Here is a 121,896-nt window from a genome sequence, read left to right as displayed (position 1 = left end):
GCTGCAATGTCGATATGTAGCCTTTTTAGCTCGTTGTTTATAACTGCCGTCTTCCTTGCATCGTCGATCTGCCTTAGATCATCAGTGAGACCAGGACACATTGTCCTGACATTCCAAGTGGCCAGTCGCATGACAGGGATTTTCTTTTTCAGTTTAATTTTTCTTCTTTTGTTGCTTGGTGCAAGTTTCCAGCCTACTTGTCGTTTTAAACTAAGCTCTAAGCACCCATTAGAGCAGGCAGGCTGTGGCGGATCAGCACCTAACTGACTGGGGGCTGCCCAGGTTGAGGCGGGCGGTAGCTGATCAGTGAGGCGCGAAGACCTCTCCCACCGTCAGAGACAACCCGTGGCGTCCATACATTACGCCAATCAAGTTGGACTTATAACCCGTAACTGTTGTCTCCCGTGTTGTTTTAGCCGCTTTGCAGCAGCACCAGAGTTTCCTCTCCGGGGCGCATTCCTGGGCCTTGGATAAAGGGGTCATGGGTGGCCCATGCGTCATGATCCCTCTCTCGACCTTGCTGATGTGATCCAAAGGAACGCATCGCATTACATTTGGCACCAACTCAGTTGCAGAAGCTGCCGGAGGGAATTTCGCAGCTGATACTCCCAACGCCTAAGGGGCTTCACTCCTGATTTCTCCTCGAGGTTGTCTCCTGAAGCCTCAGTACCGCAAGGCAGCGTGGGTTTGAAGTCAGAGTACCCCTCTCCTAGATGAACTGCCTTACTAGGCTGACGAGCTCCATCTGCCCGAAGCTCCCGGTTTTGTGGCGCCAGGTATCCGCCTTCACCCCTTCACCCGGCGGCGAAACTGGACCCAAATAATGTGAATGCTTAGCAGCAAAGTCTTATTTTTAATAAATATACATATATATAATATATAATGTGTGAGTAAATTGCTCCGGCGGGGGGCATGTGGTCCGCGTTTCGTAATTTGCCCACCCCTGATCTATATAGATCTAGATTTAGTAGATCTATTTCGGCACACACTTCCGGTTACAACTTGTGTCAAACAAATTAACGTAACGTAAAATGACTTATTTGTAACTTGATGTAGTCTAGACCCTTTACTAATCTAGAGTAGTCTAGATCTAAAAGTAGAAATGTAAGTGATTGTAGAATCAATTTATTTTTTTAAAATTCAGTATATTATAATATTACCATCTAGATCTATTCTAGATCTAGGACTATGACTAGGTGACGTCGAAGTCTACTTTGAAACTTTCCTGAGAAAACACTAACTTAACTAAAACAGTGTCAGTGAGTTACACTTAAAGTTAAAGTTAAACTTCAAGGGAAACTCCGATGGTTTTGACTATGTTTAAAAATTATAATTTGTGTTTTGATTTACAGATAATGAATATATTATTCTTTTTTTTAATTTGCAATAATAACTTTAATTAAAAAATAAATAGTAATTGATGTTTTTCTGATGTAATTTTGATTATTTTCCAAAACGGTGAAAGTGATGTCACACAGACCTATTAATTTAATCTATTCCCTTACTGTATAACGAAAAACCATACAGTACATTCTCGTAAAATAAACATATATCTTCGTCTATGCAGTTAGATCCAGATCTTGTAAGCAAAGAAAAAAAATGCGTGATAAAACTAGACTTATATGCTTGACTAACCAAGCCGGCCAAGGCAGTGTGTATTTTATCGCCTGACCACTCAACACACAATTAACACTATATTCTTCTTGTCATGACTGACTACACACGTAGTCTAGACTAACCTTACACTGACCAGTTTGTTCAAATCAGTCAGACACGCGATTTATTTACTTCTTGGGACAAAGAGAGGCTTAGATGAAATTATTACTTTTTTCTCGAGTTGGTTATCCTAATGCTTTTAGATCTATCTCTATATAACTGTACCATAGCATAGCTCTGGGCCTGGGCTAGGCCGTCACTAAGCCTAACAGCTACTGTAAGAATGAAGCGATACGATTGGTTAAATTTAGTTTCCTTTTCAGTATTGTTGAGGGAAGTGACGTATTACATGCCTAACCTAAAAACAAAATCGCAAAGAACCCCGTTTTTTTTTTTAAATGTCAAGAATTTACTGTCTAATTTATTAAATATAAATGTTTCTAAGCATTTAAATTTAATAAAAAAATGGTAAAATGTTTACTTTTACAACTTTTTACGCAGAATTTAAATATGTCAATAACTCAGATTTGAAAAACCATCAGAGTTTCCCTTTAAGTCTAAGACAACTACTCAATTTGATCTCTAGACTACCTACTACCGGCTCTGGTCTGGGTGTCTACTGTCTACCTGCTGTCATCTTCCACTAATGCTTAATAAATTAAATTATTAATTTATTGATGTTATTTCATCATCTAAATTCTAAAACTAAATATAAATCTATATAATCTACTGTTTTTATTACGAAAATTTTTTTTTTAAAGATGACATTTGAATTGCATGTGTTTTTGCCAGTCGGCCTTTGTAGCACTTGTATTGGCCTCCCTGGGAGCGCTTTCTTGCACACAACTCCCCGTACAGAGGTTGTTTGGGAAGGTGTTTTTCTGGCATGCGGACTACATGTCCCGCCCATCGAAGTTGGGACCTTTTTACTGTTCCATTGATACTGTTCATGTTGGACAGCTTTAAGATTTCTGTGTCTGGTATGTGGTTGGACTAATGCACCTTATGGATACTCCTCAGACAGCGTAGGTGGGAGGAGTTAAGCTTTTGGTGTGACAGGAATATCGGGTCCAGGACTTGCATATAGGAGTGACTGGAGGACTACAGCACTGTAGACTTTCAGTTTTGTGGATATGCAGAGTCCTCTCCATTGCCGCACTTGTTCTTGAAGTCTGCCAAAAGCAGCACTGGCACGAGCAACACTGAAGTCAACCTCATCATCTAGGTTGGCGTTTGTTGATATGATGCTTCCCAGATAGACAAATATAATACATCAGATCATAGATGCCACAAGAATACATTTCTATTGGGAACCTAATTTTTGTTTTTGGGGGGCATCATAAGTTAAAGTTTTGTGAAACACTATTCTAGATCTAGAATAGATATTTTATAATGTTAATGTTTATTTTACATGGTCAGCCATTCATCCTCTTATTCTTTCTTACCCCCCTCTCTCTCTCTTTCTGAGTGGTATTTGGCTACAAGAGGGGACTTGAGTTTGAATCCTGATATGTCGACTACTGATTTTTGCTTAAAGATTTGACTAATGCTGAGTTGTGTTGCTGAACGCCTCAAGTCAGCGTGAAAACATTCTCCCAGAAACTCCATTTCCTTACATGTCCACAAAATAAAAGACATTTGATCAAATCACACTGCGTTTAAGAACATGGAAGATTCTCAGTATAAAAGCAACAGACAAAAATGATGCACACAACTGTAATATAATGTATAATATGATATGTATGTCTTTTGACTGTTGAGTTGTTTGATGATCAGAAGATGCATGGATTTAGCTGTGCAGGCGTATTACAATGTTAGCTGAGTTTGATGTACTTAAACAAACAAGAAGGACATGTACAAAGTTGAATGAACATGAAATAACAGATGATCAGTAACCAAAGCTTTAATGCAGAATGCGAACATTCTAGTCTCTATTGCTATGTAAGATGCTCATTCTTTGAAAGCCACGTGATTTCTCTTATCTCTAATAAGCTATCTAGTCTTGATTTCATTTGTGACATCTTCTTTGCCACGTTCGCCTAAGACCTAAGGTGTGTCAGTACAAAATGGTCTACCATTTATAATGTAGTCATTATATCTAGATGAGTGTCCCTAAATCGAATTTCACATCGTAAAAAAAAATAATTTTTTGGGGGGGAAATGAACATGTAATGCTACATATTTTCAGAGTATTCATTTCATGTTATTTTTCTTTTTGTTCCAGTCCACCATGGTGAAATTTGTTGCCACAACAAGTCTGTTTAAATATACCTGGGAACAAGTTGCAATAAGTTTTTGGCAGCGTTATCCCAATCCTAATAGGTTTGTTGTTAGTTTAACTTGTAAATGAAGTTTCAGAATAATTTTTCCCTCTCATTATCAAGTATCATTTTAGTTTATGAAAAAAAAATGCAGCTAAACCTTATATATGAATAATGTTTAATCTGAAATGATAAGATATTGTCTATTTGGCATAGTTAATTGATAATTCAAATTGTGATGTTTTATGAGAATTTTTAAATGCTGGGGGGAAATTGCTATTGAATTGTATGATTAATGAAGTAAAATATATAAAAAAAAAACACATCTGTGACATATAACTATTCAAGTTTGTATGTCTATTTGTTACATATGTTAAATTTAGCAACTAGCATTTCTTGTGATAACACTTATGAGGTTAGTACATGAAAGACAGATGTTTACCTGAATCCACTTTACCAACAATGGCAGCAATGGCAGAGTGTTTAAATGCTTGATATCTGAATGAAGATCTTTATGATAAAATCCCATTGAAGGTGGAGATTTTTAATTCAGGATTTTAGGAGGTCCTGTATTCATTCAAAGTACTTGACATCATTCAAATTAAGTAAGGCAAGGAGTCTTCGTACTCATCATCCTAACCATGCTGCAGTAACAGGTGTGCTACGCACCATCTGACACTAGGGTCAGAATCTGTTTTTCTCCCAATAGCAGATATAATTTTAAAATTCAATGTATTGCTACCTTAGCTTAGATCCTGTGCCAGATAATTTTGAAAACATTGAAAGCTTAAATTACACTAGTATATGTACACCAACTTATACAGTTATTGAGCTGAAAAATATGAATCTATCCCTGACAATAAATTATAACACTTTTTTTTTTCAGTAAGCATGTACTGACTGAAGATGTTATCTCGCGTCAGATTGATGGGGACAAAATCATCTCAAGGCGTATGCTCACCAAGACCAATAAAATCCCCAAGTGGGGAGAGAAGTTGGTGGGTCAGAACAAGAATGTATTAATTGTGGAAGAGTCTGTTGTCGACATGTCCCAAAAAACTGTTACTACTTACACACGAAATTTAGGTCTTCAAAAAATCATGGTCAGTAGAACTAGGATATTAAAGTATTGAAGAAATAGATTTTTTGCTGATTTTTCTTACACGAACAAATTAGTTGTTAAAATACATTGAAAAAAAAATTGATCTTTGAGATGTCCAGATTTCTGTTTGCCAATTAGCTAGCTAAAAATGACTTGTCATTTCATGACTTTAAATTTACTGACTGTTGTGAAGGAAAACAAGATCAGGAATTATAAAGATTACTTGAAAAAAATGATATTTTAAAATTGAAAGATTTGAAGACTTTGGTGCAGTTGTCTTTTAATGTGGACTGCTAAGTAGCGAAACCATACCTGCTGTTTGTAAAAAAAACAAATCCTGTAATCCTCTTAAAAGTAGTCCTATATAGTTATATTAACTAATTTCTAAACTTGCCATTATTGACCATTATGTACTGCTGAATAAACTTAAAATATATTATGGCTTTGGTTAGTGAGTTGGAAACTGCATGTTAAAATTATTTAAATAAATGTTTTTAAATACCGGTATAAAGATTGTTGTTCAATTGACATGTTTAATGACAGGCTTAACTTAAGTTTCTTATATTCATTTTTATTTCAGAGTATTGAAGAAAAATGTGTTTATAAGATCAACCCAGAGAATCCAGCATGGACGATATGTGAAAGAACAGCATTTGTCTCCTCTTGTGTGTTTGGTGTAGCCAGTGCCTTAGAAGTGTTTGGTGCAAAGAGATTCCAAAGCAATGCCAAAAAAGCCACTCAGGGTTTAGACTTTGTCCTTACATCATTATTCCGATCGGATCATCTCAAAGACCACCCACTACTTGTGAGCACAAAAATAAAAGACACGGCACGCAAAGCAGCTGAGATGGCCAAATCCAAAGCACCGCCCATTTTATCAAGAGCATCTTCAACTTAATAGCTTTGACATTGACTTTTAGACATTTGTAACTCGTAAATGGCATCACACAGCAAAATGTCTCAGAGTAGCAAAGCTGACGATATGTTATTGATGTAATGGCAATATTTCCTAACAGTTTTTAAATACAAATAGAAATTAATCTCAGGCATAAGTTAATGTATTGATTAACCCTTTAACCATATTGATTAACCTTATTGCATTTTAACTTCATAGTTTGTCCTTCTACCTATTCCATTGAATTGGACTACATCTGAAAGTACCATTTTAGTGAGTCACCTGCTGTGTGGAGTATTTGTGCCATGGGATAAACAAAAACAGTTTATTAAATGAATTATTTCTGAATGAGAATATCATTGACGTTGGTAGATAAAGTATGAATTTTAACAAAGTGTTCTGAAAGATAGACATACTGTTCCAGAGTGTAGACTAAGGCAGCTTGTTTTAAATGCTTGAATAATATTATGTGAGAAAAGGTTTGTTTAAATCCACTATAGTCTTTATAATTACTACTTACAATGTGAAATCTAATAAATTAAGATAGCTTTTAATCCCTAAAAGCCAGTCTCTAACTTTTATATTATTTTTTTTAAAGAAAATTTCATTTGGACAAAAATTATTATTAAAGAGTATTAATTTAAATCTTGTAACTTGAATACATTTTCAATGTTTGTAATAATTGTTTTAATTATTTTTTGTTTCTCCAATAATGTTTTTAACTTTTAGCTAGTTAAATAAATTTAACTGTGCTAAATGTAGTATACTCGTTGGTATGTCTATTATATAAAGTATCCTCTAGTGGAAGATATGTTACTTTGTTAGCATTGACCATGAGTAAGGTAAGTGTTTCACAATTTTTCTGAGTTAATGAATTTTTGCCAAAATGTATTTTGTGATTGAAGATGTATACAAGGCAAGCAGATATCAGCATTTTTTAGGTACATACCATAATAACATGTATTAAAACAAGTAATATTAATTGATACACCTGTATCTACTTACAAATTTAGTTTTTTTTATATGACTCTATGTAGTTGATAGCATTCGACAAAGATAAACCTTCTTAGTCACTGCCACTTTTCATATATATATATTTTTGTTAGCATTCCATTTCACTTAGCAATGTTAACATTGAAAGAAAGGGTGGAGAATTCAGATGATAAAATGACTTCAATATCATAATTATTATTCTTAGTCAGACGGGCTGATGTAGTACCATACAATAATACATTTTGTTATTGAATACCAAATAACCAATGCCAGGGTTTGCTTTGATGGGCATGTTTTTTTTTCCCCTCCCAACAATTCATTCAATATTTGAGATCTGAGTGTTTTAGAAGCATGAGTGCCAATAATATAGGAATTTATGCTTGAATAGTGATTGTTTGCTAGACACATTACACCTTCATATTATGGTGTCTTGATAAGAAGAAAAATTTTACAGATGTCCTTTAGTATTGCAGACTTGAAAAGCTGACACATTTCCTGTCAACACATTCTTGAGGCAACTTCTGGTTGATTACTTTGGTCTAGCTTGACATTTTTGTAATGTTTGTATATTTGAATTACAATTTCTTTTTTATTTCTATTCTCCATTATTCAAGTGCTTTAATTTTCACCTGTGAAATAATTTGTGATTGATAAATTTGATCCTTTTGAAACAGCAATGACTTTTTGTGTGTGTCTATCTTCCCATAAGTGATATGTAGCATGTGGTATGGTATGTGGTCTGTACTGTTGTTTTGGTGATCCCTGATTCAAACCCTGCCCATTGCCAACAAGCAGGAAGGGTTGAGCTAGGATGTAGGAATGTCTGAAACTAACAAGCCCAAGTACTAATAGTTTTGAATAACGACTGTTACGATACATATCTTTGATGTACATGATGTAACGATATATCGGGGATTTCTTATACATGGTGGAAAACTAGATTGAAATAGCAAACTTGTTGGTGAAGCTAGTGTACAAACTGAAGGAGGTGCTGATAAGCTTGTTTCAGATGCCCATGTATTAGGTCATTTTTACAAAACTTATATAGATCTAATATCAACTCACTCTTGTCTGGCATAAAGTTTGTACACATTATTCCTCCCACACCTGATCTCGGATCAAGCTGAAATTTTGCACAATTATCTCTTTTACCTAACAAAAAAAGAATCAATAAAAAAAATTAAGTCAATTAGATAATTAACTATTGTAGTGGTAATTAATTGTTGTTTGGTATATAATAAGGGAAAGAAATTGTACTTCACTGATGTGATGGTATAAGTTGAATTAGTCCCCTTTATATTTAAAGTTTGAAACTAATAATACATAACTATAAAAATTAGTATTTTCATAAGCTATTCTCTAGTACAGTGGTAAGTGTATTGGAGTGAGAAGGCTAGCGCCCTCAAGTTCGAATCTAGGTCATTCAACTTCAACATTTTTTTTTAAATAAATGCATTTAAAAAGTGATAATGGTGGGATACACCTTTCTTTCTCCCCACACCCCTTTCACAAGTGGTCTAAACAAGTGAAGAGAAAATTGGAAAACCTCAGCCTAATAGCATGAAATTGCACTAAAACAAAAACAATTGATAAAAAAATTTCTAATTTATTTATTTATTATTGTCAGTCTTAGACATTAAAGAATATGACTGACCCAAACTAATTGATACAACTATGCCTAATATAAGGTTGTTGTTTTTTTAGCTTAGTTATTCTCCTGTCTCAAACGACAAAGGATGCGCCCATATGAATCACTGGTGTAAAATGCTTCTTAAGCTGTTTAAGCAGAATCTGTGGCTAAACACGCCAATTTTGGAGCCCAATTTGGCCTTAGTTTGAACTTAAGAATGAACCCAATTACATGGGTAGATTAAAAAAACAACTTGCCACAAGGAACTTAAAACTTGATGTGAAAAATAATGTGTTCTTGTAAGTTGGACTTATTACATTCTATTGCATGGTTCAGTGCATAGGGCGGCAAGCTATCACCACTAAGATCAGTCATAGGCGACTTCCACAGCATCTTGCCAGTTGGTGCCCATGGATTTTAGGTCTTCTGAGAGGTGATGCCATGCTAGGCGCCGATGGCCTTGTTTTTGCTTTGCTCTTTGTCGGCTTCCATATTTTGTCTGACTTTGGTAAACATTTTGTCTTGTCCAGAGGTATAAGATGTTTGGTCACTACTTCACTAAGGCAGCGAGTGCCCATGCCGGAAAGGATTTCTCAATTAGTGACATGATCTTGACATGTTATTCCTAGGATCATTCTCAGCCATCGCTGATGAGCCCCATTTAGCCTTTTTTTCTCAACCGTAGGATGACTTCATCTCCCAAGTGGTTGTATTGAGGTGGATCCTGGTCTTCAGGCTAATTGATTTGTTTGCCAACATTGTTGGAACAAGTTGAAAAATGATTCACTGCATGTGGAAGTCAAACAAGTTGTTCACAGACAAATATACAGAAATAGAAGAGATACATTGTAATAACATTTGAACAATAAAAAAAAAAATATTACATTTTTAAGGACTGAACAAAGCAAAATTTATTTGTAAGAAAGTTACTGCTTTTCAACACAAATAATGCAACAACGCCTGATATAAATTTCATCAACTTGTTATACACAACAGTGGCAGACAAGTGGCAGAGATTGATACAGATTTTAAATTCACATTACACAAGTGTGTGTGTGAGATCTGTGCTGGAGGCTGGATCAGGTAAGTTTTGGGACCTAGAGATTCATGAAGCTGAAAGTTCTCCATGTGGGGACAGTAAGATGAAGGCTGGCACAGCCAGTGCACCCATGTCATGGACATAGTAGTGGTGGTGGATGAAAGGATACCATACCCTAAAATCTCAACCAGACAAAAATTCTAGAATATTATCTAGCATAACTGAAAGCATGCTTGGTACAACCAAATCTGTTCAACTGGTCTGATTTGTTAAACAATTGTAAATACTAGTTTAACACTTGAGTTGTAAATAAAATGAGAAAGTAGGTTATTATAAGTACAAAGGATAACTCTTTTTATCTAGATATTTTAAAGGCTCCTATTGTACTTTCATTTTAAGTTCATTGCAATAGTTAATGGCACCACAGAAATTACTGATCCAATTTTTCCTGGGACTGTCCAAAGAATGTGTCCAGATGTTGGAGCCAACTAATTAAACTTGTATCTGACGGAGGCTGAAGAAAACAAAAAACAACATGTATTTACAAATGTAATAATTGCAATAACATTTATTTCAGGGTAAAAAAACAAATGATACACTAAAATAAGGCAAAATACTTTTCCCTAGTATGAGGAGCAAAAGAAATATAAAGGACTGAGAGAAAGCACAATGTCAATGGATGTTGTTAACTACTTGGAGCAAAGAAAAGAGAAAGGCAATATACAACTTTTCTTACAGGGACATCTTCAGCTGTCAGTCCTGACGTGTGTCCCATTACATTTTCTAGTACAATCTGTCCTGAGTGAGGGTATGTGGAAGGAACTTTCAGTGTGCAGACACAGTTTTTTCTCTCTTTTACTATCAGCAACAAGATATTCTTTTCTGGTATCCAGTCGATTGCATGTCTGATGACAAAGTAAAGAAAACAGAACAGGGAAATTATTCACAAAACTGCTTAAGATAACTTGTTGAATTTGAGTTTGTAAAACCAGTTCTTCACTTAAAAAAAATTGTCTTGAAAGCATTCTCCAAAACAACCTCAATTATCTTATGAGTTGTAGACTCTAACATGAGTTAAGTAAAACCACAAATGAAGATGTTTGGAGTAGTTGTTCTTAAAAATTGCCTTTATAAGTAAAAATATCTTACCGTTTTCTAAGCAATGCTATTTCAGAAACAAGTGTTGTTTGGGTCCTCCACAATTTGCTGAGATCCAAAACAAGTCGGACTAAATTGTTTCTTGCTACACTTTTACTAATAATGTCTTTAGCGTCTATAGACTGGTTCAGCTATATACAACAATGAGAATCAAAATGGAAATTAAACATACAAACTTAAACAGAAAATTTCAAGTATCTATTACCTTTGAATAGAGTCAAATGAAATTAGGAAAAAGAAATAAACCAAGATACATAGGATGATGCATTCAGTTTTTTAAATGTGACAATGAACAATGTTCTTGTACATTGACTCAATGGCATGTATGTGATACAATTTATACATGACTTACAAAGGGTGAGATTTACTCTTGCAAAAATTAACATCTGATATGCCACAAAAAGGTTTATAAATGTAATATACCAAATAAAAACCTGTATCTTAAACATCTTCTGTACTGGGACTAAGATAATGTTATAACTCTACCCCTACGTAGGTACTTTCGGTGCGCTGATTTAGTACAACACAAGAACTGTAACTGTATATAAGAAACGAGGAATTACCATGTCGCAGAAAATACTAGACAATTTAGCCTGTAATATTGTAAGTAGTAACCCCAAAGGCATTGCTAAATTCAATTGTAGTTATTTGTTACGTAATTAAATTAAAACTACATATCTACAAAGATTTTTAATTTGACTATCCATTATCCTATATTTTTTTTGGTTGGAATAGGGCGGAACATAAGAACAACAAGCTTTTATGGTGATTTTGTTGGATGGTTCCATATAATGCGGAACAGTAAGCATGTCTGCAACAAGATGAAAATTCACAAGTCTGGCATTGTGGAACAAGAGAAACAGGCGTCCTTCATCCTGCCTGGTAGCTTCGTATGCTGTTACCTAGGACTGGAACAACACTGGGATAAGTATTGTTGGTGCTGTAAGGGGTGCCTGAAGAGTGGATAGGCAGAAAAGATATAAGAACCTGACAAGGTTCTATGCGCAATGTTGTGGTAGAACTATACTCTGTATGTGACAGAAGAAAATCCAAAGCTGACACTGTTCTGTGTTTGTTGAGATTATCTACACTTCATTATAAAAAAAAAACAACATCCATCTAAACTAGTTCAATTGATGAGTTGCCTTCCTTGAATTTACACAATAAAAATGAAATAAAGTAAGCTATCTTATATAATACAGACGTTACTTCAAAAAAGAAGATTATTACGTCTTACGCATCATGCATTCAGTCATGCATATTAACCAATGACTTAAATTCTGCCAAGTCACTGGTTTCCTGGCTAGCTCAGGCAACCCATTCCATGCTCTAATAGCACTTGGGAAAAAGGAGCATTTGTACAAATTTGTCCTAAGCATATGGAACGAGGAATGTGCCTTTATCTTTGTGTCTTTCAGAGTATTTTATTAAATTTTGTTTTTGTATTTGAAGATTATGGTTCAGTGTTTTATGTATAATTGCTAATTTACTTTTGAGTCTTCTGTCCTGAAGGCTTTCTAAATTTAGTGATTTTACTAAAGGTGTTACTCTAGTTAAATGTGAATATTCGTTTGTTATGAATTGCACTGCTCTATTTTGTGTCTGTTCCAGTTTCTTAATGTTTTCTTGAGTTGAGGGGTCCCAAATAGAGGATGCATATTCTATTATTGGCCTAACCAATCCACAAACATGTTGAATACTCTACTGAAGCTATCTCAACAAATCCACAAACATGTTGAATTGAATACTCTACAGAAGCTTTCTCCCACAAACATGTTGAATTGAATACTCTACTGAAGCTATCTCAACAAATTCACAAACAATATGAATTGAATATTCTACTGAGCTACTAAATTAGCTCAAAAAAGTCTTACCTGAACATCAACAAGTTTGCCTTGCTTTGAAAAATTCAGCGTTGCAATCAGCTTGAGTTCTTCCGATGTTATATCCAAATCAGACATTTTTTCATTTAACTGTAAAAATGAGTCAGTTTTAAACTCTAGTTCCAAAGATGTATCTGATTTCACCTGAAGACGTAGTCCAGAATACTCACTCTTTGCCTCCAGCTGTTCTTCCAATCTAAAAAAAATAAATGAATTTTTCAATAAAAAAAAAAAAAAAAAAAAAAAAACTAACTACAATATAAAAATACAAAGAGTTTGAATAGAGAATTGCATTAACCCATTAGCTCCTTCTGCAGTTGGAAACGTTTTCCCGTTTTTGTCCTAAACCGTTGTAGAACGTTTCTAAAACCCCCTATTCAATATACTTGATTTAAACTTTTTAAAAACAAGATTTCTTCTAGTCTCGTTGCAAGAGTGATTACAAATAATTTTGGAGATTACCGATTCTATTTTTAATAAAATCGGGAAGGTTTTTATTTTTTAAATAATTTTTCAAACGAACAGGCCCATAGCCCCAGTGTATAAGCCACGTGGGAAAATGAGTATTTTTGAAGTTTTTTTTATAATCTAGTGGTATTAAACGTATATATTTTTTAAAACTAGACATATAGTTCTATTTTTTAAAGTTATCTGTTTGTTTATTTGTATTAGATCTTCAATTTGATTATTTTTTGCAAAATACATATTTTTTAGGATTTTTTAAACAGAGTTATCCCTCCTTTCTTAGGACTTTGAAGGGTTTTTTTTTGAACCGGAAATAGGAGCTATTGGGTTAATTCACTTTATCTCCCAGAGGACTTTTAAATACAATGAGAAATAATTTTTTTCTAATACAAAACAGTTCATCTCTGTGAGCTGTTCAAATAAATAAGCAATGTGAACAGAGGGAATAAATGTTTTCATCACGGAATTGTCACTTTGAGGGTTAAAGACAAATATTTCACATCCAAAGTTCAAGTTTGACTTCAGCCTTGATGAAAGTCAGATGGCAACTACAGAGATCTACATAAGACCAGGTTCTTTTGTACAGTATTTCAACATTTGAACTGATTTAAGTAAAAAATAAGTTAATTGGTCCAAACAAACAAAATGGAAATTCAGTTTCACTACAGTTGTCCACCTCAGCATTACTACTATAGCACTGACTTAAAAAAATATTGATAACACAAATGTTAAGAATAATGTCACAATGTAATCAGGTCAATTAAATCCTTATTTCATTTGAAAAAACAACGAAAACAACACTTTTTTTTACACATTCCTCTTTTTGGATTAACTAAATGAAGATGCAATGAGTATCATCTGTTTTTGTGAGTCAAAATATCTTGAAAAAGTTTTCAATGCACGGCTATTTAAAAAAACAAGTGTGGCAAAATTTTTAAAAAGTCAGATAAGTCTTTAAACTATTTCTAATACTTGCTTAGTTAACAAATTCTTGGCGGTCACTTCCTTTTCTTCATTCTCGGCAGTTATTGCTTGTAAGTTTTGAACTCTGTCTTGAAGCCTTGCCAGTCTTGACTTCAGAAGATCCCTTTCCTTCAGGGAAGCAGACAGAAGAATGTTCATCTTTTCTGATTCTTTGTTCACTTGACATTTTAAAATCTAAACAAAACAATTATATAATATATTATAAAAGCAGGTTGTACAAAAAAATTTATTGAATTGAAAAAACAACTTTAATTTTAAATATATTAAAACTAATTAAGCTTCACCATCAAGCCATTGACTCTACTCCTCCAAATCAAAATCTGCCAGCACTGGCTATCACAAGCTAGTCCACTATTCCATGGTGTCCAATCAGATTTCTGATAGTCATGAGAGTCAAAAATACATCTCTTGAGACTCTACCTCAATAATATATCTCCCCTCTATTGGGAAGGACGAAAGCAATCTTTCTATCTGAGGGATATCATCTTTCATTGGGGTATGTTAATGAGAAAACAGACCCTTTCAGGAACAGTGTAATGGATTGCGTTAGACTTAGAATAATTTCCCGTTCAGACCATGTGGTCCATAGGGCAGATGATATAAAGAACACAAACAGAACATAAAAAACTAGAACAAGCAAAATATTTTTTAAATCTTAAAAAAAAAATAATAAAAAATCTCAATACAGCAGGACTAAAACCCCTTTTCTATATAAAACAAAATTAATTAACTACCACTAATTGATTAACTAAATGGTTAATTGTTTTATTGATTTATGCATTGTCATAAGGGAAATGACTCAACATATAAAGCCACATTTCTCAATAAAAAGCAGACACCAAAAAAATATAATTAATTGATTATCAATAATTAATTAACTAATTTTTTTTTTTACTGAATTATGTGTTTTGTTAGGTACAACAAGTAATTGTGTAAAGTCTAAACTTTATCCAAGAATGGGTGTGGGAGAAATAAGGTGTACAAAAAGCTTTGTAATAAAAATTCTCACTCACAGACCATTAAAAATTCTTATAATGATATATTGTCTTTATTACTAAACCTGAAATTTACATGCAGCATTCACATCTATTCACATGAAAGATAATGCAATTACATTTGTAAATACATTTTGAAAAATACCTTCTCTTCCAATAACAAGATCTTAGACTCCAGAATAGACAGCTTTTCTTGCATTGTTTTAAGAGCTGTGAAATTTGTATATAAAATGATTCCTAATTAAAACAATGTATTTTTTTTAAAAAAAAAAGGCAAATTATTGATAACTTACAAAAAGTCGGGACAAAATGATTATAAATAGGTAGCTATAAAAAAAGATCTACATCTTGTAAGGCATGTAAAGTAATTCTAGCAGAGTTTACCAGAGTAGTGTCATTATAAAGCAAGAATATTTAATTTATCCAGTTTAATTAATACAACATATCCAGGCTTTTTTACAGTTATCAAGTAAATATTGCTATGATCTATAACTGTCACTAAAATGTTAATTTAAAAAAAAAAAGATATTTTATTTTTAACAAAAACTAATAAAACAAAATATTTTTAACAAAAACTAATAAAACAAAATATTTTACAAAATCTAAACTATAAAACAGAAAGATGCAACTCTTCTTAATCATTAATAAATAACAATGTTGAAGAAATGAGTTGATAGTATCAGTTCCTGTGCACTTACCATCAGCTGCAAGGTCAATAGTTTCTTGAATCTTCTGATCTTGATCACTCATTGCATTAATCTCCTTCACTAGCTCTATAGATTCTGACATACTTTTTTCTGAAATGTTTAAATACACTTTTTCACGGAATAAATAAACAGAGATATAAAACAGAAATGATGTAATACAGTTTTCATCAACCTATACTGACGTAAAAGCTTTTGTTCAGATGTTTTTCCAATTTTCTACACAGCACTGTTCCTCAAGAACCCAAGCTTAAATTAACCCAAAAACTGAAATGTTAGAGACATTCTAGGCACATGAACTGTTGGTTTGTAATGGCTTAGATCTTCATATATGATTCTCATGTTTAACGATACATATAGCCCGACTTACATAGTTTACTAAAAAAGACAAAAGACATCAACAGAACAATGTTATTACACTTGGAGGAATTTGACCATTCTGACATGATAAAGATGGGTAGATATTGTAACAATCAAATGTAAGGTTGGCTGCCTGGTCGTGCGGTTTGAGCGCTGGACTGTCGTTCGGATTTATCGACGGTCTAGGGTTCAAACCCTGCCCGCTCCCATCCCCCGTCATCCTGCGGGAGGTTTGGACTAGGAAGTAAACTATCTTCAACTCTGAAGGAACATCCGAAACATGTCAAACAAACAAGGTTCAACTTAGAAGTAGACAGAATGTCTCGTAATTTTAATTTAATTCTTTAAATTTAATCTAGGGACTTGAAGCAAAGACATTGCCTTACAAGATTTTTTTTCTTCTAAGGAAATGCAAGATGCTACAAACATTTTATAAATAAATCAATCAATCTATGCATACATTTTTCTTTTAAAAAGTATCTTTCATATCTTAACTTGGGCCTTAGTTTCAATTATTATGTTAAATTATATGCAATTCTACATTACATTAAGTCTTAGCTGTGGTTTTTGAGAGCACATGGCCTAGTTCCAAAATCATAACACATAGTTAAGTATTATTTCTCATAAACCACCAAATAAAACAAATACTATTTCTGAACTAAATCTCAACATTTGTTTCTACATAAATCTGTTTGAAAAAATGAGCCCACCTGCTTGTTTTAGTGCCAGCCATTCACCGGGAGGCTTTGCTAATTCTTGAAGTATAATCAGATCTTCAACTTCTGCTAAATATTTCTCTTTCAGAACATTTTTTTGCTAAAGGAACATATAAAAACAAGAAAAAGGATATATACAAAACAAGGGGGAAAAAAGGATGTTACTTTAAGAATTGTACGACTTATGATGATAATTCTAATAAAAACTTAAGAGGACAGTGGCAGATACGATTGGTCAAATTTGTTTTTGACTTTTTTTTAAAAACTTAAACTGAATATAATCTTCACATTGCTGAGGTTTAAAAAATATGGTTTGATTTAAAAATTATTTCTTACAAAGTAAATTATCAAGCAGATACTCAAGTAATACTTTTTTTTTTATTGACAGTCACCTTAGAAAGATAATAACGTTTTTACCACCACTAAAACAGGTTTATTTTCCTCTGCTAGCCCCAAGAAAGTTAATGATCACTTTTTTTTTTGTTAACATTTGTCAGTAGAAAATTATTTTTTCCATTTTATCTTGATGTTGATAATTAACATATAGTTAATAAGGTCTAATTTGACTAAAAATGAATGATGGAGACAGCACATCATATTAGGATGCTCAAGTATTAATAGTACTGGTAAAAATATAGTAATTTGCGTTACTTTATTTCTCAAGAGACAACTGGTAAAAATATAGTAATTTGCGTTACTTTATTTCTCAAGAGACAACTGTTTCTCCTTATGATGACATGTGGCTAGAGAGGCCATATAAAAAATTTAATGTATATAATGCTACCTTAACTCAAAGGTCACTATCAGAAATTCATTGGACAATACTATTTTTCTATGTAGCTAAAGATTAAATTTTACCTGTAGTAAATCATTTAAAGTTTTTTCTAAACCTTCAGGTATTTCATGCAGTTTATATCGCTTGGAGCAAGCTGAGTATAAATCACCTACATACCTGTAAAGAGAAAATGAAACTGTTTGTTTGACAGTCAGATGCAATGCAAATATCAGATTTTAAAAAAATTAGTTGATCTGATGGCATTTAGAAATATTGACTTAAATTAAAACGCTTCAGATTCCCTATAAACTAACTGAAAGTAAGCATGGTGCGCGATGCAAACACAATACCCACGAGACTTGGGGGGGAATCCGGAACTACCCCATTAGATCTAGTAAGTAGTATAAAAACAGATCTAGAGTAGTTTATAAATTTAATTCGGACATTCGCTGTTTTTGTGGTCATTTTAAAAATAATTATTTTAATATTTATTATAAAACTAGTGCGCTGTATAATGTGCTTGTCCATTTTCCAATGATTCTGACCCAATTTCCTTCCATTTAGATGTCTTTTTATGTAAGAAAAACAAATTTCAAATTTGTAAGTCAGGTTGTTGTTTTTTCCTATGTTACCAGGATGACTTTACCTCTTCCTAGGGTTAAGACTATATTTTTTGATTGGCAAAGTCTACACTAATGAGCCCGGCAATATTTATTCTGTTTTGGAGCTGATTTATTTGGTTCTAAAGCCAAGTTGTTTGATTCCATACAAAACAAAATTTTATAGGGTGTCCGAATTAAATTACAATTTTCTTACCAAAATTTATTTCAGACAGCCAGTTTTGGACATCAGTGTTAATGATCTTTCTATATTATATTTGTTTGTTTGTTGTTGTTTTTTTTATAGAGAATAAATGGGCAAATGTTTGGAGTGAGCTTGGTACATTGAATGAAATTAAATGCTTAGATCTAGACCTACTAGACAGATCTAGATTTATATAGAGAGGGAATATAGAGGATTCAGCTATTTAGGCAAGAATGGCTATCCTAACCTGTAGTGTACTATACTACAAAAGATCATCTGTATTAGAAATTTATTAAATTAATTAAAAAAAACCCACAAACATTCAACACACATCTAATAATGCAAACATAAAATAAGTCTAAAAGTCGGTATAGAAGTCAGTATCCCAGTGACATAATTTAGGTAGAATAAGTGTGTTCATATTTTTATTTTTTGTGTATTCATATTTAATATTTATCCATAATTTGAAAACATCTGATTATCTGATTTCATGTGAGGGGCTATGCCTGGGGATCTTAAAATTTAGTTAATGTTAACATAGAATTAAAATCTGAGTTTATTGATGCCTAAATATAGAGACTGTGTCACTGTCCGAAAAAAATTAAATGCCTTTAAATGGTCTCCAGAATCAAATAATGTCGGGTCAAATTCTAATTAAATGAAAACACAAACTGCCTCTTTGACCTTAAATATAATAACAAATATAGGTTAGGGGTACAAATATAACTTATAAGTAGTGTAAAGTAGTCATCCTTATGTCTAGAATTATTATTACTATTATGTTATCTAAGTCTAGATCTAATTATCATTTGGCAATGGTCTTATTAATATTTTATTACTCTTATTTTATCTAAATCTAGTAAAAGTCTAGTAAATCTAAAATCTAGATTCTAGATCTAGATCAACTAGATGTAGATCTAGAATCTAGATCTAATACTAATTATCTAATATTAAAATAAAGTAGATCTAGAGAGATAATCTATAGATCTAGATGTAATCTAGTTTACTTGACTCGATACGTAAACTAATACCAATTCTAGATCTAGATTCTAAATCTAGATCAATAAATCTCTATTTTTGTGAAAAATTACTTTTTCTTTTCGATGATGTAGGAAAAGTCGTCCATTTTTAAATTGAAGCGCTGGTGGATGAAAATTGATTTTCTAGCACAGAAGATTCAAAATTAGATATCTACACAGCGCACTTTACTTTTACACAGCTCTGACCTAGTCTAGAACCAAAACTCAGACTTAGTAAGATAACAGTCTGTGAATACGTAAGTCCATAGACAGCCTAGATTACACTATTACTATTATCACTATATTCTATACTGAGACTATACTCATCTAGTAGATCTAGTCTAGATATTAGGCCAGATAGTTGAGAGATAAGTCTAGCGACTAGTCTAGTCTAGAGTTACACTCTAGTCACTCTAGAGATGATTGATAATGATTTAAAATTTAATGTAATGATAATAATATTATTATTAGATCTAGATCTATATAATATATTAATTATTATATTTAAAATATTGATAATCAGTTAAAACTATGATTCTATTCAATCTAGACTAATCTAGGGTTTTGGCTTTAAAAAAAAAGTAAAAATATTGAATATTTTGCCTACAATGCTATATTTATATTATTAATATTATACTATACTAGTCGACCCACAGTGTAGCATACACCATTATTTTGCAGGGCCGGCCTTAGGCCAATGCAACCTATGCGACCGCAGTGGGACCTGCACTTTCAAAGGACCCGCACTAATTCTAGGTGTAAATTATTAAATTAAACCATTTTATAACTTATAACAGAATTACCGAAGCCTCCTGATTTATCAGGAGCTCCTTGAAATCTCCTGAAATTGAGCTATTGAGCGTGATCTACATAGGAAACACAATTTTTATGATATAATATACTGTATGACTTCACTACACGCAAGGCTCGTAAAGTAGTTCTGTACGTAGTAAAGAATGAATAAAATGCAAAGATGAATTTATTTTCTAATACAAACTCTTAAATTTCATTTTAATCCGTATCCCTACCCAAACTTGGCCATGCGAAATCCGTTTCGCATAGGGCCCCACAGTGGTTGAGTCCGGCCCTGCTATTTGGTGACGGGTGAATACAGAGTAGATTACTTGTTCCCCCGCCCCCCCTCTCCTTTTTTTTCGCCGCTAAAACTACATGGGGTGGATATAAAAAAGAGTGATCTTTCCATGACTTCTTGGTCACAACGGTTAAGTGCGGCCCTGTTATTTTGTGACGGGTGAATACTTGTTCTCCCTCCCCCCTCTTTTTTTTTGCGTAGGGTAACGTTAGTTTGATTTGCAGAAATAAAAGAGTGATCTTTCCTTTACTTCTTGTCCAAACTCTTGAGCCATGAAGAGAATTAGATATGTAGATTATATAATAGTAAATAGTATATATATATAGTTCGTTCATCATGATTCAATGATGACCACTTTGTCATCCAGGGGGCTGATGGCTTTGTACTGGGGTTTTATGCCTCCTCATGTGGCTGGTGAGACCTAATATGTAAGAGGGTGTCCCTGAAGCGCTTTCTTTGACCACCTTGTGAGCGCTTTCCTTCGCTTAGTTGGCCATACAAGAGTCGTTTAGGGATGCAGTGGTCTTCAATTCTGCAGACGTGTCCTGCCCATCGCAGCTGGGACTGCATCAGGATTGTATGGATGCTTTGCAGACCCACTATTTGAAGGACTTCAGTATCTGGTATTTTGTCTTGCCATTTGACATTCAGTATTTTTCCTAGACATGTCATGTGGAAGTGATTCGGTTTCTTTGCATGTTTTCTGTACACTGTCCACATTTCTGAGGCATAGAGCAATGTAGGAAGGATGACGGCTCGATAGATCTCTAGCTTTGTATTTGTGTTGATACGTCTGTTCCAGACATTTTTAGACAGTCTGCCATAGGATGCACTGGCCTTGGCGATACGCAGGTCGATTTCATTATCAATCTTTATAGTATATAAATATAAACTCAAAACTAGTAATAAAATTTGTTTCAATAACATACAATTTAGATCTACATTTTGATTAAAATAATATTTCAAAGTATAAGAAAATGAACTTAAATATATTTAAGAATGACAGGAATTTTAATTGGCAATAAAAATTTTGTACAATAATGACATTTTTATTTTGACATTTCAGTTACTGGTAACTAAAAAAAATAATAATGGACGATTTAACAGCATCTTTAGCTGGAACTTTGGATATAAGCCAGGACCCCAATAAAACCTCTGCACCTCATCCAAGGTTTTGTCAATACAAACAAAAGTCATCTGGCTATGATCAGGATTCAAGGCGTAAAAAGATTTTGGAAAGTCAGAAAAAGTAAGATAGCTTAAGAATATATATATTATATATATATAGCTCCTCCTTCATAGTTCAAGATGAGTATATATCTCATGTTCTATGAACTCAAAGTTGTTGGCTATGGAGTCCAATTTTCACTATAAAAAGCTGGCCACATAAATGGCAGAGATGGTAATGAAGCTATAGTTAGGGAGATTTGCCCTGCTTAATTCCTACTCCAATGGCAGAACAAGGTCCAGATAACTGGAGCTGGTTTGAAGTGCAGCAGATGACATGCCCCCCACCCCATTGCTCTGAATGCTCCAGGATGCTTGCTAGGTGACTCCTGATGGCCATAGTAGTCCAGTTTGAAGACCACTTGTTTGGTGGTGGATAGATACTGTCTTGGCTAAATCCCACCTGGTTTAGCCCTTCAGTCAAGGCAGTTTGCTGGGGTGTTGCCTTTGATGCATGCTGACAACTGCTTGGAGCCACAGGTGAGATCTGTACTCTGAGTGGAGACCAAGGTCAATTCAGCTGAAATAGCCTGATTGCCCTGTTGATGGAGGTACTACTCCTCCTTCAGAACCCCATACACCACACACACAACTATAAAATGCCAGTTATATTAATCCCTATAAATTTGGTACAGAAATCAGTGTGTTTGACTTTAACCCATTTATCTGCAAATGAGGCATCCGACTTTCTATTTCCAAAAAAAAAAAAAATTTCAAGATATCTGAAAGTTAATTGTTGGATCAATGTCAACTACATATTATATGCATAATATTTAATAAATAAAATTTCTATCACATTTTAAAGACAGAGATATCATTTGAAAGATTATTGAAAGATTACTGTTATTTGTGATCATTTTTTTAGTTCATTCACTGTATTCACTAAATTTAAAAGGTAGAAGTAACTTGAAAATGTAACTACAGAGAGAATCATCATTTATATTAGACTATCAAATTGTGTAGATTTACAATAATAAAATAACCTTTATTTTCCTATTTAACAATTTTTAATTTCTCACTTTGTTTTAGATATATGTTTTAGATATATGTTTTCTGTAATATATAGCTCCAATATCCAATAAAATGCTTGTAAGACAAAATATGTACATTTAAATTGCTTAATTATAAAGATTTTCCCTTTTTTCTTTAACAGTAGAAGGTTTGATTTCTTAAATCTAGTTAGAAATCTAACTGATGATTGTTGGGATGAGGATTCCAAAGAAGAAAAGGAGGATGAAAATTTAATGGAGATAGATGTAGCTCTAAAAAAGCCTGGCCGGTTTTATAAAGATCAGGTAAACATTTTTTATCAAGATCAGATACAATTTTTTTTAAAATTCACATGAAAAATAATAAAGCACCAGTATTTTAGTAAAATAGAATTTGAAAGTCTTAAAAGATTTAATTTCCTTATTGATTAAAAGACAATCAAAATAAAAAGTTTTCAAACTAAAATGCAACAATATTTAAAAAACATTATTAATTATGTTATTAACAAGTTCTACAAATACATAAAATTTACATTTGGAAGCAGCTTTAATTTAAAGAAATGTCAATTTTTCTATATTTCGAGTAACTAAATTGGCACATATTTGATTCTCAGTTGATGTTATCTGAATGGCTAGTCGAAGTTCCAAATGATTTTGCCTCCGAATGGATTACTGTATTGTGTCCAGTAGCTCGCCGCTGTTTAATTGTTGCATCAAGGGTAAGTAGATTGTACAATGTTTAAAATATTATTTAGGAATAAGATATATTATTTTCATAAACATTCAAATTTTGATGTATCATATGATGTTACTTAGAAAGTCCAGTTATTAAAACATATAAAATTTATTTGAAGAGCACTTTAAAAATGATTGGATTTTCTGTTTACATTCAGTACATGTTTGTTTACATTCAGTACATGTTTGTTTACATTCAGTACATGTTTGTTTACATTCAGTACATGTTTGTTTATATTCAGTACGTTTAATTGTCTGCTTGGTATTCAAGGGAACAACAAAGGCCTACACTAAAAGCGGATACTGTATGAATAGTTTTCCTTCACATTTACCAGGAGGCTTCCACAAAAATACTTGTAAAGGTATATAATATTAAAGATTTTTTTTTCTCTCATTATTGGCTTGTTATTGTAAAACTAATTTCTTTGAAAACTAGAACAAGTTTAATATTTCAATATCTCCTTTGTTTTTCTGAATGTTTTTTAAACTCTTTTTTTAGGGTATTATGTTGGGTTTATTCTTTTTTTTTTAAATCTCATTTGCTGTCTTATGCATTAATTTAAATGTAAAGAAAACCTTTTTAAATTTAAAATAAAAATAAAGGAAGAAATGAGCAACAATACTTTAAATTTAACAGCTTATACTGTAACTTAATAATTCAAATGTTATAGTATTAATATTAAACAAAGGACAACCTGTAAATCACGATTTATTTAACTTGGATGTGTAAATGTAAACTTGCTGTAAATCATGATTTATATAAATTGAATGTGTAAATGTAAACTTCCTACTCTCTTATGTCAGTGTTTGCTGATTCTGTTCATCTCAAGGTAGCACCATATTAGACTGTTTGTACCATGAGGCTAGTCAAACATACTACATTCTGGATTTAATGTGTTGGAATGGACACACAGTCTATGATACAGAGGTAAGTACAATTTTGTAGAGTTTCAATTGTCTATTTTTTCCTATGTTTTGTTTTCTTGTCACACATGTCTCTTAATCAACCTTACCTTAAAAACGTCTTTTAAGGTTGTCAGATTAATTTCGATTAAATTTTTTTTTTTATATGCATGTAGTTTTTTTTTAACGGGTTTGATTGCTGTAAGATTATCCTCGTCTTCAGCAAGACATTTTGTAGGTGGGTTGTTTTGTTCACACAAAATATTTTAACAATGCTAGAAGTCGGAGTTTAGAATATAGTCAAGAATTTTAAAAAGCAATTAGTAAAGGTTTCATATTTGAGTAAAAAAAAATTTTAAAGCTCCCCTTTCAGACCTTGCGATATATAGAGCAGATGATATTAAGGTCATCTGTTTCTTTGGTCAACATTTAACGAGCAAGGTGTCATGTGGCCAGTCATTGAACAACCACCTTCACTTTCCCCAACTAAACTCAGGTACCCATTAGAGATGGGTGGTCTAAGGGGTGTCCTGTAAGTCCCAAAATTCAAAATCCCAGTTTTCAAGACTTCAACCCAGGACCCCAGGTTCGGAAGCCAAGTGCTTAACCACTCAGCCACTGCGCCCTTGAGGTCGAAGATGATCACAATCTTATTTCTTTTGAGCTTAAAGATGGCCATAAAGCCCCTTCACTTTGAAGGGTTAGGTTGGGTCTGTTGCAGTATTGCCTGCTTTTGTTCTTAGTTTTATTATGGCTCCTACTTCTTTGCTGATGACAATCCTCTTTGCCTCATAGTTTGAAACACCAAGCTGTGAGGAACTATCATGCTCTAGCATTTCCCAGTCAGAAATGCGGATTTTTGAGTGAGCTCTTGAGAGTATCTTTATATATCCTGCAATTAGAACCTACATGTCAATACCATTAAGTTTAAGACTTTCATCTGTCATTGTGGTGAAGGAAAAGAAATCATTATGATAATCAATGATAAGCTGAGTATGATACACATATTTTTTTCCTTATCAGACAGAATTTCGCTTTTATTGGTTGCATGAGAAGTTAAGAGAGACTCCAGCACTGATTGAAGTATCCAGAACCAATCCTGTAAGTCAATAGTTTTAGTCCATGAATATTTCACTGTAAAAATAAAACTTCATCATGAATGTTAAAACAATATATTATGATTTTATAATAGTTTATAATTTTATTCCTTTCACCACACAAAGAGACTACGAGGATTAAAACAACTGCTTCAAATATCAAGCTTTTTAAAAAAATAATAATAATACAAGTATAAAAAAAATATAACCATTTAATAATTGTCTTGTTAATAAAAATATTTTATAAAATAGAATAAGACTAACAAAGACTGTAAACAATCTAACTGTAGTCTACATAAGATTAAGGGAAGCTTGTAAATATTCTGTTTTGTCTTACTGATTTCTTTTACTTAGAAATTTCAACCCCCACCCCCCCCACCCCCCTTTCCTTTTTTTTTTAAGTTTCTCATTTTGCTCATATCATTTTTTAGGAAATCAAACAAAAAGATAATTTAATAAAAGACACTCATTATTTCAGACTACAATAAAAATTTTGTCTTAATTTCACGATCAAAATGGAATGTCATTATTTTTTTTTTAAACATGCATGTTCAAATTTAGAAATTAAAGAGAACTTTTTGTTTATTTAATATTTCAGTACAAGTTTATTGGTTTGCCAGACTTCTGCAGTACTTCTGAGGACATTTGTTCAGCAGTCACGTCTGCTCAATTCCCAGTAAGCTGCATTTTTTTCTTATGGTGTTCAGAAATACAAAGACATGTATTATTAGTTTAGTTTATTTAGTCAAAATCTACAAATGCATTTAGGTTTTTCAAAATTTCCATATCACTGTGTAATGCTTATATGAACTAGCTATCTTTGATAATACACTCTAATAGTATTATGCTTAGCAGATGTGTAGCAAGCAAAATAAAAGCTAACCATGAAAGGCCAGGTGAATAATTGTCTATGGGCTGTCGCCTCTGGTGTGTAATGATGCCTAAATTTGCCTAATGGCTATAATCCTAATTATTAAATACAACTTACAGCACTATCATTCTTATAATCCCCAAATCAATCTTCCTGGCTAGTATTATTACTATGCAAAATAACATGTCATTTCTCATTGGTAGGGATAATTGACAAATAAATGAAACTATTCTGTTTAGTACTTCTTGTATAAAATACTTTAAAAATTACTTCTTGATTTATTTTCCATTTATGCAATTAGCCATACAGAGTTTTTTTATGCTTCAAATATGAACTCAAAAGCCTACAAAAATGTATTTGTGAAATTAACTTGATGAATTAATAATGTCTGTTTCTAAGTGTATGATAAATTTAATTTTATGCACACTGTTTCTAAGTGTATGATAAATTTAATTTTATGCACACGAAAGGGTTTACCTTCTTTTTGAACTTTGCTCTATAGATTGACGGCCTATTGTTTTACCATAAAAGAACTCATTACACTTTTGGAAGTACCCCATTAGTGGTGTGGCTGAAACCTTACATGTTACAAGAAATTTTGGGCATTACTGTTCCAGATCATCAGATGACTCACATGCCTAAAGACTACAGTAACTATGCTGACCACATGAAAAAGGTAGGCATGTTCTCTATAAATATAGGTCATGTCCTACCTTTTGCTTTAGTGTACTATTTCTGAGTTTGGGACTAACTATAAAAAGATGTGCCAAGCTGGTATCAGGGCACTAATCAGTTTATTAAGTCTATATGGTTCAAGCTTCATGTGAATTTATTACCAAATTTGAATTTTATTGTTTGTTAGTACTTGAAGCACAGTGTGTGATCTCTTATTTTATGATTTCAATTTGGAAAATTAAATTATTTTATTTCGAAGAAAAAGTTATGTTGCTTCTTCATCCAAACTAGAATCCCAAGCACAGACCTGCCTACCGTTATGCAAAATGCGTATTCGTTACGCAAAATCTCCAAAAAATGACCGTCAGTACGCAAATACGCATTGAACCCGTCGCGTTACGCATTTCTTTTCCTTTTTTTTTTCCTCTCTTGACTAGCTTAGGAGCGGTCACAGAAGTCACGCTAAGCCGCCCTGTTGGGGGGGGGGGCAGAAAAGGTGGGGGAACACATTGTGTCCAGATCTATACGTTGATTGGTTCTTAAAAGCAATTAGATTTAGTCTAGAAATGAAGAACGCGAGAGTGAGGGAGTGGCGGGTTGGTACGTGACCTCCGTATGTCGAAGGTGCCGGTTGGTACCGTCAGCTGATACAACAACGTGACTTTTTTTTTTTTTGTGTTCATTAGTAGAAATTAATTATGTTGAATCCCTGATTCCCGTATTCATTTGTATAGAATCGATTCAAAACACATTGAGTGACATTGTAGATATCTAGTCTAGATCTAGTTAACTTGTTATACAGGAGTAGATCTAGAGTCTAGCTAGTCATTACATTATGTGATGATTCTCTACATTACTCTACAATCTAGATCCAATTTACAATTTAGTTGTAGTATGATTTAGATCTAGATCGATAACATCTACAACCATCTAGTCTAGATCTAGACTAGATTCTTAGTCTTAGTATAGAATAGATCTAGGATGAAGGTAGGCCTACGAAAGTTTGGAGTAGACCTATGTTTGTAGCGGATCCACGGCATCGGTAACACTCTTGAGCCCAGATCTAGAGTAGATTATATTCATTATATAGACATAGATCCAGATCTAGTCTAGATATCATCTCTATTGTCATATTGATTTAGATTGTAGATATAGATCTAATCATGACATTTAGATCTAATATTATATATACACACACACATATATAGGCTATATTATATATGACAAAATAGTGGATCGCGTAAGTCACAGTAAGTGTTACGCATTCAGGTGCCAAAATACGCATTTTGACCATCAGCGTTACGCATTTGGACTTTTATTGGTAGGCAGGTCTGCAAGCATACAAATTAGCCAGAAGTATTCACCACCTTACTCTAGCATAACAGACGATTTGTGAAATTAATCATATATATATATATATATATATATATATTGTTACACTTCTCACTGTCCAGGTTCTCTGCAAACTGCACCACACGACACAACCAATCTAAAGAACTTGATAACTCAGGGCTCCAAAGTAACAGTAACAGTTTAATTTCAAATACATGACAGCTGAACTGTACAATTGGCAACAACACTAACACTGACTGTACCAAAACATTGCCTCCGATCCAGACTGACTTCGCCTCATACTGGTCACATTGCGAAGTAATGTGAAGTGTCTTGACTCTAACGCACTTGCTCTTATATGGGGTCCCTACAGGCCTTCTAGAATCGGATGGAACGTCACTTGACCACTGGTTGACCACATTCGCTGTGACTTGCGTGCGTAATATTTACAACACTGGTCTTTGCCGAACTGGCGTGTACTGTCGCTCATCACTGTTGACCACTCATCTAGCGCTGGCCTGGGGCAATTTGCGTAGTCTAAAACACACGCAGCACTACCCCCATTTGTGTCACCACCAGGTTTATAACAATATTATTATTATTGTGGGAAGAGAATTTTGTAGTGTCTTGTCTGGTCAAAAGCTAACTATAGAATTGTTATTTATATTTATTTTATGTGTTGACATGCTTCCATAGGTCGAAGAAGACAAAAACAAGATTCAACAAGAAAAGCAGAGCAAAAGAACTAAAACTCGTCGAGGCCAAAAGAATAAGATGTCCCTTGAAATGGAGTTGGAACAATCAGATGTGACAAATGGCACATGTCCTGAGAGTTTAGAGGACAATGCTTTAGTTTCTGAAACAATTTGTGACACTTGATTAAAATAATATTGACTTCAATATGTAAATGTAATTTAATTTAATGTTTGTATAAGACACATTATTATTTAGTTAAGTTATTCTTTAAAATTAAGTAGTCATCAAAATTTAAAGTTCAGTTTTGATACATGGCTTTCCATAATTCCTGAAAAATATGTAGTGTTAATTTATTACAATTTTGTTATCTAGATTTCTGAAATGCACTTTTATATAATATTTTTTCAAATTACTGTTGTTTTACACTCATATGAATAGAATTTTGTAAAACTGTAGTGTTACAAATAAATCTATTTACAGTTAGTTAATAAGATCCTCTAACAATTATTTTAAAGAATTATGCTATTGTGTTATTGCAGTACCTAATGGTATAAGTTTGATATTTCTATTACAATGTTGCTGTTTTTTAACTTGTATATAATTTGTACATAATATTCTGATAAATATTAATAAAATTTATTTATCAATTTTTTTTTCTTCTAATTTTCATTTAAATCACAGCTCATTTGATTTTTAATGAAAACAACAAAACATACAGGCCAAAGTACATTTATTCTTAATTAACATCATCAATGAAAGAGCTCTTTCATAAGGAGAAACTTACATGAGTTGAATAGTGAAATCTCAAGACTTAAAATAGTGTTATAATAATAACATTTACAGCAAACAATATAAGCATCACATTTAGAGAAGTTTTGACAAAACATTGTATAAAAACAAATACTTTTATATCACAGTCTGTAGCAATGTGTAAACAGAAAAGAAATAAAATATTGATATAAACATTTTCAAATAGAAACTGAACATATCCGGAATAAAAACACACAAGTAATGCTGTAAACACATTGCAAATGAAGATTATATATACAAAAAATATCCTTTAAAAATAAACAGTAATATATTTATCTTTGTCAGTGCATATAAAAAAAAATCAGCAGTTTGAAATATCAGCAGAATTGGACATGGAATAGACAAAAGTGGAGGTTTGTAATTAACATAAGTAAATATATATATTTTATTTTTACAAAGCTTATATAAACTCACTCTGTAATCTTTAGACTGTACAATTATTCATTGCTATAACAAAGCATGAATCAATTGAAAAATTAACCAATTATGTTATCAATTAGTCATAATAAATTAATTTAGTTTTTTTTATAGGGACAGTACTAGCTAAGGGTAGATGAGCCTTGTGTTGAGAATTAGGTCATCACCTAATTAATAATCAATAGATAACTAGAAAACCTCTTTTTAACAAGCACTTGGCAGGCTCAGTGGCTAGTGTGTAGGCTTGAGCCCTCAATTTCCAATTAAAGTTAACTTAAAAAAAAAATTGCTTTTAAAAAGCCATCATGGAAACCTGATTCCAGATACACCCAACTGGCCCACACAAGTGATGGGGCCAAAGCCCATTGCGCATGCTGAAAGCATGAAATCGTGTTTAAACAATTGGTAAAAATATTTCCAGTCGCACTGATTTATTATTAGCACAAATTGATTACATGATTGATTCAAAATTCAGTTTACACTTAACATAAGCTTTGTTTAAAAAAAAAGTATTTTGTATATTTGACTTGTTATATCATAGAACCAGTAAAACATGTTACTGTATACTGATCAGATAAATACAACTACACATCTAAAGCTACAGGATTTTGTGTATTTTATAACACATGCTGTACTAAAGCCAGAGATACTCTTCTCTGGGCACACAGAAGTGGTGAGGTTTTTGTTGGTAGTGGGATACAGAACAGCAGTAGGGAATCCTTTATGTGTTCTGGGTCACTTGAGCTATAAATAGGACACATGTAGAAGTCCTTGTTTGTTGCAGTCTCTCTACTGACTGTAGAAATAGGTTTCAGCCAGACCACAGGGAATTGCTGGACACCGCCTTCACAACTTGTTGCCTCGGACAAGACACATGTGCGCTTGTCCCAGAACGCATTCTTCAATACAAGACCATTTACATATAATCCTACGCTTGGCTTTGCTTCAGTTTTAAAATCATAAGGCATCACCTTTATAGAATTAAAAAAAAATAATTAGATAAATACAAAACAACATTATGAGGATGTGGGTGGCCCCTGTGGGTCTCATCTTGTAAATTACAGACGTTCCTGTTGATGTGTTAACCTAGATATTCATAGGAATTAGAAACTTAAAAAACTTAAAATTGTTTGTTTTCTTGACCAATTAAGGGCAACCCATTCCATGCTCTAATAGAATCTGGAAGTAAAAAGTAAGGTACCCCTTTCAGGTCTTGCCTGTCCTTAACTGCAGTCAATGTTACCCTCTTTGAATTGCCCAAATTTGTTCACCTCAGACAGACCCACAATTAACCCAGCATAACAACCACACAATGTATGGTCTGTGGAGCAGCTGAGAGGAACAAGACTGCAAAAGAGCTTTCAGCCTAGCGGCAAAATATCATATCTTATATAATACAGATGTTACTTCAAAAAAGAAGATGATTACGTCCTACGTGTCATGCATTTAGTCATGCAAATTAACCAATGACTTAAATTCTGCCAAGTCACTGGTCTTCCTGGCTAGCTCAGGCAACCCATTCCATGCTCTAATAGCACTAGGGAAGAAGGAGTATTTGTTCAAATTTGTCCTAGCATATGGGATGAGGAATGTGCCTTTATCTTTGTGTCTTTAGAGTATTTTATTAAATTTTGTTTGTGTATTTGAAGATTATGGTTCAGTGTTTTTATGTATAATTGCTACTTTACTTTTGAGTCTTCTGTCCTTAAGGCTTTCTAAATTTAGTGATTTTACTAAGGATATATTAATAAGATTGGTGATTTAGGCACACCATATCTTTGTTCCAATAGCTCTTGGAAAGAAATGTTCTAACTCTAGGTCTATTTGTACATTTTATATATTAGGTTGGGTTTGAGAGTAAGGGTTTAGTTTACATGCCTCAGTGCAAATGTACATTTTCAAACAAAATAGTCGTACCTGTAACTCTAAGCTGACATCTGTTAAGTCTTTGAAATGTTTACTGGCATAACTTTGGGTCACAACATGAAAAACTCTGTCAGGCCTCATCAACATGTTCAGAGATAACACATCAGGGCATCGGTTGTAGCACTGCAGGACATACATGGACTTGGCAGGTAACATTGCCAGCCAGGCATCTAGGCTCTTACAAGTGACAAATGTATTTTTCAACCAAGCTGCTGGAACCTGGTCAGTAGAGATGGCATCCAGGATGTTCACCATATCTGGAGTGGGCGTGATCTTGCCAATAACAGCTTTAGCAAGTGTTTGCATATCATTCTGAAATTTTCACCATAATGTGTGTATAAATAAATAAATGTATGTTAAAAATTAAATATAGCATGCAACTTTTACTACCAGAGTGGGAGAGGTAAGTTGCTTAATCATTGAAATGAGATTCCAATTCTAGGTTGATATGATTTTACTCAGAATTTTAATATTCCATTCAAAAACAGCACTAAGGCATTTCTGATACCTGTACATGTCTGACATTTGCGTCTGGCATTGTATCTGACATTTGTACATGTCTGACACATGCAACCGACAATTGTGAATACCTGATATTTGTAGGAAGGGTAAAGATGTTTTCTAAATTGTTTTTGACCTTTAACCTCCTCCCCTCCCTCGCTCAATTGCTCGAGACAGAAAAATTTGTTCTAAAGATTTTAAAACACTTAAAATAAAACTTGGTTTCAAGTGTAATTAAATAGGCTATACTAATGTTGAGATTCCAAATGTAATTAAATAGTGGCAATACTAATGTTGAGATTCCACTTTGGGTCATATTAAAAGAAAATTCTCTTGGAACAAACCTTAATTGTATTGATCAAATTTTTATACATCTTTATTTCCTGGGCAAAGAATTCATCCATAGGCATAATCTGGTCAACAGAGATATCTGGCAGCATAGGGCAAGCCTCCAGGTGAGCTTGCAATGAGTCTAATACATCTTTGGACACACCATTTAATAAGTTTGCACTGGTTGCATAAGACAAAAGAAGTTCAGGTGCTCCTGTGACTTGAACCATTTCTTTAAAAACTATCCTGCAAATTGTACAAGTGGTCAAAGAAATCAACATGATAATAATTGGCCATTGTTTGAAGTTAACTTTAGAAACAAAAACAAAATCTAATATATAAAGTAGAATGTAAGGTGTAAATATGTTTGTCCCGCATAGAAATCAAAAGCATTTGAGCAATTTTGATAAAACATGGCATAAATGTTCCTTTAATCATGATGGAGACTGTAGTGTACGTTTAATGTCCCTCCCACAACTGGGGGTCCCTAAAAATAAAAAAAAATAAACTAAATGTATCACTATTCAAGAATGACACTTTTTAACCAATTGGGTAAAACTGTTTTCACAGCATTTTTGTATTTGATATGAATAAGTTGGCAAACCCATTTTAACACTTAACTTTTACTTTTGGGTCAAAATTAAAATGTAAAGGAAACTTATGCCATGTTTGACATAGTTCTAAATCCAGTCTACTAGATCAGTAAACTTAAGTTGCAGGCTGCAGGTCATATAAGGCTAATAAAATATAACAAATATATATATAGTTGTGTTCTTGTTCATGCTGTCTGGAGTAAAGTAATGAAAAAGAAGGATAGGAAATAAATTGCAGACTCCTTGGCCCACTAGGGAGGGCAAACACCACGTATGGAACAGGCCACAAGTATTCATCATGCTCTGGCTGTAATTCAAAAAACGGCAATGGAAAAGTGGTTTGAGTGCTGGGACAAGTTCTAGAAAGCCTATGGAGTCTGGGAGCGCATGAGGCGCCCTGACCGAATTCCCCGTGGTGGAGGCTGTCCAGGCCTGAGCAAGTTATATAGCACAGTACAGGACAGGCCACTGTCCTGTTGGCTCATATTTCTCACGGCTACGGCCAAATTTTGATTCACAGTGTCCTGGTGCGAGGAAGAAGAGAATACCATGTCTCATATTATCTTTGACTGCCCCAGACTTGATGATCTACGTCTCGACAGGTCTGGGAAACCAAAAAGTCTCGACCTGTATGGTGACATGTATGCACTATGCAAGACAGCAGGGTTTCTGTCCCTGGCTTTTGCAAGAGAGGATTTGAGCCTTGCAAGCCCTCACTAAAATGAAGTTTGATGATGATGATAGGAAAATAAATGTAAGATTGAATTTATCTCAAAAGTGATAGAAAAACACTAGTAGAGCTACTAAACTGGGCAAATGATATCTACTTTATTCAACTCTTACTTGCTCTTCAAAGCAATGTGCATCTCTTCATTCTCCTCTGGAAGGCAGTAGGTCTGAGCTGAATTGTTATCAATGGAGTCAAGAGTCTTTTGGAGATCATTAGTCTCTTTGATATTATTGGATAATTTATTCAGCAACATGGCTGCTCCTTGGTTGCCATCGGCTGAATGCTACAAAGTAAAATGTTGTAAAATGAAGTTTAGAGACAAAATAATGTACACAATCATAATAGACATTCTTTTAGTAGGAATAGTAGTATGCCCTATGAAATGTCTCACTGGTTCAGGGTTTGAACTATATCTTATAGCATCATTCTTAATAAAAGACACTGCCATTATTGTTGTAATTGAAAGTTTAACTGAATAATTTCTTTTACATTTCAGCTTGTTTTCAGCATTTTAGTTACCTTAACACCTAAGAGATTTTTAACCACACTCTCAACAATCTGTGTATCCCTTAAATCCTGTAAACAGTATAAAAGAAAATCTCTATTAATTTAACATAGTGATGCAAAATTTCTATTTTTATGTAACGTAATGTTGGTATTTTGTGACATTTTGTAAAATAACAAAAAAAAATGAAGGTTTAATGGACAAAACAAATGTATTACCAGACAATGATCTGAATAAATATTGGTGATCAACTTAGGTACAGCTTCAATATCATTGGTCCAAACAGACAAACTCTGAAAAATTTCCACAGCTGAAGCCACATCTGCTATTGTCCAAAGGTGATTGTTGACAAACCCATGGCGCCCATAATAGCTTTGCTGCACAAGTATGGCATGAATGAGGGCAAGTGGAATAACTCTGTTGAACCTCTGAATAAGCTGCCAAAGTATGACATATTGTTATTTCTAATTAGAAATAAAAGTTCTAAAACAAAGTGCTGAAATTGTAACAAAACTATACAAAACAGAAAATCCTCTTGCCTGTTCTCCGCTAGCAGCCTTGGCACTCATTAAGAAAGCTGATGACTTGTAAGCTTTGCCAAGCAGACTTGGGAAGTTAACAGTTAGCTCACATGTAACTCTTAGCCCATGTTGTACCAATAAACCTTGGAGAATAAATTTGTTAAAATCATAAAAAAAAACATAATCTTATTCATTTTAACAACACTTATGAAAATTAACATTGGGATTTCAAGTAAAATATTAAAACCCTCCACCCCCTATTCCATTATGACTATACAAGAGTGATTCCCAAACAAAGGCCCAAAGGGCCATATCCATCACAAAGCTTCTGCCCATATTTTTTGTTATCATATGCTCTTATGTTTGGTTATGTGTAATGTTGGATTGTAATGTCAATGATAATAAAGATTATTATTATAAAGCCTCAGAGAAAGAACATAAAGTAATTTGATACACTATGAAATTGTGTTGGCTACTCAAAACTGTTTATAAAAAGATGAAAACTACAATTCAGATAGATTTAAAGACTTGAAATAAATCCTTGAAAATTGACAAAATTTTAAAACAACGGATTCATACCTTTTACATTACTATAAAAAATTAGATAAACCAACCTGGCATGATTCTGTTCCCATCTGCTTTTGTAGTTATCCACAATCTGAAAGAGTTGCTCAGTTTAGCAGCAGGCCTAGAATGACTAGAGTAGCATGACCTGGTGACAAGACTTCGTCCAGTATCCTCTGTTTGCTCTTGGTTGTTGCCATCATCAGACCACCGAGAATAAATAATGTGCTGGAATGGATTTAGATCAGACTTGTAGCTTGATAGGGCATATTCAAAGATAGATATAAGATTATAAGAGAAGTTTTGAAAAAAAAAAAGGAGACATTTTGTTTCAGAAGTTTTTATATTTTTGTAAATTAATTTGAACATCATAACCTTTTCTTTTCAAATACCCACATTTTTTAAGGCAGTGTCTTAAAATTCATAGATTAAGGAAGAATGCAATATTTCTCATGACATTGCATATCCAATTGTGACTTGATATTTTGTCCATCTGGCTCAGACAAAGCTACAGTTTACGGCGGGGTCTGTTTAAGTTCTCTTTTCATCATCTGCCAGTGTCTTTGGAAAGGTTGCTTCTTTGGGTCTCAAATGTGTGTCTTTGTCATTTGTAGAAATTCTCCAGATGTCAGAAAGTTACAGGACTAAAGTTCTTAAGGTAATGTAAATCAATAAAAGGCTTAAGATTAAATTTTTGCTACTTTAAAGTGCACAAGATCTAACCTTAAGCAAATCAAAAAAACTTGTGTTGGGCTCCTCTGCCAAATGATAGTTTTGCAGAAGTAACCAATGGCCAGCCTGCATGCAGTCTTCTATTGCCTGGTTGACATCTGCCATCTGTGAGCCGACACCAAAACTTAAAACGCACACTTTTCCTTCCATGTCCATCTCCCTAGCCAACCTTTTGATTTCTGGGACTGGATTTGCAAAAACTAATCCTAGAGGTTGAAAACAAATATTAAAAAAAAAAATATTATAAATTTCTCTTTTAATAGTATACTGAAAATCAAATACATTATCAAAGATCCAGACAAACCCTATTAAATCAATTCTGCCAAACAAAACAACCAAATATTTCAAATGTGAGGTATGGGTACTAATTCATAGCATAAGTGAGGACGTGGGACCTTGGTCTAAGCTATAAAAAGACTTGATTTAGAGATGGTCCTCTGTTCTGTGTAATCTATTTATTGTTTACCTTGAGTGCCATTCATCAACTTGTTCTGCTCAGAGGCTGGCAAGATAAACACTGTGGGTGTGTGCTTGTCTGTGTACCTGTAGACCTCTCGTATGTCGTAATTATCTGGAGAATCTATCGTGTTTCCCAGCTCATACAGAATGATGGCATTAACCAGCTCTGAAAACTGAAGTATACAACAAAGTTTATTGAATATTTTTACTTAGAAATGCACTAAAAAGAACATTGATTGTTCTTAAATAAACCATTACATTAAACAATAATATCAACCTAGAAATGCACTAAAAAGAACATTGATTGTTCTTAAATAAACCATTATATATCATTCTATTCATTTTGTTTTGGCCAGGTCATAAATTGTTTGGTTTCCTGAGGGATCTTGAGTTTAAATCCGGAGAAGACTAGGATTTTGTACTTCAGGATTTTTAGAGCTCCTCTGAGTGCGCCCATCTACAATGGGTACCTAATGTAGATTGGGTAATTAAAGGCAGTTGGTCATTGTGCTGGCAACAAAATACTCTCATCAACTGTCAGCCATACAAAGATAAGCTTTACATCATCTTGCCCCAGAGATCACAAGGTCTAAAAGAGGTGCAATACAGCTAGTCATTTCTGGACTGCATTTTTTTTTTTTAAAACTAGATGAAAAGTTCTTCTAGAAGGTTTTGAAAATACCTTTTTGTGGCAAATGAATTTCCACAGCAAACATTTCTGGAAGAGTGAAAGCTCTTGAAGAGTATTGCCTGGCACAGAATTGACAAGACTAATCTGATGCTGAAATACAAAAGGTACAGAAGTGTATGTTGATGTAAATAGTAAAATACAAAAGATACTGAAGTGTATGTAAATAGTTAAACATTTAGTCCATTGATGTTTCCAACTTACTTGAAAATATTCCTTCCACTGCTGGGCGTTGTTGACCAATGATTGACAGAGACCATGAAATGGCTGATGCAATGATTCAAGAATACTACAATCTATCCAAGACTAAGAAAAATGACAAAAAATATTTTAAAATTTTTTTACTATTTATTAATTCAATTGTGCTACACAAATAATACAAATCTACTAAGTTATTGTTGTCATGGTTGATTGAGGCAGCCCATTTCATGTTCAAATGGATGGATAAGGAAGAAGGAGCACTTGTACCTATTAGTCCTAACATGTGGAGTAAGAAATGTTTCTTTATCTTTGTGTCTGAGTATTTGATTCAGTTGTGTTTTTTTATATGCAAATTATTTTTTAGTTTTATAATTATGCATAATTACTACTTTACTGTCTTTACCACTGTCCTGGAGTGTTTCTAGGTTTAATGATTTTTTAATAGTGTTACAATAGTCAAATGAGAATATTTATTTATAAATCAAAGAGTTAATCATGCATAACTGTGTTTCTAAGCCATCACAGACTGCATCCAGCAATTTTGTACTGCATTCATTCTCTAAGGATTGAATTCTTTGAATAATGTTAAGCGCTCCTGCTGTGTCGAATGCAAACAAACCAAATGGAGGTAACACTCAACGAAATGTAGAATCCACTAACACTGGCAAAAGGCCGAACAATCAATAGAAGTTAGTTGACCCTGATAATAAATATCGAACGAGTTTAATAACAATGAAGGGAACCATCGAATATCAGCTACATTCATAAAATGTGACTTATTTCTACAATGTCCTGGAGTAATCTGTTTACGTCGACATCTATTTCATTCTGACTCTAAAACCCCATCCTTGTTTTAGTAGTCACGTCATTGTCAGGAAGTAAAAACTTCCACTATTTTCGAAACAAATAATTACTTCCTAATCATGCCATAACAATAAACATCTTGGCTTTCAGTTTAAGCTGTCTAAACATGTTTAGATATTCTACAAACTTAAAAATTATGTTATCTCATTTTGTAATATTCTGTATACTTTCATTACTAGAGTTTTCATATATATTTCAATAATGTAGTATTATTTTAATAATTAGTATTATTATCTAGCTAAATATGAGATTTGTTAAAGATTTATTTGAAACAGATTGTTAAGATTATTACATTTGTTTCCATCCAGTTTGGTTTCTGCTCAGCCAAACTGGCATCATTTAGACCCAACTTCTGGCAACCATTAACAAACAAACTAAGCTCTTTATTATTAGTCTTGTGTTGCCTGAGCATTCGTTCCAAGCACACAATCAAAGCCAGCAAGATGTAATGTTGTTGAAACATCATCAGTCTTGCATAGTTAAATACTCCATGCGTCACTGCATCTGACAATTCTTGGGCTCTCATTTGTGGTGCCCCTGAAAATGGAGTCAGTAATATTTGTTTCACAGAATCAATTTTTTCAATTTTAAAGTAAATAACACATATGCATTAAAGGTCAATGATTTAGAGAGCTGTAGATACTGACAGCAGCTTAGTAGTAAAAAAAAAAATAAAACTTGGTAGATTAGGTTTTGAGTATTATACTTATGGTTTAGATTTTACAAACTAATTGAAACCCATAAAACGAAAAAAAGGTCTACACCAGCTTAACTCTTTCTCTCCTAACTGACGCTACAATCATTGATTCCACCAGAATGTGGTAAATAATTATGGAGAGAAAGAGTTAATGTTCCAATCTTGTAGAGGTTTAGTAGCCTGAAATTGAGCAGATAAATAAGCTGGATTTTTGGATGTTCCTTCAGAAATGATGACTATAACCTCCTTTAGGATAATGTATGTGTATACCACATGGCCAGGCAAGTAACAAAAAAAAATGTGGAAAGCAGATTAGTGTTTGTTAAATGTTTGAATAAAAAATGTTGGACAGATGACACCCAGCCATTTTGTACTGCATTAATTCTCAAAGGCTTGAATTTTTTTAATTAACATCTTGGCTTTCAGTTTAATGCTGTCTAAACATGTATCAAACACATGCTCTATGGATCAAATGTTTAAAATAGAGGCTTGTTATGTATGCAGCATAGTGTGAATGTGGAATTGTGCGAATGCGTGTTGAAAGGAGAAGATAGAGGAGGATTAGAAATGGAGTAATGTAAACAAGGTTATTATTAACATAGTATTATTTGTTGAATCAAGATTAAAGTCCTCATAATATACTATATATACGAGTCTATTTGGTGTATGATTAAGAGTCTCATCTGCTCGTAACAACGCTGGTAGCAGACTTTCACTTTGAAAGCAGGTAAAACATGAAAAGCAAAAGTATTGAAGATGGCATAATTTAAAAAATTCCCTATAAAACTTACATCTAAGATTATCTATGGTTGACAAAATTAATGACAGCAAAAATTCTTACCCACACTGCCTTTGCCTCTGTCTCTACTTCTGATCACATCAGCAAAAATTTCCACAAATTTGTAAAATGGCAAATAGTAGCAGGGGTACAGGACAGACATCTTGCCCATGACATTGTACAACATAGCCGAGTGTTTGACAAAAGGAGTGTAGTGGGCAAACTTCTCCTCAAGATGATCTCCCATGAAACGTGTTTCCTGCAGGATCTGGCGGTTGTGCTCTACATTCGTCTGGCATGCCAACAGCGAGTCTAACATTGTCTTATCATCCAACAAAGGGCCTGTTAAGTTCAAGGTCTTCTCTCTGATGATTTCCTGTTCAGAATTAAATTCCAATAAAAGTGAGTAATCGGAAAACAGAATTCTTTAAATATGATACACACAATTCAAATTATAATTTGCAAACAAGTTAGTTCAATTAGTTGTAAACAATGTTTAAGGACAATATCTGGACAAATATTTTATTTAACTATAACAAAAAATATAAAGTATAATTATAGTTGAATAGCCTTTTATTCTGACAAAATCCTAAAGTACTAAAACAAATCCTATTATACAGTTGAATCCTATTAGTTAGGCAGTTATTAGGATCAAAATGATTAAGTGAGAAGTTTGGGCGAAAGGCTAAGTACACCTGAACTTGGCTATCTATAAAGGGGGCTCGAGGTTCGACACTAGACTTGAGCATGGAAAACCTTCTCCCAGATATCCCCAAACACGAGATTGGACCATAGCGCTCTGAGCTTGCTATAAGCATGAAAGTAGCGCTATTTAAAGGCTATAACAGACCTGCCTACCATTACGCAAAATGCGTATTCGTTACGCAAAATCTCCCAAAAATGACCGTCAGTACGCAAATACGCATTTAACCCGTCACGTTACGCATTTCATATCCTTCCCCCCCCTCTCTTGCCTAGCTTACCATCGGTCACAGAGGTCACGCTAAGCCGTCCTGTTGAGGGGGGGGAACAGAAAAGGTGGGGGAACACATTGTGTCCAGATCTATACGTTGATTGGTTCTTAAAAGCAATTAGATTTAGTCTAGAAATGAAGAACGCGAGAGTGAGGGAGTGGCGGGTTGGTACCGTCAGTTAGCTGATACACCAACGTGACTTTTTTTTTTGTAAGTTCATTAGTAGAAATTAATTATGTTGAATCCCTGATTCCCATATTCATTTGTATAAAAAAAAATATCGAAGTGCTATCGATTCAAAACACATTGAGTGACATTGTAGATATCTAGTCTAGATCTAGATCTGGATTCTAGATCTAGAACCTAGATAACTTGTTATACAGGAATAGATCTAGCTAGACATTACGACTGATGATTACGTTATGTCATGAGTCTCTACATTACTCTACAATCTAGATCCAATTTAGTTGCAGTATGATTTAGATTGACTAGATCTAGATCGATAACATCTACTACCATCTAGTCTAGATATCATCTCTATTGTCGTATTGATTTAGATTGTAGATCTAATCATATATATATGACAAAATAGTGGTTCGCGTAAGTGTTACGCATTCTGGTGCCAAAATACGCATTTTGACCATCAGCGTTACGCATTTGGACTTTTTTTGGTAGGCAGGTCTGCTATAACAAGTACAATGTGGTTTGATTAACCAGATTCAACCGCATTTGTAAAACAAAAATGTGAAAATGCAGAAGCAGAATTACATGTTCTCTGGCTAAACGTTGTCGATGGAGAATAATGTCATTTTCATTTGACCTTCTTTGCCCTTCAAACTCTTTCTTTTCCACTTGCATTGTTTCAAACATCAGCCGATTGATAATAGCTTCATCACTGACAGCCATGTTGATGACACAGACTCTGTTTAATGGGAAACTGTAAAGTCCATCACCTGAAATGTAAAGTGAAGTACATTTAATAATAACTTTTAGTCTGAGATCTAGTCCTATGATGTTTATTTTAACTCTCTAACCAAATTATATATTGTATTTTAAACTCTCTAACCCAATGATATGTTTTATTTTAAATTCTCTAACCCAATGTTTATTTTAACTCTCTAACCAAATTATATATTGTATTTTAAATTCTCTAACCCAATGTTTTATTTTAACTCTCTAACCAAATTATATATTGTATTTTAAACTCTCTAACCCAATGATATGTTTTATTTTAAATTCTCTAACCCAATGTTTTATTTTAAACTCTCTAACCAAATTATATATTGTATTTTAAACTCTCTAACCCAATGATATGTTTTATTTTAAATTCTCTAACCCAATGTTTTATTTTAAACTCTCTAACCAAATTATATATTGTATTTTAAACTCTCTAACCCAATGATATGTTTTATTTTAAATTCTCTAACCCAATGTTTTATTTTAACTCTCTAACCAAATTATATATTGTATTTTAAACTCTCTAACCCAATGATATGTTTTATTTTAAATTCTCTAACCCAATGTTTATTTTAACTCTCTAACCAAATTATATATTGTATTTTAAACTCTCTAACCCAATGATATGTTTTATTTTAAATTCTCTAACCCAATGTTTTATTTTAAACTCTCTAACCAAATTATATATTGTATTTTAAACTCTCTAACCCAATGATATGTTTTATTTTAAATTCTCTAACCCAATGTTTATTTTAAACTCTCTAACCAAATTATATATTGTATTTTAAACTCTCTAACCCAATGATATGTTTTATTTTAAATTCTCTAACCCAATGTTTATTTTAACTCTCTAACCAAATTATATATTGTATTTTAAACTCTCTAACCCAATGATATGTTTTATTTTAAATTCTCTAACCCAATGTTTTATTTTAACTCTCTAACCAAATTATATATTGTATTTTAAACTCTCTAACCCAATGATATGTTTTATTTTAAATTCTCTAACCCAATGTTTTATTTTAAACTCTCTAACCAAATTATATATTGTATTTTAAACTCTCTAACCCAATGATATGTTTTATTTTAAATTCTCTAACCCAATGTTTTATTTTAAACTCTCTAACCAAATTATATATTGTATTTTAAACTCTCTAACCCAATGATATGTTTTATTTTAAATTCTCTAACCCAATGTTTTATTTTAACTCTCTAACCAAATTATATATTGTATTTTAAACTCTCTAACCCAATGATATGTTTTATTTTAAATTCTCTAACCCAATGTTTATTTTAACTCTCTAACCAAATTATATATTGTATTTTAAACTCTCTAACCCAATGATATGTTTTATTTTAAATTCTCTAACCCAATGTTTTATTTTAAACTCTCTAACCAAATTATATATTGTATTTTAAACTCTCTAACCCAATGATATGTTTTATTTTAAATTCTCTAACCCAATGTTTATTTTAAACTCTCTAACCAAATTATATATTGTATTTTAAACTCTCTAACCCAATGATATGTTTTATTTTAAATTCTCTAACCCAATGTTTATTTTAACTCTCTAACCAAATTATATATTGTATTTTAAACTCTCTAACCCAATGATATGTTTTATTTTAAATTCTCTAACCCAATGTTTTATTTTAAACTCTCTAACCCAATTATATATTTTATTTTAAACTCTCTAACCTAATTATATGTTTTGATTGAACTCCCTAACCCAATGATATGTTTTATTTTAAATTCTCTAACCCAATGTTTTATTTTAAACTCTCTAACCCAATTATATATTTTATTTTAAACTCTCTAACCTAATTATATGTTTTGATTGAACTCCCTAACCCAATGATATGTTGTATTTGAATTAGTTGTTATTATTTGCTATTCATGTATGAAAATAACAGGCTAGTTAAAATAACATTTATTTGAAGAATTAATTTACCTTTGACAAATAAAGGGACACTAGTGCTCAGGTAAAGGCAAAAGTTTTGATGGTAATTAAAGACCATATCTCCAACTCTAACCACTTTGTTGCCATCTTTATCAACATAGAACTGTTTGAGTAAGAGTCCTCGGAATAAAGGATCCAAAGGCCTTCGCTCCAGGTGTGTTATCAGTACTGTCACACCTGAAATGTATTAATGAGCAGAACTCAATTTATAATTGAAACAAACAAATAAATAAAACTTCACGACAATTTAGCAGTCCCTGTTAAATTGAAATTTTAGATTTATAAATCCAGATATATTGTTGTGGGGGCATGGTGGCTGAGTGGTTAAGCACTTGGCTTCCAAACCTGGGGTCCTGGGTTTGAATCTATGGGATTTTGAAAGTCAGGATATGGGTCCACCCAGCTCTAAAGGGTACCTGGCTTTAGTTTGGAAAAGTAAAGGCGGTCGGTCGTTGTGTTGGCCACAAGACATCCTGCTTGTTAACTCTTGGTCAAAGAAACAGATGACCCATAGATCACAAGGTCTGAAAGGGGTGCTTTACTAATGCCATTTGCCCATATTTATAAGAAAACAAAAACAGATCATACTTAGTCAAATAATATATGTTAGAAATGTAGTTTACATGGGTCTGAATATTTTTAATGCTTCATAATATGAAAACCAAAGAGACGAACCATGAACTATGGCATTGATCAATCTGGAGTTGATGTTGGGATCATCTGCTTCCAGCACCCAAAGGTTTGAGGACGGCAGGTCTATCTCAGTGTCTGGATGTAAGCTGTAGTTATCCCAGCTATTGGTGACAGAGGTCACTGGTAGAAGCTCTTCGGTGTCAGCAGTGTGCTGAGACTGTCTGCCCCTAAAAGATTGGCAATTTGAAACAAATATAGAATCAGTTTTACTCTAATGAAGATGATATTTTAAGTCGACCTATTTTAAACATCAAACTATTATCACATCACAATTTCTACAAAAAATTATTTTCCTAGTCTGCATAACATGTACACGTAATATTATCACAATGAAGCAAATTATACTAAAATAAAATGAACACAGAACTAGTTTTGACAAAAATTATAATTTCACCAATGTGTTTAGACTATAGGGCTTATTGTACCCACTACTATTTACACAATTATTTTTTCACTTCAATGTTAGTAAAAGACTAATCCTAACAAATTATGTGTCAGACATCAATATCAATGAACACTATATATAAACTCATGTATATATATATTTCATTTTCTTATATTCATCTCACTTTAATATTTGAAATCTAAATGGATCTAAATATATAAAGTTAACTTTATGATCAAGTTTTAATATAATGCTCAAAATGTAACTTTCTCATTAGATTAAAACCATACTTTGAAGGTAGTTCATGTACAACTTTATATTCAATACAACAACATAAAGCTTTAAAAAGATGAAATAGTTTAAAGTTTAATGAGGAGGGAGGTTTGAACAAAGAGCATTAGAGCAAGTGTTAAAAGCATTGTTCTTTACTGATTATATTAATTTTTTCTTTTTTTTTTCAGTATTTTGATTAGTAAAATCTCATTATTTAAACCTGTCCCTGAAATGATTTATATCATAATTTAACACATGCCTTTGAGTCACACTTTTAATATTTTGTAATGATTTAAAAACAGAGTAACATAATCAACCTTAAGTGGCTAAGTGCCATAAACAGTTGGGCTTCCTATCAAGAGTGCTAACATTTATTTGAATCACGGCTTGAGCTGAGACTAAATGATGTCAGAATACCTTCCAGAGATTGGACCCATTCTTATAACAGGCTAAATGTGCTATGCCAAAGAAAATTTACACAAAAAAAAATGTAACAGACCTTGTATTAGGTCTTGAGTAAGAATATTGTGAGGATTCCGTGAGGTTATAGGTCAACATTGTTTCTCTGCTAGGTGGAGGTCGAGATGTGTCTTCTGCCTCCTCACTTTTGAAAAAGGATTCATCATATGGTATGTCTGTTGAGAATAAACTATATTAATGTAAAGACTATAATTGTTGAATACATCTTAAAAACTTTCTATACAAAATATGAATATAACTATATAATATATGCTTATTCACTGTTTTCTTATCTAAGCTAGACATCTCAATCTATGCTCAAACAGCACTAAGGCACTTTTATGTGTTTGTCCAAGTGTATGAAATAGAAAATCTAATTTCTTCCTGTGTCTGAGAGTTTTATAAAGTTATGTTTTCAAGTTTGAAAGTTTTGATTTCATTCTTATTGCATCTAACTTTTTAATTATCTTTCCAAAAGTCTGACTAAGCTTAAGTAATGATAAGAATTTTTTTGTTATCTGCAAATATTCACCAGAAATATAGTTTAGTGCTTTTAAAAAAATTTTTTTTACTGTTTCTTCTAGTCTTTTTATTATATTATATTGTATAGCTAACAGTGTAATGATAATTTCATTTACACTAAATCTCTCTACTTACCATCATCTACGACAAAATCTGTGACATCTTTCTGAGTGAAGATGTTGTGACTTTTATGAAGAGCCTTCACCCACATTTCTGCCTGGTTGTCGGGATCAATGAGAAGTGGCCAGCAATGTTTGCGATTATGGCAGCAGACGCGCATCATGAGAGCATTCTGGACCTGTTATCATTGAGGAATGCTAACTTATAATATAGTCTTAATCTTATAAAAATTCTTAAATTAACAACATGAACCTTTGCTATGCTACTATATATGTATATATATATATATTTGCTGGCTTGGAGGCTAAATGATAAAGCGCTTGGCTTCCAAACCAAGAGGTTTCAGGTTGGCCCTAAGAGTCCACCCAAGTCTTATAAGTACCTGACAATAGTAGTGAAAAGTAAAGGCGGTTGGTTGTTGTGCTGACCACATAACACCCTTGCTAACCGCATGAGTATTTACAGCATCTCATCTATAGACTGCAAGGTCTGAAAGGGTTCCTTTAGGTTTTTATTTATATTTATTCTGCCGTTGAACTAACGGTACCACATTTTTTTCTTCAAGAATATGTCTCAGTATCACAATTGAAATAGTATATGACTGGCCAAGTTGTAAAGGGCTTCGCTGATGAGTCTTAAGATAAAAGGTTGAGGATGTTGTTCTAGTCACTGCTCAATTTACATAATAATTCAACAAAGAAACATGATTATATATACTTCAAAAACCATAGAAACTTCAAGGGCTTTGTAAAATATTATTTTTTTAATGTAATGTAAAAGATTAGACTTTGCTTTATTTTGACTAAATCTTTTACAAAGTCACTGCACTAGAAACAAAATAAATAAAAGCTTAGACTTTAAAAGAAAGTTACTCTTTTTTTTTTGACCACCCTCCCCCCAAATATTTATCAGACTTGTAATTACTATGGTGTAAATTCTAAAATTATCTTTAACAATTGTCAGAACATTTGGGTTCAACGCAATACTATGAAAAAAGTGAAGTTTCCCTTTCAGACCTTGTGATCTATGGGGCAGATGATGTAAAGGTCACCTGTTTCTGTGACCCATATTATTCACTAAGTATACAAATATAAGCATCAACTTACAGAATGCAAATCTGTCGGCAGGTTTAACATGCGCCATTCACTGAGCTCATCAAAGTCTGATAAAATGTCTTGTAGAGTTAAATTCGGGCGGGTGGGCAGGATAACGTTCTCATCATCGTCATCATCATCCTCAATAAATTCTTGCTCTGGCCCCACACTTTCCATAGTGCCTTGTCTCTTCAGCTCAGATCTGTAATACTTACTGCTGTCATACACAGCTGATATATATTTAAATGTCTTCACCTTAACAAGAAAAAAAAAGAGAATAAATAATAGTACATTAGCTGAACTTAATGAGCAGCTATAAAGGCAACATGTTTCAATAGTTTGTATAGGTACATTAAGGCAAAATACAGTGGCGTAGCTAGGAATTTGCCATCAATTTTGAACACTCATTTGGGAGCACCCCTCAAGTGGAGGCCAGGGGGGATTTTCAAATTCTCCCCCCTCCCCTGCTACGCCACGGGGCAAATACAGTTAATTATGATACTGGGCATTACCTAACTAACATTGAATTGACAGAATGAATGTATTTTGAAAGCTAGAATTGGAATGTGGCATGGTCTTTGAGTTAAAAGATTAAGGATCAGTGAAGTATTTTATGTGACAACACAGACCCAGTTGTGATCAGCATATTTTAAATACATCTAGATTGAAAGACAAGTCCTGAATTTTGTGAAGACTTGCCTCAAAGCAAAAAGTCAGGTGTTCTTAAATTTTCATATTTATTAGTATTAACATGTATTTTTAAAATTTCGAATCAAATAATTTTTCAATGACATTTGTAAAAAAAATGGTATACCTGAGGGCATGTTTGCTTGATCAAGCTGAAATTGTTGTCATTTGCATCACCTCCTGCTTCACTCTGATCATCACTATCCACATGGCCTTCATGTTGTGAGATTGAATCCTTCAAAAACTCCAGTTTAGCAGTGATAGAGTAAGGCTCACATTCTTCGTACGTTTGAGCATCCAGTGTGTTCTGTTTGATCAGTTCCAGCCAGTTCTGCATAAGATCCAGGCGAGACTTATCATCTAGTGGCCCATGGTAGGCCACACAAGCAGCGGTCAGGAGGGCATCTCCAGGGGCACAAGTAATCTGCTTTCGTGTCTTCTTGAGCTCTGAGCGCCACAAAAAGTGCTGCATGGACATGTTGTCCATCAAGTTGCTAGCACGGGCAATTTTCTTTTCAACAGCCTGCAATATCAAAGTAAGTTTTGAGATGATGTTTTAATTTAGCTTTAAAAGGTTTTAAATATTTATCCTTTACGTTAACAGACTCATATGAGAAAAGATTTGTATGACATATCTCTGTAATATAAAAGTCAATATTTTGTAGACCTGTTTCCCCATGACTAACCATTTTTTCCACATGTGAAGTAGCGTGATTTTTTTTATGCTGTCATGTTTAAATGACCTAAGCTAGTATGCGAATGTGTTAAGTTTTGATTTTGTATTTCTTGACTGAGGATTGTTTTCTTTAATTTGTGTTAGTGAATCGGAAAGTAAATTTAAATTGGAGTACTGTGGAATTATTTCTTTTTACTGGGATTATAGTTGGATTGTGTGAGAATCTATGAGTTATTTTCTTTAGTTCACTCCCATGTCATAACAATAACTAAAATAGAAAATGCTTTGCAGGTTCTCTAAGATTGTATGATAAGTGTAGCTATAGATTATTTACATATTTTCTCAAAAGAGCCTAATATTCAGATACAGCTTACTTTCACAATCGCAGCATGAAACCTGAAGCTTATAACTTTGAAATTAAATATTTCTGTTCATATCTAACACTGCTTCATTAATGCTTAATACAGTGATTAAGATAACTTTCTTTTGTTTCCACGACCACTTGTTTGTTATTTTTCATTTGGGACAGCAATATCTTCTTGCTGTTTAGAAATTTGGGGTGTTAGACTCTTCAATCTTACACATATTTGTCTTTAAACCTTAAAGGACTTGAAGACAAGCATTATTATTATTATTATTCCTAATCTAAGAAGATAACATGTTTCTCTTGTGGCTATTGGTTAGGTAGGCATATTGGCTTGTTTTATTATGCCCTATTCCTACTCTATTTTCTTCTTGAAGTTGCGTTATGTGACCATTGTTTCACCATTCAAATGATAGTTTGTAGTTTAGATTAGGAAATGGCTTACATTCCATACTATATGGTATTCAAAGACAAAAAGATTATACAAGTTTTTGAGTAAATACCTGTATTTGTTTTTCAATAGCCTTGGCAACTTTGATGGCTTCCTTGTGCTGGTCAATGTACTGCTCAAGGTTGGTCTTTATCTGCTGAGCCTCGACTCGAAACTGTCCTAGCTGAGCTTGAGCCTGAATAATGATACAAAAAACTAAAAAGTCTTTTGTAGAAGACTAAGTTTTACTGAATTTACAAAAGACTTTTGCCTCGCAAGTAAAAGAAGCACCGTATACTGGATAGAAACACAACTAGAATGTGGCTGGGAACACTATGATCCCAAGTAAGAGAAGAACTGTATACTGGATAGAAACACAACTAGAACACTATGAATTCTAAATTAGCAGCAAGAATAAATATTTTCTCAATAAAGAAATTTAAATCAACCCTTGGAAAACACAGGAGACATGTGGCTGAGCAGTAAAGTGTTTGGCTTATGAACCAGGCCCCTGGTTCAAAACTTGGTGAAGACAGGGATTTTTTGAGCTTCAAGATTTTTAGGAGTCCACCCAGCTCTAATGGGTACCTGACATTAGTTGTGGAAAAGTAAAGGCGGTTGGTCATTGTGCTGGCCACATTACACCCTGCTCATTAACCGTTGGCCACAGAAACAGATGACCTTTAAAATCATCTGCCTTATAGATTGCAAGGTCTGAAAGGGAAACTTTTCTTTACTTAGAAAACACAACCATTTGACCTTTTTTTTTCACGCTAGTTAATCTTTATAATAATTGACATCTGTTGTCTGAAAACAACTTTAAAAGAAAAGACTAAAAAAACACTAACTTTAAACCAAGAGATTTTAATTATCATCATAATCACCATATCTAAATATTAAAAATTATAGACTATTTATTTACCTGCGTGAACTTATTTTCTGCTTCCATCAAATCCTTCATGCGAGGCTTCATCTTTCTCTGAATGGTACTGTAAGCATAGACAGCATGTATCCAGGCACAAATAGATGAGGCTGCAGAACTGGCCTGAGCGATAGACTCAGGCACAAAAGATGGGTCATTGACAAACTTTTTCATCTCTTGAAATATGGGTTCAGGGATGTCATCCTTCTTGTAGAAAATAAGCTCTTGAAAGAAATCTGGATTCACCATTAATGCCTTAGCACCTTCCCAGCTTGAACAGAAAATAATAATAATAATAAAAATCTTTTTTATCCAAGAGGAAATTTGTTTTACAATTGTGCACTAAAAAAACAATAAATGATTAGAAAAAACATTTGTACAATAGCAATATATGAAATTATAAAATATATTGCAAGAAATACCTTTTACAAAGAAAAAATATGAGTTATAAAATAATTTATCTATAAATACATGATTTTTATTAACTTAAACAGCATAATTTACATTACTGACTTCCATTAAAAATGTTTTTTTCTGACAACTAATATGTTAACAAGGTTCCCTTTGAGACCTAGAATCCATGTAGAAGATGATAAAACAATCAACTTCTTTCTGAGGCTATTGACTTATAAAAGGTGTTATATTGCCAGCACATTTTCTAGCACATATTAAGTATCCATTAGAGCTAGGCCTATTCAAGGATTTTCTAAGACCTAGGCCTGTTAAAGGATTTTCTAAGATCCTGAATTGAAAATATGAGTCCTTTATTGGCCCTTTAAGAGATTTTTATTTTCAGAAACAGAATATTTTATGGCAATGGCCCTTTACCTTCTTTTTTTTTTTGTAATGTACACCTGCCTCTAACACCTCCTTCTCCCCTCACCCCTCAATCAAGTATTTAGGCTTTTCATTTTCTCATCTTAAATTTTAGAGCTTAAAAGTTTCTGTATAAATCATTAATTACTTTAAAACTATAATCCGTAAAGAAAAACAGCATGCAGTTTATATTACTAAAGACTATTGTCATGCTGAATGAAAAGCTTTTGCATAAACGATTGCAGATCTATATAGTGACTTTTATGTGATACATGTCCAATTAAGCACAGGAACAATCAGCGAATTTTAACTTGAATTCTTCCATTAACTAAACAGGAAAAACAGTAACAGAATATTATAAAATATATTTGATATGTCCACAAGTAATTCTTTTAGGTAAAATTACTTTATCAACTAAGTCCCTCAATCTTCTCTACCATTTTACAATTAGAACTATTTTTATCTTGCATAAGTTTCTCATATGAAAGAGATGGGAAAGTAAAACTTGTTTCTCAAATCTCTTTATTTTATGCTTGGGAAAATCTTGAGCTATTTTTAGCTATTCTAGAAGCAGCACATAAGTTCCCAGAGCATGTAAGTTCCTAACAATGCCGCCTGTAGATAACTTCCATTGTTAAAGGCAACACCTCCTGTGCTTGTTGAATTGACTTGTAGCAACTTTATCTTTTTTTTTTTCACTTTAGAAAGAAAATAAACACACACGCTTCTGTTGAAACATAAAATTTGCTTCACATTTTTAAGGCTACAAAATGTATTTCAGTGTGATGCATTGCAACCAATCCAAGTGAGACATTGAATGTAAACATACCAAATATAGTCATTACAATTTTATAAGGTTTGTAATGAAACAAAATTAACAGAGAGATAGTTTAATCTTTTTTTAGTGAAGACATTATATTCAAGCAAAAACATTTTTTTTTGTATACTTACTACATTTATATTTCTTTAAAGGCATGAATATAAAGCAATGTTAATAACAAAATTTGGGACTTTTTTTAACGCAATAAAAAAAATATTAAATAGTTGTAGGAAAAAAAAACAACACCTATGAGATTCACTTATAAAAACAGATTTCTTTTCAACCTTCTTACAATTAAGACACAAGTAATCTTTCCTGCTAATTCTCATTAAAGCAAAGAAAAGAAGGATTGTAATAGCTTTGATATCAGATAATCTTATTTACATTTCAACCAGCAAAAAGAGTAAGAATTTCCATAGAAATAAAAAAAAATTATATGCACAGGTATAATTTTGAATTATTATTTTCTATTAACAGAGTGGCTGCCACTCATAACATAAATTATTTTACTTTTAATTAAATAGTTCGAACTAATTATTCTAAACAATTCCATTTTTTCTTTTCTCACTATTATTGATCAGTGTTTTAGGTCAGGTTAAGAACTAAGAGCTAAAAAGAACTGTGACCTATATAACTTACGTTTGAGGTTTGTTGAACAGAAGGCAAACAGCTTTCATGACAAACTTAACCCCATCTGGTGGAGAGGGATAACTTCGTAATTCTTCCACAGAATTTAAGTCTAAGTTGTCTAGAACTTTCACTGCTGCTTGATAGATAGGGTTGACCTGAAGAAAATGATTTGTAAAGCATTTACTGTATAAGTCCCTTTCTGTGTCTGTTTGTCTTTGCTATCGGTGTCTTGTACCTCTTATGTGATTTAAATTAAATAGGTAAACATAAAAGTACATAAAATATAAACATTAATGAAATTTTTAAAAAATCCTTTAAGGGAGGTAGTTTGTTAGCTGGACATAGCTATGACATTGGTCTTACACAGACAGTAGAGGGTTGAGTTTGGGTTTAACCTCTTCATAACCTTTTGGTATAAGTGCACAACATTTAAAGTTCACACTTGAATACTTCACTTACCTTATCAAACTCTGTTTGTGCAGTCTGACGAAGAGACTCCAATGGATTCTGAAGCTGGTAGATGGTTTCTTCCTGTATCTTACACTGCTCCAATGCCTGAGACAATTGTAAATATAGTCATTGCCACATACCATAGTGGACCATTATAGTTTGGCACACAATATGAGTTTCTGAATGGTATTAAAGGACTTAAATCAAATTAATTTAACAAAAATATGAGTGACATGATTAATTCGTTTTTAATTTATGGGGCATATTTCATGGAGTCCCAAAAAGACAACTGGATGCATTGTGGTATAATTAGTGAAGGGGATATCTGTGATTAGATAGTCATCTTTGATCTTGTAGTTAGTAAAAAGTTTCAAAATCTAACAAGATCTTGAGAATGATATTTTATTGTGTAAAAGTAGATTAAGGCTATTTTACTAAATATATGTACAACTGTTCATACTTCTGGATTATGTTCTTGTCAAGGAGAGGTATTTTATTCAGTAAATAATTTAAAATGAAATTTATTCTTCATTGTTGTGGACCAAGTCACTTTCTGTTTAGAATTTCAAACTTGTTAACTGAAGGCAAGTGGAATTTAGAATATAAGATTGATTATAGATTCAATTTGAAGTGTAGCAGCCAAGCATCCAGGCTGTTACAGCAGTGTAGAAGAAACATTTGTTGAAATTTCATAAATACTGAATGGTGAATTTTAAAATCCATAAGAAACATATGAAATGCAGTGACATAAAATATATAAGAGAAAAAAAAAAAAAAGCAACCCCAGAAAGGTGCACAGTGATACTAACTTTGATGTAGTTTTGCTTTGAACTTTCCACCTGAGCCACCAAATCTGTCACTTGTCTTGCTGCTGACACCTGCTGTGGCACTAAATCAGACACTTCATTCCTATAATCTGCTATGCTCCCAAATGCCTCGTTAATTTTATTTAAAGCTTGTTCATATTTTTTTCCTTTTGCCTAAAACAAATGTGAAAATAGAACAAGAGTTGTTTTTTTAAATTGTTTGTCTCATATAAAGATCTGATACCACATCAAATCTTTTAGTAGCATTTAAAAAATGGATAAAACACTAAATGAGATTTAACAAAAAAAGAATTTACTCTTTCTGTTTTGACAAGAAAAGCTGCAATTGTTTTAAACAAGTGGACAAACTCCAAGAATGTCAGAGGAGTAAAAATCCTGAGAGGCTCCCTCTGGTGACAAAATTGTCTTTCGATGGCTGTCTTCGAAGACAAGTGAATGAAGGCCATAGCATTGGCAGTGGCCTCCAGCTGTTCGTTGGAGTGCTGTGGGTTCCATGGAACAGCTACCTGTTTTACAGATAAAATATGGCAATGATCAATTTATGTAATGAAACTTTTACCAAACTTGTACATTATCCTATAACCTTATAAGTTGTTTGGATTCATAAAGAAAATTTATTTTTTCAAAAGAAGTAAAAAAAAACTCAACTAGAAGACATTTTAATCAAATAATTAAAAGTGATTGCAGAATTCATTTATTTGTAGAAGCTATGTTTAATGGAAAGGATAAAACTTATTTATAAACACTTTAGTACAAGTTAAATGTAGTGACAAATATCATCTTTATGAGATGCACTGAGAATAAGCAATTAGAAATCCAATCTGTGTTTCTCAACTCACCCCAGATTTGTTGTCCTGAAGCCACGTTTTAGCCACTTGTGCCAGAGACTTGAAACTCCAAGGCAGGAAGATGTCTATGCAGACACAGTGTTTTAACAGCCCAGGATGTTTCTGAAGCTTGTTGTGAAGTGCATTCACCTGAGTAGAGAAGTTGTTACCTGTGGCCAAAACAAGAGTCTTAAAGATCAATAGTACATTAAAAACAACTTATCTAAAAGATGCCAAAGTATTAATTGTATTAATTAAACTAAAGGTAAAACAAACTGTTATTGAATATAAAGACTTATTCACTATATCCAGACTATTCCCCAAAAATGTATAGCAAAGTAGTACTCAGTCTGAATTGAGGATGACACTTTACAATAATATGTAGAGGTCACATATAAACTACCAAAAACAAGGTGACTTTAAAATCTAATGTAAAACAAGAGCTTACATTAAATCTACAATTTAAACATAAAGACCTATTATATTAACAATCAAAGAGCCACAAACAAAATTTTCTACTAATGACTTTTATGTACCAAACAACAAATAGTATCAGTTCAAACACAGCGTCAGCAAATAACGTATAGACTGTTGTAAAGATATTCACAAGAGGAGTTACAGAAAAATACAAATTAAAGACAATAACTAATTTCAATATGCACCATTTGTTATCCTGACTTATGACTTTGGCATAATATAAAGACTTTCAACATTTCAATGAGATACCAGCACACCAATAATCATATAAAACAAAAATACCTTTATTGTTGAGGCAGACAATGACATGCAAATTTTGCTTGATTCGTTTGATGTATTTATTAAAAACTTGTTCAATCTTCTCTACTTTCTTGGTTTGCACTCCACCAGGCAACAGCTGACCCACTATGTCTTGTATTTCTGTTTCGCTGTATAAGCCTGGAGCAGTACCTGCACACATAAACACATACAGTGCAGTTCTGGTAATGTATATTAAACTCCACATTAAATATATCCTACTTAAGCAGAGCCGATTATGATTCCATTTTTATTTGCACATATGTATTTTAAAAAATTTATTTTTACATATTTCAGATGTTCCTTCAGAATTGAAGATTATTAAATTCTAGCCCAAACCTTCCACAGGACAGTGGATGGGAGCTGGCAGGATTCAAACATTGGACTAAAATTTGGACCATCGAGAGAACAGCCCAGAGTACATATCACATGACTAGGCAGCCATTCAATATTAAGTTTGGGTAAAACAGTTTAAATTTAATAAATCTTTTTTTAGTCTCTTTAACTTTAACTAAAATCAGCTTCAGAGAGTGAATTAAAAGAAAAAAAATACACAAAAGAGGTGTCAAAATATAACATTTGATATGGCCAGCAAAGAAAAAAAAAAAACAAATAAAAAATCACTATCCATTTTTTATAACAAAAAGCTTCATCGCTAATAAAAACTATTCAAAATTGTTACAGTTTCTTTTGGCTTTACCTTCAGCCATAATAGAGGCAATGTCATAGAGTCCTTCCTCTCCCAAGTCTTCATGTACCAGTAGCACAGTTTGCTTGCCAGATACACCAGCATGGAAGCAGCTTAACTTGATGTATCTTCTGAGGACTTGCAAATTGTGGCCAGAATGGGACTGGGTTTTGGCTTCAAACAGTTTGCAGTGGGCCACGTAGGCTGCTAACCGGGTCAGAGTGGCTCTGCCAGTGCAATAACTCATTCCAAGAAGCAGTGCATGTCCTTTAGGTTGAGCCTGCAAATAATAATAAGCTAAGTAGTAATAAGAGCTGTCTGAGCTGCAATACATAATGCAGTTCATAACATAATAGTACTAGTTACTTTAACCCCTTCAATGTTTCAGTTCTGATGGAAGAAAAAGAGCTTAGATAATATACTAAATACTAGACCTAGATTTGAGATAATTTTGATAACATAATACATCTAATTTTGCTATATACTAGATTTGAGAAAGATTTGAAAAATTAATGTATAGTTTATTTACATATTTTCAATAAATACTATATTTAATTTAATTTTGCTAAATTTATTTAAGATAATTAATTATAGCTTTTTATATAGCGCTACTTTCATGCTTATAGCATGCTCAGAGTGCTATGGTCTAATGTCTTTTGTAGACCAGTGGGGGGAGGGGGTGCCTGGGAGAAGGTTTGCCGTGCTGCCTTTAGGTGCTCAGTAAACACAAATCTGCTCAAGTCAGGTGTCTAACCTCGAGCCCCCTTCATTGGTAGCAAAGCCAAGCCACGTTGAAGCTTACTTAGCCTCTCGGCCACGTTTGGATAATGACAAAATTTGAGATATTTAGCTACATACTAGATGTGACATAATTTTGTAAAATGCTTCAATTCAAAAACTGTGCACAGTATTTTTAGGTGCTGATTAACTTTAAATTGTCTCAAATTCCAAACTTTCCATTATTTATGTGAGAAAAATTACTCTGAAGCAATGGCTATTTTAAGTTTTCTATGCAACTCAGGTTGTCAAAAGCAAACATTTTTAAGCAAAATATGACTTACAAGTACTCTGCTTAGTCTGGCTGCATGATGGACTGCTTCTGAGAAAAATACCAGGTCAAGCCTTTGTGATGTCCCTTTGTTGTATTTTTCAAGACAGCTGTACAGCGCCTCAGTTATCTTTTCTTCACTTTGTTGTGTGTAACCTAGAAAACACACAACTCATTAAAAAAATACAAAAATAATATAATGTTTCATATGAATATAAACAAACAAAATAATAAAGAATCATTTTTCTGAATAGTTATTTCCAAATTTAACAAAATAAATGTCTGAATCACCTTTTTCAGCCTGAATGCCAACAAGCTCTGCATGACAGCTTAAATAAAACTTGCTGAATATAAAATTTGTCACATCACTCTGAGTTCCTTTAATCTTCAATGAGAGAGAAAAAAAAAAGGCACAATTGTAACCTATTTAAGCTAATACATTTATGTTGTTATAAATTAATTTTAAAATTGTTTTTTTTAGCTGTAGTTTCTTGAAGACTTATGAATGTGAAAGAGAAAAGACAAAGAGATTACCTCATTTATGGAGAGCAAAGGTCCGCTATGTAAAACATGTTTTTTATCTGCAAGAAGTCCAGCTTTGAAAGAGACAACTTTCTTGTTAGAGTCTTGTCTTTTATACAACCCTTTCTCCTCCTCTATAATTTATCAAACAGAAATACATAATGAGTTTTATTCAACAGATATACAAATCTTATTAATTGCAATATATTATACAAACTGTAGAATGTTTACCAGGAATTTCTTGATTCTTTGTAGACATTTTGTGAGATCTATTGTGTTGTTCTTCAGTTTGCTGACGTCGACCATCTAAAGTTCTTGATATTTCTGTAACATAATTATTGTAAAAAGTTAATTTTTTTTTTAAGTTTTTTAAAATAACATTTATATAAGAATGACTGTAAACAACAAGTGCACAGCTAAAATTATTTTTATCAAGGTTTTCAGTTTTATAGAATATATAGAGATAAGGCAAATGATACACTGACCTATGTCATCTGAAGCAGATGTCTCGCAACTGGAGTCTGAGTCTGATTCATCAGTCTGGTTGAGGTTTTCATCTTCTGTTTGTAATGTTAAATCTAAATCTATTGGGCGGAATAGAAATTAAAGCTAATTGATACTCTTTCCCTATCATTTTATCTAATATCTATATAAGAGATTTTGAGGGAAATGTCGCAGCAAAACTAAATATTGTGTTTTTTGTTTGGTGTCATGCACAAATTGTAAGACAAATTTCCATACGGATAATAAAGATTATTATTATACCTTTCTCTTTATAATTGACTTGTGTGGATGGACAGGCAGTAGGCTGAGGGTCAGAAGCGTAACTAAGTTGTCTTCTTGGTTTATTTTTGGTACTAGATTGGCTAGAAAATGACAATAAAATTAAATCAGCTTTTCAACTGCATAAATTGTTTTGTTTTTATTCCAAATCTTTGTGATAACCTGATAATTTTTATTAGCAAGTGCCACTGCAATGCTTTTTGGTCAACTTTAATTCAATTTAAAAGTGAAAAAACATGAAAACCTTTTGAAAGCTGCGTCTAAAGCTTCTTTCACTTTTTGGCTGGAAGAAGCTGTCCCCTGGTTTACACTCATAGTGTCATGATTTTGTGAATTGTCTTCTCTTGTATTTCCAGTCATATTTTGTTGGCTTGTAGTGTCATCTGTATTGAAACTCTGAAATATACCAATTAACTAATTAATTAAGAAAAAATAATGTTTTGATTTTTGTTCTTTTCTATTTAATTCAAGTCTGCTAAAAATAAAATAGAAAAGTAAAAACTCGCCGATTCTTCTGCTTTTTCTTCAATGATGTTTTCTTGATTGTACTTTAAGTTTGGAGAACAAAAATGTCTGACTACCAAAGTCTCTACAGTCTGACTGAACCAGGCAAAGTCTTTGTGTTTTGTAACAAAGCAAAAAGGAAATTATGTCACAGTGAGAAAGATAAATTTACAATTTTAAATACAAGGGAAACCAATTTTAATCTTTTTATTAAAAAAATAATTTTTCCCAGACAAACTAAGTTATATGCCTCGGAAATTTGTAATAATTTTATCAAAATTAATTACAGTAGTCAAATTAAAAAAAAACTATTTTGTACCATCAAAATTTATTAGTCTGTCTCCGAAATTTCGAGAAACTTCATGACACCACAACTGAGCTATAACTTTCATCATAGGAGCAGACGTGAACTCATCAACCTTCTTACCAGTATCTATTATGAAATGTACCAGGCATTATTAACTGAACATTTTAAACAAATGGTTATAAATATGTATATCAATAGAAATATTTATATCATTATGTATATCTGTAAATACATTTATAAAAATTAAAAAAAAATTATATCAGTATATACTTTAAAATTCTTGTATTTATTTCTAATTTCCTAACTCAAAATGTTAAGTCAATTTAAACCTTTGAAATAGATGAAAAGTTTTATTACTTTTTTTAACAGTTTTTCCTTTCTTGAGGTGAATTCGAGGTGACAAAAGAAGAATTCCTTGAACAACTTTACTTAAATCATGCAAAGAAAAAATATAATGAGGTTTGGATGGGCTGGGCAGGAGCCTATCTCGGACTGTTTGGTACAGATCAAGGAGTGCACTGGACATTGCCTGATTTTAGAGGGAAAGAAATTCAAGCACATGTTTAAGGTTAATTTTCATAGTATTAATAGTAGTAATAGTATACTTAGGGTAAATTTTAACAAAGGAAAGAGAATGATAGTATGTAAAGTATGTTTAGATGATTATGTAAACATAGTATATGGTTCTGCAAGGTTGTTATTGTCAAAAGTGGTAATGGATATAAACACTACACTACCTATAAAATGCTTCCTAATAGCATGCATCTCAAACAGCCTCTGATAGTCCAACTCCTGGCCTTCAGATATTAGAGTCTGGCGGAACTGTTTTCACTAACAGGAGAAGGGGTAAAGGCATGAAACTGGTGCCTAAACCAGTAAGCTTTGGGCAGGAGGGGCTCGTTAGCCATTGCTGGCTACACACTTAGGAGAAGAAAAACTCTGAACTTTGCTGCTTTGCAGCTATACCCAATTATGGGAAAGGTTTTGGGGGTGAACCCTGAGGAAAAATATGGAGTCCGCTACCCTTCGGCAGTTTGCAGCACTCAGTGCTACATCCTGTGACACTGCTGACCCCAAATTGTATTGGCACATGCTACTTCTTTGGATACATCAGCTAATGCCCAGGCATTCATATATAAATAAATAAGAAAAATATTTTTACCCTTGAAAATTCATAGGTATGTTCCACTGCAAAGGTAGGAAACTCTTCCAACCATGTCTGCAAAGGCTTTGAAAACAAAGTCACTAGTGAGTCTTCTGAAGGACTAAAGACAGTCAGATTGACAAACTGCCTTGTCAGACGTGTTGAAATCAAATGACATGCTTTGCCAAGACCAGAACCTGAAATAACAAAATTTGAACACAAAGAATTAGAAAAGTCTTATTCAGTGGAGATTGCAGTTGTTCAATAGTTCCCTGCTTTATACAGGTAATTTTTATTTCAAGATAGGTAAATGTTTAATTTACTTTCACAATGCTTACACAGAAGAGAAAAACTTTTGACAACAAATAGGATTGTTTTACTTGAAGGCAGACAAACAGACCAAAAAAATAACCCAACAATGTTCTTTTTCTTACTTTAAAAACTGGCTGTATTGGCAGCTGCTTTAGTTACCTGGGCAACTGGGTATAGTAGTTGCAGCAATGAAAGATGCTTCTTTGGTCTTCAAAAACTCTTTTCTGTTTCTGTCATGCATCCCTCCAGTTGACAACAAACATCTCATTAGTTCAAGAGGGGGCTGGTAATCTACAAAACCAATTTTAAGATGTAAGATTTTTTTAAAAGAAAAGAAAAAAAAACAACAAAATACACAAAAATAAAAATGTATCTAAATAGGCCTGAGAGAAAAATGCAGTTTTTATAAATGGGAAAAATGTCTTACACTTTTTAGACAGTTTTGAATCAAAGGCCATGATGTCTTAAAAATCATTCACTTTCTACTCTGTCAGGGTCATGTGAGAGCACAACAGAATGTAGTGGTCACTGACTCGAAACCTGTACTAAGGATTTACAAAGCCCTAGTCTGTACCCCCCCCCCCATATCTACCTTATCATTGTATAAACCAACCCTTTGGTACCCTGGTAACAACGCAGTGGATACCAAGTCACGTAGGCATAGCAGACTCCTTGGTAAACCAGGGAGCACTAACAACACCTACAGAGCAACCTGTTTCCATCATGCTGTGGTAAACTATTCAACTGATGGAAATAGAGAAATGATTCGAGCGTCCCTGGCCAAAACAAGTTATTTTAGCACAGACTTGATGATTCCCATCTCGACAGATCAGAGAAGTTACAAGTTCTTGACCTGTATTTTTACATACAACAGCAGGCTTTCTGTCCATGGCTTTTTGAGTTTCTTCACTCAAATGGAGTTTGATGATGATGACAATATTAAAGACAAGATTAAAGACAAGATAAATCAAAGATATTAATCTAAGCTTTGAGTGATTTATACATTAACTTTTACATTTGATCATGTTCAAATCAAAGTAAAAGTGTAGTCAGAGAAAAAAAAACTAATTTAAACCCACATGAGTAACGGAACAAGTTAAAAAAAATATTATGGGTACATTCTATGTCCCAACATATCAGATTTATGCTTAAGTGTAATTATCAGATCAAAATTGTCTTATTTTAGCATATAGCCTAGCATTCCTAATTAATCTTCGGACTTGAAGACAAGCTTTATTAATGTCACCGTGATGGTTCTGAGCATGAGCCCTGAACTTTGACCAGGAACTAATAATCATAACTTTTGAAGGCATTGCCAAAATTTAATTATGACATTGCATTCTGGTCCTTCAGAATTTAAAAAAATTAAGTGAAACTTTCAAATTTGTCCAATTCGTATCTAGTGAAATATGCAATGTTTTCTTTGATACCTAGTGGATGGTGTACCCATGACAAAGATAAAAATAAATCCAATTAAGATTTCAATCTTTATTCTGAAATCTCATAAAGGCATTTTTTCAACTTTATTATAAATACAGCTTCTAAGTAATAAAAAAGTAGTTTTTTTCTACATTTTAAATCAAAATTTGAAAAAAAAATAGGAAAAAGAAATTCTTTACCACCAATCATCGGTGCCATATTTAGGTCATCAATGAAAAACAAATGTTTTGACTGGTCCAGCAAAGAACTACTTGGACCACCAGGTCTAGGGTTGTTTTTATTTTGAATAGCTGAAACATGAGCCAAGATAAGGTCTTGGAGAATTGAAGAAGTTAGACCATTGGACATTATGACCTCTGTGGAAGGCAACTTGGACAGGATCATGCTCTGGAGAGAAAAAAAAACTAATTAAGAATGTGTTTAAAAAAAATGGAAAATATTAACTGTAAATTTCATAAAATTTTTAATGAATTCAGTCTAAAATGTAACTAACTTGTACAAAAGAAGTTTTGCCAACTCCAGGTGCTCCAGCTAATAAAATAGGTATGTTGGCAGACATCAAAAATTCAGTGAGGTAAGAATAACGATCAACCTAAAAATAGGAAGTTTAGAGATTAACACAATAAATTTTACTTCATTTTTTTAATTTCAGATTTGGATTTTTTTCTCCTTTTTATAAAAAAAATATTCTAAATCATTTAATAAAAAAAAATAGCTTACAAAATTAACTGTATACACACAAATATTTAAACAAAAAATGGCTTATAAAAAGTTAATGTTCAACTAGCACACCTCAGGGATGACATAAAACCCTGCCAGATTTTTTATTCTATCTTGCTGTTGCCTGCAACTCCAGTTTGCAAATTCTGAGGTTTTCTCATCCAAATAATAATCAAAAACATGTCCAGCAGATGGTAGCTGAATAGGATGGGGAGTACGGTACAAGGCATTATGAGCAAAGTTACTGAAGGTTTCTTTATAGCTAATGGATAAAATAAAAAACAGATATTACAAAATGTGACAATGGTTTTATAACAGTCAAATAAAAATATTTTTAATAGTTATTTACATTTACAGTCGTGGCATTTTACGTCTCGACAGTCCTTTCCCTTTGCAACTATTTGCAAGGAGAGCTGCTGGTCATCAACGTTTAAGGTATACTGATGTATGCAAACGCAACATGAAGCTCGTCAAAGTCGACACTAGCAGCTGGGAAAAAGTGGCACAGGATAGATCCACATGGAGAGTGAGAATAAAAGAAGGGTGCCAGAAAGAAGGGTGAAAGTACAACGGCGCCTGGTTATTACAGATGCCAATCCTGTGGCCGCAGCTATCTATCAAGGATTGGCCTCTTTAGTCACACAAAGAAGTCAGGAATTACATCCAAATTTACATGAGTGTCATAATGAAAAAAAAAAATTCTGTTTATTAATACTGATTGAGCTAAGTAACTCTAATTTAAAAGATGTTTCAATTTTTGTTCCAATAATCACAATGCTATTAGAAAATATTTACTTTATTATTATTTTTCTAAACATGATATTTAAAAAAAATATTTACCACACTTACCGGTCATGCAAGTGACCTCCAAATGCCCAAATATAGGCAAAAGCAAAAATATTCTTCAAATGCTCTTGGTAGTTTGGTATGACAGCCTCTATCTGGGATGTGTTTGTTAGACTGCTGCTACTGTGTCTTGTTGGTGTTTTACCATCTTCATTGCTGGTGCTACTGAATGATGATCCTTTTTTAGAAGAGAAATAAATGTGCAAATACTTGGAGATCTTATAAAATTATTCAATGATTATCATTAAAGGGAAATTGAACCGTAACCCACCCCACCTGCCTTTCCCTAGTGCACACGGGGAGATTGGGGCTAGGATTTATAATCTTAAGTTTCAAAGGGACACTTGAAACATGAAAAATGAAAAACAAATGCCTATGATTTATGCATTGTGATTAATCATTTTAGCCTTGGGATTCGAAAATATTTCTTTATGGTTGAAAAGTGTCAGGGACTTCAGGCCAGATTACAGAAAATTAATTAACATGTTTTATGCTGATGTTCAATATATAAGTGATTTGTTACTGTCAACATTGTTTTTATGTAGCTTAATAAATGTTCAATAAGAGTAAACAAAATGGAATCAGGAAAGAATTGAAACCCCAAGAGCAAGAATTAAATTCCTCTCAACAAGAAATGGATTTATGATTTTTCAGATTTGGTCATTTGTAAAAGTGAATGGTAATAAAAGTTTTGATTATAATAAATGGACATTGAACTGAAATTCCTTACTATCATCTATTAAGTGTTTTCTGTCTTTTTCTTCTCTTTTCAGAGTTCTGTCTAACAAAGCCGAGAAGATATTTAGGAATGCAGAGACTTCTGAGATTCCAGGAGTGACCTGATTGGCAGCTGTGCAGACCTGACCTACATCAGTCAACAATGCAGATTGGCAATGGGTGGACAAAAATTTTATGGTGGCAGGAAATAGATCAGAAATGATCTCATCAAGTACCTTTAACCTGAAATATTTGTAAACATTCATTCGTTTAAAATCAATATTGTAACAAAAAGAAAATAATAGTAAAAATTAATGAATGTAAAAAACAATTTGTTTGTGGTAAGATTTTTTTTTCATAAATTGAGCATTCTAATTATTATAAAACATACCCTTCGGCTGAAAGGAGCCATCTATTGTTAGCTGTTTGTTTCCAGTTGAAATAAAGAGATGACCAGTTAGTGGTGCCAGGGCTAAGGTAAATAACTACACTGTGAGCTACACTAGATGGCGCTGCAGTTTTTAGATCAGTAGTCTCAAAGATAATTTTGGTTAAATCTGTGTAAACAAAGAAAGCAGATTATAACTACATTACACCATTTTAATGATTCATTTTTTTTAAATCCTGATTTCTCAACAAAGTCAATCCTCAACTTATTATGCACAATCATCACCATACTCCATTTAAGGGAGGGCTCAAATCCTCACTTGTCAATGCCCTAAACAGAAACCCAGCATTAATGCTGTCACCATAAAAGTCAAGAACTTGTGGCTTTCGAGGTCTGTTGAGATAGAATTCAGCAAGTCTGGGGCAGTCAAAAAGTTATGAGACAAGGTTTCATCTTCTTGCCAAAGCGGGGGCAACATGAGTAACATTTGGCCTGAAACTTGTGAAACAGTAACCCATCCTGCACAGTGCTATAATAGCTTGTTCAGGCCTGGGCAGCCTCCACCATGGGAATGTACATTCAGGCCACCTCAAGTGCTGCCAGACACTGCAAGCTTTTTATTACTTTTCCCAGCACTTAAACCATTTTTTCATTTCAATCATTTGAAGTTTTGCCACAGCTTTATGGAAACTCACAGGTTGTCAATAGGTGGGTGTTAGACCTCACTGGTGAGTCAATGAGTCTGCAATGGTGTTGCCAGTCACACCCATGTACACACTGTGGTGTTAATGTTGCACATTAAGATTTTTTATTTATCTTAGCTTATAGACATTACTTCAAAAAAAGAAGATAATAACGTCCTCCGTGTGTCGCTAGGTCAATCTAGTTTTCATGTTTTGTTTGCTTGTAAAATGGTTTACATGTTTCGGATGCTCCTTCAGAGTTGAAGATAATTTACTTACTAGTCCAAACCTTCCTGAAGGATGATGGGGGATGGGAGCGAGCAGGGTTTGAGCCTGGGACCATCAATAAATCTTAATGACAGTCCAGCGCGCAAGCCGCACAACCAGGCTTAAATATATCAATAAGCTAGTTAAAGTAATAAAGTTGGATAGATCAGGACTTAAATTGTATTTTTCAAAAATTATAAGAAAAGAGAAAGAGCTGTTTACTTGACTCACCCTTGAGTTGAATTGTTTCACCACTCCCTTGTGACAAATGTCTCTCTGAATCCAGTAGTGTCTTGATTCCCTCTGTCCAGAGTGGGTGAAGGCTGCCATCTATCACAATCCATCTTTTTAAAATTGATGGCATGGCTGCTGTATATTTGGCCAGCTTTTTATCCTGTGATTTGAAAGTCTGAACAAAGCTCATTGTAGCCAACCATTTTGTGTAGGAGTCTTTCAATATTTTACTTAGGAGCCCACACTGCCAAACACCATCTTCAAAACTTCCTAACAGCTACAGAAAATGGAAAAAAAAAATGTTTTAAGGTATTTATATATTTATACAAATATGAATCTTTTTACAAAACCAATTTTACCAACAAAAGTCAACACCTCTATGAAAATTGTCTACCTGATCAGGAGTCATTGAACCTGGAAAAATATGAACCATATCAACTTTGGGAAATCTAGACAAGTCTCGTCCATCTTTATTAATGATTGCTGACTGAAATTAAAGTATTGAATAATTAGTTGTAAAAAACATTTTAAAAAAACATAGAGGGACACAACTGGGAAAGTGACAAGTAAATCCACTCCCTTGTACCTGTATGTTCTGAGAATGGTGGTTTGACACTTGACTCTGTGATCTGTTTTCTTCTTTAGTGGCATCATTGGAAACCATTTTGTAATTCAAAAGATTGATGGCCTTGGCTAATGTGTGGCACAATTTAGTTTTACCACTCCCAGGTTGACCAGCAAGGATGACAGAAGAAGTACTATCAAGTGACTTGTACAGCTCCATTATCTAAATGGGAAAATTATTTTTTTTTAACGTTAGAAGCTTTAGATTAGAAAATTCTAGAAATTGAAAATCTTAAAGGTATAGAAAAAAAAAGCTAGATATAAGAGAAATATAAATGAACATGGCGGTAATAAATTTTTTTTTTATAGGAATTATAAATCAGTACAGTCAGAGATGCTGAATTTGAGTCCAGTCAGATCAAATGAAAACCAGATGAAGTGCTAATAGTTGATTGCTGTGAACATAACCATGAGTTATTGAAACTCGTTAAGGAAAACATCTATTTTTTTATCAATTAGTTTTTAACATAAGATTTTAATACTGCTTATGAAGTCAAAGATTTTTCTTAGACAAATACTATATTTAAATATCACTCTTACTTTAGGTTTAGTTTTCAATAAAAGATTTGTAATACTGTTGTTAAAGTCTATAATTTTTCTCGGACTAATCAATACTATATTTAAATCTCATTCTTACTTTTGCATAGCATTAGTTTTCAACAAAAGATTTTAATACTGCCATTCTCAAACTAACGAATACCATAATTAAATCTCATTCATACTTTGCTTAGCATTAGTTCATTGCGCTCCATGCCATCCTCATCGAAGATTTCTGCAACAGCTGTGATGAGTTGCTGTTCTTGTCCTGTGCTGCTTGTCTGCTGCCCAGTTGCCTGAGGGAAGATCTGTCTCAGTATGTTGTTGAAAATAGCTCTCTCTGACTCACTCTCAGCTGCTGTAGACATCAACTCTTTGACTGCAAAGACAATGCTGAGCTCTTCTTTGTTACCTTCCTCACCTGAAAAATGAATTTTAAAATTAAATCTGAGAAACCTGTTTGTGTTACACATGTAAAAAACAACAACAACAAAAAACAATTTAAAAACATTAAAAAAAATAACTTTTTACCATCTAATTTCTCTGTACTCAGTGATTTTAATTTTGAGCCAACTGCCAACTTTAAAACTTGTTTCATTTGATGCAAGCCAGTTAAGTGTTTCTTTTGTCTCCAAATCTGCAAAAATGTTTATTTATTGATTTTAAAATGACATTACAATATCCATTAAAAAAACAAAATCTATATATATTTTAAAATGCAGACATTAAGCTTTCTTTTATTTAAACATGAAAAGAAAAACAAATGATTTGTGAATCATAGAATTATTAAAAACAATCAACCAAAAACTTTGACTTCAATAAACTGGACAAAACAATTGGCTCAACAACAGTACACAATACTAGCATGTTGTGAATACATTGTCATAATTAGCTACAAGAACAAATTAATAGATAGATAAATAAGTAAATCACATTAGCAGCAAATAAAAATAAATACCTGAGATTCCAATTGTTTGAATAGAAGAACAAATTTTTTAGCCCAGAGGGAATGCTTTTCATAACCATTACTTTCCAAGTGTACAGAAACAATGTACTCCACATCAGGGACTATAATAGCACAGGGTCGCATCAGTATCTGGTACAAGCAACAAGAGTTAAATCACAATCTCATAAAAATTGGCTGCCTGTATGGTATGTGCTTTGGACTGTCCTGCTTCCTGTCATTCCAAGCTGCCCACCAGGAGGTTTGTGCTAGGATGTAATAATCATCATTTCTGAAGAACTATCAGAAACTTGTAAAAACAAAATAATATTTATTAAGAATTAAATTTTAAAAAAGTAAAGTTCCCCTTTCAGACAGTCTATAGGGCAGATGATGTTAAGGTCCTCTGTTTCTTTGGCCAACCATTAACAAGTAGGGTGTCATGTGGCCAGCACAATGAATTAAATGGGTAGAGTAGATGACTTTTTCAATGGTAGACTAATTAAAATTGTAATAAAAATAGACAACACATTTATTTCCAATGAACTCTTTATATTGTGTCTGTTCTAATTATGTTTATGTTTCTGTTGTGTTGTCTGTATATGAGAAAAGAGTCCTTGTAATCACAACAAATTTCTATAAGGATCAATAAAGCAGTCTTAGTCTTAAGTAATTGTGCAACTTTCTCTTACCCTAAAACTGTAGGGAATCTCAGAGGATGCTGCACTGGTAGCGTTCATTGTCATGAAACAACCAAAGTTGCAGCTGGCCTGCAGCAGTTTACCATTGAACATCACATTACCCAGCATTCTGTGCACATAGCTAGGCTCAGAAGTCAGCTTGGAGTAATCTGGCTGGGAACGCCTTCTGCTGGCTTTCACATGCTCTGGAAAATAGTCCAGAAATTATCAGTGTTGGCAACAAAGTTATGTTTATATCCGATTCTCACATACAAGATATAACAGGAATAAATATAACATAAAATGTATAAATAAAAATGAGGGAATGGAGAAAGAGTTTAGAGAGAAAAAAAAAACAGGAAAATCATTTAGTGTTATCATAATATGGTAGATTTTTTTTTTAACGTAAAAGACTATATAAAAAACTAGTTGTGCTCATATTTTGTTTAAATGCTGCATAAATTAATCTATAAACTCTCAAGATAAAGAATTCAATGGAACAATGAAAGTTCAATGTTTCAAACTGACCATAGAACAAGGGTGGAGGCTTGTTACTTTTATACAATTCAGACTCTTGAATTTTGATCTCCCGCTCAATGGAATGTCTTCGTTGATCTCTTTCAGCCACCCAGGTATCCTCGAAATAGGTCACCAGACCTTTTTCCTAAAGTGGACATGTGACAAAGCTAAATCAAAATGATTTGTAATTTTTACATGGGACAAAACTTTGATGATCATAAAAAAAAACTTAAAAAAAAAAACAAAAAAAAAACTAACATTGAACCCATGCGGAACAGTCTTCTGTCTCTCAAGAATCGGCACAAATTCTGTCTCAGGTTTAGGCAATGGGTGAAGAGTTGTCAGTGAGTTACGTCGAATAACTTTATCACCAATGCCAGATTTCTAAATAGTAGAGATAGAAGAAAAAGAGTTTGTAAACATGAACCATTTGCTTTAGGTCTCAAATGATAAAAAAATTATTTTAATTTTGAATATATATCTTTTTATATTTCTAATTCAAAAACTAATTAGTTATTTTAAAGTAAGTGTTTTCATTTAAAGAAAAGAAATACATTTCTTTTTTTTTTTTTTAACTCTTTTCTTTTTTAAATAATTTAATGTTTATAAAATGAAAAAATAAAATTCTTTTAAAATTTTTAATACAGTGACATTTATTTCTACAAGGTTTTTGAAGCATGAAAATAAATGAACATAATAATATGTCAAGAAATTCCAAAGAAAGCATCAAGGCAGAAAAAAAAAAGAGAAAAAATGTATCTACAAAGAATGGAAAAAAAGCAAATTTTAAAACTGAAGTATACATACTTGAATAAATTTAGTATTAACAATATTTAAATGTATGATAAAACATTAGATTGGTGAATTTAGCGATTTCTAAAAGTAAATTGCATTAATTGTAATTCAGTTAGTTCATTTTTTGAAATTGTTTTTTTTTACTGAGTTTTTCGGGTTGCAAATTGAATAAGTCAATAAAAACTCAAAGTAATAAATACTGAATGAAATGAAAAATGAAAAAAAAAAAAAAAAAGAGAGTTTCTATAAGTTGATCTATCTAATGATAGAGCCAGCTAAATATTTCATAGGAATGCAACATACCATTGCAAAAACCTGTAAGCAAACAAATAATTTGAAACATTATTCAAGATGTTTTGTTGGATATGAAATTAAAGATCATTGAGTTTTCTTTTTTAAATGAAACTATTTTTGTCATTCTAACATTTAGTGTTTTTCATCTTCTGTCTTCAACCAAAAAAATAATGGAAGAGTTGAATTGCGTAAAAACAAACAAAACTAGATTTTTTTTTCTGTATGAAAATGGCTTATATTATATTATAGTCCATTTTACCATTTTTAGTGAATGTGAAATAAAGGCATTTTGACAGACTAATTAGCCACTCTCACTTCAATGACAACCTTGAACTTGAGAGAAATGTATTTACATCTAACAGCCCATTTTACCCAATTTTGTGTTTTTAAACTTTAAAAAAATTCTTCAGTTGCATTACAGTGTGTCAGTTCAATCAAGAAAAGAAATTCTTTTAAAATTTACCAACAAACAGGATTTATAATTATCGAATACTATGAGGATAAAAGTTCTTGTACATATGAGTACATATATGTATATGTCACAGGAATATGAGTTAGTTGGTGGGTTAAAACACTTCACAAAAAGTTATCATTTTGTTAAATTATAGAATGTATTAACATTTTTAAAAAAATACATTTCTCAGATCTATTATAATGCATGTCAGTAAAAAAAAAGTTTTTAAATAATTCTTTCCTTAGAAAATAAAAATGATTATGTGTATTAACAAAAAATTGGCACTTCACATCTTTAGGTCAAGGTCAATGAGTGTAGCATAAGGTGTGTTGATTGATTAATCCAGAAACAAATTATTATGCACATTTTTCTTACACTGCCAATACTTACTTTGTCAAAGTGGGAGTTGCCTCTTATTTGATACTGGTTCTCACTGGTCATGGCTAGTGCTCTCAAGGCAGTTCTCAGATAGTCTAACTGCTGACCAACGACAGACATCAAGCCTACAGCCATAAAGATAGTTTCAATAGAAGTAATATGAAGAATTTTTCATAGAATTATCTATACATTATGACAATATAATATAACAATTTAGACCAAGCAAAAATGTTAACAGTTCATATAGAACCAATTTTAAAACATTAATGATATGGGTAAATATTAAGGAAAAAATTTTTTTTATCGTTCAGTATGTTGATATATTTGATTTAATGACCAGCTAAAGATATTTAAAGTCATACTAACAAGTCAAACAAATATTTAGGATCGCTTGAAAAACAATCATCAAAAAATAATTATTTACAAAAAAAAAGTAACTCAGAGGCTGCTTTTCAACATAGATTTTATTGACGTCATTCACCCCCCCCTAACCTTTCTGTTCAATATTTTTTACTAAACTTTTGGCTATATAATGCCATCCAATATTTGGATCAATATACTACCACTTATATAGATAATACCTTTGGTAAGTCTGTCACAATCATCAAATACAGCCCAGCATCCAGACTGAACTAGACCAGTCAAGTATTGCAACATTACTGGAAGTGTGACTGTATTGTGACAGGTGATAGTAAACAGACATCTCCCTAGCAACTGGAAATAAAAAATGTAATGTTGCATATTAAATATTTTAACAAGTTCTTCTTTCTTCTCAACTGAAACACTGAAGTCAAATGAAAAATACATTAAGGTCACAATCTTTGTCTTACACTCGTGTGAAACTTTAAAGATCTTGTTCCAAATTATCCAGCCATATAAGCTGAAATAAAATGCTCTTGACTTTTATACAGAACAAAATAGAGTTGGGAGATTATTATTATGCAAGGACACATTAGTTCAAGTGCTTCTTCCCTAGTGCCATTACAGTATGAAATGGGTTGCCTCAAACATTCACAACTAGATTTAAACATGGATATGCATAAGACCATAAATATCTTATCTTTTGAAGGAACATCTGCAATTTGTAAGAGAAGATAAGCTTGCAGTGTCTTGCAGTGCTTGAGATATTCAATCTGGAAAGACAATTTTTGTATCCTAGCCCAAACCTGTTAGGCAGTTCAGAAGATCTGTTCATTACAACATTGAAACAATGGAAGAGTTATGAGATAGCTCATAGAATTCCTAGTATTTGTTAAATGTTTTGAAATGACCGTCAATCAGCATTAATCACCTAAATTGTTATAGAAATGTTGATGATTATGTGCACCAGTGATGCACTTTTACATTACGTCTCAATCTAGGTCATAGGGTAAACAGTTAACTAAAATTGGTAAATGTCAAAGTACACATCGAAATACCTCCTCACAACTTCATTTCCTTTTATTAATATAAGTAGATACTTTATATTCAAGCCGTTCTAATTTAGGTTTTTTCTTTAAACTTTAAAAAAAAAATCTTGTTTTCATCTATAGCATACAAAGTGATAAGCAATGCCTGATGGTAGAAAACATTTCTTTAGCTCACCTTGCCAAGCTCGTGTATGGTTTCTGTTTTGCCTGTTCCATTTGGACCAATCAGAGCACTGCAGTGAAAGCTTTTCAGAGCCTGGCCCATAGACAGAAATACTCTTTCAGTTAGAGGTGTTATGACCAGTTGGTTGTAGGGCCCCAGATACTCATAGTCATAAGTAAACACCTGGTTGAGCTGCTGGGCATAGCATGTGCTGAACTGATAGTCATTGGTTACTGTGGTCTGAGTACGGGCCAGCTTTGGAGCTTCTTGTACTGTATTGACAGAAGAAAAATAGAAATTAGAATTATGTTTCACTTGATGTCTTATGAATAAAGACAAGACAAGAACTAATGAGTAATAGAAGATACTGAAAAATTTGAGATTTGAAGTTTGTATACTGTCACAGATGAATGTGTGTAAAATCTATTTTAACTTATATGTCAGTTGGAACCTATGCATGAATGACCAGAAGTGTGTTAGTTTTTAGATAGGGACAGAGGCCATTATGTGATATATGCAATAAAGTTTCTGCTTTTGTTTTGACCGAGCTATTAAGTTTTTTGTTATTACAGCTGAACCCAGGGCATCTAGATATGGTGAGGAACTAATGTAATTTCTTTAGAGCTAGATAGAATAGAAAGCTGTAACATATATATTTTTAGATTTTTGGAACTAGAGAGCTCTTTAGTGTTTGAATGGTAAAATGAGAGTTTAAAATCTTTAAAATAGTAGTTCAACATAGGACTCAATATATATTTTATGAGTCTTTTCAACTCCAATAGGTGGCTGACATTGAAGGAAGTAAATAAGAAACAACTTTACCACACCTAAGAAATTCAAGTTTAAAAGTTTGACTATTTCTCAACCTAGTAAGGGAATGTTTAAATTAAATTTGAGTTTAGGTTCATTTAAGAATGATGTTATAATTACCTTCTGAAATTTAGTAACAATTATTTTACAAACGCTTTTCTGACCTTAATGAGGGTGCACAATTAGTCAATCTTATCTCATTATGCTAGGACAAATTCGTACAAATGCTCCTTCCTCCCTAGTGCTATTAGAGCATGGAATGGGTCACGTGAGCTAATCAGGAAAACCAATGACTTGGCATAATTTAAGTCATTGGTTAACTAACATGCATGACTAGATGCATGATGCTTAGGACGTAATCATCTTCTTTTTTGAAGTAACATATGTATTTTATAAGATAAGAAGATACACAGTTTTGCCAAACTCTAATCAATCATACAAGCTAAAATTAAATCAAATACCACGGAGCTCTCTTTTGCGCTTGGTTGTAGGATTTTTTCTCACAGTTCTAGACCTGATACTGTCTTCTGGTGGTTTTTCTGTGACTACTGTTTTGGCTCTCAAGACATTTCTGATGTCCATGCGCAGTTTCAGAATTTTCAGCCAATCAAAGGCTGAATCTGTAACTTGATTTGTTTCAATCAAGTCTGATACAAAATTAAAACAAAGCTAAAAATTAATAAATGTTTTAAAATTCTGACAATATTAATGATAATCATTTGTATTTAATATAGTGCTGTTAAGTGATCCATTCACTATGGTACACCGGGTAGTTTTTTGTCAAATGTACAGGTGATATAACAAATCTTGTAAAGGATTGAGCAGAGGTATGTTTGGATAAAATCCTGTCTTTCTAAACTCTGCTGTTACGTATGCTACTTTCATAATATGTCTATTAAACAATACGTTATATGATTTAAATTACATTTGTATATAATTACCCCTGAAATGACATATTAACAAAGTATCAATGAAAATTAATAAATTTAAAACACACCAAGTTTCATTTAAAATTTAATCTTGACTTTATATGAATGTGTAAATACTGCACAACTTGATAAGCTAAAAAAGATTTATTAAAGTCAAACTTTCAGTACGCTTTGACTTACTGCTCATAATATCCCTGTAGTAGATACTCTGGGTCAGCAGGGCAGAGATGAGCAGATTCAGTCTCTGTTGATCAGTTTCTGTCATTTCTGTTACTGACTGGAACTCGACAAGAACTCTAGTAAGTTGGTCAAGCTTAGCATGTAATAGTAATCTGTTAGGAATAAGAATACAATCAATATAAACTGAACAAAATATATTTAGAAATGCATAATTAACAGAGGCCTAAGTTACTATTTAACTTGTCGACTGCTCAAGTTCATTATTTAATCACCTCTAGACCATATGTAAATCAATAAAATTCGATAGATAAGCTCTTTAAACCTATTATTATATTTTTGATACTAGGTTTATTAGATTTTAAACTAGATTAAATTAGACTAACAAACATATACTTGCTAGATTTAGATAATATCAACATATGCATTTTCAACGAAGAAATGGATTGAGATAATTCATAGAAAATTATTATATACTTAAACTAAAGAAGAGCTCCATTAGTTACTAACTTTTGATTTTTCAGTTCTTCCTTATCTTTCTTATCTAAACTTCTGCTCATGCTGCGCTCCCACAAGATGGCTTCCGCTGTTAACACTGACTGTGCTGGGAACCTGAGAAGCCACTGGCGAAAGATGGACTTGATTTCATGAGTAATCTCTTCCTGGGCAGGTTTGGGGTGACTGTGAGACAGTTTAGCCAATTCCTCTAATACCAGAACCGGATGCTTGGTGCCTGATGAAGTAAGTAGCCAATTAAGTCAAAAAAATTTTAAACATAAAAATAAAATAAAAAAAATTACAATTATTATCAGTCACTTTTTGTTAGAAGTAAAAGTTTATCTTCACCGAATGCACTTAGGTTTGCTAAAAGCTACAATTGTTTGAACAATGATGGCAAGCAACTTAATCAAGTTTAATTGAGAAATGGATAATTACATTTATTGTTACCAAAACTGATGTACACAAACTGATATCAAGTAAAAAGAATTATGTTTCTACCATTAAATTTTCCTTTTTAATTTTAAAAATAGTTTATTCCTAAAGAAAAAAAAAGTGTTTAATGCTCTATTTTACAATGTTTCTCAGAATGGGAGATAATTTGTTGCTCTAAAACTTGATAAATAAAATCACATTATTTGTGGATTTGCAAGCCAACAGTTATAAGAAACCAAGTTTCTGATAAAGCTCAACCAAGTGTATTTTCTAGTTAAATAAATTCCCATCAATTAAGAAAAAGACAAACAACAAACTTGATCATATCCAAAGCTCTTATACCTTCTTCTAGTCTGGCCTGGACGCAAGCTTTTAAAGCAATGGTCAGTGTGTTCTTCAGTACTTGATTAATGTTATGCAACCACTTGGGGGCTGAGGCTCCAGGTTCAACTTTGGTGTACAATGGCAGCTCCTCCCCAAGTGAGCCAGTGATGCAGGCTACTTCAAGCTTGTCACCTTGAGACACAGTCACAATATTGTTCTTAATACATTTCTATTTTATAATGAAGACTTATTCACAACTACAATTAAAATAGTATATACACTATCCGAAGGGCTTGCAAAAACCTTCCTTCACGGAACAGTAAAAGGAAAAAAAAGAAGAGAGGCAGACAGAGAAAGGGATGGGAAGACAGCATAAACGAAGGGACTGGCCTGTCATTGAAAGAGAGAGAGGAATGGAGAAAGAGGGTCAAACAATCTTGTGTGGTGCTCCAATGGTCCAACAGACTAAGAGATAGGTGAAGGGGAAAATGATACATTATCTAATAGTATAAAAAAAAACAATATTTCTGAATTTAGACACACTAATGTAATGTACAATGGAAAGAAAAATAAAAAGTACTATTCAGTCAAATGAATGTTTTATGAAACAAAATAGTTAATATTTTTTTTTTAATCAAAATTTTTATGTAACACATTTTTAAGCTTATGCGAGCGACATAGTCAAAAGTTTCTGAAGTTCATTGCAACAATTAGGTTATTGAGTTAGTACAACAATAGATTTTAGCTTTATGTTAAACAGAAAATGGCCCATAATCATAAAAAAAAATTTATCCTTGAAAAAAAAAGCCCTGATCACAAAAAAAAATGATGCATGATAATTTAAAAATAAAGAGTTATCATTAAAAAAAAATATTTTTTTTATTTCTACTTACTATTTAAAGAAATGTCTAGTTGAGAATTCAATCCCCCCATTGCAGTAGGTAAGCTAAAGGTCAGATTTTCTACATGAGGGAAACATAGCCGAACAAAAGGCAGAAGAGCTGGTGGGTTTCTAGACACGGCTAGCATTTCAAAAATTTCATCATTGCTAAGAAAATACAAACGATGAAATGTAGCTCGGCACTTTTCAATGTAGCCACCAAGATCTTTCAGAATTTCTTCCTGAATGGATAAAAAAAATGTAAGAACAAAAGGAAGCAATTTTTTTTTAAAATTTGAAATCAGTTGATAATTATAGGAAAATACCTGATCTTTTATCAGTGACTGCAGAAGTACTCTAAGATTATCCCCCTGAAGTAGCCTGTAGCCTTTCTCTCCTCTACGCCTGTTGATCACAGACATGCATTTAGAATCACTGGATGATACACGCATCCAATCCTGTTAAATAGTAAACCAAAACTTGTGCACAGCTCAAAAAATTGATGATGTGACAGTTTAAGAGAATGATATGATAGTAGGATGTAAACAAACTGAGTTCAAATTTTAGTGCTAAGCACAGTAGTATCAAAGTATCGAATTCCTATTAAGAGTCAATGAGAAGCACTGACAGTTCTAAAAAGTTATCAACAAAAATTTTAAGACTGTGCAAAAACTTCAGCCTTCTATGAATTCATTCAATATCTTGTATATCAGTCAGTTATAGATTTTTTTGTCTTTTTTTTTTAAAGTTTAGTTTTTGACAATAGCATTTTTTTTCCTATGAAGGTTACTAAAAAAGGTTTGGAAGAAATAAAAAACATTATGAATGGCTGCCTGGTAATGTGGTTTATGCTCTCAATGGTCCTGGGTTCAAACCCTACCTACTGTCAATCCTACCATCCTATGGGAAGTTTGGACCAGGATGTAATAATATTAAATTCTGAAGGTACCAACCTTAAATTTATTATGAACTGATTCAAACTTGAAAGCGTGCTCAGACAATGTTTGGTACAGGATTGGCTGCTCAAAAATCTTCACAAGATATTGCCACTACACAAAAACAAAATGTCAAATAAATATTCATTAAATATTAGCAATTGTACAGTCTTCAATACAGCTATACTTTTCACAAATTTTAAAAAGAAATTGAATAAACTCAATAAAGAAATGAAATATAATCTATGGTTTATGTTTTTAAATTAACTAATAACTTATTAAATGAGAAAGACATTGCAAACAGTATGGTTCAATACCTTTTTCTGACAATCAAACCATAAGTCTGTTATTTCCTCAATCTCTCTGAGAGCTTGACACCAGAATTCAACTTGAGACTTGACATCATTCACATGTGGAGAGGCCAGCATAGAATCTAATGTAATGCGACTATCCTGGATAATTATAAATAATACACAAGTAAGAGATGTGAAGATATCTTTAGAAAATTAGTTCTATATTTAGGATTGAACATGACAAGAGATGGAGGATCAATGAAAGAGACAAAAACCAGTTTAAGCTTGGCATTCACAGTCGTGAGCAAACTGTGGAAAATCTGGAAGAGTAACATCAGCTTCCAAGTAAAATTTAAAAGATTTTTTTAACTAGTGGTTTCTGTACTTATATATGGTTGTACTGAGGCTAAAAGAAGAATTCAAGCCTTTGAGAGTATATGCTACAGAAAATTGCTGGCTATCAAGGGAAAAGAAGAACAAATGAGTTAGTTCTTTTACAAGTCTACACTGGCAAAAAGGAGGAATTCCTCATTATTGTAAAGACTTGAAAGCTGAGCTGTTTTCGTGATATTTGAAGACATGACTCACTGTCAAAACTCATCCTTCAAGGTACAATGGAAGGAGCATGAAGAAAGGGTCATCCAAAGAAAATCTGGCTGGATAACTAAAAGAATAGGTGCTGACTGGGAAAAGTGGAGGGATTTGGTCGTGCAGCCGTCACAGCATCACTGAGATGAAGGTCAAGGGACCCATGATGATTATGTTGATGATGATAATTATCATGTCAATCCACAACATGCAAAATACAGAATACATAGGTAAGGATCAAACAGCAGACTTTAGGATCTTGCCATGCTTCTACTTTCATTTCAATTTGAATCAAAGTAATATGATATAACTTTTTAAAAAGGCTTTGTCTTGGTAATAAAAAATGTCTAAAATGTTTTGACCTCTGACCTCCAAGTGAGATTTTAGCTCCTCCACTTCAATCAGCACATAAAAGTCATCAGAAGAAACGTCTAAACCTCTCTGGGAACCTGCCTGGGCTGCAGCCCGCTCTTGACGATATCTTTCCAATTTCTTGATTCTAGCATTACTTGAGGTGGATCTTTTTGGTTGTTCTAAAACACAGGTATATGAAAATAAAAACATTATTGCAGTAAACAAAAGGAAAAAAAATTCTTTTATCTATACATACAAAGAGAGGACTGGAGAAAGAAGGTCAACATATCTTGTATGGTGCCCCAGTGGTCCAACAGACAAATGGATAGGTGAAGGTGATACAAAGAGATTGTGGGAAGCAAGGTCGAGAGGCCATGCGCTTGAACTTGACTTGGCTACCTAGAAGGGGGCTCGAGGTTCGACACCCGACTCGGGCAGAGTTGTGTTTACTGAGCGCCTAAAGGCAGCACGGAAAAACAACTCCTAGATACCCCCTCCCCCACTGGTCCACAAATGAGATTGGACCAAAAGTGCTCTGAGCATGCTATAAGCATGAAAGTAGCGCTATATAAAAGCTTTAATAATAATCTAAAAGAATATAAAACTGGTACCAAAATAAAAGAAACAAAACTTAAACACTGCTTGATACTTAGTGAGAAACTCTCTAACCTTTATTATACAAACTGTCTGGTAAATACTTGGCCAACTTGAAATGTCTTTCTTGCCAGAAGGAGATGATAGTATCAAGTCTGCTGGTGACATTGTTCTCTGTCAAGGCACTCAGGTAAACCCTATTGATTAGGTCAGCATGATCAGCAAGGTTGAAAGAGAGCAGGTCGGCTACTGTCAACTGGGCATTGGGATTGTAAGGTACATTCATCCCCAGGAATATAGTCTGCCAATGTCTCTCCTGAGAAAGACAAATCACAGTTGACTTCTTATGAAACGACACTTTTTCAGTTTTGATATGATATTAAAAAAAGCAATCTCTAATGTAAATAATGTAGAGCTGGTTAAACATAAGAAAGGTTTAGGGTAGAGATTTCTGACAGTTGACAATTCAGCATACAATTAAAGCTATACTGAATAATTAAAAGCCAGCTTCATGTTAAGACATAATCTTAATAAACTCTGGATGTAATAAGAGCCGAATTGAGAATGAGATATAATAATAATCTTTATTATATGTTAGGCAATTTATTTAAGCACAATTTGTATGTCACCACTGAGCAGCACAAATGCAAAAGAATCTTTCAATTGAGATTAAGATATGATCCTAAGCACATACTAAATGATCTTTCAACCAAAGTAAAATGTTAATATAATATTAGCCAAATGTTTATCAATTTAGAACAATACTTTCTGCTTCCTTTTATTTCGGTTGTATTCAAATTAAAACACATTCTGTATGTGCTATCATTAGAACAAAAACAACAAGGACCAATAATATTCTACAACAATTTTCAGCTGACCTGTAAAGCATCATGGGATAATTGGCACAGGACTGGCAAATGTTTAGAGAACTCTTCAACTTGTCTGATCCAAGCTTCCAAAACTTGGTCTCCACGAGGCAGCAGAGAAGTCAGCCTTGTGGCAGCTGACTGCCAGACGGAGATTTTTTCTAAGGCTTTCTTGAAGTTCATCTATGGAGAAGAAACAATAACTTTGTAGCAATGCATAAATAGAACACAATAAAACCCTACATGTGGGATATTTTAGTATCTATATAAGTTAGTTGCTAATTAGGCATGTAGGACATAATTATCTTCTCTCTTGAAGGAATGTCTGTAATGTATAGGACAACATATAAGAATATCAGTGAAAATAAAAAAAGGAAATTACTAAATGATTTGTCCCACAGAATTGTTCATTAATATTTTTTCTCTTCTAAATTTTATTTGTACAAAACTAAAAAGAGATTGGTTGAAATAAATCATCTGATTTACCATGAGTTGCACTGATTGAGTGTTCCCTTAAAAACTTACTTTCTTTTTTACAAAAGAAACTAAAATATTTATTTATAATCAGGATGGAGACCTGGCAATGTGGTATGCAAATAGAACTGTCATGACATTGGTGCCCAAATTTGCCCTGATTGTCAGGTTAATTTATTGCTGGGTGGATTATGGATCTAAAATATATATACCAAAATAATAAATAGGCTCTCCAATTTAAAAAAGTTTAAATGTATTTAATTAATTAAATTGAATTATTTTGAAAAAATTTTGTGAAAAGTTTATAACCCCAATTCGGACTTGAGATAATTATAATGTGCAAAAGCTGTTCTATCTAATAATTATATCAGTGAGATTTTTACATACCTTTTTAAAAAGAGTTTGATTCCAGTCTTTAATGGTATGTGTTGTCACTTCAACATATTTCCACAGTTCTTGCCTGAGGTCCATCTTGCTGATCATGTCTTGCAGAAATCTGAGATTATAGGGCTCACCAGTGATGGCCTCTCTACAGTGACTCACCTCATGAAGTTTAGATTGCAAAGCAAAAAACTTTTCCCGGATCTGAAATGTAATTAATGTCGACAAAGTTTTTTTTTGCTTTATCAAACGGATATTTCCTTAATTATAATAATTAGGTTTTAAAAATTTCAGTCTTGATAAGAATACAAATTAAGATTCTCATTTGTGATCTAAATTTAAGTTAAGCAAAAAATTTATTTTCATGTGTACAAATAATATTTACCATTTTCATATCAGCTAAAATCATCACAGGACTCTGATGAGGATCCAAAAATTTGCCTGTAGTTGCAAGCTCATATTGGGTAGTAGCTTCTTTTTGAAGACGCTATTAAAATAATTAATTGTGCTACAAAACTGTACTAAATGTCATACTCTAAAACAGATATAACACATTAAGGTAAAATGTGTCTAATTTGACTTCTAAATATGGTGAAAACTAACACTCTTATACTTTAAATAATTTTGTCATGACATAAAATCATCTCAAATTATTAAAATAAACAAAATTAAAAACAAAAAAATCTTTCCTGCAGACCTGAAATGCTGCTTCAAGTTGTGACAATTGCAAAGGAGTTTGTGTGTTGACAAACTCTGAAGTTTCTTGCATTTGCATCTGAAAAGCTTCCCAAGATGAGAACACCTTTTCTTCAGTCTTTTCTTCTTCAGAAGTCAGCTGCCTGTAGCTCATTCTAATCACCTAAACAAAATGTGTCATGTATTTTGCATGTTGTGGATTGACATGATATTTTTATCAGGTTGAATGACAAATATATTGACTTGCAAGTCTTCTAGAAATGAAGATTATTTTGTCATGGACCAAACTTCCTGCAGGGGATAATATGGTCATAAATAGGTGCCATTATGATGGCAACGTCTAGTGCATACTAAAATGCCAGATAGTCAAAAAAAAAATGTTTCAAGAAAGTCAATACAAAATTTTTTAAAGTTATGAAATTGTAAAATATTCAAATTACAAAACTACAGCTTACTTCATAGAGAGATTTGATATATTCAACTCTTTGCTGGTAGACTAGCGTGTTCTTCTTGTAAATGTGAAAGTTCTTTGCAAGATTAGCAAACAGTAGTACTTCTGACTTTTTATTTGACATATTCTGCAAGGTGATAAATACATTAAAATATCATATTAAAAAAGTAGTGAAGATTTCATTATAAGATAAGATAAGATAATTTTTATTGATCCAATCAAATGGAAATTCAGTTTTGACTACAATTGACAACTTCAGCGTAACTCCTGTACAATAACAATATAGATGAAAAATTTGAACAACAATCACACACGAAACACATACACATTCACAACCAGTGCTTTATAATTTTTTACTTCTATGTACTTCTCGATGACGACAGATGATCTTGTAACACTCTGACCAAAAGTGGGATAAAGGAGTTTTTAAATCTTTCTGTTTTAGTCCTAATGGAAAGGAGACGACCACTTAGTTCAGATCTTATGTAACAGTGGTTGAATGGGTGCAGGTTGTTTTTAAGAATGTGTTTTGGAAAGGCATCTTTCATGAAAAAGCTCTTCAAGAGATGGTAGCTATGTTTGAGTGATATAAGATGCTTTTTTAATTAGTCTATTTAGTCTCAACGATCCTTTTTTAATTAGTCTATTTAGTCTAAGTCTTTGTGCCAGTGAAGTATTAGGGTACCAGCAGGTGATGGCAAAGTTAATTAGACTGCTGATGGTTGCTGTATGGAAAAGTTTAATTATTGTTTTGTCGATGTTAAATTTTCTTAGCTTTCTGAGATAGAAGTGCCGTTGGTAAATTTTTGTGTAAAGGTTTTGACAGTGTTCACTCCATTTCAGTTTGTTGTTGATCATTTTACCTTGGTAGTTATATTCTTGCACTTGTTATAAAGTTTGGTTGTTTATCTGAATTTCTGCAATATGGCCTATATGTTTCCTAAAATCTATTATCATTTCTTTACTTTTCTGAACATTTAAAATTAGAAATTTATCTATACACCATTGGTAAAAGGTGTCAATTGTTGAATGGTATATATTTTCAACACCTGCAATAAGGCCAATGATTGCTGTGTCGTTAGCACATTTTATGATGGGAGTGTCAGCGGATAGGCTCTGAATGTCATTTGTGTATATATTATACAATACTGGTGATAGGACGCACCCCTGCGGCGCTCCAGTTCTAAGCTCTCTCCTGCCTGACACATGCCCGTTCACTTTTACATATTGTGGATAAGAAAGTTAAGAATCCAAGCTTGTATGTTTTTGCTAACGTTCAATTCAGATAGTTTTTGTATCATGCGTTTTTTTTATAAGTATGTATCATGATAATAAAATATTACTGTACTATAACTAAGTCTCGTAAGAGTGACACTGACCTGTTTTCATAATAGATAATTGTCAGTTTACTTAAACCTAGTTTACACATCAGCACTAAGGTATTATTAAATATTAGATTAATACCAAGTTATTTTCTCTATACCCCTTTTCCCAAAATAATTATAAGAAAGAATTCCAGCAGTTATATCATCATAGTGATTTACTTAACAGGACTGAAATTCTAGAGCAAGTCTCTGAAGAGAATAAAACCTTTTGTGCAGTAAACTAGTGAGCAGTTTTGTCAATAGTATTATTACAGAATTACAGCGATGTGGTTCAAAGTGTAGATCACTTTTGTCAGTCATTAATAATATTGATATCACCACAAAATAACTATGAGATCAAAGAATATTCTAATATCTGACTAATTTTAACACAAAAATTGTGTACTTTTAAAATTTGGGACATCTCCTGGATCAAGTTTTGAGCCAAACAGTTGACCTCCTCAGCAACAAATGAAACTATTTCCTGGTAAATATCATTCAGCCTCGGCAGTAGCCCTTCATGGATGGCTGAGCAGTCAATATAGAACAAGCCATTCTCCGTCACATAGCTAACATCAAAGCTCTTCACTCTCTCAGACCACTGTCGTAGTTCTGTCAATTTTTGCTGCAATGTAAGACTCAAATTTTACATAACGTGCTTTCTCAAGGAACATAGGACCATATAAATTGGAATGTTCTTTACCATGATAATAATTATCTATTCTTTTTTTTTTCCTCAATCCCTATCCATCCTTTTTTTTAATATTATAATTTTCCTTTCTGTTGATTTTCATTTAAACCAGATCTTTTTAAAACATAAAATTATTTATCTTTACAGTCACAAGGGAAGTTATTGACAGCAAAATAAAAGATTCAGGCTAGGAAGTTAGACAGCAAAATTCTGTTTTGGCTTAACATAAGAAGTAAAACAATCAGATGCTACCTTCCTTATTTAAAGTATAACATTATTATAAACCAAGTAATTTCAGTACTAGTGCATTCATATTTTGGACTTCATTAATTGCAGATGATAAACCCAGATCTGCCAACCACATTGATATCCCAGCATGCTAAGTAGTGACCTATATGTACTAGATTTGAGTCATTCCTCCAAAATGAATAATTTATGAAATAATGAGTATAATAAAGACTAAAAATGCATAATGGGATACATAATTATAATAAAATGTATTATCTTAAAAGAGATGTGTCATACAATAGCTCATTTACCATAAAAATTCCACAACACTATAAAAAATAAAAAAGACATTCTAAATATAGAATGCAAAGTACAGTCATTTAACAATCAGTCAACCATTTCTAACATGGCTACCTCTATATTGAAAGCAGCAGCAGACTTGAACTCCTCCAGACTTTTCTTACTCCACACAGAACAAAACTTGTGTATTTCATTCAACCATTGGTGCTTCTCACAGTAACTATCTACATCCTGTACAGCAACCAGCATTAGGTCCCTTTGTTTGTTCAAAACTTGTTGATACTCTGGGCTGAAAAGGTAGAATGAATAACTCACAATACTAAAGTCTTTATTTGTTTTCAATGATCAGGTGTATTCTAATGATTTTGCTAGAAGAATAACTTAAATTATACAGCTGCCAAAGTGGCAACGATGTTTCAACAGTAGAATATTAAAGTTGGCATAAAATTGCTTTAAACATCTTTCAAAAATAAAATTAATAAATGCCAGAAGCATTTCAAAGTCCAATTATATAAGATACAGCTAACTCCAAATTATTAGCCCAAATTTTAATGTTATCATTTTAATCCTTATAAATGGCTGGTCAAATTATACAAACAATAAGGAGTCTTTTGTTACAAAGTGATGTCAATCTGATTAAGCATAACCAGTGGTCTGATTAAAAGAATTGACTGTACTTAATGTAAAAATCATATTGCACGTTAAAGTTAAAAAGAACATTCCTTTTATTCAATCCAAGTCATAGCAGTATAATTTAAAATGAATCTTTACTCTAAGAGTAGTTTTTCTTCCAAATTAGCTTTTGTCAGCGGTTCATATTGACCAAGAAATCCTTGACCCTCGACTTTGATATCATTATCCTCTGGGTGCATAATGATCAAGTCAGGGGTTGCAACTCCCAGTTCATCCTCTTCTTTGGATGGGAAAGCTGTAATACAATAGGAGCATTTTAATTTATATCTGAAAATCAATACAGAGCCAATGTTATCATTTTTTAAAACTTAATTCTTACAATGAAAACATAATTATAAAAATATTTTTAAAAATACCATAAATTTAAATTTCAAATACGTTTTTGTTGCATCATTAATATATTGAAAATAATATACAGTTAAGAAACAATGAACACTGAATTAAATATTTCAAATACAGAACATAGGTGTATAGGTCTGGTCAATACCTTTCTGTGAAAGATTTGGAAAAGAAAGATCTACACTTGATGACATTGTACTGCTGTTACCAAGACTGAGCCTAGCAGGATTTCTACTTTCCGCTGCAGTTTTGTTAGAGCCAGAAGTCAAGCTGCGTCTGCTAGCACTTCTGTATGAAGCAGCTTCACTCTGCCTATCAGTATGTGTGGGTGTAGACAGTCTAAAAAGAACCGGCACAAATATTCCTTTCTCATTTTGTAACACTTGTATAACAAAGTCAAAATATTAGCATTGGTAACTTACTAGTTTTAAGCCAATCAGATATTGGTTTACAAACTAGTGCAAAATTTAAACACAAACATACAAAAGCCAATAACAGATATGCTGTCACAATCATAAAACAATATCTTATTGACGAGAAGAAGTAAGGCATACAGCAAGTTCTAATGTACTTTTAAAAAATCTACAAATATAGTAGATATAAAGTGCTTATAAATCTTAGCTTTTCTTTTGGCCTTGAGAGGAGTTGACCACTTAATAGTGGTAAAGTGAGTAGTACATTTAGAAAGGACTTTCAAGAGATAATAGCTTCTAATGGGAAGCATGGTCGAGAGACCAAATGCGCTTGAACTTGGCTTGGCTTGGGGGGGCTCGAGGTTCGAAACCCGACTCGGGCAGAGTTGTGTTTACTGAGCGCCTAAAGGCAGCACGGAAAACCAATTCCTAGACACCCCCTCCCCCCCACTGGACCACAAATGAGATTGGACCAAAGCGCTCTGAGTGGCGCTATATAAAAGCTATAAATATATATATATATATATATATATAAATATAATGCACTACATTTTTAGATAAGCTGTATGCTTTGAACAAATCAACTTTACGGGATTACATTTATACATTCAATACACTATCTTCTGAAAGTAAACTATGCCCAAATACTTCTAATATACTTCATTTTAGGGGGTATGGTGGCCGAATAATAAAGCACTTGACATCCCAACTGAAGAGTCTTAAGTTTGGATTCCTGTGGAGACTTGGATTTAAACTTTCATGATTTTTAGGACACCCCAGAATCAGCCCAACTCTATTGGGTACTTGGATAAATAAAGGCAGTTGGTTGTTGTGCTGGCCACTTGACAACCTAGTTAACTGTCAACCACAGAAACAAATGAGCTTTACATCATCTGCCCCCATACAATTGTAGTCTTAAAGGAGTGCCTTTACTTTTTTCTTTTAATGTACCTCATTTTAAGACTAAGTTATGCATACCATAACAGGAAAAAAAAACAACATACTTTTCTGACTGCTTGAAGCCATCTGACCTTGAACTTAATTCACCCTCTAAAGGATCTTTTTCATGGCTCCAGATGTCAAAGTCAATAGATTTTGACATTAGCACAGTTGATATGTTTTTAAATGTGCTGTCCAAAGCTTTCTTGAAGCGTTTCTTGGAAGGGCTAAGGACAAGCTCAGCTAGATAAACAAAATTATTTTTGGTAGAATTAAATCCATTTCATTACTGTTACAGTCGATTTTCAATTCTTTGAAAATTTAAATATATAGGTTTTTTAAAATTGCTAGAATCATACTGAAAAAAAAAATAATTAAAGAGCAATAACTTAGGAATATGGAGAATAGTTCATAGTACTGGAAAAAACTGGTCATCAATATTAGCACTGCAGCCATCATATATAATATGGAGGAATTTAAAAATTATTTTCTTATAGGCCTACCATTAAATGAAAAAGTTAATAAAATCAGGGTTTTTTTGCTAATAATTTTTATGTAATGTGAAATGGTGGTCTTGGCTGAGTAACAATAGCACAAAATAATTAAACAATATGCATTTTACAACATCTGCCATGCAGTTAGACTTCATCCCACATATAATAATAGATTTACCAAGTCAAAGTTGAATGCTCAAAACACAAGTAGGCCCTATAACAGTTTGAGCTTATATGACATGCAATATTTTCTGACAAATAAGTTAGCCTACTAAAAGATTACAAAAAAAGGGACAATGCAAAAATTGATTCAATGAAAAAAAAAGAATTACATACAGCTACTAAGAAGCTAAGAAAGAAATAGTTTGCATTGCTGAAGGAAAAAAATTACCTTTACATATTTAAATGTAACAATTTTTAAATAAGTATTTTTGATAAAACTAACCATCTTTGCCAAAGATCAAATTTGCTTTAAAGAACCCTTCTCTCTGAGCATCAGGGGACATCACTAGCACATTGTTGACAAAGGAGATACTCTGAGTTTTTGTAATTTCAAACATGTGTTCCACAATTAATTGGTCCACCAGCTTCACAAAGTTACCAAGAAAACTTGATAGGAAATAGAGCAATCAATATTAATGAACATAATGAGCATGAAAACAGTTGTTTTGTAATTTTAAAATACATCAAAGTGTGTATAGATGTCTTTACAATTAATGCTTAATGATAAATAAAAATATTCATAAACAATACCATAGTTTAACCATTTGCAATCCAAGAACATAAATACAAATAACAATAACATTTACAAAAATACATAATTTATACTGAATACTGGCAAGAAAATTTTGCTTCAAACCTGGCTTCTTGTTGGGCATTAGCCAGATTTTTTTCTCGATCTTCTTTCTTCAACCGTTGCATTGACAGAGAATCTTTTGAACTGAAATTTGAATAGAACTTTTATTTTGCATTTTTATCAATATAAATTCTTTAGAGAACGTTACACTTGTATATTTACTTTTTACCAAAGCCCTTGCAGTATAATATCTTAGGAAACATAACATTGGGAAGTAGAATATTATCTTTAGGTTAAATAAAACTAAATGGACAAAGTTGTAGCACAGTGTTGGAACACTGATTAGCCTTTGAGAGTAATTTTTGCAACAAAATTCTGGCTATCATACACCAGGAAAAGAAGACAAACCAGTATGTATTTTACAAATAGACACTCTGGCTAAGAACAAGGAGGAGCTCTACAATACTGGTAAACCAGTAACACAGAATAAAAACACAAAATACATAGGTGTTATAATAAATGAAAAACTGTCATGGAATCCCCATCTTGATGAAACTATCAGAAAATCAAACAAAGCATTAGGGTTTATTAAAAGCAATTTCTATAAATCAAATAAGAACATAAAACTAAAATGTTATTTAACCTTGGTAAGGCCAATAATAGAATATGCATCCTCTGTTTAGGACCCCTGAACTCATAAAACATTAAGAAACTGGAACAGACACAAAATAGAGCATTGAGACTCATAACAAATGAATATTCACATTTGACTAGAGTAGAATAACATCTTTAGTTAAATCACTAAATTTAGAAAGCCTTCAGGACAGAAGACACAAAAGTAAAGTAGCAATTATACATAAAACATTGAACCATAATCTTCAAATACAAAAACAAAATTTAATAAAATACTCAGAAAGACACAAAGATAGAGGCACATTTTCCATGTGGCATGCTTTTCTTCAAGAGCTGAGGCTCATATTTTCTTGCTGTCAATAGCTTTCTTGGTCACCGCCTCTCTCCAACTAGTGCGGTCTAAGGCTATGTCTTCCCAATGGTCAGTATCAATGTTCACTGATTTTAAATCCCGTTTTATAACATCCACCTAACAGAGGTGGGGGTGACCAGTTTTTCTTGAACCAGATGCAAGTTGCAAGTACATAATGATTTTTGGGATGCAATTGTCCTACATCCGGTGAGCATGTCCGAGCTAGCACAGGCGGCGCTGCCTGAGGACTGTAAAGATGCTGGAAAGGCCTGTTCTCGCGAGGATCTCAGTATTACACATTCTTTCTTTCCAAATTATTTTTAAGATCCTTCGAAGGCAGGGCAAGTGGAATGAGTTTTGTTTTCTCTCTTGACTTGTGTAGGTAGTCTCCAATGAAAAACTAATTTATGGTTTAAGCATATAACAAGATTTAGCTGGAATATTGTATTATATATAATTCTCTACCTCGCCCAACCACCCACCCCATTTGGACAACTGTGTCTTTCAGGAAAAATTCACCCGTCACTAAATAGCAAGTTGGCTAGTTGTATTACATCTGGTTCTCACTTGAATTTGTCACCTCTTTGCTGTATGGTATGCTCCTGAGATGTCAACACAATGGTATAGAGTACAGTTATCATCAACAATCATTGTGAAAGAGGATAAGAAATAAAGAAAAACATATTTCCAGAAAGAACTTCAGACACTAGATCAACTAATCAGCCTTTAGTTGCGTTTTTAGTTTTTATTCTCTTCTGTGAGTAGAGTACAACATATAATTCATAGTCTCAAATCTTTAACTAGTCATTTTTTTTTTTATAATTCGTAGTCTCAAATCTTTAACTAGTCATTTTTTTTATATTCTTTATTTTTCTACTGATCTACAAAGGTTTTTCAAACTATTTATGCTCATTTTATATTAAATTATTAAGCATTCAAATAAAAAAAAAGCACTTACAACAAGGCTTTCTTTTTCAGCTGTTCCTCACAATACTGAATTTTTTTGAATGCTTCATCAGAAGTGAAGTCAATAATTAGCTTGCAATATCTGAACATGTTAGAAAAATAGTGTTAAATTATACTCTGAGTGCGGAACAGTTTAAAATTTTTTTATTTTTGGTGAATACCTCGAGAAAACAAAAAGCTAAAACTTACTTGAAAAATTTGCTTAAAAATTTCTCAGCTTGAATATTCTTATAGTTGATGTTGTTTTCAAACTCAGTCAGTTGATATGTTTTACTGCAAATAGTGAATCCAAAGTGTTTAGAAATCGTAGACATTTTATGTGATTAAAAGAAAAGAAAATAATTATGCGATTACAGAAAATAAAAAAAAAGGGCAAAGTTCCCCATTCAGACCTTGCTATCTATATAGCAGATGATGTTAAGGTCATCTGTTTCTTTGGTCAACAGTTAATGGGCAGGGTGTCATGAGACCAGCACATCTACTAATCACCTTTACTTTTCCCAACTAAAATAGCCATTAGGTCAAGTACCCATTAGAACTGGATGGACACAAGGGTGCCCTCCAAATCTCAGTGTTTACCAAGATTCAAACCCAGTATCCCAGGTTCAGAAGCCCAGGACTTAACCACTCAGCCACCAAGACCCCTAGAAAATAAAAGTTATAGAAAAAAATAATTAAAAAAGAGGGATGATTTCTAGAGTAGTAAAATCATTATTTATATATGAAACATAATATCATAAAATGTTAAAAATGGCTACACGCTTCATCTTATCAAAATTTTCAACACTGTCTAACTTAATTAAATAAAATGAACGTAATTATTATAACAGTAGTAGTAAGAACAAAACAAACATACTCTGTTTCTGTAGGCATGAAAGGAACAGTCAACAATTCTTTGAGCAATCTGTACAATTAAAAAAAAAAGATTTTAAAATGAAAGTACAAAGACCCAAAAACAAAGATATACTGCTGGAATGGTGGACGACTGTTATTATGCATGTTTATTGTATTTCCTATAATGAAAGTAGCTTGTAAATTTTCAGCCAACATCAGACTTTTAATATTAATGAGTCTGACAAGAATCAGAAAAACGGTCTTAACTCTTTCAGTGCGGGGTTACTCTCAGGGAGTAAATTTGCTAGCACTGCTGGTTCTTTTAAAAAAAAAATCAAATATGTTAAATTATATAATAAAATAAAAAAGTTACTATAGTTTTTGTAACTCTAACCACCCTGCTGATTTTGTTTGTTTAGCAAGACTAAATTGTTTCGATCAAAATAATTCACACTGAAAGAGTTAAACTAAATTGTATATAAATTTTGTAGAGTAAATATCAGACAAACAATGTACTAAAATTTAAGGAGGAAGAAACTTGAGACACAAAAATACAATTAAAAACTGATCGAACTAATAAATGAATCAGGCATGAGGCTTCATATGCTTAAAGTAATATATACCAAGAAATTTAGAAATGTCCAAAACTATGAATGAATGGATATTAAAGGATTTCAATAGCCTCTTAATGCCAATAGTTACAATAGTTAAATATTATTTATCCAAACTTTGATTTATTTGAAATTCAAAACCTTTTTTCCATTAATGGATGGTTCACAGAAATGCTTTAATATAATAATGATCATTCACTAACTTTCAGATCTAGATTATGCACAAATCCTTAGTTTAATTTAAGTTTTCTTTAAAAAAAAACAAAAATAATCTAAATTTGGTCAAGAGGTTTTAAAAAATGATTAATAAGAGAAATAATCAATGTTTTATTAATTTATTTCTTTTAAACTAAAACAGTACAAGATTTTGAAATGTATACATTTCATTCTATACAAAAAACTACCAACTTGCTAATCTGAAGCAATGCAGCTCCATATGAAGGTGTTGCGGAGAGAAGACTAGTTCTTATCATGTTTTGTTTCCTTTGGAAATCTATCAGCTTACAGTTTTTTCTCCATCTAAATGATAAAAAGGCAAGTTTGAGTTAAATACATGATGAACAAAAATAAAAAAGAGCATGAGGTTTATATCTACTACAAATAATCAATGAATAGTCAATAGATTGGCCTATCTGAATAGAAACTACAAATCACCAATGAATAGTCAATGGATTTGCTGATTGTCAGATAACTTTGCCCTCCATACTTGTCATGCATTGAATTTCATAAAACTATTTTACCTGTAAAACATTTTGTTAATCAAATAATTCTTGAAAAATGGAATTTTCGATATGGCTCCCCACAGAACTGCGTTTCTTTGCCACTCTGCAAGAGTTAAACTTTCAGATGGCTGGTCTGGGTAAACGTGTACTGCACCAAATGTTGTGAACACATAATGTTCTGGATTGATCTAGGTAATACACAAAAAGTGTAATATATTTTTAAACAGACACCTGAAGCATAATAAAAGAGAAATCACCGCACAATAATTAAAATATCTGCCTAAATGCTTAAACTACAAACCTTTGATTTTGGCACTGAAATTAGATCGTAAGGTCTGTAATGCCTGTTTGGAGCTAAATTTAAATAGATAGATTTCACTTTTCCCATGTGATAGCTAGCAGCAAAGAACTGCACAGCCTCTCTTCCATTCATTTCTAGCACAACATCTTGCATCTGAAAAATATTGACATGAATGCCTTTAACGGAACAAGAAGTCTTATTAAACCAAAAGTAAAATAAATTCAAACAGCATACTTGAAGATATGGAACAGTGCTTAAAATAGCTTACATTGGGAACAGGCCGAGGTGTTGTTTTTTTTCTGGGTGTAAGTAAAACTTTGTTCATGGTTTCAGAAACCTGGTCACTTCTGCTTTCAATTTTTTCCTAAAAATAATTGATGAGACAACAAAATATTTAATTAAATATTTAATTAATGAGCTTAAGTTTATCAGTTAAATAGGATGCAATTATCTTCTGTTACGAAGGAACATCTTTAATTTATAAGATAAGTAATGTTTTATAGAATATATTTTATATTAAATACTATCATACTAACTACATTAGGATAGCCAAAGGCTTCTCGAACCTATACACTTCAAAGTGATCAGACAACAATCGGCTAAAATAATATCAGTTTGTTAGACCTATTAACTCTCTCTCTCCGTAATAATTTTCCACGTTTAGATGAAATTATTAATTTTGTTAATTTGTGTTTCACTACCTTTATGATTTAACTTCAATAACTTTTTTGTATGTAATCAGGAAATGTTATATTAGGTATATATTATGTATTAGGACAAGTGCTCTTTTTATATAACACAAATTAAAGTTTATAAAACCAAAAATTAATTTTATTCAATGGGGTTAAATAAAAGAATCATGATAGCTTGCACAGATGAATACAGTGGTAGTGAATTGAATAAAATGAAAGTTGATTAAACTCAGTTTTCTTATTTAAATAAAGCTAATAAATCCCAATAATCAAAACATGGTGGTTGATGGGTCAGACACTTGATTGTTCGTCAGAAATTTTCCATTTTCATTTAGGTTCATGACGTTAATGTAGCTAACAACTTCATATCCCAGATTTTTCCAAAGAAATCTGTGGTTTAGCTGTCATTATTCATTGGCATCTTAGTAAAAGATTAACAGAATCTCAAAAAAAACAACAAAGAATATAAAGAATATAAAACTGTAATTAAAATAAATGAAACAAATTACCTCCACTGGAATATCTGCTGCTAGTGCTAAAGCTGTGGTTCCAAGAGACTGTTTCCACACTGATTCTCCTGAACATAAAATACATTCTATTAATATGCAACTTGTATTTAAAAAAAAAAAAAAGAAAGACTTTTACAAATTTAATCAGATCTCTTTAATATAAAATATGCCTTGTGTTTGAAGATTAATTAATTAGCCAAACACTAAAAATTGAACTTACGAGCTGCCATTTCTAAAGCTACAGCTCCCATTGACTTGTTAATATCCCTTAATGTCAAGCCCTTAGCTCCTATAATTTCTTCCTCACTCTGAATTGATAAAAAATGATTTACACAAAAGCAATAATGAATAAAGAAATGAAGTTCAAATGCATAGTTAAAGCAATCAGTTTCATATACAACATTTCTACTATGGTCAGTAATTTTTATATATTATATTGTTATTCTGCCTGATAGACTCTTGACATTATAACATGCTGTCATTCATCTTAAGCCTATCGGGTCTAGATGCTTTTTCATATATAAATTACATAAAGATTATCAAGTAACCTTAGACACATGAAAAAAATTTTACTATAATAATATTTTCTTTGATTTCATGATATTAAAAATTAAAAAACGCTTACTGGAATCAGTAAAGAGTATGGGTTAGTTCCATCAGGTAGAAAACTGCTTGGGTACTTGTGTGATTTCATTGGTGATGGTGTTTCCAACTGTCTGTTGGTACTTGGCTGACCCATAGTCACAACAGGAGTAGGTACAGTGCCATAACCTTTTGCAGGAGTTATTCCTTTCACTCTCAGATGCTTAATATGCTGAAAAAAAAATACCCATGGTAAAACTATTATAAAAGCATTGAGTTTTGAACAAAAAAAAAAGCAAGAATAAACATGTAAGAAGAAAAAATTAACCTCTGGAAAAACTCTGGTCAGGTAAGCTTCTACCTGAAGGTCAAACAACTTTGATTTATGAAGCTCAACATGGTGGAGCACTCGCTCTAAGTAATGATGAAACTGAAATATAAAAATAAAAAGATAAACTGGGGAGGCATGAAGGCTGAGTGGTAAAGCTCTTGGCTTCCGAACCAGGAGGTCCCAGGATTGGATCCTGGGATTTTTAATGTCTGGACTTTTAGGGCACCTCTGAATCCACCCACCTCTAATGGGTACCTAACATTACTTGGGTAAACTAAAGGTGGCTAGTTCTTGTGTTGGCTAAAAGACACCCTCATCAACTGTTGGCCATATAAACAGATAACCTTTACATTATCTCTCCTATAAATGACAAGGTCTGAAAGGAGAGCTTTAGTTGTTACTAGCTAACTGAGCAGCAGCCATTAAGATTATATTGCTTGCAAAGGATTTTGAAATCAACTATAGTATTGTTATAAACCTGGTGGTGGCACAGATGGGGGTAGTGGTGTGAGTGTAGTCAGCCGACGCAAATCGCCCCAAACCATAGACGAGCGGTCAACCGTGACGAGTTACGGCGGTCAGCCGAGACGAGTGTCAACACGACGGTTCAGGAAAGATCAACGTCATGAACAGAGCTCAGGAGCGTAACGAGAGTTGTAGTCATCTGACCATCCAGAATGGTCCAGCAAAGTTCTGCCCGGTTCTAGAAGGCCAGCAGGGACCCTATATAAAGAGCAGAGGTGTCACAGTCAAGACGGTTCAGAGCCCGGTTCACTACAGTCCGGTCGACTACAGCACAGTTCAGCGGTGTGGTTCTGTACAGAGCATTACGACGGTTCAGTGCGGAGTACTGTCAAGTACAGTTGAGATGACTGGCATCTTGATCTTGGTCTGTGATCGAGTCCGACACAACGAGCCAGTGTGTGAAGTCAGTCCTGAACTGTTGAACCCAGTGCAAGCCCGGAACGAGACCGAGAGGCCAGTGCCAGAGTTGATACGGCGGTATGGTTGATACAGAGAGATATTTGTACAGCCTGTGTTACATGTTGCCAATTGTACAGTATTGGCTGTTATTTATGGACATTAAACCTTTACGTTACTTTGAAGCCCTGAGTTGTCAAGTACTTTAAGTTGGTGGTGTACAGTGCAGTTTGCAGAGAGCCTGGATAGTGAGATTCGTAACAGTATGAAAAAAATAATTTTATAAAATAACAGAAGCCTTTTATCTATTATGCTACCTACCTCTGCTTTGGTCTCAAAGTAATCAAAATACTCTCTGTAGGGCTCTAACAGGGCAAGAATCTCAACAAAAACACTCCACTGTTCACGACTAAAATAAATATTGATACAGAATTTTAAAAAAAGAGATTGTGTTTTGTTTTTTATAACTTAAAATTTTTTAAACCGAAATTGAACAAGATGTTGGCCAGAAAAAACAGGACAAATAAATAAGGAATGATATTTTACCTGTTTGTTTGAAGGGTCGATATGAACACAGCTATCAACTCTTTTTTCAAGTTCATTATGTCATCCTCATTAACATCCTCATGACATTCTACATTTTCACTGATTCTGATGATTAAGAGGCAAGTTTAAATGTTATGAGATTCTTTAAATGAATGTTAGACTTAACAAATATGAAATAGAAGCCTATTTATAAATTGTAGAAATAACTGGGACTATACAACTATTTCATTCATATTTTTTTAACTAATGAAAAGTTAAAATGCATATATATATATATATAAATTTATGCAATCTGAAGAAAATAAAATTTTCTTATTGAAATGATTTGTGACAATATTTGTGACAAATACCTTGTTCTAAGCTCTTTTGCCCAATTAGCAGCAATCTCTCGGGGCTGTAGAATATTACTCTTTAATAAAATTGGAGATGCTACTAAAGAGCTACGACCTCCAGTGACAACTGGCAATTTCATGCCACCTAAGGATGTTGTTTCCAATTTTGACATCTTTTGAAGTTTTTATTTTGATACTTTAGATGTGACTAAAAAGCCTAAAAAAAAAAATCAATTGCATTGAAGCTGAGCAAAACATAAACTAGAATCTAGAAAAGTTGGAAACAAATTTAACATTTAAAATGATCAGATGAACCCAAGTTCATATTTAGAATAAAAGGAAGTCATATGAATGGATGACTTGCAGAACAACTGACAGACACATTTGAAGTCCAAACAGAAGTGTGACAAGATTGCTCACTTTTACCCTTCCTGTTCCTGCTAACTAGATCAGGTTATGAAAAAAGGAACAGTATACAGTGGACACTGTGGAAAAAGCTAGACAACCTAAAATTCACAGATGACCTGGCTCTTTTCTCTCAGACACAACAGCAAATGAAGGATAAGATAACCAATGTTGCAGACAACTCCCACTGGATCTCACCATAAACAGAGGTAAGAGCAAGATGTTCAAGATAAATGCATCCAATGACTCACACATTACAGTCAAAGGTGAGGTGCTAAGAGAGGTGGAAAGCTTCACTTATCTTGGCAGGTAGCCAGGGAAAAAAGCACCACCAAGATCAGGATCTTCAACACAATTGTTAAGCCAAAACTACTTTAAGAAGCAGAGACCTGGAGAACCACCATGAAAAAAAAAAATCATTACCTGCCTCAGAAAGATTCTTATGATCCAATGGCCAGAAAAGATCACTCACGAGGAACTGTGGCAAAGAACAAAGCAGCAGCCCATTGAAGAAGATATCTTTCTGACATGCTGGTGATGGACATGCCACACCCTTTCCAAACCTGGATCCTACATCATAAGACATGCTCTCATCTGGAACCTCCAAGGAAAAAGGAAGTGGGGACAACTTAGAAATACATGACTCAGCAGATGGGCAAGATGTGGGGACAACTTAGAAATACATGACTCAGCAGATGGGCAAGATGTGGGGACAACTGTAGAGAGCTTGTTGGAGGCCTATACCCCAGATGGACCAAAAGATTGATGAGATGTATGAAGACATGCTGAAAATAGCTTTGTCAGTTTTGTCCAGCTAGTCAATGTACAAATTTAATGCTGACCAAAGTACAAAGCAGCAGCCCATTGAAGAAGATATTCTTCAAAGACTGGGAATGGATGGGCACGATCTTCACAAGCCTGCATCCAACATCACCTGGAACTTTCAAGAAAAACAGTGGAGAGCCCAGAAATACAGATGCCTAGAAGATTGGTCAGGTACCCATTAGATCTAGAGCCGAATGGACTCAGAAGCGCCCAGTGATCTCAAAATTAAAAGTACCTGTCTTCACTAGGATTCAAACCCAAGACCCCCAGTTCAGAAGTCATCCGCTTAGCTTGTTGCAGCACCAAGTAGATTACATAACCTTTGGTTATGTGTAGATCTACTTTAAGGAGAAAATTAAGGCTTTATATCTTAAAATCTTAGAAGTTGATATACATTAAGTTCTAAGAATGATTGCCGTCAACCAAGATCAAGAAGTACATGCAAATACTAAAATTTTGAATTTACCATGACCATGTAATTATCACCTAGAATCTAAATATTTCAGTCAACATAAAAACTTAAAAAAAAAAAAGGATGGCTATCTGGTCTCAATCATAGTCTTGAGATAATAAATGATACTGCCCTGCCTACTGCCAAACATAACAAACATTTTAAGAGTAAGCAGATGTAGATCTAGATGTTTGAATATAGTACTGTCAGTGCTGATCGAGTCAGTCATGACACTCAGACTCTCAGTAATAGTAATAAAACTTAAATTAATGGAAGACTACTAGAACAGATAGATAATTAGATCTAGTAGTTTAGTTTAGATAGTTATGTTTGTTTGTAAAATGTTTTACATATTTCGGATGTTCCTTCAGAGTTGAAGATAGTTTACTTCCTAGTCCAAACCTCCCGCAGGACGACGGGGGATGGGAGCGGGCAGGGTTTGAACCCTGACCATCGATAAATCCAAACGACAATCCAGCGCGCAAACCGCAAGACCAGGCAGGCAGTTAAGATAGGCTATATAATTTATAATATTTAATATAATATATTATTAATAATTAGATCTAGATATCTAGATTTAATAATCTAGATAATAATTAGAATTAGATCTAGATCTATATTGATCTAGAATTTAGATCTACTAGCCTAGATTTAGTTTAATTTTTAAGTAATTTAAGTTAAGTCAATTTAGTGGAGTAGTAAAAGTTAGAGATGAGAGTAGATCTAGATAAGATCTATCATTTAAATTTAAACAAAGTTGTCAAAGTTAAAAGTAATTTTAGATTTAATTAGATCTATTTAAAGTTTATTACTTTATTAGATCTAATTTTTTTTAATTTAAAGATTATTATTAGTATTTAGATCTAGATCTATAAAATATAATTAAAAATTTAAACTTATTCTTAAAACTTAATATAAATATAAAATTATATTATAAACTAGGACTAGATCTAGATCTAGACTAGACTAGAGTCTAGGTAAGACTAGGTTAGACTCGAGTCTTTCACTTCACTCACTTAGTCACTAGAGCAGACTCACACACACATCACACAGTAGTAGTTAAACTACATTTTATACAGAATCTAATCTAGATCTACACTCCAGCTTGATCTAGACAAATTTCTTAAGTAGGCCTACTCATTATTTATTATGAATCTAGATTATATATCTTTGCCTCACTATAATACAGATCTAGATTCTACAATTGTTTCCACAATTTTTCTTTTCTCCATGATTTGTTGTCAAGGCGCCATTTTAATAAACTACATTTTTTTAGTCTCGCACACAAAGTTTTTATTTAAAATATATATATATATATATATATATATATATATATATATATATATATATATATATATATAATTTTATATATTGGCTTAAATTGATCAAGAAATCTAAATAATTTTAGATTAGAAAATAGTATTTTTAAAAAAGATAAAAGTTTAATAACATAGATTTTAGATTTCATTTATTATGATTTATTTTACTCAACTAGATTACTAGATCACAGACCTACGTAGATTCGTAGATCTAGATCTATATTAGGTTATCAATGAATGTAATGTAAAATTTAAAAGTTTTCAAAATAAAGATTATTTAGCAAATAACATTTTTTCTGTCCTTTTTGACATTTATTTTATATAAATAAGATGGTTAGATTCTAGATCAATAACTACTAGATCTAGATCTATGACCTAGATATTTATATAGATCCTAGATTCTAGCTCAGAGAATTTGCTGCTGCGTACTTCAGCTTCATAGACAACCAAATTCTTTTAGATTATAACATTTTGTTTGTTTCTGTCGTAGATCTACATGGTTTGCATTTTATCTAATACTTGCAATATTGGACTGTCTATTCAAAATGAGTTTAACTTAAGAATCACGCTTTATTATTTCAAAATATTACGAAGAAATCGCTGTTACAAAACAGTGATCAAAACAGTATTTATCATAATTATTTATGATTTCAATGAGCTATTATCGATAGTAAAAGTAATAACAGATTATTTTTTTTTATTGGCCTCCTTCAGTCGTAGAACGACTATGGTTCATCTCAGAGCACACTTCCTCATGTGGCTGTGGAGCCCTATTTCGGAGAGATACTCCCGTCTACAGATAGCGCAGGTTAAGGTGGCTTTTGCTTCGGTGGTAGAGGAGCTGGCCTTTTTTTCAGATTGTGCGTTTTTCTTCCTGTGCTGAGACCCATGTACTTTCACTGTCCATAGCTTTCTTGGTCACTGTCTCTCTCCATCTGTTGCAGTCTAGAGCTATGTCTTCCCAATTGTCAGTATTGATGTTCACTGATTTGAGGTCACGTTTTATTACATCTATGTAACGGAGGTGGGGGCAAACAGTTTTTCTTGTGCCAGTCGCGAGTTGACCATAGAGGATGACTTTTGGGATGCACTTGTCCTCCATCCGGCGAACATGTCCAAGCCAGCGCAAACGGCGTTGTCTGAGGGCTGTAAAGATGCTGGGAATACCTGATCGCGCAAGGATCTCAGTATTATATTAAACTTTAAACATTATGATTAGAGATTATAATAGATATAGATCTAGATTTTAATATTTTCATAAAGATCATGTAGTCTAGTGTGGTCATCTCATAAATTCTTATGCCTACCATAATATAATGTACATATTATATAATAATTAATAATGTAATTCTTGATGATATTTGTAAAATTGATAATTAAATAGCCTCTAGTCTAATCTATCTATTTTCTATGACTATTGCATTCAGCATTGAGACTGACTGTCTTGAGTCTATTCTGTGTTCACTGATTGAGTCTTAAAGGTCAAGTCTATTCATCCAACTTTATTCAATAAGTATTTTTAAAAAAAAAGAGCATTTCAATATGATAATACACATGTAGATCTAATACACGAATAACTAATTAGTGACTAATAAAACCTACCTAACATTGTTGAAAAGAGAACTTGAAAGAAATGTATATTTAGATATATAGTTTAAGTTTAAACGTATAATTCCAATTCACAGATGAAAGTCCAAGTAACAGAAAAAATAAACTTTATTATCTCAACATCTGTAACACATTTAATAAATCTGCCTTTATTTTGAAAAAATTTAGTTCTTTTTTTCCTAATCCTCACCTACCAAATCAATATTAGGACTTAAATGTAGTGCCATTACACACAGTATATAAAGATTTCTGTTGTATTAGATGTATGTATTAGATGTATATATTCTTTCTAAAAATTAATGCATGATTAGACAAGTCAGACAAAAAAGACATTGAGTAAGGACATTTATCATGGACTGATTTTACTCTTCTAAAAAAGTAATGTAAATGTTTTATAATAACTTTTGTTCATGTTGAAAATATACAGAGGAAACTATATTTTGATGAATGCTGAGCAGAGTTAGTCCACTCATATAATGAGCAGCAGACCAAGGCCAGTCACAGCAACTGTGACCAAACCAAGGTAAGAAAACCTAACAACACATAGCCTTTTACCTGCTGGTTGTAATCAGTTTTTAGCATCCTAGCTTTAAGCTGCAGCTATGATAACGGGCTCAGAATCAATCTTGTCCTTACAGCAGAGCATTGCAGCATTTCCGAAATAGTGGATTGTTGTTCTTGTGGTGTTTGAAAAGTAGTGGCTTGTTGCGGGCCGTCTTCTACACTCAATCTTATTTCCTGTTTAGAATTGCAAAGAGGGAGCCAGTGCAAATTTCATTGGTTTGTTTGACATAGAGTCCTTTTAGTGTAGTTACAGCAGTTTCAAAATCGGAAGAGTTACATATTAGTTCATACACATCATAAGAGATAAAGTTACATAATAGATCAAACTTCTTAACCTCTGCCACTGCTAGTTTTAATGCTAATTTTTCAAAGGTATGAAGCCAGTGCTTCCAGATCGCTTTGAAGATTAGGATCATTAGGATCCACCACCAATTGTTTGTGTTTTAGAAATTGATCCATACTTGAAGCATAATCAATCCACAAGATTCTTTTTGTAATAAATTGTAGTAACCTTATGAAACACTACTGGAAAACATGTCTCTATCATAGGCTTTATTAAACAAAGAATGACAAAACAGTTCATAATAACACAGTACACACACACACAAGCTGACCTGGACACCCAAGCCAGTTTGACACACCAGTACCAATTATTATCATCACAACACGAAGCATAAATACACAACAGCATGTGTGCATATTTCACATAGTATGTTACATCATGTATAGGCACTAATGTTTTGATCTCTTGTTTTGAAATATCCTCACATCTGATCATTTTATTAACAAAAGAAGTAATTTTGTAGAATAATAATCTTATTCATATATTCTCCTATTGAAGTGTAACTCAAGCTTGGACAATTGGAAGGCATCCCTTATTCCCTACCACTTATAATTAAGCAGATTCCACCATATGTTGATTTTTGGGGTAAAAAGACCATTACAACAAAAGACATTATTTCTTAGACAATTAGAAATTGAAACTAGAATTGAAACATTGACTTCTCTACATTTAAAGTTAGAAAATATGTGCCACCAATTAGTCTTTACAAAAAACAACATAAAAAAACATCATTTATCCATAATATTGATAGCCTTTTACAGCATATAAATGTATTTGCATTCTAAGAATATTCATCTCTTTTTTTTTTTTTTTTGTTGAAGATTTAGTTTAAGTTCTTCTAACAATGATGTTATATAATAACTCTGTTTATTGGTACATTTCAGATACTAAGTTTAAAACTTGTTTGTTAAAATGAAATTTGTGCTAAAAGTTAAGTAGTCTGCAAACATTTTAACATTCCCCCAACTTCATTTTTATTTTAGATGGATGCAGACTCCAAGTCCAGATACAATGAGGAAGATTCGCAGAAGATCTGTTGAGTCTTCTGGCTCAACAGCATCATTAACATCTTTACTGGACCATAGTAGTTTTAACAGTGCTTCTGAAGATGAGTTGAAAACTGAAGCAGATGTGCCAAAAATGTTTGACCTTGATACTAAAGATGATGTTTATAATAAAAGAGAGAGAAATTTCATTGATGGAACTTATAGGTACTTTTAGAAAAATTATGCCATGTGTACTTATTAATTAATTTACTTATTAATTTAGAAATTGTAGCTAATTTTTCTAATTATGTGTGTGAAAATTTAAACATTAAATAATTAAATACATTATATAATGAAAAAAAATTAGATCACTTTTTCAAAAATATAACTTACGTTTAAAAAAAAACAACTAAATTTAAAGAGTTATAATTTTTTTTTTAAAGAATTACTTCTGCTACAAAATCCAAATACATAGAAAGTAGGCTTTCTGCTTGGGAACAATGGGTGATTGAAAAAGCCAAAGACGATCAAAGGAAAAAGATGTCTGAGAAGCAGAAAAAAGAAGAAGCGAAAATCGAAAAAGAAAAACTTGAGCAAGAGAAACGCGCAAAGCAAATGAAAGCTCAAGTTGTTCGCCAATCGTGGGTGCAGAAAAAAAATCAAGAAACCGTTTTGAAAAAGAAATTAGAGAAAGAAAAACACAATGACGAACAGAGAAAAAAAAAGGAAACCGAACAACAGATCAAACAAAAAGCAGCTGAAAAATTTGCAGAGTGGCAGGAAATGAAAGCCAAAGAAGAAAAAGAGAAAAGGAAAAAAATCAAAGAAGAAAACCAACGCTTGCAAGAAGAAGAAGCCAAAAGGAAGAAAATGGCAGAGCAAAAATTTCAAGAGTGGCTAAAGAAAGTGCATAAAAGACCAAAGTCAGCCCCAAATAGTTTTGGTTATTTGTCTGGAAAGATGACTGGTAAGTAAACAGATCACAACTTTTTTTTGTTTTGTTTATAACATTGGGGAAACTAAAAACTTAAGCTCAATGCAATTTTCATCATGAGCAAAATACAACCAATAAATGTATAAAAATACTTTATAAAAATAAAGCTTGTAATTGTATCAAGTAGTTTGGATCAGTCATTTAATTCAATTTTTAATAGATGTGGACTGACTCATAAATCTGATCTGTTAGAAATATTTTTACAAATTATTTTTGTTCAGCGCAATGTCATGCTTCATATTTTCATAGCTATCTATCATTAGTTTTAAACTTTTAAGCAACAATCTCATTCTCTACACAAAATATAGAGGGGAATAATTCAACTTATTCTGCCAAATCTGTGATGGGTGGAACCTTGACACTAGACTACTTATACATAAAAAAAAAAAAGGCTTTCACAATTTTCCTAGAAATTTTACAATTTATGTATATCTTTGGGAAAAAAATTATTAGCTATTTAGCTTAACTGTGAAAACTGTAACTAGTAATTTTTCAAAATATATTCATCTTAATAAAATTAAATTTGGCTATTTTGAACAGGGTATTCCTGACTCAACTCAAAAGTTTCTTTGTATTCACAATCCCCACTGATTAACATGCATGGCTAGATTGACACATGAAATGAGTAGGACCTAAATATCTTCTCTTTTGAAGTAGCGATTGTAATATTTGATAAGATATTCAGTCAAGAGTTGAATAAATAGACAGATGCTTATTAACATATTGGGCATCCTCCTATAAAGAAATAAGCTGAACTGTAATAGAAGAACTTGATTGTGCAAGCTCTTTGGAAAGACTCCTGGCAATCGTAAAGAATTACAAGAAATAAATAGAATGAGAAATTATAGACCACCTTCAGCTTCATAAAAGAGGAATTGATTTTTCAAAAAACTATTTTATGTGACTTATTTCTTTTTTTTATTTTTTAAATTCTGATAGTTAAAAAAAAGTGTTTGTCAACTGCGGATAATCTATTAAGAAAATTTGTTACAGTATAGATATTACAGGTATGGGAGAGAAAGGACTACTCTATATTTAAAAATAATTACATTTTTTGTCTTGTTAGGTTATCATGACCGCAGTGCCTATCCCCAACCTTCATTCTTCAACCCGATTCCCTGGCAGCCACCTCCTGTGCCTACATCAACTAGTGCAGAGAAAAACCAGAAGACTAAAGTGAAGCCTTACAAGTGGAACCCTGATAAATACATTTAAGGATCAAGCTTCAGTGAACTAATATTTAAACCAATTAAAAAAAAAATGTCTTTTATTAGTTTAATAATGATGGAAAGTCCAACACAAAATTTGGTGCATTTTTTTTAATTGATCACATGACTATATATTTTTGACAAAATATTTCCTGACTCAGGTACTTTACCAACGTAACATTGAGGTTAGCTTGCAATGACCTTGAAAATGTCCAATATTCCACAGGGTTAATGTCATGCAGTTAAAGACTTCATTGCTTCTTTTTTTTTTTTATTGCAATCCCAAAACTAAATAAAACTTACCTGCAAAGACTTATGTAGCCAGACTAGTCTTCCTAGTCCAGCTCATTCTCTTATTTAGTCTTGTATCTAGTAATTTCAATGAAGATATTATGTTTTAGCGCTTAGTCTCAGAATAGACAGTCTCCAGTTTGTGTGGTAGAGTTTGATATTGTTATAAGGGAATTTATATCAGCTCTTTTGCAAGTATAAAATGGAGGACATTTTGGGTACCTGTTGTCTTGATGCTTTTGTTCAATGTATGCTTATAGTACATATTCAGTTAGCATCACTAGACAGGATGTTAACTAGGCCTCCAACAAAACTTAATATTTTATGACTTAATTGCTATATTGATATCCATGAGTTTGGAGAGGGACTAGTAGTAAAACCAAACTGTAGATTGACTTTAAGTGTTGGTTTGAGTAGTTTTTCAATTTTATGACCTTTTGTTTTTTTAAACAATGATCCTGCCCATTCAATAAGCAACCATTTTTTGTGCTGACTCTGAAAGTTTTTGAGGTGATTTCTTGCAACTGTGATATAAATGTAATACATGTATTTTTGTAACTATTAAGTGTTCATATAAGTGAGATGGCTCACTATTTGACCTGTATTACTTGTAACAAACATATTCCTGCCACTTAATTTCTAATATTATTATTTATGTGTGATAGAAAAGAACAGATTAAATCATTGTTTAAAAGATTAATATCGTTTTTAGCTTCAGGTGAACAGCAATAGTTTTGTGAGAGAGAGTGAGAGAAAAAAAAATTTAGTTGAGAAAGTGCTTTACTTTTTGTATTCCTATATAATGTACTCATTTAATTTTTGGCATATTTTATAGATTTAATACTTATAGTGTACTTTTAAATTTCAAATGTACAAAATGTGAATTCGTGTTGTATAGAATTTGAATTTAATAAGACAAGAAAATAAAGACATAACTTGGATGTTAGTTGTTTATCATTAACAGAGAGAGAGAGAGATCGAGAATCAGAGTAAATAGTAAAACAATTTTTAATTAAAATTTTAAATCTTAAAACAAATTCTTGTGATAAAATCATGAGTGATTTGTTAATAGATATATTCTTTTTTTTTTTTAAACTTAAGTACATCATTAAATTTTTAATTGCACCTGTGAGCAATGTCATGATTATCAGTTGTGCTTTTTGGCTAAATCACAAAAGTTTTACATGTGTATTCACGGTGAAAGTTTAGTGCCACAAATAGATGAAATTTCTTTAACTTTTTTTTTTAGTTATTGGAGATTTTAACGATAAACTCAGCAATGCCAAGAACGCAAAAAAAAAATTGAACCTTAATTTACCAATTAAAAAAAAAGAAAAGAAATTGTGCTACATTGTAAGGTTATTTTATTTAAATGAATGCATTAGGCTATAATTCTAGAATGTACAATTATATATAGGTGTTTTTACAACAGTACTGTCTTTAAAGAGCATTGGCAGTGCTAGAAGGTATAAATGTTCTTTTTATGGCACTTTCATCGAGTGAAAGTTTAGTGCTTCCTCTACATGAAATTCTTTTGTGCTACAAATGGAAAGCTGATTCAATTTGATTCAGCTGAGCTAAAAGTGAATAAAAATTATATATCTTAAACAAAACAAAACAGCTTATGAACACTTCCTTTATTTTGCACTCTCAATGCATCGAAAGCTTAGCTATTTATAATTTTATTTTGCCCTGTCAATGCATCGAAAGCTTAGCTATTTATACTTTTATTTTGCACTCTCAATGCATCGAAAGCCTAGCTATTTATAATTTTATTTTGCACTCTCAATGCATCGAAAGCTTAGCTATTTATAATTTTATTTTGCCCTGTCAATGCATCGAAAGCCTAGCTATTAATAATTTTATTTTGCACTCTCAATGCTTCGAAAGCTTAGCTATTTATAATTTTATTTTGCACTCTCAATGCATCGAAAGCCTATCTATTTATAATTTTCCCGCAATATTTGAAAAATCTTCCTAAAGTGCGATTGTAAGTGTAGAATGTATATTTTCTTGAAAAGACAAATCTTGACCTGAAATGTTTAATAACTCAAAAACAAAAATAGTACATTATAAACAAAAAAATTGTTTTAATAAATGCCTTTGAGATAAGAAAAAAAATAATTTATGAATTCATACAAGATCTGTAACAATAGCCATGATTGACATATCAACAATTTCTCATTCTTAATAGAATTAATGAGCCATTTTTAAATGTACATCCACAGACCTATATATATATTTTATCTAGACTGGACAAGGAGATCTTTTAACACTACAAAAAAATGTCAGGAAAATTTTTTGAAAAGTTGAAACAAGGCGTTGTTTTGTAAAGTAGTTATAAGAAGTACAGTTTTTTTTTCCTCAACCCTAACCTATGTAATATATAGTTTAATGTTTAGATCTAGATCTAGAAATTGAACATTGAAAAAACAGCACTCTTGTCTCACAATTATTATTTTGCAATTTTTAGATACATAATCTAAAAAGATCTAGATAATCAATGTATTTAAATGTACATAAGACTAAAATCTTCAAGATGCTTTAACATTTGTATATATACAGTATATACACATTATATACAAAGAACAAAGTCTTATGTAATTTTCACATAAGTAAAAAAAAAAATTGTGAATTCTTAATAGTTTTTTTTTTTTTAATGGCTAAAATGTGCCACTTAAACTTTGAAAAATAAAAATGGAACACAATAAAAAGTTGAAGAAATGTAAAGTCTAGATATTAATATTGAACTCAAAAGTTGGAAAAGCAGCATTCTGGGGATGCAATAAGTCTACCAGGAAGTACACTGTTCCTGCCATCCCTGGAAACAAAAATTGTGTAATTAGATTTAAAAAAAAAATTCTTTGTTACTTAGGGAAATCACTAAAACTGTAGCAGAGAAATTAACTGTTACGTGTCAATAAGTCAACCACAGCAGACTTAGCTGAACAAGAGAACATAACAATGAAGACATGAGAGGATATTTGAAGCATACTAATTAACATTTAGTGTACAAAAAGGAAAACCAAAGCCTGAGCATCACACCATACACTCAGGAAGCAAGGTCAATTAAAAGAATGATTAACAAAGCAAAAGCTATATGGTACAACAAAAAATGTTTCACACTTCATATGACCAAACTTATAGTTACTGACCTTTGATTATCATTACCAAACCTATAGCAACAGACCTTTGATCTTCTTTACCAAATGTATAGCAACAGACCTTTGATCTTCACTATCCAATTTCTAGATATAGATCTTTTCTATCAAACTGCTAGCTACAGACCTTCAATCTTTGTTTAATAAAATTTAGTAGTACCTGTAAAGTAGAAAACAACTTGCCTTCAAATAATGAGTAAGGTCTATCTGGTTTATGACATCCATGTTTACCATAATCACAACACCATTCAGCAAACTGAAACAAGAAAAATGAAATATTCTCAAGAACTCCATCTGTTGGCAGCCTTAAAAAATCAAATACTAATACACAAATTTTAGGAAATCTCTATTGTGGTCCTTACTTTACAAGCATAGTACAAGTATCTTGGATCTTGTGTAGCCTTGTACAAGAAAAGAAAAGAGTAAGCATTTCCTGCAGTGCCATGGCACAGCCCATAACCTTTATACAGAATGCCCCTCTCCCATGTTACTTTTGCACAATCTTTGGCAGCTTCCAAGTAACGCATATCTTTAAAAATCTGTAGATAGTAAAATAACACTATTTACTATTTCTATGTTTATCAATAGTCAACTTAGACAAAGTCTTTTTAAATCATATTTTTGATACAATTGCTGTTTTGTTTTAAAGCTTTGAATGTTTCTTCAGAAATGAAGATTATAAGGTCCAAATCCAAACCTCCTGCAGGATGGCAGGGGATTGTTTGAACTCCAGACCTTGGATTAGTCTTAAGCTCATACCACAAGACTAGACAGTCACCCGGTGATATGGTTGGCTTACTTATTTGTATAGTGGAATGGTCCATTACAGTAGCATAAATACCAGCAGAGCAGATACAGACATGCTATGGGAACCTGGCACACTAAAAACTTTAATTATATAATTAATAAAGTATTAAACATTTTGATGGTTAGCAATGTTTAAGCTGAAATTAGCTGACAGGTCATAGGCCTTCGATGGGAAGTTTAACGGTCATTCACTAATAAAAATTTAAAAAAAAAATGTATTCAAAGTGTGACAAAATAAAACAATCTAGACCTATTTTTGTTTTGAAAAGTTTCAGCTGTTCCTTCACAAATGAAAAGTTAATACATTCTAGCTCAATTCTCCTGCAACGCGGCCAGGGATAACAAGAGGTTGGGTTGGAACTCAGGAACAGTGTGATGAACAGTCAGAACAACACGAAACTTCAATCATGAATCTCAGGTGGATTTATTCAAACAATATTGTTCCTGTTAATATCTTTTAACACTAAATATAAAGGTTTATGTCTTGTGAGACAATAGGTCAAATTGAATTACACTGCACAGTTTATTTAAACTTTTTACACATGAATAATCTTCAAGAACTATCACTTTTCTTTTTTATTCCTTTAAATCTGCTTTGTGGCCCATACTTTTATAGATGAACCTAAGGGTGCCAGCATAGTTAATAGGATCTCTTTAACATTTCAAAGGTAGTCAATTAATATTTTTAAGCTAGTAAACATAATGACTTCACTTGTATAAGAATTAAATTAGAATCAGATTTATTTCAACAATATTGGAAGTTAAGGCATTCAATCTTCTTCTTTTTTTTACCTTAAAAGCCAAGACTAACATGTACATCCAACCAGGGGCTCCGTGACACCAGTGAACCAATTTGTCCCCACTGGTGCTTTCCAGTGAGGAAGGGCAATTGCCTGAAGCAAATCTCAAAGTCAACATGTAGTCTACGCATGGCTTTACAAATTCTCGTATCTGCTTCTGAACTGACGGATCTGAGACCTGAAGGAATTTGGTGTGTTTGTGTTTTAATACAATAAAAGTAACAATAGTTTTAGAAAAATAAATAAAACGAACTGAAGCGGACATGGATGTTACATACCATAAAGTAATGTAAAATACTATATAGTAATGTAAAATACTATAAAATAAAGTAATGTAAAATACTAAAAAGTAATGTAAAATACTAAAAAGTAATGTAAAAATATTAAAAAGTAATGTAAAATACTATAAGTAATGTAAAATACTATAAAGTAATATAAAATATTAAAAAGTAATGTAAAATACTATAAAGTAATGTAAAATACTATAAAGTAATTTAAAAAATTAAAAAGTAAAACAAAATATGTTCATTCATAATCTATGGCATTTGCATGTAACTTGCTAATTAAATGGGAAAAAAAATAAAAAAGATTTACTGCTGGAGGGTCAAAAAGAATTTTGTGTTCTTTTGTCTTTTTATTTATACGGGTAGCTGATCAAAGCCATGTGTCTCAAATGTCCTGTGTTTTTACTTTAGTCCAGAAGGGATCCTAATATTTATGTCTCTTATATTTTTTCTGTAAAAATGATAATGGAAGCACTAATTCCAAATAAATATTCTATTTTGAAAATACTGGTCATGATGATTTAATATCCTGTGGCATTTTTACATCTTGAGAAGCAATCTTTTACCTTTGCAGATGGAACGACTTTTCCATTGCTGGGGTAAATCCTAAGCAGGAAATTTGAAAGTGTTGGGATGTCATAAATAGCCCCTCTTTCATTCCAACCGGATCCAAAAGGATGGAGTATCATTCCAATTAGTGGTCAGAAGACTGAAAGAGTTTGTCAGAAAGCCTATGGAACTTTCCAAGACCATATTTTACTGTTAGGGTTAAGGCCTTGGCTACTAGAACACACACAAGGCTATTAATCTTCAGTTATAAATTTAATAAACATACATTCATAAAAGAAAGAATTTAATAAAAAAAAAAAGTGGTCTACATGAATGTCCTTTTATTTTTTTCTAAATAGTGAAGTGCCTAAGCCTAATCATGAATCACAATTAATCTTACTTGAAGTAATATGAAAAATATTCCAGCCAAACCATGGGCAGCTCCTAAATAAGCCTTGTCATGCCATTCATACATCAGTGGATGCTTGTAATGTTTTCTCTTGGCCAAGTCTTGTCCAGATACAAGAATAGCATCAACAACCTAGTTTGGAGAATTTGATAAGTTCCTAGTAACTTTGGATATTTGTGTGCATGTTCATTTTATTTTTAATCAGATTGAGTGAATAAAATGTTGAATGGTCCTAAACACATGTACATACATTTTTCACACACTGGAAAACATGATGCAGTACAAGAATCAAAGTACCCCTCTCAGACATTGCGCTTATTAGGGCAGATGATATAAAGATCACCTGCTTCTATGGCCATAGATTGTCAATAAAAAAGTCCTATGTCTGTGAATCCGCATCATGAATCTTGATATCATCTTCATGTATATTATCATAGTTATATTCATGACCAACGGCGGACAATGGTTATGCTTGCCCTGAATGTGGCAAAATATATTTAGCTGGGGGTGCGTAGCCATGGGAAATACTGCATTCCTTATTAATCTTTGGACTCGAAGGCAAGCTTTATTATTATTATTTATGACTCAGTTACATGTGGTATATATCAACATATAGTTACAGTTGAATAAAATGTTATACCTTGACCACCATGTTGTTGTTAATAACTTGAGGTCCCAGATGTTGTTGCAGAAACAATAAAGCAGACAGGTACCCTGCTCGTCCAAATAGAAGCTCATCAGGAATTGAAAAATCATTACAGACTTCTTCACACAGAGCCAGAACTCTAAAAGAGAGAAATTTAATTGAAAAAAAAATATATTATTCATAATTTACTACATTGCAGAGTTAAGTGTTAAGTATTTAAATGTCAAAAAACAAACACAAAAAGCATTTCAACACATGGTCATGGATGCACAGCTTTCTAACACTTTAGTTGCGATGATAAATATAGGTGATTCTTTGAATTCACCTAAACATATCAAAACTTTATAATAAATAAAACCCAGAACAGTAATCCACAAGCTGAAATTTAAAACACTTTGATTAAATAAATCTAACTAGTAAAGTTATAGCTTGAAACCCAATCATTCAATTCCAATGAAACACATTCATCAAACCATATTACAATTACAAATTGGAATGAATGAACCCTGACCCAATGCTGGTTTTCTTTATACGGTCCTCCAGAGTCCAAAGGTTTCTACACACTCAGTGTGAAAGAACTTTCTAAACTTATCTAAGCCATAATAGTCATACCATCATGTAACATATTTCATAATAGTTAAAATTTAAAAATAAACAAAGTTCAAGACTTTCGCTTGTAACAAAGTTAAAGTCTCTAATGAACATAGATGACTAAGTTAGCACATGGATAAGCAGATAGGGTTACCAGATGTCCAGCAAAAGAAGGACATGTCCTCTTATTTTAGTAGGATATGGCAATGAGCTATTGGTTTTCACTGCCCACAGGTTGTGACATTACAGGTCAGGGTTCAGGCCTTCTAACATGATAGGTCTCAATCTGACAGAGTAAGGAACCAATGAGTTTTCAGTTCTAGTCTTAATGGACAGAAATTGCCTTCTAAACATTTTCTGACTTAGCTGAGACATATTTGTCAAAGCAAACAATTCAAATATAAATCTTTACGAAACTCTTGAAAACATTTCATAAAAGTTTAAACCATACAACTCATCTATAACATTATAGTTTGAACAAAAAAAAAAAAGTTCACCAACTTGGCAACATACTCCCCGCTGATTTTTTTTTCCCCGAGTTTGTCGTACACCACGGCTGCTATCGCCAGAGGCCCAGATATTCCACACAACATGGAGGGCTTGGAGCCCTTCAGCCTACCAAGAATAGGCTTCAACCAGTTTAAGGCTTTGTACAAATCTGCCTGATCTTGCACTCCAGGAAAGTTCATATAGAGGTGAAGGTGAAGCAAGGCATGACCTGTATTCATTCAATAGAGTGAGATGTTATATACAATACTAATAATACATTTCATACTTCACATGTTAATAGTTACAGAATCAGCCCTAAGAATAGCAGTGCCCTATGTGCAATGGATGACTCAGGGCTCAGTCTGGGTAAGGATAAGGATAATAAGTCAAAATTAAGATTTTGTATTAGAAAATAAATTCGTCTTAGTATTACATTTTTATTAAATGAAAGTTGACAATGCCATTTATTTTAATATGTATAGGATTGGTGTTTACCATATTAAATGACACCCCAAAATTACATTTTGTCTATTTTTTGTGGAGATTTTTATGAGTTTTCAGAAGATTTTAATAATTTCAGATTTCCATGACTTTTTCATATATTTTGCAATTTCAGGAGATTTCCAGGAGCTCCTGGAAAATCAGGTTTAATTTACAAATTTACACCTAGAATTAGCACCTGAAAGTGTGGGGCCCACTTTGGCCACATAGGCTGCAGTGGCATAAGTCCGGCCTTGAAAAGTTATTATGAATGCTGGTAGATATGCATACATTTCCCTTTTATATAAGTAGTTAAGCAACAAGCCTAGGTTTGACTTTGCTCTGCTAACATTACAAGTTAAAAATGACCACGGAATGTTTCAAAAATACTATAAATAAGATATTACCAGATTCAAAAAGAAGAAAGGAAGAAAGAAGACTTCTGACCTGAAGACCCAGTATAAATTGAATAGTCTTTGCCATCATCCTCAGCCTTTTCATCCAATGTATTAAGAAGTTTTTCTATAGCAGATAGAATTTTGCTTTGAAAGTCTCCTTCAAGCTTAAGGATTAAAGCATTATTTTATTGTAAAAATATGAAAAGAACTACTTAATCTAAATGACAAAATAAATGTAATGTTTATTATAAAACAACGTAAATCTAAAAAAAAACAAACTTTTTTTTTAACAACCTCTCTTACATTGAGTGTCAATTATTTTGAATCAATCATGTAATTCATTTTTAATAGATATCTAGACCAGGGTGGGCAAATTATACAATTATAGCATAGCCTGCTGAGCACATGCTGCCTGCATTTTGTGCTGCCCATGGACAGATATTATATGTATCCACAGATTGTCTATTTAAATGAAAATATACACGTGTTAATTAAAAATAAATAAATTAAAATATATATTAAAATGTTTGAACCTTCAGTTAAAATATTTTTTTTATTTTACATTATTGGTTTTGATGATGAATAAGCTAAAGAAATATATATTCTCTATATAATCCTAAAAAACTTTTAAGTTAATGAAAATTATTCTAATTGGCAATATGTCGAAACATTCAGAATTAGATACAAATTGCATTTTTACTCAACTGAAAATTGCCTTTGCTATGTTTTAAAGTTGTGTAAAAGCGTAATATTTGTATATTTAAGTATTTTTGGATTGGAGATAAACATTTTAAAACAAACTTTTTAATCATGAATGCTTCTAAAAAAATAGAAGATGAATGCCATGTTTTCAACGATGACTGGACGGCTGAAGATTATGATTCAGTGTTTTATGTTTAATTGCAACTTTACTTTTAAGTCTTCTATCTTGAAGGCTTTCTAAATTTAGTGATTTTACTACAGGTGTTACTCTAGTCAAAAGTGAATTTTCTATCTATCGGTCATTCTTTGTCATGAGGCAGTTCACCCTCTGAATTTGGTTGTAACGGACGGTGTGTTGGCCCGTAAAACGTTATTTGTCTGTACCAGTTTCTATGACTTATTATTCAGTTGGATTTTTGGGACCCCTGTTTAGGGTGAGTTATTCGTTTGTGATATCTATTATTGTATGTTGTATGAGGTTGTCACTATTTCTATTTTTAGTGTAGAAGTTGAGAGTATTGTGTTTATTTCGTTTATAGGGTGCCAGTGTTGGAGTTGTGGGCGTCGCTTGCCGTCTCAGAAATACATATTGCAGTTTTTCATTGTCATTGTCAAATTGGCGATTATCTGAGGTCTAACCTTACTATTACCGAGGTTGGCAGTGTTGTGACGCCAGTCGGTCAGAGTCTGGTGGACCATAAAGCCAGGGTGACAAGTTAATAGTAGTAGCAAAGGTGCTTAAATTAATTATTGAATATCTTTATATATACCTATTATATATATATATATCTAATATATATATTGTCTATTTATCATCCTCATTGTACATACACATATATGTTTCATACAATTAAATTCATTTATTTTTGTTGTTATTTAAACTATTCATCTAGTTGGTTACTGTATGTACGACTGTGTGTGAGTGATGTTCTTGTCAGGTTGAACCCCGGGACCTTAATAGTATACAGCTAGTTAAAAACGCAAATAAATCCTAAACCTGACATGGACCTGTAGATGATGATGATGATAGATCTAGACTCTAAATTCAAATTTGTCCTAACATATGGACTGAGGAATGTGCCTTTCTGAGTATTTTATTAGGTTTTTGTTTTTGTATTTGAAGATTATGATTCAGTTTTTTATGTTTAATTGCAACTTTACTTTTAAGTCTTCTATCTTGAAGGCTTTCTAAATTTAGTGATTTTACTACAGGTGTTACTCTAGTCAAAAGTGAATTTTTGATTGTTATGAATCTCACTGCTCTATTTTGTGTCTGTTCCAGTTTCTTAATGTTTTCTTGACTAGAGAAGTCTGAATCTCACTGATCTATTTTATGTCTATTCTAGTTTCTTAATGCTTTCTTTAGTTGTGGGGTCCCTAACAGTGGATGTTTATAATATTCCATTATTGGCCTAACCAAGATTAATAACATTTTATGTTCTCATTTTATTGGTTCTTTTAATGAACTCTAATGCTTTGTTTGATTCTTTAATAGTTTTATCAATATGGGGATTCCATGACAGTTTTTTATTTATTATAACACCTAGGTATTTTGCATTTTTAGTCTGTGTTACTAGTTTACCATGAATAGGATAATTGTTTTTTTTTTGTTTGTTTGTTTTTTTTTGTTACTCTTAATAACTAACATTTTTCTGGGTAGAAAGACATGACCAATTTGATTCCCATTTCTGTAATTCATCTAATTTTCTTTGTAAAATTTCTGTATCTTGTGTTATTTGAAAAATTATAAATTAATTGTTCTACATATTATGCAATCATCTGCAAATAATCTTACTTTTCTATGCATATAATATAATAATCAAATAGTATAATATATTCTTCAATCATTCTAGTTATATACTAATGAAAAAAAATATATTATAGATCTAGATCTAAATAAATCTTAAGTCTAAGATAGAAATAATAGAATCATATATAATTATATGGCTCTGTCTTGGGAGACAATGGATGCACCCAGATGAGTCACTGGCTTTGGTTTCATCTTGAGACGGGGCAGAATCTAAACTGTCTGATCAAGCCCATTCTGGAGCGGCAGAGTTTGCCACAGCTTGTGCATATATACGTATCTGTCCTAGAGCTGGCTGACAGGTGAGCTTTCTTTTTCTTTCTCATGGCTTATGCAGTTTTGTTTTTTTTGCCCTCAGTAAAGTTCATACCAGCACATACAGTCTGTCTCCATGCTGTCTGGTCTTGGGCTATCTCCTCCCACATACTTAAGTTAATGCCTGTGGTTCTCATGTCTTGCTTGCAGACATCTCTTTGGGTTAATCTTGGGCGGCCCTTAGGTCTGACTCCCTTTGCAAGCTCTGGGTATAGGATGTTTTTAGGGATTCTTCCATTTGGCATGCGAGTGACATGTCTGAGCCAGGGTAGTCTTCTCTGTGTTAGAAGAGCATAGATGATGTGCATATTGGCCCATTTCAAAATGCCTGGTTGGAGACATAATCCCCCCAAGAGATAAACATTATGCGTCAAAGGCGGCGTAAGTGGAAGCTATTAAATCTATGCTTTTGACGCATGTAAGTTGCACAGCTCTCACTGCCATAAAGAAGTGTGCTCAGAACACAGGCATTGGAGACTAGGATTTTGGTTGCTGTTGTCAATTTGGTATTTTCTCAACGCACTTGGAGAGTTTTGCCATAGCTGCATAAGGCTTTACTATTCTTTTTGTCAGCTCAGTGTCTAAATTTAGGTTGCTGGCTATTGTTGTTCCCAAGTAGGTGAATGAGATATGAGTGCCATGTCATCGGCAAATAACAGTTTCCTAATCAAGATACGCCATCTCTTCATTTTGGCTTTAAGGCATGCCATGTTAAATAGCTTTCCATCAGATTTACTATGGATATATAGGTCTATTCCATCTTCCAGGGATTTAAAAGCACTGGTGAGTACAACTGAAAATCAGTGAAAAGAAGATGCAGAGGCGAGTAGTCCAAATAGTGTTGATGATAATAGAATATTAACTTAATAAGACATAAAGTTAAGATAATGAATGATACATTGATAGGCTAATAACCATAAAATACTGGAATAGATCTAGAGTAGTTTATGCTATTCGGACACCTATAGGCCAAAATTTCAAAGTTTGACTTTGACAGCGCATTATTTGACTATGCGATGGTTCGACAAAGAAAAGAAAATGACTACTATATCATTATAGTATATGAAGTATCAAAGCTAGTTTCATATTAATATAAGTAAATATCAAAATAAAGATTTAATGACCACAAAAACAGCGAGTTTCCGAATTCATGTAATGTCCGGATTAAATAAACTACTCTTAGCACTCTGTAATTCTACTCTCTAGATCTAGATTTTATCATTTTAGATATCTAATTATCTAATACTATTATTTTATCTCAAATCTAGGCTCTAACTCTAATAAAGTCTAATACTAGAAAAAATAGTAGAATTCTAGATGAGTTGATGTAGATCTAAATTATTCTAAATCTAGTAGATCTAGTAGTAGTAGTAGTAGTTAGTAGTAGTAGTAATCAAGGCTTTTCTAGATCTGCATTAATAATTACTATTAATTTAATTAATCTTATTAGTAAGTAAAAAGTATTAATAGTTACTTTAATACTAGATGTAGATCTAGAGTTATTAGTTATTTATTAAATTATTATTAATTTAGATCTAGATCTATTATAATCTATAATTATAATAGATCTATATAAAAATATTATTTTAATTTACTAATACTTACTAATAGAGTCTAATTAATTTATTTATATATAGTAGAGTCACTATTGCGGAGCAGGCATGTTTGCGGAACAGCTCGTCGAAATTAGTTAAAATCTACTTTATTTTGAAATTTTCTGCTAAACTACTGTAACGGTACTGCGCATGGTCCATTTCTCTACATTTCCAATATAAGGGTTTTCCTTTCACAGCAGAAAATTAATTTTGACTCCAGGTTAAAGTTGACAGGTGTGGAATCGTCCATTATTTTTCATGTACCAGGAGAACTGCATAGGCCATGGCTTAAAACTTTTAAAAAATGATAATGACACATCACCTGCATGATACACATATTTTTCGGTTTATAAATGGATGAGGAAAAACTTCATTTCATAGCTATCTAACAGGAATTCAATTTTAAAAAAATTAGGAGGTGTTTATCCTGTTTTTACCTTTTTAAAGATAGTCACAATTGTGGAACACTATAGATGTTATTTATTTGACCTGCGCATTTACTATCATTTAGCTTAATATTTACATACTGATTTAGATATATCGGAATTTAAATATGAGTTTGTATTAGTATACATAAATTTAAAAACATTTAGAGAATAATATTACATATAAAATATAATTTATGATTACCATACGTCCAGCAAAAAGAAGACAAATCATAATACCATGATATATATATATAATATTAATATAACAAAAAAGAATAAAAGAATAGATGAGAAAAAAAAACTTGTAAGGAAAATCAGGGTAGTGTGACGTCAAATACAATTAAAGAAGAGGTAGAGAATCTAAAAGTGACAATGTGTTGTCTTAAGCTTTAATAAAATAAAATTAATGTAAAGGATAAGGAGTTCAAGTATTAGAGTAATAAAATATATGCTTTATATAGGCTTTGTTCCGACATTTTTACAGTGTTCCGCAATTGTGACTTCTTTAAAAATCCTGTTCCGTAATTGTGACTACCCATAATCCATAAATATCTCAGTCGAATTGATAGTAAAAATTAAATATCTGTTGAAAAACTAAACAAAGCGTCTATTTTTATCAGAAAATGGATGGGCAATGCCTAGATACTTTTAGTTTTTCCATAGTTCTAACCATTACGGAGCAAAAAATTGAAAACTAAAAGTAGCTGCAAACTGTTCCGCAATACAATAGTGACTCTACTCTATTATCTATATTAGATCTAGATATATTCTATATATTATTTATAATTTAGTTTAGTAAATATTTAGATCTACTAACTTCTTTATTTTTGTTAAGTGGAGGCAAAGCATCACTCGTAAAGTCAGGAAAAGTATTCCTAAAAGACCTTTCTTCTTTGGGGCTCGACATCTTTGTAACTGTTTCCATATTATTATTAATCTAGATCTAGATGTATATAACTATATAGAGATCTAGTATATATTATTTATAATTTAGTTTAGTAAATATTTAGATCTACTAACTTCTTTATTTTTGTTAAGTGGAGGCAAAGCATCACTAGTAAAGTCAGGAAAAGTATTCCTAAAAGACCTTTCTTCTTTGGGGCTCGACATCTTTGTAACTGTTTCCATATTAATCTAGATCTAGATGTATAGATCGAGTAGATCCAGTAAAAACAACCCTGTCGTAATCAACTGTTTACCCTAACACTCCTTTTTCCTTTGATATGTACTGTACCTCTAGCACTAATCTATAAAAATTGTGATGATAGTCTCCATATATAAACTTACATCTATCGAACACCTTCGTTTTAAGGTACTTATCGAACACCCCATTGTATTTTGTAAAATTCTCCTTTATTTCGATGATTATGACAAAACTAGTCCATTCATATTGTGCATCGTCCATTTCTTTATAGTTAAGTTATATTTAGTTTCATTTTCCCCCGAGGATATTTTTTTTTTACTTATATTCAAAATTCATTGGTAATATTGTTATAAAAATTTCACTTTTTTTTACCTCTTGGGAAGAGTGAAGTGAGTCTCGGGTTAAGGGTATTTTTTAATGCCATTGATGCTTCAGCTCAACAAAACCTATATAATACGCTTCTAATTAGGCTGAGAAATATTTGCAACTATTTTTTTTAAAGTGTCCTTTGCTACCTAAACATGAAAATTGAGGTTTAAAAAGGAGGTGTTCGATAATAGCTGTTTTTATATAAGCAATCTCAGCTTCGT

The 121,896-nt window shown here is 32.6% G+C and overlaps 6 protein-coding genes across 13 annotated transcripts; 3 read left to right on the top strand and 3 right to left on the bottom strand.

Annotated features, from left to right (window-relative positions):
* Positions 1-963: 963 nt before the first annotated feature.
* LOC106064187 (PRELI domain-containing protein 1, mitochondrial-like) lies at positions 964-7,584 on the top strand. Of its 3 annotated transcripts, none has more exons than XM_056018261.1 (4): positions 964-1,104; positions 3,881-3,978; positions 4,804-5,020; positions 5,600-7,584. In XM_056018261.1, exons 2-4 carry the CDS (start codon positions 3,887-3,889, stop codon positions 5,915-5,917), a joined length of 627 nt encoding a protein of 208 aa, XP_055874236.1. In that variant the 5' UTR covers positions 964-1,104; positions 3,881-3,886; the 3' UTR covers positions 5,918-7,584. The 3 variants fall into 3 exon arrangements, with proteins under 3 accessions (XP_055874236.1, XP_055874237.1, XP_055874238.1); XM_056018262.1 differs by lacking the exon at positions 964-1,104 and adding an exon at positions 1,171-1,259; XM_056018263.1 differs by lacking the exon at positions 964-1,104 and adding an exon at positions 1,237-1,255.
* A 1,833-nt stretch (positions 7,585-9,417) lies between these two features.
* On the bottom strand, positions 9,418-19,645 carry LOC106064176 (uncharacterized). Of its 2 annotated transcripts, XM_056018258.1 has the most exons (10): positions 19,512-19,645; positions 17,700-17,793; positions 16,836-16,941; positions 15,760-15,858; positions 15,207-15,271; positions 14,059-14,240; positions 12,609-12,813; positions 10,726-10,865; positions 10,313-10,481; positions 9,418-10,090 (listed from the first exon to the last, which is right to left on the bottom strand). In XM_056018258.1, the coding sequence occupies exons 1-10, from the start codon at positions 19,544-19,546 to the stop codon at positions 10,007-10,009; spliced, it is 1,179 nt and encodes a 392-aa protein (XP_055874233.1). In that variant the 5' UTR covers positions 19,547-19,645; the 3' UTR covers positions 9,418-10,006. The 2 variants fall into 2 exon arrangements, with proteins under 2 accessions (XP_055874233.1, XP_055874234.1); XM_056018259.1 differs by lacking the exons at positions 17,700-17,793; positions 19,512-19,645 and adding an exon at positions 17,794-17,982.
* LOC106064192 (snurportin-1-like) lies at positions 19,540-29,704 on the top strand. Of its 2 annotated transcripts, none has more exons than XM_013222694.2 (10): positions 19,540-19,696; positions 21,599-21,781; positions 22,913-23,054; positions 23,363-23,467; positions 23,755-23,845; positions 24,314-24,411; positions 25,410-25,487; positions 26,082-26,159; positions 26,857-27,030; positions 29,058-29,704. In XM_013222694.2, exons 2-10 carry the CDS (start codon positions 21,624-21,626, stop codon positions 29,238-29,240), a joined length of 1,107 nt encoding a protein of 368 aa, XP_013078148.2. In that variant the 5' UTR covers positions 19,540-19,696; positions 21,599-21,623; the 3' UTR covers positions 29,241-29,704. The 2 variants fall into 2 exon arrangements, with proteins under 2 accessions (XP_013078148.2, XP_055874235.1); XM_056018260.1 differs by lacking the exon at positions 19,540-19,696 and adding an exon at positions 19,780-19,885.
* Positions 29,705-30,455: 751 nt separating this feature from the next.
* LOC106064183 (dynein heavy chain domain-containing protein 1-like) lies at positions 30,456-100,635 on the bottom strand. Of its 2 annotated transcripts, none has more exons than XM_056018257.1 (97): positions 100,568-100,635; positions 97,726-97,924; positions 97,376-97,480; positions 97,151-97,238; positions 95,906-96,007; positions 95,621-95,809; positions 95,216-95,303; positions 94,996-95,063; positions 94,063-94,158; positions 93,795-93,947; positions 93,512-93,681; positions 93,180-93,290; positions 92,183-92,230; positions 91,516-91,599; positions 91,319-91,408; positions 89,439-89,519; positions 89,025-89,188; positions 88,151-88,328; positions 86,882-87,072; positions 86,473-86,629; positions 85,816-85,990; positions 84,889-85,107; positions 83,123-83,245; positions 82,669-82,830; positions 82,357-82,458; positions 81,978-82,175; positions 81,129-81,299; positions 80,326-80,566; positions 79,672-79,835; positions 78,739-78,873; positions 78,440-78,535; positions 77,813-77,944; positions 77,500-77,728; positions 76,625-76,798; positions 75,860-76,082; positions 75,353-75,504; positions 74,705-74,890; positions 73,446-73,705; positions 72,443-72,575; positions 71,874-71,986; positions 70,199-70,324; positions 69,950-70,085; positions 69,434-69,627; positions 68,757-68,894; positions 68,330-68,435; positions 67,984-68,219; positions 67,224-67,424; positions 67,032-67,124; positions 66,635-66,914; positions 65,457-65,622; positions 65,079-65,308; positions 64,352-64,526; positions 63,575-63,764; positions 63,276-63,374; positions 62,962-63,169; positions 61,502-61,633; positions 61,049-61,227; positions 60,244-60,415; positions 59,899-60,012; positions 59,582-59,691; positions 59,320-59,471; positions 59,058-59,158; positions 58,778-58,876; positions 58,524-58,616; positions 58,305-58,426; positions 58,062-58,155; positions 57,784-57,926; positions 56,735-57,002; positions 56,020-56,187; positions 55,273-55,430; positions 54,730-54,939; positions 54,416-54,586; positions 53,616-53,711; positions 53,166-53,311; positions 50,891-51,161; positions 50,042-50,164; positions 48,626-49,021; positions 47,824-48,066; positions 46,733-46,895; positions 46,116-46,251; positions 44,941-45,125; positions 44,257-44,442; positions 42,116-42,300; positions 40,437-40,749; positions 39,191-39,435; positions 38,038-38,139; positions 37,828-37,926; positions 37,153-37,318; positions 36,678-36,892; positions 36,005-36,182; positions 35,409-35,533; positions 35,088-35,306; positions 34,884-34,940; positions 34,478-34,647; positions 33,056-33,287; positions 32,202-32,522; positions 30,456-31,255 (listed from the first exon to the last, which is right to left on the bottom strand). In XM_056018257.1, exons 2-97 carry the CDS (start codon positions 97,878-97,880, stop codon positions 30,902-30,904), a joined length of 15,696 nt encoding a protein of 5,231 aa, XP_055874232.1. In that variant the 5' UTR covers positions 97,881-97,924; positions 100,568-100,635; the 3' UTR covers positions 30,456-30,901. The 2 variants fall into 2 exon arrangements, with proteins under 2 accessions (XP_055874232.1, XP_055874231.1); XM_056018256.1 differs by having other exon boundaries at positions 100,526-100,587.
* Positions 100,636-101,103: 468 nt separating this feature from the next.
* Positions 101,104-107,642, top strand: LOC106064174 (coiled-coil domain-containing protein 34-like). Of its 2 annotated transcripts, none has more exons than XM_013222677.2 (5): positions 101,104-101,206; positions 102,743-102,838; positions 104,206-104,433; positions 104,652-105,175; positions 106,269-107,642. In XM_013222677.2, the coding sequence occupies exons 2-5, from the start codon at positions 102,792-102,794 to the stop codon at positions 106,415-106,417; spliced, it is 948 nt and encodes a 315-aa protein (XP_013078131.2). In that variant the 5' UTR covers positions 101,104-101,206; positions 102,743-102,791; the 3' UTR covers positions 106,418-107,642. The 2 variants fall into 2 exon arrangements, with proteins under 2 accessions (XP_013078131.2, XP_013078132.2); XM_013222678.2 differs by lacking the exon at positions 101,104-101,206 and adding an exon at positions 101,228-101,383.
* Positions 107,643-109,007: 1,365 nt separating this feature from the next.
* On the bottom strand, positions 109,008-121,348 carry LOC106067383 (lanC-like protein 2). 2 transcript variants are annotated; one of them, XM_056018253.1, is made up of 9 exons: positions 121,183-121,348; positions 115,365-115,479; positions 114,450-114,666; positions 113,352-113,496; positions 112,703-112,843; positions 111,462-111,647; positions 110,225-110,401; positions 110,046-110,118; positions 109,008-109,522 (listed from the first exon to the last, which is right to left on the bottom strand). In XM_056018253.1, exons 1-9 carry the CDS (start codon positions 121,288-121,290, stop codon positions 109,434-109,436), a joined length of 1,251 nt encoding a protein of 416 aa, XP_055874228.1. In that variant the 5' UTR covers positions 121,291-121,348; the 3' UTR covers positions 109,008-109,433. The 2 variants fall into 2 exon arrangements, with proteins under 2 accessions (XP_055874228.1, XP_055874229.1); XM_056018254.1 differs by lacking the exon at positions 121,183-121,348 and adding an exon at positions 120,980-121,117.
* Positions 121,349-121,896: the final 548 nt, after the last annotated feature.

This window comes from Biomphalaria glabrata, chromosome 1 (genome assembly GCF_947242115.1).
Source record: "Biomphalaria glabrata chromosome 1, xgBioGlab47.1, whole genome shotgun sequence".
Classification (NCBI taxonomy): Eukaryota; Metazoa; Mollusca; class Gastropoda; family Planorbidae; genus Biomphalaria; species Biomphalaria glabrata.
The sequence above is the reverse complement of the archived record's forward strand: the minus strand, read 5'-3'. Positions and strand labels throughout refer to the sequence as shown.

Excerpts from the sequence above, each read along its gene's own strand:
- LOC106067383 (XM_056018253.1), bottom strand. The coding sequence starts at position 121,290 with ATGGAAACAGTTACAAAGATGTCGAGCCCCAAAGAAGAAAGGTCTTTT. Across the intron at positions 112,844-113,351 it reads ACAACAACATGGTGGTCAAG|GTTGTTGATGCTATTCTTGT; the intron begins GTATAACATTTT and ends TCTCCAAACTAG. Across the intron at positions 110,402-111,461 it reads TGTTAGTCTTGGCTTTTAAG|ATTTTTAAAGATATGCGTTA; the intron begins GTAAAAAAAAGA and ends TACTATCTACAG.
- LOC106064174 (XM_013222677.2), top strand. The coding sequence starts at position 102,792 with ATGAGCAGCAGACCAAGGCCAGTCACAGCAACTGTGACCAAACCAAG. Across the intron at positions 102,839-104,205 it reads GCAACTGTGACCAAACCAAG|ATGGATGCAGACTCCAAGTC; the intron begins GTAAGAAAACCT and ends TTTTTATTTTAG. Across the intron at positions 104,434-104,651 it reads TTCATTGATGGAACTTATAG|AATTACTTCTGCTACAAAAT; the intron begins GTACTTTTAGAA and ends TTTTTTTTAAAG.
- LOC106064192 (XM_013222694.2), top strand. The coding sequence starts at position 21,624 with ATGGACGATTTAACAGCATCTTTAGCTGGAACTTTGGATATAAGCCAG. Across the intron at positions 23,055-23,362 it reads GCCGGTTTTATAAAGATCAG|TTGATGTTATCTGAATGGCT; the intron begins GTAAACATTTTT and ends TTTGATTCTCAG. Across the intron at positions 23,468-23,754 it reads GTTTAATTGTTGCATCAAGG|GGAACAACAAAGGCCTACAC; the intron begins GTAAGTAGATTG and ends TTGGTATTCAAG.
- LOC106064176 (XM_056018258.1), bottom strand. The coding sequence starts at position 19,546 with ATGGACGACTTTTCCTACATCATCGAAAAGAAAAA. Across the intron at positions 14,241-15,206 it reads TCTTGTTATTGGAAGAGAAG|ATTTTAAAATGTCAAGTGAA; the intron begins GTATTTTTCAAA and ends TGTTTTGTTTAG. Across the intron at positions 12,814-14,058 it reads GCCAAGAATTTGTTAACTAA|ATTGGAAGAACAGCTGGAGG; the intron begins GCAAGTATTAGA and ends TATTTTTTTTAG.
- LOC106064187 (XM_056018261.1), top strand. The coding sequence starts at position 3,887 with ATGGTGAAATTTGTTGCCACAACAAGTCTGTTTAAATATACCTGGGAA. Across the intron at positions 3,979-4,803 it reads CGTTATCCCAATCCTAATAG|TAAGCATGTACTGACTGAAG; the intron begins GTTTGTTGTTAG and ends TTTTTTTTTCAG. Across the intron at positions 5,021-5,599 it reads TAGGTCTTCAAAAAATCATG|AGTATTGAAGAAAAATGTGT; the intron begins GTCAGTAGAACT and ends TTTTTATTTCAG.
- LOC106064183 (XM_056018257.1), bottom strand. The coding sequence starts at position 97,880 with ATGTCAAAATTGGAAACAACATCCTTAGGTGGCATGAAATTGCCAGTT. Across the intron at positions 95,304-95,620 it reads CATACTCTTTACTGATTCCA|AGTGAGGAAGAAATTATAGG; the intron begins GTAAGCGTTTTT and ends TTATCAATTCAG. Across the intron at positions 82,459-82,668 it reads AACTTGAAGCAGCATTTCAG|CGTCTTCAAAAAGAAGCTAC; the intron begins GTCTGCAGGAAA and ends TTATTTTAATAG.